At 41.0% G+C, this 143638-nt stretch overlaps 10 protein-coding genes across 11 annotated transcripts in view; 6 read left to right on the forward strand and 4 right to left on the reverse strand.

The window, feature by feature from the left end:
• Nucleotides 1-6543: 6543 nt before the first annotated feature.
• LOC308082708 (cyclin-dependent kinase inhibitor 1-like) lies at nt 6544-9680 on the forward strand. The gene is made up of 3 exons (XM_080424672.1): nt 6544-6739; nt 7638-7971; nt 8084-9680. Exons 2-3 carry the CDS (start codon nt 7647-7649, stop codon nt 8290-8292), a joined length of 534 nt encoding a protein of 177 aa, XP_080280798.1. The 5' UTR covers nt 6544-6739; nt 7638-7646; the 3' UTR covers nt 8293-9680.
• Nucleotides 9681-15123: 5443 nt separating this feature from the next.
• Nucleotides 15124-18252, forward strand: LOC308082167 (cyclin-dependent kinase inhibitor 1-like). The gene is made up of 3 exons (XM_080423831.1): nt 15124-15229; nt 15939-16383; nt 16811-18252. The coding sequence occupies exons 1-3, from the start codon at nt 15227-15229 to the stop codon at nt 16870-16872; spliced, it is 510 nt and encodes a 169-aa protein (XP_080279957.1). The 5' UTR covers nt 15124-15226; the 3' UTR covers nt 16873-18252.
• Nucleotides 18253-20332: 2080 nt separating this feature from the next.
• Nucleotides 20333-24905, forward strand: tmcc2 (transmembrane and coiled-coil domain family 2; the record flags this gene model as incomplete). Its single annotated transcript, XM_080423421.1, has 5 exons — nt 20333-20350; nt 21797-22276; nt 23112-23728; nt 24203-24338; nt 24606-24905. The coding sequence occupies 5 exons, from the start codon at nt 20333-20335 to the stop codon at nt 24903-24905; spliced, it is 1551 nt and encodes a 516-aa protein (XP_080279547.1).
• A 2932-nt stretch (nt 24906-27837) lies between these two features.
• Nucleotides 27838-39075, reverse strand: usp49 (ubiquitin specific peptidase 49). Its single transcript, XM_080424617.1, has 7 exons — nt 38942-39075; nt 36680-36781; nt 35079-36556; nt 32009-32216; nt 31356-31464; nt 30825-31030; nt 27838-29743 (listed from the first exon to the last, which is right to left on the reverse strand). Exons 3-7 carry the CDS (start codon nt 36489-36491, stop codon nt 29640-29642), a joined length of 2040 nt encoding a protein of 679 aa, XP_080280743.1. The 5' UTR covers nt 36492-36556; nt 36680-36781; nt 38942-39075; the 3' UTR covers nt 27838-29639.
• A 668-nt stretch (nt 39076-39743) lies between these two features.
• Nucleotides 39744-42159, reverse strand: med20 (mediator complex subunit 20). Its single transcript, XM_080425273.1, has 4 exons — nt 42011-42159; nt 40946-41091; nt 40540-40793; nt 39744-40420 (listed from the first exon to the last, which is right to left on the reverse strand). Exons 1-4 carry the CDS (start codon nt 42022-42024, stop codon nt 40199-40201), a joined length of 636 nt encoding a protein of 211 aa, XP_080281399.1. The 5' UTR covers nt 42025-42159; the 3' UTR covers nt 39744-40198.
• Nucleotides 42160-42561: 402 nt separating this feature from the next.
• bysl (bystin-like) lies at nt 42562-48412 on the forward strand. The gene is made up of 7 exons (XM_080424151.1): nt 42562-43187; nt 43941-44097; nt 44267-44405; nt 44621-44754; nt 44874-45034; nt 47130-47232; nt 47628-48412. Exons 1-7 carry the CDS (start codon nt 42899-42901, stop codon nt 47980-47982), a joined length of 1338 nt encoding a protein of 445 aa, XP_080280277.1. The 5' UTR covers nt 42562-42898; the 3' UTR covers nt 47983-48412.
• ccnd3 (cyclin D3) lies at nt 48147-58595 on the forward strand (the record flags this gene model as incomplete). Its single annotated transcript, XM_080423422.1, has 4 exons — nt 48147-48166; nt 48743-48851; nt 57442-57604; nt 58360-58595. 4 exons carry the CDS (start codon nt 48147-48149, stop codon nt 58593-58595), a joined length of 528 nt encoding a protein of 175 aa, XP_080279548.1.
• A 967-nt stretch (nt 58596-59562) lies between these two features.
• Nucleotides 59563-72216, reverse strand: nuak2 (NUAK family, SNF1-like kinase, 2). Its single transcript, XM_080424969.1, has 6 exons — nt 71663-72216; nt 66143-66263; nt 65036-65187; nt 63666-63731; nt 62875-63127; nt 59563-62594 (listed from the first exon to the last, which is right to left on the reverse strand). The coding sequence occupies exons 1-6, from the start codon at nt 71879-71881 to the stop codon at nt 61519-61521; spliced, it is 1887 nt and encodes a 628-aa protein (XP_080281095.1). The 5' UTR covers nt 71882-72216; the 3' UTR covers nt 59563-61518.
• A 4457-nt stretch (nt 72217-76673) lies between these two features.
• Nucleotides 76674-94890, forward strand: dstyk (dual serine/threonine and tyrosine protein kinase). Its single transcript, XM_080423292.1, has 14 exons — nt 76674-77819; nt 79998-80413; nt 84188-84712; nt 85563-85758; nt 87275-87513; nt 87765-87848; nt 88221-88397; nt 90596-90725; nt 91104-91260; nt 92508-92640; nt 92772-92885; nt 93258-93372; nt 93626-93760; nt 94226-94890. Exons 1-14 carry the CDS (start codon nt 77627-77629, stop codon nt 94411-94413), a joined length of 2802 nt encoding a protein of 933 aa, XP_080279418.1. The 5' UTR covers nt 76674-77626; the 3' UTR covers nt 94414-94890.
• A 2205-nt stretch (nt 94891-97095) lies between these two features.
• Nucleotides 97096-143638, reverse strand: part of celsr2 (cadherin, EGF LAG seven-pass G-type receptor 2) — a 76635-nt gene continuing 30092 nt past the window's right edge. The window contains exons 3-34 of one of the 2 annotated variants that reach the window (XM_080424778.1): nt 136035-136257; nt 131098-131213; nt 130815-130903; nt 125843-126000; nt 124920-125083; nt 124037-124162; nt 120613-120779; nt 117652-117831; nt 117013-117126; nt 116431-116587; nt 116005-116146; nt 115750-115870; nt 115043-115226; nt 114536-114637; nt 114314-114408; nt 113424-113633; nt 112239-112422; nt 111296-111623; nt 110639-110806; nt 109802-109925; nt 108302-108502; nt 107526-107700; nt 106862-106974; nt 106646-106725; nt 106195-106321; nt 104459-104569; nt 103635-103765; nt 103387-103472; nt 102956-103123; nt 102386-102607; nt 101706-101931; nt 97096-99799 (exon numbers count right to left, since the gene is read on the reverse strand). In XM_080424778.1, coding sequence (XP_080280904.1) covers nt 99778-99799; nt 101706-101931; nt 102386-102607; nt 102956-103123; nt 103387-103472; nt 103635-103765; nt 104459-104569; nt 106195-106321; nt 106646-106725; nt 106862-106974; nt 107526-107700; nt 108302-108502; nt 109802-109925; nt 110639-110806; nt 111296-111623; nt 112239-112422; nt 113424-113633; nt 114314-114408; nt 114536-114637; nt 115043-115226; nt 115750-115870; nt 116005-116146; nt 116431-116587; nt 117013-117126; nt 117652-117831; nt 120613-120779; nt 124037-124162; nt 124920-125083; nt 125843-126000; nt 130815-130903; nt 131098-131213; nt 136035-136257 — 4814 coding nt within the window. In that variant the 3' untranslated portion in view covers nt 97096-99777. Of the gene's footprint in view, nt 99803-101705; nt 101932-102385; nt 102608-102955; nt 103124-103386; nt 103473-103634; nt 103766-104458; nt 104570-106194; nt 106322-106645; nt 106726-106861; nt 106975-107525; nt 107701-108301; nt 108503-109801; nt 109926-110638; nt 110807-111295; nt 111624-112238; nt 112423-113423; nt 113634-114313; nt 114409-114535; nt 114638-115042; nt 115227-115749; nt 115871-116004; nt 116147-116430; nt 116588-117012; nt 117127-117651; nt 117832-120612; nt 120780-124036; nt 124163-124919; nt 125084-125842; nt 126001-130814; nt 130904-131097; nt 131214-136034; nt 136258-143638 lie in introns of both variants that reach the window. The other variant, XM_080424777.1, reaches the window with a different exon arrangement.

The following is a 143638-nucleotide window of genomic DNA, read 5'->3' on the forward strand; positions in this document are numbered from 1 at the left end:
TGGCGCATGTCATTATTAATGTGTAGTAGACCATATAGGACTGCAACTAGACTGACTCAATGAGTCAGTAATATGTCAGAAGTCCCACGACCCCCTTTTCTGTCGTACATAAGTCAGTCAAGTTGTGTCAAAACACTTGGCACATTACGGCCATTGTCAAGTTGGCTACTAGTGTAGTCACTGTCAAATTCAGAGTAACAATGAACACCCTAGTTGGCGTCAGCAATTGTGTTGTATTGATCTGAATATCACATAAACGTCGTTAACAATTGTTTCATTTACACAATGTATTTCCTGTATCATTAATTTTGTAGCTTTTTGGGGTATTTGCAGCTTGTGAGTTTTCACGCACACAGTCCACGTGAACTGGCAAGAAAGTCCAAATGACTGGTCTCGAATCTCCGCGCGCTTTGAGAGGACCCTCCTCGAGTTTACTCAAATTCCTATGACAACACAATCAAGTGACTCATGGTATCCTGGCAACAGGGGTCCCAAGAGTTGAGCTCGATGTAGTCTCTGAAACTATGTATGTACACCCAAAGTTATGTAAGGACTTTGTCCTGACCTATATAGCATTCCCGCCCACGAAATCCAGTCCCTGTACCTCCCTATAAGTAGTTGCAGTGTTATGAGCATTTGTCTGTGTAGGCTAACTGTTAAACAAATGCCTTTTAAGTTTGTGTTGCAGGCAGCAGTACTGTTGCTGCAGTAGCCTTGGTGGTCTTTGTTATTTATTTAATTTAATTTCCGTACGATTCTCTATGAACCCAATTTTTGTTCTAGAGTTATGATGAATGTAGCCTAACATTCTCGTTTCCAGTGGTGCCCTTTTGTTGTTACTTTTCTACCACATTTGAACTGGGGTCTCTTGCGCTAGTGCTGAAAAATGTACCACTGAGCTAATAGAGCATGCCTGCTTGCTCTGGGGAGATATTGAATTTTGACCTCCAAGTCAAAAATCTTGTCAAACCAGAAACAGGATTGTGTCAAAGGTCATGTCCAACATAGCCACTGGATCTAAATGTCTCATAGACGAGCAGAGAGACCAAATACAACCACCCCAAAGTTATATTGTATTAACATATTCTACCATACAGATTGGACAAAATAACATTTTATTTACTAAAAGGAAGAGAGACATTGCCAATTTATGAGTTTATAATACCAGGAAGAAGAATGGTGTTTGGCCACCACGACATGACTTCAAATAAATATCGTGATTATTTCAAACTTTTGCCTCGATTACGATTAATGAGCGATTATAAAACCATTTGATAATAGCATCTACAAAGTAGATTATCTATTTACGCTGTTTTTGTACGCCACCATTGTACAACAAAGTTTAATACAGAATTAAGTAGTTAATAATTTTGTCGGTTATAAAAAAAAAACTATTATTTTGTTTAATGTCAATTCGTTGATATATAAGAAATAAAAATGTAAAAATCTGTTAATTGCCCAGCCCTAGCACTAGCCCACTTGTGGAGGATATGGTGAAGGATGAACAAATCACTTTTTCCACATCTCTATTGACCAGTGCCTAGGTTTCTGTAGTTCAGGACAGGAAGCCACATCACCCTTGACTGATGAAGGGGCAGTTGTCTGGTTTGATACGGTAATGTACCTTAAAACATAAATACTAAATATTGCTTGGTAGTTCCCAATCCCTTATTTATAGTTTATTTTTTGCAGTTTACTGGTAGCCACTGTGGCCACTCTACCTACTGAGCTATACCTACTGAGCCACTGTAGCCTAAGGCAGTGGTTCCCAAGCTGGGGGTCCCCAAATTATTTTGGGGGGTCCCCAGTTGATAAGCTTAATGTACAACAAACCAACATACAGTATAAGTGTATACAGGGTACCTGCACATTTCTAGTTACAATTTAATGACTTTTAAGACCTTTTTAGTACCAAATTTGGCCAAATTGTCAAATATTAGTATGAAAGAGGTAAACGTGAAAATAACCGATCTACAAGCTCACAACGCCTCTGATGCAGTGCAAGTAGTTTGGCTATTTTCACAATATTTATCTACACAATGTATTTCCTGTATCATTCATTTTGTAGCTTTTTTTGTACTTGCAGCTTATGAGTTTTCACACACACAGTCCATGTGAACCGGCAAGAAAGTCCAAATGACTGGTCCCAAATCTTTGCCCGCTTTGAGAAGACCCTCCTCGAGGTTACTCAAATTCCTATGACAACACAATCACGTAACTCATGGTATCCTGGCAAAAGGGGTTCGCTGGAATCTCGGAAACTGTATTTACACCCAACGTTATGTAAGGACTTTGTCCTGACCAATATAGCATTCCCGCCCACGAAATCCAGTCCCTGTACCTCCCTATAAGTAGTTCCAGTGTAATGAGCATTTATTTGTGCAGGCTAACTGTTAAACAAATGCCTTTTAAGTTTGTGTTGCAGGCAGCAACACTGTTGCTGCAGTAGCCTTGGTGGTTTTTGTTTTTTAATTTATTCATTTCAGTCTGATTCTCTATGAATCCTATTGTTGTTCTAGAGTTATGATGAAACATTCTCGTTTCCAGTGGTGGCCTTTTCATTATCTTACGGTCACCAGTGGTGTGTAGAAAGTCAAGGTTATCTTAAAAATAAAGCCCATCTGTGCCTACAAATAGAGTCCAGAGGGAAGCACGCACACCCCAACAAAAAAACGTTTCAAGTGCTGAACAACAATGGCGGGAAGGAAGGGAAGTTCGCACACTGTAGCTCCCAGTAAAGAAATTATTAGGTAACCTACACATTACATAATTTTCACAGAGCATAAACTTGAACAAGAACATTTGACGATCCTTCATTGAGAAATGGAACATCACCGGTCATATACACATTTTGCATTATAAATGTAACATTATTCAAATGTTCATAGTTCCTAACAAGGGGTTGTATATAAGACACATTATGAATAAGACTGTAGTGTGCCATGTGCATGTGCCTTAAAGCTGCACTATGTAACTTTCCTTTTCTACCACATAATTGAACCGGGGTCTCTTACGCTAGTGCTGAAAAAATGTACCACTGAGCTAATAGAGCATGCCTGCTTGCTCTGGGGAGAAATAGAATTTTGACCTTCAGGTCACAAATCGTGTCAAACCAGAAACAGGATTGTGTCAAAGGTCATGTCCAACCTAGACACAATGTCTCATAGAAGAGCAGGGAGACCAAATACAACCACCCCAAAGTTATATTATATTAACATATTCTACCATACAGATTGGACAAAATAACATTTTATTTACTAAAAGGAAGAGAGACATTGCCAATTTATGAGTTTATAATACCAGGAAGAAGAATGGTGTTTGGCCACCACTATATGACTTCAAATGAACATGATTATTTCAAACTTTTTCCTCGATTACGATTAATGAACGATTATAAAACCATTTGATAATAGCAGATCTACAAAGTAGATTGTCTATTTTCACAGTTTTTGTACGCCACCATTGTACAACAAAGTTTAATACAGAATTATGTAGTTAATAATTTTGTCTGTTTTTTTTGTGTGTGAATTTGTAGATAAAAAAATTAGAAATAAAAAATGTATTTTCTGTTAATTTCCCAGTCATAGCACTAGCCCACTTGTGGAGAATATGGTGAAGGATGACTCATCTGAACATTTCCACATCTCTATTGACCAGTGCCTAGGTTTCAGTTGACTGGTTTGATACAGTAATGTACCTTAAAACATTGCATGCGTGTGTATGACAGACGAAGTATTGCTTGGTAGTTTCCAATCCCTTATTTATTGTTTATTTTTTGCGGTTTATTGGTAGCTTATATATCTCTGCTGTCGGGCAGAAACCAGCGAACTCCACTCCAAAGTGGATTTAGGAGGTTTTGTTCATCATTGATATTGATAAGAACAGTTGAATGGACCTCCAAGCTCACAATGAGGTTGGAGGTCAAAAGGGTGTGGAGCCTGGAGTCAGCAAAACCAGCTAACTCCACCCCCCTTTGGTGGAGTTAGCTGGTTTAGCAGAAAGTTTGAGGATCCAATGAAGTTAGCTGGTTTTGTCACAAACGCTTTTTAATACTTTTCATTGGTTCAATATTTGTTTAACCCATTAAGACCTGGAACTGTGCCATTTTTAGATTTGAGCTAAAAAGCATTGTTTTACACTTTGGGCTATTCAAAAATAGCAGATATACAAGCTCATAGCGCGGCACCGAGTGCCGCGCTACGAGCTTGTAGATCTGCTATTTTTGAAAAATCGTGAAAATGTGTGCAAATCTTTCAATATATATATTTTTAAAGCAAACATTTTTAACTCAAATCTTTGCTTCTGGGGGTCCCTGGAACAAGATATTTTTATGGGGGTCCGCGGCCAAATTCATATAATTTTGGGGGTCCTTGACATGAAAAAGATTGAGCACCACTGATATAAAAACATAGGTTTTTCAGAAAACTGTTGAGATTTAGGAGACATGTAGAATCGGCTTCAGGTCTCAATGGGTTAACCAACACACAGATGTAAAGAGTGTTCAATAGCACTGATTTATGAACAAAAATTAAAAAGCTCAATAATGGAGTTAGCTGGTGTCTGCCCGACAGCAACGACACACCTGCAAGCGAATGACAGCCTGTAGGCCTGTGGTGGTGTTCCACAACATCCTGGGTATGTCTGCTGCATACGCATATGAAAATGGTAACGGTGCATTTCTATATTCTCCAAAGCACTTTACAGTGTGCAATACATTCTCTCATTCACATACATTCACTCTCACAGTGGGGGAAACCGTGCAAGCCACTAACCTGCTCATGGGGAGAAATTAGGGGTTATGTGTGTTGCTCAAGGACACTTTCGGAAGGAGGAGAACCTTCCGATTTCAAGGCGGCCACTCTACCTACTGAGCCACTGCCACCACTGTGTGTGTGTGTGTGTGTGTGTGTGTAGCTAGCCTGCTGCAACCCTCCTGATTTCGTGTATAAAGGGGCGTGTGTATAGAGCCGGCGAGAGACGGCGCCTGATCCCATTGGTTCACCGATCTGTCCGTCAACCCCCGCCCCGTTAACACAACATTACGAGCGACGCCCACTGCACTCTGGTTGGTTGGGAAATGAAACACTTCCTCATACCCAGTACAGGCTATAGTTGGGCCAGGCTTTTATTTTTTAGCAAAACTAAGCAATAAAAGCCTGGAGATCGAGGCTAGTGTGTAGCTAGCTATATGGCAGACTAGTGACACAGGCTGACAAACCGTTTACCATTAGGCTGGATGCCTCACAAGTTCCAAACTGTGTTATACAACACATGGAGTGTTGTATAATGTTTCATTGGAGTGTTGGAGTGTTATACAACACATGGAGCATTGTATAATGAGAGAGACTCAGTGAACTGTGGCGTCTCCCGCCCTATGCTCCCGCCATATGCTTGAATTTCGCCTGCTTTGCCTGCCCCCTTCTATGACGTAGACTCTGACGGGACTTAATTCAAACCAGAGCCATGATTCAAATGTGAAAAAAAAGCAGAGAGCTATGATAAAAGTTACTCAAAGTAATTTTTTCTTTCAAATATAGACATTTACAATAGACATTTTACACTCATCAAATCAAATGTTACACCAAGTCTGTGACCTATATTTTCTCTTGCTATTTCATATAGGAAGTCTAACTGTCTAAAATAGAGAATATTCACTGTTTCTTAATTAAACTAAAAATTAAAAAAAATATATATATATATTATAATTGTTTTATTACACATTTATAGACAAAACAAAAATCATTTTTTTTAAATATATAGCCTAAATATGTACACACACGCACACACACACACACACACACACACACACACACACACACACACACACACTCACACATTCGACTCAACTGTCTCTAACGCAGTGGTTCTCAAACCTTTTCATGTCAAGGACCCCCAAATTGACACTTATTAGCCTGCAGACCCCCATTTGAAAAGATATGCCAGGGACCCCCATAAGAGAAGATTTTTACAGCTCTATAGCAGTGATTCTCAACCATTTTAATTTCAAGGACCCCCAGCTTGACATGCATTAGGCTACGGACCTCCATTTAATGACATTTCTATCTCTAGGACCCCAATTTATATTGTAAAATCAATGTTAATTTAACTCTGAGAGTGTACAAATGGAACCAAATGGACCCATTAGGTTCCATTTGGTTTCATTTGTACACTCTCAGAGTTACATGCCCACAAGGGTCCATTTAGTTCCTAACTATCCCTCATTTAGCTGGGGACCCCCTGGAACTCCCTCAAGGACCCCTGGGGGTCCCTGGACCCCACTTTTAGAACCAATGCTCTAACAAGCGCTGATAGTCAGACTTCACATACCATGCAGGGTTGGACCATAGAGGGCCCAGGACTGGAATTTCCTCTCCATAGGGGTACTGTTACGTGAGCAGGGTTCATGTATTTACTGGGCCAACCGGCTAAAAGTAGGTCATTACATCAGCTTTGCATAGGACGGGAGGAGAGACGATCTTCCACGCCCACCCACCAAAGTTCATAAAAGTCCCACTCTAGCAGCCAGCCAGACTTGGAGAAATAATCAAGCAAAGCAGCCAAGAAAACTTGAGTTTGATTGATTTGGATTTAGTTACATATTTTCACTTTTTACTTTGTTTGGCTTTTTATTTAGCTAGCCTACTACACAACGTTTTTTGAGAAGTGATCTACAGACTGTCACTCCCTGCTGTGTTTTTAATTCATTCACAGAAGGACTTGACTTCCATTGGACTGTTGTGTAAGTAAAAAAAACTATAATATGAACTAACGATTTTAAAGGCATTTCTCCACTGTTTTGAATTGCCTTATTGCAGCCTATGTCTGTAAAATAACATTTACACTCATCAAATGTTACACCAAATCTGTAACCTATATAGTCTCTTGCTATTTCACATAAAATAGGGAATATTCACTGTTTCACAATTAAACATTTGCCCAAAACTAAAATATTATAGGCCTAATTATTATATTAAACATTTATAAAGATTTTTCACTCGAACATTTCCGCAAACTGTACGAAGATCAGCATTTTCCAACTCCGACAGACATTAAATCATTATAGTAGCCTCTAGTTTGATATCACTGATGTTTTGAAGAGTTATGTTTAGCTAGCCTACAGTGTGGTTATGACCAGGTCCAGTTTATGGGGCTGCCTTGTTTTTGTGGTTTTTCATTCGTTTATAAACTAAAACTTTAAAAGGCATGACCCATTTTTCGTTAGGCTGGATGTTAAGTGCAGTAATAAATGGGAGGGGCACACACTCAGTCTAACCTTGGTGTCTCCCGCCATATGCTTGAATTTGAGGCCTAATCCCTCCCTGTTCTATGACCTAGATTCTGCATAGACCTCAAGTCAGTGTGAGATATGTAGCCTGAAAAGTTAGATATTTGGACAAATTTGACTTTGTTTTGTATTTTGAAAACTTAACTTAACTTTTTTAATTTCAAAATTATATGACTATACCTTTACTTTACAAATTCTGGTGTCTGGTGATATTTATTTTTGATTACGTACAACAATTTATGTAAAATAATTCAATGTTATGTCCATCTTTAATATACTCTGTTAGTGTAGGAACATCTGTCTGACTTTGCCAACTAACCCGTGTTCTTGAATCTCCTTTTGTCTCATGTAGTGTAAAACGATGGCTTCTCACAAGCGAATCCTAAGGTCATTGGGGAACAACGGCCCTATCAAAAGGACCCTGTTTGGTCCCTTTGGCCCCGTGGATCGAGAGCAACTCCAACTGGATTACCAGGCTGCCCTGCGCAAAGACCTAGAGGATGCCTCAAGACGCTGGGGCTTTGACTTTTTCTCAAAGAAGCCCCTTGATGGGGGTGACTTCCAGTGGGAGAGCATCCTACGTGCGCCTCAAAGATGTGTTTTCAACCATCAGAACATGGAGAAAACGCCAGAGAGAGAACAAGACGAGAATGGCAAGCTCAAGAGGAAGCAGACCAATATTACAGGTTAGTGTTTAAAATAGTGACGGAATTTGCAGGTAGATTTGCTTTTAGTTGAAGATTGTATGTTTGCATTCTAGTGCTAACTACAGCCCTTCAATGTTCTTTATCTCAACAGATTTCTATCAGGCCAAGAGAAGAGTGGATGAGAATCAGGCCAAGAGAAGAGTGGATGAGAATCAGGCCAAGAGAAGAGTGGATGAGAATCGGATGCCGCGCAGTAAAATGCCTAGAGTCCAAGTGAACCACAACAAACGACTTCACTCGGGGGAAACAACCAGATTATGCAAAGACTGCCTAGTGCCTACTGTATATATTCGCTCATAAGGAGATCTTGAACATAAAGAATGGGAAAACAGACTCTACACTTCATTGTTTATGTAAGGATAATCATTGTACTGTATTCATTCTATGAAATAATGAAAATATTTAAGTGGTATCAGTGAGTTTTCCCTGTATGTATTCAGGACCAACAGGGAACCGAACTGAGTATGGGGGTGGGTGGGCCCACCGGGCCCACCCCTGAACATGGGGGTGGGGCCACCCCACACCCCACATTCCACAATACTGTGTAAACAATCACATATCTGCCTCGTTGTCTTCATAGAAACTTGAATACTAGAATGAAGCAGCCACTTCTTATTGAGCTCCATTGGACTTGCACATCTACTGTACCAAACCATTGAATTGTTAGTACATACAGTACGTACAGTAAGTACATAACGGCTGAAAATGGTAAAGAGGGTGCAAGACCATTCGACTCATGTTGTGAGATTTAATAATGTTTTTGTTTGTTATGTTTTTGCATTATGTTTATCATGAGGGTAAGGAATAATTGTATTGCTTCCTTAGTTTTTTTACAAGCCGTTTATGTCCAAAGTGTGTCTGAATTGTGTGCCATATATGAACACATACTCTGAAACTGTGTAGAGTACTGAAATACATGCAGTTGCTTTGTGTGAAGATAAATGACAGAAGTGCCTCCACTTTCCCTATAGCAGACTGCCACAATGCTCTGTCAAGACTTTGACAAGGATAGCATGAGAGAGATTTGAGTACAACACATGATCTTGTGAATTCTTCAAAGCAATATTCAACTTGTTTTATATATATATATACAAAGATTTATCTATAGAGTCTAATGCAGCACTGTTAAGTAGCAAAGCAGTATTGCTGTCATAAAGCTGTCAAGTGGTGCGTTTTGGCCATCCAATATAACCAAGGGGCTTGAACATTCCTTAAAGAACAACCGTATGAAACATATTGCTATGTTTTGTTTGAGCTGTAAGCTGAATACTTTATTATTTTTCTATTGGAGGAGTGGTGCAATTGAGCACACAAAAGTGTCCTCGTATCTGCCTCAAAACTAAATAGGATATTTGTCCCTGATAGTAATGTCTATGATGGCAAATCCTGCTGCTATGGGTAATGTCAATGGGTGTCTATGAAGATCGCTATAATGCTAAATCTTTCTGATAGCTTTGAAATGCTCACAGCCCCAAATACAATAAGAAAAACTACTTCTGCACTACCCCATAATGAATTCACTTCTGTGTATAGATGCTTGTGCTGTGCACATGTGTGCACATGGGTCCTAGATAGTGTTTTATGGCAAAATATACAAATAAAAAAATATGTTCTCATTTATTGTGAAATATGCCTTGTGGTTATTTAGTTGTTTAATTGCCAATATAATTCAAAATTCCAATAAAATGTTCTTGTGTACATTATTACCTGATCACATTGTTCACAAATGTCTGTTGTCAAATTGCTGTTGTCATTCAGTCTCTGATCCGCTTTATCTGATTTGCTTAATTTATATATGCAAAGGTGTTATTTAGTCAATTTCAATAATTGCTCATCTAGGGGCATGCCATGATAACTATTTAAGCAATAACATCCATTATTTAATTCCAGTAGAGACCTGTGGACATGTCCTTCTCTATCCTGTCCTACTATCCTATTATATCTAAATAAAGCAAAAAACAAATCAAAAGTCCAACACTAGTATTCTTGTGAGAAGACTTGAAGAAATGGAAGCAAAGTAGCAAACTTGTGTTTGATTGATTTGGATTTAGTTGCATATTTTGACTTTTGACTTTTGTTTGGCTTTCACAGTGAGTGACTTAGACAGTCACTCACTGAAGTGTTTTTAATTCAAGGACTTGACTTGATTTTAAGTCAAAAACAATAATATGAACTAACGATTTTACAGGCATTTTTCCACTGTTTTGAATTCACTTATTGTAGCCTATAACTCTGTATGGGCTACATTTATACCCTTGCCTACTGTTAAACAACACATAGGATAGCCAGTTGTTTGAGTTATAAGGCTGTGGGTAAGTGGCATTAAATTATCGTAACACAAATAACTAGAACATTGTCTCCAGTTTGATATGACTGACGTTTTCCCAAGCATTCAGTGTGGTTTTGACTCATAGGCTACTGTGTTTATCAGGCTTAAAAGTAGACGTTGTTTTTCTTGATGAACTTTGGTCAGGTTTTTATGTTTTACCAGTCAAGGAGGTGAGGTGTATAATAACAAGTGTAGCTATATATCAGACCAGTGACAGGCTGACAGCCCATTTACCATTAGGCTGGATGCCTCACACGAGTTCCAAACTCACATGGAGTGTTGTAGTAAAAGGGAGGGTCTTGACCCAGTGAACCGTGGTGTCTTGAATTTTGCCTGCCCCCTTCTATGACAGGACTTCATTCAAACGTGATAAAAGTTACTCAGCGTTAATATTTTTTCTCGCGATGCCTGAAAACAAAAATAACATTTAGCCTACTGTACACAATGTTACAACAAATCTGTAACCTATATAGACCCTTGCTATTTCATATAGGAAGTCTAAAATAGGGAAGATTCACTGTTTGACAATTTAAAACTTCCGCATATACTGTGTGAAGATCAGCATTGTTGTCTGACTCTGAATCTGACAGACATTAAATTATTAAATAACTAGTAGCCTTCTAGTTTGATATGAGAGTTGTGTTTGCTATGTAGTAGCCTACACACAGTGAGGTTACGACCCATAGGTCCAGTTTATGGGGCTTGCTTGTGTTTTTGCGGTTTCTCATTCGTTTATAACCGTAAACTTATGAGAATGCTTGATGAACTTTTGTCTAGTTTTTGTGTGTTTTTGTGCCAGTCAAGGAGGTGAGGTGTACAATAATATGTGTGGGGCGTCACAGAGGGGAGGGGGGTGTAGTGGGACTGAGTTACTAGCAGTGTTGCAATGCTGAATTGGAACGTGGTTGCACTCTATTTTAATGACTTGACGTGCACGTCGCTTAACACCTACACTACAGGTCACACAATGGACAATTGATATGCATCTAGGCTCATTCCTATGTTAATCCACCTGGTATGAGTCGGGAGACTTTGTAAACTTTGTTGAGGTGTGAATTTAAAGTTGTTTTAAATCTATGCGTGTGCCTGCGCGTGCTCCTGGTCAAATAGGTTCCTGCACGGCGTGTAAGGCCGTCCCATGAGCAATGCAACCCTGGTTACTAGGGCCCCAGGTAAGGGGGACCAACAAAAAAACAACCAACATATTCTTTTGTCTTTTTTAAAGAAAAAAAATCATAGGGGGGCCCACAGTGAATCTTTGTCCCCAGGGCCCAGAATTTGGTGCTACGCCCTTGTGTGTAGCTATGGAAGACCAGTGACAGGCTGACAGCCAGGCAGCCCGTTTATCCTACTTTTAGGCTGGAGGCCTCACACGAGTTCCAAACTCACGTGAAGTGTTGTAGTAAATGGGAGGGTCTTGACCCAGTGAACCGTGTTGTTGTCTCCCACCAGATGTTTGAATTTCGCTTGCTATGCCTGCCCCCTTCTATGACGTAGACTCTGACAGGACTTAATTCAAACACGATAAAAGCCTATAGGATAAAAGCATAGAGGTATGATAAAAGTTACGCAAAAAGTTATAAAGCAAACTGTGCAAAGATCAGCATTGTCTGACTCTGACAGACATTAAATGATTAAATAACTGATAGCCTCTACTAGTTTGAATGTTAGCTATGTAGCAGCTTATGGGGCTTGCTTGTGTTTTTGTGGTTTCTCATTCGTTTATCACCGGAAACTTATGAGAATGCTTGATGAACTTTTGTCTTTGTTTTTGTGCCAGTCAAGGAGGTGAGGTGTAGCCTATAATAGTAGGCCAGTGACAGGCTGACAAACCGTTTACCGTTAGGCTGGATGCCTCACACGAGTTCCAAACTCACATGGAGTGTTGTAGTAAATGGGAGGTGTCTTGACACAGTGAACCATGGTGTCTCCTGCCATTATGCTAGAATTTTGCTTTGCCTAATGCCTGCCCCCTTCTATGACCTAAACTCTGATATGACCCATATCCAGTTTATCTAGTTTTTGTGTGTCAAGGAGGCGTGACCATTTAGGTAAAGGTTATGATAGACCTAGCCTCGGAAACCCATGCCTTTTTTTATGATAGACCAAGTGGCAGCCCATTTTACCTTGGGCTGGATGCATGGACACGAGTTCCAGACTCACATGGAGTGCAGTAATAAATGGGAGGGCACTCACTCAGTTGAACCGTGGTGTCTCACGCCATATGTTTGAATTTCTCCTCCTTTTCCTCCCCCGTTCTATGATGTAGACTCTGACAAGACCTCATGTCATGCCATTGACATCGTGATAAGTTCTTTCAAATTGCCTTTTTTTTCTCACAATGCCTCAGAACAAAAATATATATTTATGCAAATAAAATTTTTGCTACACCAAGTCACCAAATCATGAACTACTTTAGATATAGTTCCTTACTTTTTTAAATTCTAGAACTGGGAATATTCACTATGTTAAACAATGCAATACTTATAAAATTATTCTAAACTAAAATATTATAAATATTATTTTACAAATGTAAAAACTTGCTTATCACTTTGTCTTGAACATTTATTTCATTTAACACAAACTTTGCATCGTCAAATAAGCACTGAATAAATGAATTTATAGTAAAACACCTTAGTCATTCATGGGTGTAGCCATGACAAGATTTCTGTATTATGACTATTCATTCCTCAAGGGAGTTTGTCCTTCAGTCCAACCCTATCCTGCAGTGTATACACAGCCATGTCAGGTGATTTCAGCAGATAGAGGTGGAAATAGCTTTGAGAGGAACTCATCCAGATCATATCTTTGTTTTTCTTCTACTTTAAGACATTTTATGAGACAAATAGGTAAAGTAATGATGAATTAAAAAAATCTACTTTTGATTGTTATTCCATTATTTGCCTGACACATTAGACAGAAGTTATAACAGCTGTTGATTATCAGAATAAAACAAACCACAACAAAATGTGACACTTTTTAAAAGTCCTTTCAGTTGGTGTGTAATCCGCTTTAGAATTAAACTCATTTAGGATGACATTTATTTTTCCAGGACAGCCAGTGAGTGTATTAGAAACATGGAAACGACAAATAGTTTGACACTGTCTCCTAGTGGTCATATGTGCAACTAGAAAAAGTGCTCCTCGGAGCACAGGTCTCCGCCAGGTCAGGTACGTTATTGTGGCCTCCTGGTGGCGCTATAATAGGCCAATGTGAAAAGGGTGCCATTTGTTCAAGGGCTTTTCACTGCAATCGGACACTGCATGATTTGAGGCATTTTGTTCCAAAAATATGTTTGCAGAATTAGACCTGCTGGTGGCGCTATAACAGGCCAATGTGAAAAGGGTGGCATTTCTTCGTCGGCCTAATAGAAATGTGCGTGTGAAATTTCACGGAAATCGCAAGCTGCGTTCATGATTTGAGGCATTTTGTTCAAAACGGAACAATCCTGCAAACTTTGGAAGCCAATCTTAGGCAATCAGGATGGAATATGGGAAATTGGAGAAATCCGTGTTGATCACATGACTATAGAGATACTGTGTACCGATTTGTGTGATGTTTGGACAAAATCTGTAGGAGTAGTATCAATAAATGTGTTTTGCACATATCGGCCTCCTGGTGGCGCTATAAACGGCCAATCTGAAAAATTTGGGCCAGAGGTTCTGAGTTGGCATCCAGGGAGTGTGCGTGCACAGTTTCGCAGCGGCCGGGCCAACGGTGCCAGAGATTAGCTGCTAACGGACGGACAGGACGGACACACGGACGGACGGACGGACGGACGTACGGACGGACAGGGGGTAAAACATACTCTCTCGCCATGCCTTTCGGCCTGGCGGAGACAATGAGTAAAACATCCTGTTCAGGATTTGTCTTTACATGTAGTAGAGATTATGTCCGGACATGTACCAGTGAATGGGCACGTGAAATTTGAAAACATTTACGTGGTATCATCAGTGACTCTAACAGGGACCTGAACATGCATGGGTGGGTCCACCCCCACATTCCACAATACTGTATAAACAATCACATGTCTGCCTCTTTGTCCTCATAGAAACTTGAATACCAGAATGAGCTTTGTTGGACTTTCTTTTTCCATGACAGCCAGCAGTGGTGGAAGAAGTACTCACATTTTTTTTTGCTTAAGTAAAAGTTGCTATACTGCAATGTAGAAATACTCTGTTACAAGTAGAAGTCCGGAATTAAAAATGTACTTGAGTAAAAGTACAAAAGTATTGGCATCAAAATGTACTTAAAGTACCAAAAGTAGAAAGTACTCATTATGCAGAATGTCCCATTTCACAAGTTTTCACATATATAAAATGTATAAGAATCTTTTGAAAGCAGATCTACAAGCTCACAAAGCGTCACATCGCCACGCATTGTGAGCTTGTAGATTGTCTATTTTCAAAAAGCCAAAGGGTTAATGTATGTTTTGTAATAATCTACAAAGTAACTAGTAACTACAAAGTTTTCAAATAACTATAGTGGAGTAAAAAGTACAATATGTGCCTCTGAGATGTAGTGGAGTAGAAGTAAAAGTACAGAAATTTGGAAATACTCCATTAAAGTAAAAAATACCTCAAAATAAAGTACTTGAGTAAATGTACTTAGTCACTTTCCACCACTGACAGCCAGTCAGTCTGTTAAAACATGGAAACGACAAATAGTTTGACACTGTCTCCTAGTGGTCATATTTCTATGTGCAATGAGTAAACCGTCCTGTTCAGGACTTGTCTCTACATGTAGAAGTAGAGATTATGTCCGGGCATGTACCAGTGAATGGGCGTGTGGCCCAGGCTTTAAAAAGAGCTGCCTGCAGCCTGAGCCTGACCATATCACTATCTAATGTTGTCAGACCAGTGTGGGATGCAGTAGTATTAAGGATAAGTTAGATAGACTTGGACAATGGTAAGTTTGACTTGTTTTGTATTTTGACAACTTAACTGGGAATGTTTAATCTAAAAAATATATGACTATCCCTTTACCTTACAACTTCGGGTGTCTGGTGATATGTATTTTAGTTGTGATTATGTACAACAAATTATGTGAAATAATTAAATGTTATGTCCATCTTTAATATACTCTGTTTGTCTAGGACAGGGGTCTTCAAGGTTTTTCAGGTCAAGGACCCCCCACTATATTGTATAAAATTGAGTTACAGATTAAACCTTTTCATAGATTTCATAAAATAGCTTCATAGACTTGTTTGACAGCACTGTCATCCTGTGTTAGATTCATGTTAATGTGTATTTTCAGACATTTAACTGCTTAAACCCTCAATACTGAGTAGATTTGACCTTTGAATCTGTACTTAGTCTGCTTTTTTCCCTCTACACCAAACCTCTTTGCCGAAAATAGCCGATCTACAAGCTCACAACGCCTCGCACAGAGAGCCGTTGTAGATCTGCTATTTTTGGCTAAAGTTCTCCTCAGAATAGGGATGCTAGGGTTTAATATCCTATCACACAAAGATTTGGTGGCCGGGGCCCCCTGTAGTAACTCTGAGGACCCCCTAGGGGTCCCGGACCCCTTGTTGAAGACCCCTGTGTATAGGAACACAGGGGTCTGACTTTGCCAACTAACCTGTGTTCTTGGATCTCCTTTTTGTCTCATGTAGTGTAAAACGATGGCTTCTCACAAGCAAATCTTAAGGTCACTGGGGAACAACGGCCCTGTCAAAAGGAACCTGTTTGGTCCCGTGGATCGAGAGCAACTCCAACTGGAGTACCAGGCTGCCCTGCGCAAAGACCTAGAGGATGCCTCAAGACGCTGGGGCTTTGACTTTGTCTCAGAGAAGCCCCTTGATGGGGGTGACTTCCAGTGGGAGAGCATTTCAGCCAAAGTGCCACTCCTCGACCTATCTTGTACACTCGGCCAGGGACATCTGAAAGGACAGAGAGTTGTAGAAGTAGCAGTGAATTCTCGCTCAGAAAGTCAGAAGGAGAACATCCTACGTACGCCTCAAAGATGTGTTTTCAACAATCAGAACCTGGAGGAAACGTCAGAGAAAGAACAAGAAGAAGAGAGTGGCAAGCTCAAGAGGAAGCAGACCAAGATTACAGGTTAGTGTTTACATAGTGATTGATTTTAGAGGCCCTCAGTTGTGGAGCTCTCTAAACGCATCACTTAAGTCATCACTATCCTTGCCAATATTTTAGAAACATCTAAAAAAATATATCCAATTTCTTCCTCACTGTAGTCTAGTCCATATGATTTAGTGCTGATGTGTTGTCTTTTTTTCTTTTGTGCAGTTTTCTTTTGTATTGTTCTTATTGAACTTTTAATGTATGCTATCTAATGACCTCTTCATGCACAATAACTTGTTTTCTTTTGATATGTATTTTTTCTATTTTATATTACAATGTGCTAATGAATAAACTAAACTAAACTTGTGACCGAAATTGCAGGTAGATTTACTTTGAGTTGAAGATTGTATGATTGCATTCTGGTGCTAATATTCATTTTCTTTTATTTTCTTTATCTCAACAGATTTCTATCCGGCCAAGAGAAGAGCGGTTGAGAATCCGATGCCACGCAAGTCAGGGCTGTAGTTTTGCTGCAATTTGATACTACAGTAAATTGCTTAGAGTCCAAGTGAACCACAACAAGTTTACACTACTTCACTCGGGGGAAACAAACCAGATAATGCAAAGACTGCCTATTCGCTCATAAAGGAGATCTTGAACATAATCAATGACTGGTCTAAAATCAATGGGAAAACAGGAGTAACCTCATCTACACTGTACACGTCATTGTTTATGTAAGGATAATCATTGTACAGTATTCACTCTATGATGGTTGGTGTTTTGCCAGTGGTAAGACGGGCACATGAAATTTGAAAACATTTAAGTGGTATCAGTGGGTTTTCTCTGTATGTATCAAGGACAAACAGGGAACCAAACATGGTTGGGTCCACCCCACATTCCACAATACTGTATAAACAATCACATTTCTTCCTCTTTGTCTTCATAGAAACTTGAATACTAGAATGAAGCAGCAGGCAACTTCTTATTGGGCTCTATTGAACTTGCACATCTACTATACAAATCATTGAATTGTTAGTAGTACATAAGTACATAACGGCTGGAAATGGTAAAGCGGGTGCAGGACCATTCGACTCATATTGTGAGATTTAATAATGGTTTTGTTTCTTTCCTTTTTTCATTTTTTTCTATCTTTATTAGGAATGATTTCATTGCTTCCTTTGTTTTAAAAAAAAAAAGCCGTTCAAGTGTGTCCTTTTATATCTTAAACTGAATTGGTCAAGGTCTTGTGAACTCTTCAAAGCAATATTCAACTTTCTTTTTAGATACAAAGATTTGTCAGTATAGAGTATAATGCAGCACTGTTAAGTAGCAAAGCAATATTGCACATAGTTAAGTAGTAAAGCAGTATTGCACATAGTTAAGTAGCAAAGCAGTATTGCACATAAAGCTGTCAAGTGGTGCGTTCTGGGCACCCAAAATAACCAAGGGGCTTGAACATTCGTTAAAGAACAACCGTATGAAACATATTGCTATATTTTGTTTGAGCTATAAGCTGAATACTTTATTTGTTTTCTGTTGGAGGAGTGGTGCAATTGAGCACACAAAATGTCCTCGTGCCTCTAGGATATATAGGATATTTGTCTTTGATAGTAATGTCTACGATGGCAAATCCTGCTGCTATGGGTAATATCAATGGGTGTCTATGAAGATCACTGTAATGCTAAATCCTTCTTATAGCTTTGAAATGCTCACAGCCCAAATACAATTTAAAAAACACAATTAGCAACATTACCCCTATAACGAATGCACTTTTGTTTATATATGCTTGTCCACATGCAGGTCCTAGGTCGTGTTTTATGGTAAAATATACAAATGCAAAAATATGTACTTATTTATTGTGAAATATGCCTTGTGGTTATTTAGTTGTGTTTATTTGATAATAAAAAATCCAATTAAAGGTTAAAAATGTATGTTCTTGTGTACATTTTATTACCTGATCACAGTTATATTTGTTTACGTCTGTTGTCATTGGGTCTCTGATCCGCTTTCTCTGATTCACTTAATTTGTACGCAATGTATTGTGCTATTTATTACATTTCAATAATTGATCATCTAGGGGTATGGTATGCCATGATGGTAACTAGATTCAAGCAATAACATCCATGATTTGATAGAGAAACTTGTTTTACTGTTAATATGAGAATCGTGTGGAGGGCAATAAGGACCCCCTCTAAAACGAGAGTATCCATCTCAAAGGGTTTATCCTTCCAACTAAGGTACATTATTATACATTAGTTTGAACAAAAATAACAAATATTATTTTTTCATGTGAAAGTGTAAGAGGATGAGGGGTAAGACCTAACTCTATGGGTAAGACTCACCCCCATAGCAATATTAACTTGCTGAATAGCACTAACTAGCTAGCTTGAATTATTCACTGGTGTAGCCTAAGCAACTGTAACCTTTTAGCTTGTTCTCATCAAAATTATATTTTAATAAATAGTTTAATAAAGTTATTGGTTAAGATATTATAAATATTGGTTTAATTGATTTGAATATACAGAAAATAATCAAAACTTTCACACCATTTTAATAATTTGTTCACACTTGCATGCTTTTTTAATCATAAATAAAAAAGTGTAGCAGGTACTGTATGTAACAGCATGTTTATAAACTCTCCGATTGTATTAGTCCTAGGCCCATAAATTCTAAATTAATTTCCATGAATAAAACTGTTCTAAAAACAATAAAAATAATTTCTGTATGTGTTATGTTGCATTTAAACTAAGAGCAACATAAAGTTAATTGTCTGATTATTTTTTATTATTGAGAGGCAAAATGCTCCTGGTGGTTGGCTTAACCTGGCAGGGGCAGTCTTCCCCGGGTTGTAGGAGAAGATGCCCTTTATACGTTTTTTACATTTAGTTTTACAATAACAAAGTTGTAGTCTGTTACGATTTACACTCTAAAAGTGTTGACACTTATTCCACAATCTCATTTGAAAATTGTGAGAGGCGACACGGGACTACTAATAATGTGGCTAAAGTATACAGTGTTAATTTTAAGGTATGGTAAGTGATATAATTTTTTTATTAAAAAGGTTAAAGAACTATATTCTGATAGTAATCATTGATACAGAGCGTTTGTTCGGTCACAGGGGTCTCTCCAGCTCTTTACAGAATATAGTACATTTTCAGGTAGGTCACAAAATTAAACCAATCAGGAGGGAGCACTGAATATGCATTTTCTGTTTAATAAAAAGCTGGAGAGACATGGGAGACTCCTTTTACTGAACAAACACTATAGCAATGAGTACTATCAGAATATAGAGCTATTTAACACTTATTTTAACCAAAGTAAATCACTTACCCTACCTTTAACTCTGTTAACACACAGGATTGTCCTGTGTACTTCAAACAGGCTCCATGCATTATTTTTTCTTCCTCTTTGCAGCTGAGGCATGTCACTTTCCATACTTGCTGCGGTAGCTCCGTATGTACGCATGGGCCTGTGTGTATTCAAGGTTTAGAGGGTAGAGGGGGGCATAATAGGCAGTGACACAAGCCCTTCTGTCCCCCCCCTCTTCCACCTCACCCTCCTCCCCCCTCTTCTCCTCCTCCTCCTCCCTCCTCTTCCTCCTCCCCCTCCCCCTCCCCTCCCCCTCCCCCTCCCCCTCCCCCTCCCCTCATCCCTCCTCCCTCCCCCTCCCCTCTTCCCTGGCCTCAGCACAGAGGCACCTGCACGCGTGCGCTAGACTCCACTGCTCCCCCTCCCCTTCCCCTCCATCATCTGTCCCTCATCCATTATAGGGCAGGACGGATAGCATTTGGGTAGAAAGAGAGGGACAGAGAGGAGATACAGAGAGAGAGAAAGAAAGAGAGAGAAGGAGAGAGAGACACAGAGAGAGGGTGTGTGAGCAAGTGATCTCACCGAGGCAGACGGAGAGGAGACGCAGAGAGGAAAATGAGAAATAGATCGGAGGGAAAGAGGCACGGCGAGGCTGCAGACATCTTTGCCGTCAACAATGGAGCATGAGGACCCAGTGAAGCGTTAGGGAGGGGAAATAGGGAGGGGTGGGGGGTGGTCTCCACTGTGAGCCCAGGGGAGAGGAGGGGAGGGGTACATAGCAGGCAGAGGATGAAAAAAAGGATGGGCCTCAAACACAGACTTGCAATGGCACTGCCAATCTTGGATTAAACAGTATGGTAACGTTTCTAATTTAATCTATCTGGTTTTGTGTCTATCCATCTTGTGTCTCACCTCCACGCTTGTTGACACCCATCACCCATTTCTTATGTCGCAGTGTGTTCCTCCCTCCATGTGAAGTCTCTTTTTTATGTCATGGACATCTGCTATCTTCATCTTCACCATCATCACAGAGCTGCCTCCAGACCAGGCCTCCCATTCCCCAAATCACCGTGGACAAATTCTCCCCAAATCACCATATGTTTTTCACATCAACCACTCAATTTGAGCATCGGCCATTGGTCTCTGTCTCCTCCTCTGTGTTGTTTTTGTTTGTGTCTTTTAACCCTATGGATGCTGAGCATTCCCTTCCTTTAACAGAAACAGTTTGTTTACTGCGTGAAGGATCTCACTTTCACTGATGAGAGATCAGTAGACGTTTAACCACTAGGGACCGCAGTCATCAGCTGGTTCTACATCACTTCCATTCATTTGTGATTGTAACCTACTAAACCCACTCAAAACAAAACAAATGTTGCCTCTGTGATGTATTTATAAAATGGTACAGGGGGCAACATTTGGGGCTTATTTGACACTGTCTCTCGCAAAAAAATAAATTGCTTGTAAAACCCTGCGGTGTCCTGTCTAGAGAAATTAGAGCACACTGAGAGATGTGTGGTGTCATGTGTCCACTCCGTCTCCTGTTTTCTGGGTCTGATTACAGTATTTTGATGTCTGTCTAGGCAACAGACATTATATACACATAAAGCCAACCGAACAGGGAAATCCTATATGTTTAAAGACTATAAATTATATGTCAGCAAAGAGCTCATTGTTTAAAGGGATTACTACATCATGTTACATCATGCTACATCAGTACCCTACTTTGCAAATCCTGCTGTCTACCACACAACACACTATTATGAGTGAACAGGATAAATGGACATTTTACAGATATTGTCAACCTAACTATCCTCATGGGAACATATAATCAGGGGATAGCATGTAATTATGTTCTCTGAATAGTTATCTCCCAGCTCTATCTTAGCCAATGCATCATAATAGAAAAGATGCTGCATTGTAAAACTCTTGTATTTAGGCTGAATTACCAGGCCTGGGATGCGCTGTGAAATTGTGTCACCTGATCGGCCAATAATATGTCAACAGATCTATGTGTGACATCTTGACTAGGTCTGAAATGAGACTTGTCGACTGTGAAATCCTGAGAAATGTAAAAAATGACCGGTATCACTCTCATATCAATCATGTCCATCACCATTCTCCCCTCTCTCTCACCCCTCAGCTGGATAAGAGTGAGGTGACCACTCTAGGCCTGCCCCCCACCGCCAGCCACGGAGGCTCTGACACTAACATCAGTGTTGACGGAGGAGGAGGGGCAGCGGCCGGGGTTGGGGCAGGGGCAGGGGCAGGGGCAGGGGCAGGGGCAGGGGCAGGGGCAGGGGCAGGGGCAGGGGCAGGGGCAGGGGCAGCAGCAGGGGGAGGAGAGGGGTCAGGGGTCGTTGAGCCCCAGCGGAGGCAACGAGTTGCAGTGGATCACCTTCAGCAGAAGATCCTAAAGATCACGGAGCAGATTCGAGTGGAGCAGGAGGCCCGCGATGACAACGTTGCAGAGTACCTCAAGTTAGCCCACAACGCAGACAAGCAACAGGCCTCAAGGATCAAACAAGTGTTTGAGAAGAAGAACCAAAAATCAGCGCAGAGCATTGCCCATTTGCACAAGAAGCTAGAGCACTATCATAAAAAGTTGAGAGAGATAGAACAGGTATGTATGTGAGTGTGTGTGTGTGTGTGTGTGTGTGTGTGTGTGTGTGTGTGTGTGTGTGTGTGTGTGTGTGTGTGTGTGTGTGTGTGTGCGTGCGTGCGTGCGTGCGTGCGTGCGTGCGTGCGTGCGTGCGTGCGTGCGTGCGTGCGTGCGTGCGTGCGCGTGTGTGTGAAAGTAAAACTTGATATTTTCCTTTGTCTTCCCTAATATGATATATATCCTACAGTATATCACTCAATTCCGATGACCATTTATAGGGGTTCAAGCCAGAGCTGAAATCCTATTGTTTTTGTGCTGGTTCATTGTTTTTCTCCTGTCGCGTTTTTTAATTATTATTGTTATTTATTTATTTTTTACCTTTATTTACCCATGGGTAGGTATGTTGAGCAGGAATGCTCTTTTTCAGCAACGCCCTGCCTGCACACAATCACTCAGACACACACACGTGTATATGACTTTTTACTAATTTGATTCTGTAACCCCTATTACACGTCTTAAGTTCCAGGTCTTATGACTAAACTGGAGGCGTGGCCAATGCTGCTTGGCTATTTTGAGTGGCCAAACAGCATTGGCCACGCCTATTTTGTGCGTCTAAGACGCACAAAATAGGGCCAGGCCCTAATGCTGGTTGTGGGTTCAATTCTCGAGCCCGATAACCTTTGCTGTGTGTCATTCCCCGTCTCTCTCCCTGTTTCCTGTCACTCTCCACTGTACTATCCAAATAAAGGCAGAAAAGGCCCAGACATATCTCTTGGCTTGAACCCCCTAATAATCACTGCTTTGTGATCGTCTTTGTAATTTGCTACACCTCTGTACATTCCTTCCTACTCTTCAGAACGGACCAGCCAGACAGCCAAAGCATGTCTTCCGGGACATGCAGCAGGGAATAAAGGATGCTGCACGGCGTGCTGGAATAGGTAGCTTTGGTGGCGGAGTGGTGGATGGGGTCAAAGGTGGCGTGTCTGCCCTCTCTCACACGGCCGTGGTGTCTAAGCCGAGGGAATTTGCCAGTCTTATCCGCAACAAATTCGGTAGCGCGGATAACATCGCACACCTGAAGGACACGTTCGACGACGGGGTCGGCGGACACTCTGTGGACGCGCCCACTCCCCGGGCACTGAGCGGCAGCGCCACACTGGTCTCGAGCCCAAAGTACGGCAGCGACGACGAGTGTTCCAGCGCCACGTCCGGCTCGGCGGCGGGCAGTAATTCTGTTGGGGCAGGGGGAGGAGGGGGCATGTCGGGGCTAGGGCCGGCGATGGGGAGTCCCAGGCTGGATGGGCATCATCACAGCCACCACCATCACAGCTCCTCCTGGGATGTTCTCCTGGAGAGCTTGCAGGACATCAAAGCCAGTCAGGTGCACATGGAGGATGCCATCGAGGATATGAAGGGTCAGCTACAGAGTGACTACTCCTACATGACCCAGTGCCTGCAGGAGGAGAGATATAGGTAGAGATGCCCAAACCCTGGAAACTTGCATACAACTGCCCAGTCCACATTTCAGAAGTTTGGGCCATTACTTTTAAAGGAGTAGTTCACCCAAAAAACGACTTATTTTCGATCAATTACACACCCCATGAAGCCTTGAATTCCTGGAGATTTTCTTGTTTTTGTTGCATTCCTGAGCCAATAATTTGATGACAAGCGAAGATTCAATTTAGTCTCCTACTGACCAGCCGACCCGTCATCAAATAATTGGCTTAGGAATGCGACAAAAACAAAAAAATCTCCATGAATTCAAGGCATCATGTGGTATGTAATTGATAGAAAATAAGTATTTTTGGGGGGTGAACTACTCCTTTAATGTTGTCAAATAATGTAGTGCTGTAATCACCAAGATGTTTTACATGTATTTCTTTTCTTCTCTATATATTTTTTTTATCATTCTTAAAAGCGTTCATGTTTTTGTTTTTGCATATTCAGGTATGAGCGACTTGAAGAGCAGCTGAATGACTTAACAGAACTGCACCAGAATGAGATGACTAACTTGAAACAGGAGCTGGCCAGCATGGAGGAGAAAGTGGCCTATCAGTCTTATGAAAGGGCCAGAGATATTCAGGTAAAACAAGACAGCTTGTCTGTCTGGTCACAAGGAGGACAATTATTAACTCACCACAAATAAACTCCAGTATTTTTTTTCCCATGCTAATTAGGGTGCAACAGTTAATCAAACTAATCGATTATAAAAATGAAAATAAAATAGCCCAAGATGTAGATCTGCTAATTCCAATCATTCGATGAATTAAAAAAAGGAAATAATGGATAGTTGCAGTCCTAATAATGCTAATATTGTCACTCTGTGTGGTATCTGGATGTGTCCATGCAGGAGGCTGTGGAATCATGTCTTACTCGTATCACCAAGCTAGAACTGCAGCAGCAACAGCAGCAAGTGGTGCAACTGGAGGGTGTGGAGAACGCCAATGCCAGGGCTCTGCTGGGCAAACTCATAAATATAATCTTGGCACTCATGGCCGTGCTGCTGGTGTTCGTCTCCACACTTGCCAATTTCATAACCCCCCTCATGAAGACCCGGGCGCGTGTAGGTGCCACCGTTCTCCTGACCCTGCTGCTGTTTGTCCTATGGAAGAACTGGGACTTCTTGGAGTTGTGGCTGCTGCCCAGTTGAGCATCTCTTAAACAAGGGAACCCCAGGCCTGAGGGACCAAAGCATGCAGAGCAGAACATTACAGGCCAACATGCTACGGCTCCCTCTACTCAATCACTAAAGGCTTGCTGACAGAAATAGAATGAGAGCCAGAGCAATCATCATTTCCCCTTGATGGTTAAGATGGTGTGACAGTGCTAATAAGAGCTGCAAGAAAGTACCTGTTCTGGGAAGGACTGAGAAGCCTATGACAAGCAATGTAACAAATTTCTGCCTGTTCACCTGAGCAACAATCACCTTTTCTCATCTTGTCCAATCTGTCATTGTTGATACCCCAACATTGCATTTATTGCCATTGCCAAATTTGAGGGTTGTGCAGGAAATCTGTGTTTTTCTAATAATACACAAATTACGAGGACTGTAACAGATACTTTATGACTAATATTCATGTTTGCTGTAACCTTCATGTTGAAGATATATAGTATACAGTCCTTGGAGCGCATAAGGGAACAAAGGCTTATTTTTTTTCTAAATATGAATGTTGAGTAGCCCATGTGCTCGTGCATGTTGTCAAATGTGCATTGAGATGCATTCAGCTTGCATGAGTTAACATTCCATTGCAAACAATTAGTACTGCCATTCTGTTGTCAGACATGCAAAACATGTATCTCAATTCACTTTCATCCCTATCTATGCGTGCTATCCAGCACATCCTGTTCTGGTGTTGAAGTAATTATTTTACATGTATTTCATTTTTGTCTTTTTATCTGTGGTGAAAAGAAAACAAATTTCAAATGTGAAATAGATATCTGGTAAGAATTTGTCGAAGTTAGCTACAACTTGCTCAATGCTATTTCAGCCACTATAGTTTAGCACTGCAAATATTAGTACCCAGTATCCAGTTCACTGGCATGTCAAATCATTGTCTCCATGTTTATACACAGTTTTCAAAGTTCATTACAACTGTTTTATTAATAATAAATGATTTCTTATATTAGACAGGGCTTAAATTGCATATTATTATGTTCAGTTAACTTTTTTTCTTTTTTAATTGACTGATTTGATCAAATGTTGGAAATTGTGAGTCATTCTAATGGCAATAATCTCTTGGTGGGAATTGTTTAGAATTTGGTTGAATTATTTACAAATGTACTATTACTGTCAAACAGGGAATGCAAAAAGTTAAGCATAACTAAGAAATACATAAACTAATATCAAGCTTTGATTGCTGGGTTGAGCTCACTGCCATCATAGCCTCTGCCATCCATCTCATCTATTTTTAAAGGTTTTATAGTATTTGTCAATCTAATGTGTTAAAGCAGGTTTCATTGTCACATATAAGAGTTTTAAGAGCCAGTATGTGTTTTATCACAATAAAAATCAGTACTTTTGGGGTTCATCCCACCTACAGTATATGGGCAAGTGGTCAGGCTTGACTGGAAATTATAAGTATGGGAATTATGCTGCATTTAGACGCCAAGATCTTGATTGAACCGTTTACAACCATACGTTTCCCCCGAAATAACAGTTTCTAAGTTATGATGATAGGTCAGTATGGTGCATCTGTCATTATTTGATACTCTGCTTTAGCTATACGATTTGCATCTGAACAGTTGGTATACACAGAAATATCTTCCTGGCCCTCATTCCAAACCAAGTCAATCATTCAGCCACCAGAACAGAGAAAGAAGACATAAGTAAGTGCAAGATCAAGTTTGAAATGTACATTGAGTCCCATATAAAGTCTACTTTATCATGGTGATTCAGTGGATATACATTTTTCTAAAAGCAAATTTACTGTGGTGAGTGGAAAGCTTTAAATGGACTATGTGGAAATGCCTTCACTGTTTTAAAAGCCAATCAACCTTATTTTAGTGGTAGTAGTTCCACTTTGGAACAGTGTTGCCCATAGACCTCTCAGCGTGAAAATGTAAAACCACAAAATCTACCTTTAATGAAACTGGAACCCAATTTAAGAGCTTAAAATAGATTTTGTTTTTGTTACAAACAGTACTTGCTGTGCTGTTTTTTCTACTCTTTTTTTTCTGACAAGGTCTAAAAACTAGGTCACATTTCTAAACATTGCTCTCTTTACATATGATGTACAGAACTTACTTCAACCTGACTTAGGCACAATAGAAAGGACATGAAAGTTTTACATTTTGTTCTTTATATTGCCTCTTCCATTGTTCACAGTTCATTATCCAGTTTCAACCTGGCAACCGTATTTTGGGCATGTTACTATACTGTAGGTGAAATCTTTCAAAAACTGCAAATATTGTTGATCTACAAGCTCACGTGTTGCGATGCACATGCGAGCTTATAGATGCTATTCGTCGTACCACTTAGGTGGTTAAATCATTTGAATATTATGGCCCAGCAGATTACTTACATGTACTGAATACAGCTTTCTGATTGACCTAATCTTTGTTTGGGGCTGATAACATTTTATATCTTTTTTATGAAGAGTATGAATTGGAATCTTAGCTTAACTGTGTCCGTCCCCTAGTCCTAATGGCATTTACTTACGTCATTGCTGAATGTTTAATTTTAAACATCAATTTAGGTTACTTGCTTGTGTTATTTAACAGATGTTGGAGCCTAGAAGCAGCTTATGCATACTACACAATAAAGTCCTGAGTTGTAACTTAATTTGGTGTTAAATTAACACAGGATTTTGCTGTACATATACCATGTACGCACAGCTCTGGGTTTGTCTAGTACCCAATATCCTCCATTGTTACCCTCCACTGCATATTCTAATAAAACCTAATGAAAAAGAAATGTCATTAGATGGTGTTGAGTTCATTCAGCCAACCCATTACTAGCTTGATTACAGATTAAGAAAATAATTGCCATCAAGAGCCCAGAACAGCTACTGTAGTGCCCTAAAAAAAAGTGTATACAGGAACGCGAAACATTGAATCGTTTTGTCTTTTTAATCATTATTGTCAGGCAAAACCCATAGGACCGTTACATTTATGACGGATATTCTTACAGTACAAGACAAAACTCATGGAGATCAGAGCCAGTGGCAAGGCCAAACCTGACCACTAAAAAGTAAGACATTCAGCGTCATTAGATTGTTCCAACTTTACATACAGGTCACAAATGAATCTTGCATTTGACTCATCAAACACGGCAAGATTTTGAGTCTTGATTACCTAGCACATTCTAAAGACCTTGATAGAAACAGCAGAGTAGAAAATAAAACATTGTATAACAAGCTGAAGAATTCCTGATTTTATCGTAATTTCCTGTCAAGATGTAAGACGTACAATATATTGCTTTCAGGTGCTTTCAACTCAAATCAAATGGGTACCCAAAGTCTCCCAAAACACATTCTTCAATATTTCAGTCTGTCCTTTGACACACGTTTGATCCCCTGGCATTAACAGAGATGTGGCTACTACAACCAGAGCCTTGACTTGTGTAACATTAAAAAGAAAAAAGAAAAAGTGTGTCTGTGTGTGGGGGGGGGGGGGGGGGCAGCTGCCATTGAACGAGGATGAAGGAGCTAATAAATGACAATCACTAATAGGACCAGCCAGCAATGTTAGCCCTCCTCAAAAGTGCAGCTTTCCGTCGGGTAACCGTTTGACACTGAAAACGTTTCGCATTTTTTCATGACAAAAAAAAAGGAAACACACATACGGTATAATGTCTACATCAAATCTATTCCTGTTCATCATGGTAACCCAGACCAAGGCCTCAAGACTAAGACACAGTATCCAGTCACAGCAGTACAATTGAGGAGAGGGAAAAGTTGAAATACAAATGACACAGGGATGAATACTAAAATGCCATTGGCTGACATTTCACAATGATTAAACATATCCAACGGAAGGCAACATTGGTTCTGGAGTGTGGTCTGTAATAAAGACCAAGAATCATGACGATCCTACACAATTAATAGCTATATTAATAGCTACAGCTAAATCTAACAAGTCAGACAAATAGTAATTGGTTGGTTTAATCCACAAGGAAGCTATTCAACAATACTGAATTATGTTATGTGCACACAGGCTAGTTTAAAATGTAGAACTTTGGGATCAAAATATACAACTGAGCATAATATACACTCATTCATGTAGACATAACATCATTGGAATGGCTTTGGAGGCTGAAGTATACCAAACTCCAGAATCAATATTGCCTTTCAGTGCTCTTAAAGAAGAGTATCTGGACATTTCCAGACTCCACAGATATGAGCCTGATTGTTTAAAACCTGTATACACATCATGGTGACACAGGCTAAGAGAAAAGTTGGATCTGCCTTCACAGTCTTCTGGCCAAAGACCATTTAATAAATCAATGTCCCACAGGCCTTGGCTGAGAAACCTGCGACCTCATTTAAGGAAGGTTCTTTAACACGTGTTTTGTGCTTCCAAGCAAATCTAAGCCAAAGTTGTACTTCATGAAAATTACAATTTCATTTTAAAATGGCATTTTTACCTTGATAATTGAAAATTTCAGTAATATAAAAAGTACAAACGTTTTTCTCACTACCAATGGGTATGTATACTTCTGATCTAAGTCTCATTACCCCCCCCCCCAAATGTGATGAACTAGACTACTAATATTTCTGGTAGGACCTTAATTACATATTTGTTTTAGATATCATCATTATTATTGTATTTTAGCATTTGTCAAAATTTACTGTATATAAAAGAATCTCGGACAGAGTCAAAGAATACTTTCGTTAAATGCAGCCCAAGGTTCTGGTGTTATGGTTGACATCACAGACAGAGAGGCCTAGGCAGACCTCTGGGTATAGAAGAGAATATAGGCCTGAGTGTTGCAGACTTCCTCCACACTGCAAACGTTCATCTCAGAGTCATTACAGTGGACCCAGAAACCTGAGGACATAGAGACACTGGTGAGACACTGGTAAGACACTGTAACCTGAGTCGTTGCTTTTCCTGTAAAAGGAAAGGTGACTCCACCAAACAGACTACTTCAGACTACAACAGATTACAACAGCCCGGCAGTCTGTTGGCATTTAGTTCACCACAAACTGTCGGCCGACATTAATGAGGACTCATTTTTACAGGCTGTGTTGCCATGTTTTGTGAGAGAAATAAGCAACGAGGTCTAGGAAAACAAGCCCAAAAGAAGCAACTTAGGCCACATGAGCACTTTGAACCTATATACGGCTATTTGAAAATAACAGATCCACAAGCTTGTCTATTTTCAAAAAACTCTTGCAATAAAATGTGGAATATTTGGAATATTTTTGAAACATTCTAACACAAATGCACAAAACATTATGAAAATATTTGAGAACCACTGGTTCAAATAATAATTAAAACAAGCCTAAATAAGCAACTACACTTTAACAAACCCAAAAAACCACAACTACCAACTTTACAGAAAAAGAAGCCCAAAGTTGCTTATAATAAGCCGACAGGAGGCAACAACCGTTTCTCTACTCGTGCTTTGATCCACTTCACTACACCACGGCTAACGACGGCTCTCCTGGTCGGGACACGGCCAAATCTGCTCGGTTGTTCATCGACGGTAATCTAGAAGTCCCGACCCGACGACACGGCACTATCTACAACAGGTTGTCGGCAGGAGACACTTTCCATGAATTCAAGGCTTCACAGGTCAAGTAATTGTTAGAAAAAGTTATTTTGAGGGTGAAGTATTCCTTTAACCACTTCAACCCTATCATCCCTATTCTAGGGGGATTTTTAACTCAAATCTTTGCTTCTCGGGGTCCCTGGAAATATTTTGAGATGGGGGTCCGCGGCCAAATACATATAATTTTGGGGGTCCTTCACGTGAAAAGGTTTTGAACACACCACTGTACCAACATAAGTTCTTTCAGAAAACTGTTTTTAGAAGATTTTTTAAAATCAGCCTCAGGTCTTAATGTGTTAATTGATTAATAGAATCAAATCAACAAAAGAGACAGTAAAGTAGCTTCTTTCTCACCTCCTTCTGTATTGTAGCAGTATGCAGTGTAGTGCCCTGAGCCAAAGCCTTTACCGTGATGCATAACCACAGCAGACAAGTCATAGGTGTAGCCCCCTCTGTGGACAGAGTGACCCGAGCCAGTACAGCAGTAGGGTTTGATGTTCAGAACCTGGTCAAAGGCCACGTGGACACCAATCTTCTCCCTGTGGTTCCGCCCCGACCATCTGCCATGGGACAGGGACTGGTTAATGTTACTTATTGGTTCTCAAACTGAAACAATTTCAATTCCAAGGACAGGGTACCCCCGTAACTATCAGAGTGTACAAATGGAACCAAATGGATCCATAAGGGTCCATTTGGTTACACTCTCAAGAGTTACAGACCTGTGAGGGTCCATTTGGACTGGGGCTGGAACCCATTTTGAGAACCACTTATGTGACTTTTTCCTGTATTAGAGTATTCTGAAAACTAACACAGCTGCATTTCTATTTCTAGGACATTATTTTTTTTCATAACTTGATAAACTAGAGAGTTTCTTGAGGTACTTGCCTGAAGCGTTTGAGGTGCAACCGTAGAACCTGAGGTAAACGGTAGATCAGAAGCTGCTTACACGCCTCTGACAGAACTAAGGGTTTGTGGGAAGATTTCCGTCTTCTTCCTGTGATGTTAGAAAACAATGAAAGTTATTCTGTAGATGAGTAATTCGGAGAAGCAGTTTTTGTAAATGTATAAATACTGTACAGAGGAAATCCTACCAGAAATAGGAAAGGCATTGGGAAAAAATCGGATAATTAACCATTTTGACATAGTGGCCATTTTGCAATTACATCATACTTGAGCCGAGCGTGGGAAACAACCTGGTATGGTGATGTAAGAGCAAAATGGCTGCTGTGTGAATAAGGCAAACACTGGTTTGTCCCAGACTGGTTTGTTTAGTGCTTGTACCCCCTTGTTTTGAATGATTCGTTATGCAAGGCAAGCTTTGAGAACAGTCACTCAAATGTCGTATTTAACCAAATACAAGCCTTAAATCAGAAAACTAATTGTAATGCATTTAATACCTTTTATGGACTACAGGACACTCAAATTAGTTACAAGAAATCAGCAAAAAATTCCGAACAGCAACCAAGACAATGCTGAAGGATGAAATCCGTAAATTCTGATATACATGAAAAATGCTTTAAATTTAGCTTCCTACTAACTGTTGCAGTGATTGCAGGCATAGATGCTGCCTTCAAGGGCCTCCGTCTCAGTAAACTTGGCCAGCATCTCAGTGAGGGTGCAGCTGCGCTGGTAAGCCGTGGAGCCTGAGCCTTTTTCCATGCTGTGGTAACGCTCTGGAAACTCCAATGAGAGATCCCAGAATGGCTCAACTGTATTAGACTTGTGCTTACAGGACAGACATGTCACCTACAAAATGGAAGGACAGAGAGAAAACAGAAGAAAAAATAATTCAGTCAGTGACCACATCCATCCAAAATAATTCAGTACTGATGGCTAGTTATTTTTGTCCTGATGGTTCCACCTTTCAACATTTCAGCTTAGCAATCTTTATATATACTAGTCGTTCATAAATCTGGTACAGCTGAATGCTGATCAGAGCACTATGTCACGCAAAGCTTGGCAAATCAAATCCGGATGTCACGTTTGTGACATTTGTTGCCCAATCAAATCCGGGTGTTATGTTTTGAGATTTTTTTTGTGATGCCCACCCACCCACATGCTAAGTTTAATTTAAAGTTAAAGGTAGGGTAAGTGATATTTTTGGGTTAAAACAAAAAGTATTTTGTTAAAAGGTTAAAGCACTATATTCTGATAGTAATCATTACTATAGAGTGTTTGTTCAGTAACAGGAGTCTCCCCGTCTCTCCAGCTCTTTAATAAACAGAAAATACATTTTCTGGTAGGTGTCAAGATCTCAGCCAATCAGGAGAAAGTACCAATTTTTAAGCTTCATTTTTATAGTGTTCCAGTTCCAATTTTGTCTGCTCATTTCTTAGTGTCATCACTTCCAAATGTAATTGTTTAATCTATATCCTGATTGAGTTCTCTATCCTGATTGGATAAAATTGGAAATGAAACTGAAACTGAAACGAAAATGCATTTTCTGTTTTATAAAGAGCTGGAGAGACATGGAGACTCTTTATATGGACAGGACACTCTATAGTAACGAGCACTATCAGAACATAGACCCATTTTGCAATTATTTGAATAATTGCAAATCACTTACCCTACCTTTAAGGTATAACACGAAATGTGCTATTCTAAGTCATAACTAACAATATACTAACAATAACTAGAAAGTACTGTTCCTGAAGAAACAGTGTGGGATCGCTAAGAATGTTGATGGTATTGGGTATTGATATTGTTAGTAGTGTTAAAGGTTTGAAAGGTTTAAAGTTCTAAAAGTTTGAAAGGTTTGAAAGGTTCTAAAGGTTCTAAAGGTTTGAAAGGTTCTAAAGGTTTGAAAGGTTTGAAAGGTTTGAAAGGTTTGAAAGGTTTGAAAGGTTCTAAAGGTTTGAAAGGTTTGAAAGGTTTGAAAGGTTTGAAAGGTTCGAAAGGTTTTAAAGGTCTACGGTTCTAAAGGTTTGTCGGTGTTGAATAGTGTAAAATGTAGTTTTCTAGGGTAAAATTGTGGTTGCTAGGTTCTGATAGCCGGTTGCTAGGTTCTAATAGGTGGTTGCTAGGGTCTAATTGGTGGTTGCTAGGGTAAAACAGGTGGTTGCTAGGTTAGAAAGGTGGTTGCTAGGGTCTAATCGGTGGTTGCTAGGGTATGATAGGTGGTTGCTATGGTCTAATATGGTGTTGCTAGGGTCTAATAAGCAGTTGCTAGGCTCCACTGTAGCTAAATAGGATTGCCCCATTGAAATGAATGGGATTTTTTTAGCAGTAAAAAGTGAAATATCTCTAAAAGTACAAATTATTTCAAAAATTCAAATGGTAGCCAATATGTCCTAAGTAGGCTGAACGTTATAGAGTTGGAACGGAGTTTCTAGCTAAAAGTATGAATTTCCCCATTGAAATGAATGGGATTATTTTAGCAGTAAAAAGTGAAATATCTCTAAAAGTACAAATTATTTCAAAAATTCAAATGGTAGCCGACATGTCCTGAGTAGGCCGAACGTTGAAGAGTTGGAACGGAGTTTGTAGCTAAAAGTATGAAGGACTAGTTAGGGGCCAAAAAACTGTCCCAAAAACGGTGAAGATAACAGTAGTGTGATCGCTTTAGCGATCCCACAACTAACAATTCACAACATTGCCCGCCTTCGTCCCAGCCTATCACACACTGCTACTGAGACACTCATTCATACCTTCATCACATCCAGACTCGACTACTGCAATAGCTATACGGAGTCACCACCAAGGTTCTCAAGAAACTAAAGTACGTACAAAATTCTGCCGCCCACCTGCTCACCAGAACCCGATCCAGGGACCACATCACACCAGTCCACTGTGACCTCCACTGGCTCCCAGTCAAGCACAGAATTCTAAATACTAATCACTAACTACAAAGCCCTCAACAACCAGGCCTCCCGCTTATTATAATAACGCTCCAAGATTCAGGGCCGTATTGACAGTTCCTAAGTCTCGCCTTGTCACAAAGGGCGACCAGGCTTTTGCCGTTCAGGCTGTGGAACTCACTGCCTGGGGACCTCAGGCAGGCAAACTCAGTGTCCCCTTTCTCTTTTCTAAAAACTCACCTATCACACAGCTTTTTCTTATTTCATGAACCGTTGCACTATCAATGCAATTAATTTCTGATCTTTATTGTATATATTAACTGTTGTTATTGTAAAGCACTTTGTTTTTGAAAAGGCGCTATATCAATAAAGTTATTATTACTACCTACCTACTTGGAACAGGTGTTTCTCAACTACTGAGATTGTTTGTAAACCGCTTGAGAAATACTATGAATCAGCCTACGAATCATTACAACATTAATTATTGATAACAACATATTAATGCTTGCTGACAATACTGTCTCTGATACCAACCATGTTCTGAAAAGTGAATATGAATCGTTACTATTACACAGGAGATACAAGGTTCCATGATTTAACAAAGTTAGACTGAGACACTCTTTTGTGCAACAGTCAATCCTGAAATTAAATATGGAACATTATCACAGGCCAAATGTACATTGAGGGGCCTCGTGAGAGAGGTAATGTTATGTTTTGCCTTCAGTGTTGCAAACAGTGCTACTGATGATGAACAACACATTTCAGTGCAATCCGACAACAAAGTATCATCAATCAACACATTAATGCTCACCTGACTGAGTAGCTGTCCATGAAAGATGGTGTTGAGAACCTTTAGCACCTGCTTGGAAAGCTTCCGCTGTGTGATGGGGATGACGATCCTGCGCTTGGAGCCCTCGGACTCCAGCTCCTGCTGCACCTTGTCCAACAACTCGCACAGGAACTCCTGCGCGTCCTGCTGGTCGTAACCACGGAAGGCCGGTATCAGGTTCCACACCGAGTGCAGCATGGCAAAGGGAGACACCAAAGACCACCGGCCCGACCACATGACCCTGAAAAGTGTGTGCAACTCGTGGCACAGAGACATCTGCTGGCGAGCAGAGGTTCTTGGGCCAGGCTCTTGGGGCTGGACCAGCTCTGCCGCGTGTAGCGAGGGCGGTGCACTTTCTCTGCTGCCCTCGGGCATGTCCGCGCAGCCCGTCTTCCCCACTCGTCCAAGCGGGCAACCGGACAGAGCTGCACTGCCGCCGCCACTGACCAGACCCCCTGGCACGCCCTTCACTCCCTGGGAGCAATTGGTCTTGGCCAGCAGCTCTTCAGTCTCGCACCCGTCCAATGTGAGGAAGCACTCCCTGAATTTCTGTAGGTGGCTCAGCACCTGTAATATAGAGTTCATGTAGCACGTGTTCCCCAAGTTGCGCAGACCGGTGACACCTCTTCGGCGCGTGGCCGCGTGGCTAAACCTCTTCAGTCTACCCGCCCTGCCGTTCTGCGAGGCCTTGCGCGACAGCGTGAGAAGGGGCGGCTTCTTGGGGGGAGGAGGTAGCCGTTCCGGAGGGTCGCGAAATTTGCAGGGAATGAGCATCGTGGTCAACCGAGGCCCCTGGATGAGGAGCCTGGCACTCTTCCTGGGAGGGACATTGTTAAGCTCTTCCATGAGTCTCTTTTTCACCTCTTTCTTTTGACGCCGGACTTCTTCCTTCTCCTCCTCCGTCTTCTGTGTGCGCTGGTTCTGCAAGTCCTGGTGTTTGCTCACCCATCGCTGGAGCATCTTCCCCAGAAGCGCCCTCCTCCTGTGCCGCAAGGCCATCTGCATGGCAGGCTGGGGCCCGCCCTCCCCGACCCAGGGAGTGCAGTCGCCCCCGACGGAGGAGCGCAGCGAGCGGCTCCCTGGACTGCGGACGGTAGAGAGCGCCCCTCTGAGGAGTTTGAGGTCACCCTCTGCATTGTCATTCAGCACATAGTCTCCACAGGCAAAACAGAAGACGTCCAGCTCACGCACCTCCATAGCCAGTGGGTGGTGCGACTCCTGGAAGTGTTTCAGGGAGTGCTCCTCCATGAAACGGCCGCAGGCCACGTGGGAGCACTTGAGGCAGGCCCATACAGAATCGGTGGTGCTGCAGTCTACGCAGCGCCATTTTTGTGGATTGAGGATGGAGTGGTCGTGGCCCAGGCGCAAGCGCCCCACGTGCTTACAGCGATCCATCTCTCCAGTTAAACATGTGGCCTCAGTGATAGGACACACGTCCCAAAGCCAAACAGCAACTCATTCTAATGGACGTTGTATTGGAAAAGAAAGGAGGAAAAAAAACATATTTTTTAGATTTAACACTGAGAAGACCACAAAGCCTAATCATAGCGCTTAGTAAAGATGTTATTAACAGATGTACTTACTCTGGGAATTCTTTGCTTGATCAAATTTAAGACAATATATTTTTTTATCCCTGTATTTGATCATCCATGTCCACAGTCACCACAGGCATTCACAGAATCAGTCTAAGAGAAAGGGATGACAAGAAGTCAACATTAAGTAATTTGCTCATCTATCAATCACTTTAGTTTCATACATCATAAGTGATTGGGATGCTGCTGGTTTTATGTGCAAGTTTCAAGGTGCAGCAGCTCAATTTGAGAACAAAAAAAAATCTGCCCATTCAAACATTCTCCATTGCACATTCAACATATCCAATTGCCGGTTGTTAATCAATGATTTGGGTTGTGAAGACATGCAATGGTGACTATATGCATTATCTTTACTCAGTCAGAGGACCATATGGCACACCAGCAGGAATTCTGCATTGGCGTCCTGCCAGACTCTTATTAGGACTGTATTAGAATTCGATCAAGATTCAGTTTGCTTTTGTGAATCTTATTTACAAGCTTATTCAGAAATGGTCAATAGTCATTCCCATAGACACAATTTGAAGATTTTGTTTAAAAAAAAACACAAACAGGTACATGTACACTTTAAATTGGATATGATTGAACAGAGGACATTTTATCAATTTGAGTTTGAAGTAAAGTACTGCTTGTGAAACCAGAAAACAAAATGCTTGATTGTACCTTTGCCTGTGCAGTGCTAAGCTGGCTAAATAATGATCGAGTATATTACAGCATGAAGGGAACAAATAAACGTGATTCTAGTAGTAAATTGCAAGGAACAAAACTTGATATATTATACACAATCAATCAATACTTATGAAGAACCATGGTAGGTTGAACAGGCTGCTGGATTTCAGTGGTACTCACTACTCATATAACTTGTTTACAATTACATTGTTTTGCCTAAGAAGTCAATAAAATGAAAAGTCTGGTTATTTGTTTATTGACTAAAGTTGCTACGGGGCCTTTTCGGTGAGAGGAACGTTTTGATCCCACGGAATGAGACAAAAAGCCGATTGGCACGTAACCATGACTATAAATGTTTATTGAAGTTTGTCAACATTCATTGATGGTTATAGGACCACAATGGAAACGAGTCCCCTGGACTTTTTTGTGTTATCCTTAAATCCTTTTAGCCTTCTATGTCTGACTGTACCTCGTGCTGTTTACATGTCTGACTAATACAAGTATACAATCAATCATAACACCACAGGAACTAAAATGAAGCGTCAGGCACTGGACCAATAACAGTATGCATGGATGTAATATAGGCCTAATAATTTCCACGAAAACATAATTCAAAGTTCTTTAACTGTTATGTTCAAAATGACCACACACACACACACACACACACAGTGGGGGACTGGCCTTGCACGCACGGACAGTGTGGGTCTACTTGCAGGGTCCTGGGCCAGTGCTTTCTTTGATTTAGTGTTTGCACAACATATTCTACAACATCCACAACTTTAAAGTCTACATTAAAACGCCACAGGCACAGTTTAACGTGCACCCATGTTATTATCATTGTTCATCTGAAGCTACCTACCTTGCACACACCACTGTGTGCTGCTACTCATGATGCAGCAGCCAGGGTTAAGCGTGTGTCTTATTAGACGCTATTGTTTTAATGCCAGTGTTATACCGTTATAATATTTTCTCAACCTTTCCATGTCAAACGTCTCACTGTTGAGAGGGGGTCCGGGGTGGTCGTGCTACGCTATGCTACCCACCACCATCACCATTTTTCAGTCGGAACAAAGAACAGCCACTCGAGGAACACTTAACAACTTTGCTGCTTCGAGGCAGACCAGACCCTGCATTAAGCGTTAAGTTAGCTAACATGGCTAACAGAAATAGCTGCAACAACATACATTAACATTGCGTTACGGGGAAGCTAACATTGTCATTAACAGGCGAGTTAATGACAATGTTAATTTTGTCCAAAATACAGACAGAGCCATTATGTCAGCAAAGAGATTGGTGTTCAATGTTATCAGCCTGAAGAACAGCAGCATGCTAGCTATGTGGCTAAAGCGCTAGCTCTGCTGAGGACAATCGAAGTTAACATCACTGTTGTTAGTGTAGCTTCACTGTTGTCGCTGCTTAGCTAGCTGGCTAATTACGTCGTTTTTTAGGCTAAAGACAGAAAATAAATTAAAATACCCCTCCGTGACATTCAATGCAAGCAAACTGGGAGATGGAATTACACATAGATCAGAGCATCATAAGCGGTCATACAGTGTGTAAACATGTGAGATACATAAACATAGCTACCGTCACCAGCTTCAACATCTCTCTCGTCTCTCCACTGAGCAGCAGGACAGGAGGAGCTGCTTGCTGCTTGTTTGCTGTCCTCACTCACTCACTCTCTCAGATTGAACAACCGAACTCTCTCACTCGGACCCACAACAGTTCTCATTGGACTGAGGGAACCAGCAGCAGCCACACGGTCATTGGAGGAATGGCGGATCACGCCTGCTCTGCTGGAGTTTCAGTAAACCAACAGCTTAGCCTTGGATCAAGACCATCAATGATAGTCTTGATGCTAAAAGTTTGAGAACCACTGCTATAAAATACATCTATGATAGTCTAGCATAGATGTATTTTATAGCAGTGGACTTTTTCATGTCAAGGACCCCCAAAATGATGTTCAGGAATTTTTTGCTGGGGATCCCGTCTCAAAAAATATTTTTGTGCCAGGATTTTTTTCAAAAATAACAGATCTACAAGCTCATAGCAACAAGCAGCATGAAGTGACACGCTATGAGCTTGTATACCTGCTATTTTTGAATAGCCAAAGTATAAAATATGGTTCAAGTGGTTAAAATGATTGTGATGCCATAGACTAGTTTTGTTGGGGACTCCCTGCACCCTGGTAACCCCCCCCCCCCCACCCCAAGGACCCCACTTTGAGAACCAATGTTTTATAGATTTCGACAAAGTAAAAGTCAAGACTCGATAAAATACATATATGATAATCTTGAACCAAGGCTACAACAACAACCCCCACAGAATATAACATTTTTATTACTTTTTCTCAGCTTTTAATGAAATGACGACACAGGATTACACCAAGTGATAAAAAAAAGAAATCGGGTGTTTTTTAATTCAATGAATATTCTTCATCGTCTTAAAACAAAACCTTTTTTCTAAATGACAAAACCCTAATTTCATGTTACTGACCTCCCCCTACTATCCCCCAAAATAACAAAACACCCCAATGTGTTTATTTTGTTTATTTGATTGCTGAAAGTCCAACAAAGATAACATTAAGCATGGATATACTCTTTAATGAGTTTCATCATCGTGTCAGGAACTTCCAGTCTGCTATTAGAACTTCTCGTTCCAGTCTCTTGTTTACACCACATATGCTGTAATCCATTTGTGGGCAGAGGGATCATCCAGGCACTGCAGTGTTCACTCTTCAAAAAGTCTTACGAGCTGTGATTAATACTTGGAAAACTGGCCATTGATCCATAGAACCATAATAAATAAGCAATATGAGCAAAGTCATCCGTTGCCATTGTGACTTCAACGCACATTGCTTCCTGGCATCTGTTGCTTACGAAGCTTATTAAACAACTCCAAGTACTGAGTCATGGTGTCAACACAGTCTGATGGCGCGTAGAGGCCCTCGGGTTTGGTGGCAAACACAGATGGAAGTTCAGGGACACTTGGACCAAGGAAGGTTTGCATGAACTCTTTCATTAGGTTCCAGCAGTCACCCGGAACCACGCAAGGACAGTATTCCACCTGAGGAAACGGAAACACATACACATACACACACACACACACACACACACACACAGTTACACCACAGAATTTTACACCCACCCACTATGTGCATGTTTATCAGTTCACCGTGTACACACCTCTACTGATATTCCCCTTCCGCTGGAGCTCATTGTTACAGTGCCAATCTTTATTAGGAAGTCACAGTAGCGATATCTGGAGCCCCGGCACTCCACCTTGTGCGCCTTGGCGTTCTGAAAGTGACTTTTAAGTTTCACCATGAGGACGTCAAAGTTTCCGTCTGCTGTGAGGCACGGGCCACCTTCAAATAGGGCAAGGCAGCTCAGAGGGGTCTCAGAGTTGTGCATCACATATAAGAGTTTGGTGGGTTGACCTGTTAAAGACAGCGTAATTAAGTTCAGTTAAAGTTGCCACAATGTCTAGCACAAATGTGCATGCCTGGCAACAAGCATCACAGATGCAGTGTGCAGTCTTCATACAAGTGATTTTGTAGAGGAAACAGGAGAGAAACTATGCATTATTTACCGCTGACATTTCCAGTGGGATGGTATGTCTCACAATCTACAGTAAAGCTTCCCTGCTTTATAGCACCCAGTAGTTCCAGTTTCTTGTGCAGTATGTCCACCGTGGCCTGGACACTCTTTCCCTCTGCAACAGGCACTTGGCAGACACTTGAAAGCACACGAAAACAGCACAATGTTACTACCGTATGTGCATAGCATGGAACAAAAACAAACACTAAATAATTCGGATACAGGATAGGTGGGCACTAGGTACATCTGGGCACCTCGATGTAAAATTGGCTATTTTGTCCTAAATGTTATATATATATATATATATATATATATATATATATATATATATATATATATATATATATATATATGAAAAATGGTGTCCTGTCCAGTAATGTAAATTATACATGATGTGAAAATGCACGGTACATCATTACCAGACTTTTATCCTTCAACTTGTTTATGCCCCAAAATGACAGCATTTATATGTTTTGTAGCAATTGGAGAAATATTATACCTTAATCGTTGTATGTATACTTTACTTAAAAAATAATATTTGGAAAATGTTAACATTTTGGAAAAAAATGCCAACTTAACATCGAGGTGCCCACTTCCTTGGTGCCCACCTATCCTGTTACCAATATTCCATGCAGATCAAAAGGTTTGTTTTGATTGATTGATGTACTTTATTTAGTAAGACATGAGAACAACAGTACATGGAAGTACAAATTCACAATACACGGTCTACTAAACTGGAAGACTCATTAAAGCACTGAGCTTGTTTACGATGAGATCCCCATGCACACAAATCAGGATGACATATAAGAGACAGACAGATACAGATACAGATACAGAGATGGTTCATGCAAGTATCCATGATGTGCAATAAAATAAGGCTGCACAATGCCCCCCCCACAGTTTGTGTATGCAGATTCGACGTTTCGATCAAGATCCTAGTGATCGAAACGTGGAATGTGCAGATTAAAATGATGACACAAAAGTGCCTTAAATAAATTGTTAAATGTTTTAGGTGAGCACCGCTATTCTAAAGCAATAAACTAAGTATTCAACTCACCATGTAACCCCCATTTCGCTCTACCGCCAGATGCACACTTTGTTAATTCCGACTAGCGCGCATGCGCGAGCGTGTAGCTGCCCAAAAAGAACAGATCTACAAGCTAACAGCCTGCTGACGTAGCTTGTTAGCTATGGTTGTTTGTTAGCTTGTAGATCTGTTATTTTTCAACTGGCGATACCCTGGAAGACTTCCGGTTAATATCGTTCTTTCTTTTCCGGTCCTGGAACACGGTGTCAGGTCTGCTTATTATAAGCGAATGTGGGCTTGTTTTTCTGTAAAGTTGCTTGTAAATATTGGTAATGTTGTTTAAACCAGTGCTTCTAAAATATTTTCATGTCAAGGACCCCCAAATTAATATGTAATTATCCAAGGACCCTCATGCAAGATTGGTGTTTCAAAATGTTCACTTTTTCCCCCCATGAGGCCAAGATTCTTCTGAATATAGCCGACGGTTAAAGGGCTCATGTGTTCATTTGGGCTTCTTTTCATAGACCAGATTGCTTATTTCTCTCGCAAAACCTGGCAACCGTGATGCATAGCCAGCAGACAAGTTCCACTCACGAGACTAAACAACTCGGTGGACACACATTTAATGGTTAATACGAATATTCCCATAGTTTAATAACGCGCTTTAAATGAACTCTCGAGTGTATCAAACGAAACCAATAACAATACAAATAATGATATAAAAACAAAAACATTACGGCACTTGTGACGTAATTTACGCCACTTCCTGTACACCGGAAAAACATACCGCCGGAGCAACTCGCACCACGTGTTGACGAGCAGACATCAGTCTGTTTACTGGAGAGTAAATACACATCGACTCACTGGTGATAACAGGAACGATTTACGTTTGATCCACTTTTCACAATTGCGAATAATATGCCGAAAGTGAAGAAATCAAAGGGCGGAGACCGTGGTGAGAAGAGTGGAGGAGGAGGAGGAGGAGGAGGAATGGTGGCGCTGTCCGATCAGATCCTACAAGGGGACATGGTTCGAGCCCCCGGCCGGGTGAAGAACAGGGACGGACGGGGACAAAACGAGGACGAATACGTGGACGAACGTCTGTCACGAAAGATCTTGGAACAGGCGCGGATCCAACAGGAGGAGCTGCAGACAGAGTATGGACTGGTGGGACCTGACAACAAGAAACCAAAGACTACAGTTCTCGGTAAAAAAAAATAATGTAAAGTTATTCAGCTGCTCCCACATACGTGTACTCTAGCCTTGGATCTAGCCCTGGATCAAGACGGTCATGGGTCATGACAGTCTTGACTCTTGTATCAAGGCTAGCTTTGGACCAAGACTATCAAATCATCTATGTATTTTATCGAGTCTGACTTTTACTTTAATATCTATGAGATGCAAATGTCAAAATCGATAAAATACATCGATGGTAGTCTTGATCCAAGGCTACATGTACACAATGCACATAAGTATTTTCAGATACACAACACAACTGACAGCTTAATAGTAGTGGTCCTTGTTTTGTCCTTTCAACTACTTTCAAGAGGTAGCCCCTACGGGGTTCCGTCGGAGCTATTCAACTTTTCAAGAGGCTGATATATCCAAAATGGCATTAATATTTGCAAAAATATATATAAGAACTATCCCTACAAACGTACAGAGGTGACGTATAGATTACAATCATAAACAGTGTTGCAAAATATAACACTAAGGTGTCAAAAGTGTCTATTAAAGTAATTGTATTGCTGTTCAAACCAATGTTTGATTGGTTTTATAGTATGGCATCACTTTGATATCCCTCATTATGTTTTGACACTGGTATTATGAAAAGCCCTCGACAGGTAAATGTGATGAATCTATCAAATCACACACCATAGATAGAGGATTAACAAGGTTAGTTTTGTACTGGCAAATATGCTCCACTGTAACTGTCCGATGTTCTGTAATGTCATTTTAGGGCCTGATACTAAGGATGCAGACTCTGATGAGGAGTGGCCAGCCCTGGGGGATGCTGGTGCAGGTGATGTCGACGATGGCTGTGAAACTGAAGTGGCCGTTGACCCAGAGGATGAGAAGGCCATTGAAATGTTCATGAATAAGAACCCACCAATGAGGCAAGATGTAGCACAAATTTTACTTTAACTCCAAATCGGCTCTAGGCTGAATCAGCATTGGTTTGTTGGTTACATACTGCATAGGGTACATTGTTAATACGCTTAGTTTCTGCATCAAATGGTAGTTTCTAACTTTCTTTTGTGAAACTCATTGCTCTTTTTCTTGTAGACGAACGTTGGCAGACATTATTATGGAGAAGATTACAGAGAAGCAGACTGAAGTGGGCACAGTGATGTCGGAGGTGTCAGGGGTACCCATGCCTCAGTTAGACCCCAGGGTCACTGAAGTCTACAAAGGCGTTGGCAAGGTGAGATGCATGAAGGGTAGCACTTTGCCTGTATGGTTCCTTAGTGTCTAGAAATTAAGGACTGGTATTGGAGGAATTAATGAAAATTGGCACAAAAGGCACATTTTCAGTACAGGGAATGTCTGAAACATTTTATGTTTAGGTAAAGACCATAAAGATATCCACAAGAGCAAATGATGTGATACTTAAAGTAATTTTTTTCTCTGTTGTGTCAGGTTCTGTCTAAATATCGCAGTGGTAAGCTACCAAAAGCTTTCAAAATTATCCCAGCACTATCAAACTGGGAGCAGATTCTTTATTTGACAGAGCCAGAGACCTGGACTGCAGCTGCCATGTACCAGGCAACAAGGTCAGTTAACTATTATTTTGGGTGCAGTTGTACAGATGAATAATTAATATATTGATAATAGATATTTTAAATTGTCATTATGAAACGTGAGATAATACTACATTTCTCTTCTTGTGTAGAATCTTCTCATCCAATCTGAAAGAGAGAATGGCCCAGCGTTTTTACAACCTGGTGTTACTGCCCAGAATAAGGGATGATATTCAAGAGTACAAAAAACTCAACTTTCACCTGTACAGTGCCCTCAAGAAGGCCCTGTTCAAACCAGGGGCATGGTTTAAAGGTGAGGAGGATTTTTTTCACTTGAAGGAATATTTGTGGAATTTTGATGGCACTGGTGTTATATTGAGATGCCTACTGTATCATATCTGAAAACAATAACAGAATTGAGAAGTTTGTAAATATGACTTTCCCCCACCCCCCATATCAATTACCAAACCGTATTGTCGTTGCTATGCTGAGCATTCCCATTGCCTTAAGAGCGAACCCAATCGATTCCTCCATCCTTGCCTCACCTCCTCGCTCGGAGGCAAGGCTAATGTACAAGGAATCAATCCTCGCGAGTGGAGGACGCGAGGATAGAAGTTTGAGTATTGGGATCTGGTTCAAGCCCGGTTCGACAGTGTCAGTGATGTCACCAAATGCTTCATAGACATGGTGCTGTTGAACCGTGAAATACTTGGGATTGTTTGTGATTGTGCACTGTCCTATCCTTCATCAAATCATCATTCTTGGCAAGAAGAGCACTGCACCGCCTGGGTTTCACCACCCTATTTTATACTTCATCTTACCTAACAAATTAGAATATTATCTGTTTTTTATAACCTACTATTAACCCATTTAGACTTGTGGCCGATTCTGAAAACGCCCTTTTAAATCCTAACAGTTTTCTGAAATATGTATGTTGCTATATAGCAACATCTAAAATGGCACAGATGCTGTCCCGGTTTGAAGGGGTTAAAGGTTATATGACATTCATTTTCACTTTTTTTTATTTTTTATTTTTTTTGGGGGGTTTTATGACCTCAATTACACCCAAAAAATCTGAACTTTGAACATTCAGTGGATTTTCTGTGGTCTGGGGTTTTCTGAATAATTAGGCTGAAAAGTAATCTGAGCTTGGCCCTTCGACAGTGAGGTCACAGCCGATTAATCCCGCCCACTCTCCTCCTCGCCCCTCCCCTCCCCTATCCTTTCCTTTTGGGGGGGGGGGGGGGGGGGCGGAGCAGAGGCGATGATTGACAGGCAAAATCCCTCACCAGCGACACCCGCAGGCAAAGATTTCTTTTTTTATTGCAGTTGAAAAGGCTTTAGAAATGTGAGAGAAAAACACCTGCCATGGATCAATGGAGTGGATTTTTTTGTTAAAACTTTCTATACACGTTTGAAGGACCATGACAAAGACTTTTAATGTGTGGTAAAACTGAACGTCATGAAACCTTTAATAAAGTAAACAGAGGCCCGGACCAAGCACCTAGGCTCCAATGTAGCCTGACAGTTACTGACATGTTCGAGTCCCGATCCTTACGGCCTTTCCTGCGTGTCACTCACCATCTCTCTCTCCCCGTTTCCTGTCTACCTACTGTACTATCAATAAAGGCATAAAAAATGCCAAAAATAAAGTTACAAAATCATAAAAATTGTAACAATGCGTCTGAATATTTACAAAATCGCAGTACATATCGAATCGGCACCCTAAAGTCCCTGCTAATTACAGAGAAGATTGGGATGAATAGATCCCATCCCAAGAACCTTTTTTAATCTTGATTAATTTAAATTATATCTTACACAAGGTTTGAGACCATTTATTATGTTAAATTATTGTTATGTTAAATTCGTTTATCATGACCTATCTAACTTGTTCACTCAATTATCACTGTTCCTCCTTACTTTGATGGGTCTTTTTTGTCCTTTGACTGACCAGTCTGGTCTCTGGAGTGGCTTCCATTAGTTTGAAAACTGAGTAATGCAAAACCACTAGGTGGCAGTGTTTCTCTACGATAGACAGATGTGAATGGGGTTAATGGGGAATGGAGTTGCCTTTTTCACAGTCTCTGGTTGCCACTGGGAGTTACTGTTATTCAGTTTATTATTTTCTTCTCAAAATAATGTATGTCATTCATAGACTTCACCCAGTATTTACAATTGTGTTACCCATTATCCATTTGATTATTAGGCTGTTATTAACAAATATTTCTCTGTCAATCTGCCGTCAATCTCAGGCTAAACATCAAATGGATAATTTGACTGACCAATTGTGGTATTAAAAGCTGTTTCGCGTGTTATTTTTTATTTGTTTTAAATATAAAAATGTACTGTGTAGGTGGCAAATTACTTAAGACTTGGCTTTAAACTTCCGCTCCTGTTCTTCTATCTAGGTATACTGATCCCACTCTGTGAATCTGGAACATGCACCCTCAGAGAGGCCATCATCATTGGCAGCATACTCACAAAGTGCTCAATTCCCGTGCTCCACTCCAGGTCTGTGATGTGAAGGATTTACCTTTCGTTAACAGGTTTTCTGTTTTCCAAATGTCAGCACTTTTCCAGCATGTCTGAAGGATCATCATTCATTAATAAAAATATAAACCCAAGAGGTATATATTTCTTACAGAATGGCATGTTTGTTAACCCATTAAAACCGGGAAAGTATCTGTGTAATTTTAGATTTTTGCGTTGGCTATTAAAAAATAGCAGATGTACAAGCTCACAGCGCGTCACTTTGTGCCGCGATGCGAGCTTGTACATCTGCTATTTTTGAACATTTCTTTAAAAAAATCTTGAAACTAAGAACTTCTGATTTAGAAGGCATTTGTAATGTATAATGGAAGTTTTAGGCTCTACATCAAATGATATGTTTTTTCCATTCCTTCCAGTGCTGCAATGCTTAAATTAGCCGAGATGGAGTACAACGGCGCCAACAGTATCTTCCTGCGCCTCTTGCTAGACAAGAAATATGCTGTGCCTTTCCGTGTCTTGGATGCCTTGGTAGGCCATTTCCTGTCCTTCCGCAGTGAGAAGCGTGTCCTTCCTGTCCTATGGCATCAGAGTCTTCTCACCCTGTCGCAACGCTACAAGGCCGACCTGGCTTCCGAACAGAAGACGGCACTGCTAGACCTGATCAAGGTGCAGGCGCACCCACAGATCTCTGCAGAGGTCCGCCGGGAGCTACAAAATTCTGAGTCGCGTGATATTGAAAACGCCATACCCGTTACGATGGCTATGGACTGAGCGTTTGGCGCACCGTCCTTCTCATGCCAGAGTCTCTAGCAGATCTAAGGCTTTGTTTGTTTCTATTAACTCCAGCCTTATTTATTTATATGCTTTGTGCCCTGTTTAAGGTAAAAGGACAAGATAACCATTACCAACACCCATCATGTGTTGTGGACGATGAAATGGTAGACTTCAAACTGCTGTAATCCCATTGTTGGAATGCATTGTTTTCAAGTTGAGAATACTCTACCACAATCTATTTGACATAGGCTACATTTTGTTAAAGAGATTATTTTTTGAGACAACAGACTAAGAAGTGATTGGTCATTCAAATGTATTTGGGTAGGGTATCATAGCTGCTGAATTGTATATGTCCATGTTTTGTTCTGTTCTTTATGATTTAATGTAACCCACAAAAAAAGATGTCATTAAAAAAAAAACATATTTGTATGCGTGTGTTATTAAGGAACACATCTTCCAGGGGCTGAAGTGTCATGCTGCCATGACGACAGCCACCTGTCCCACATCACTTTGACCTGACAGCTGGAACACGACGCCGGTCACTGGTTATGATTGTTTAAAAAAAATTATGATCTAGTCTAGGACGATGGAAAAGCAGTTTAGGCTAATAAAAAAATAACGACATTCCAGGCTCCGAAGCCCCAAAAAAGGTAACATTATCAGCGCTTGAACTTTGGCTAAATACGGTATCAGTCTTTGTAGGCTTGCTAGCAACTCATCAGATGGATTTGATGTTAAAATCCATCTAACTGTGCAGCCTGTGGTGGTCCGGGCCTGCTGTGCGGGACCTGACGAGGGACTACCGTACTCTGCAGAATCTACTGGCCCAGGAGAAGACCACCAGGGTCTCGGACTACTTTGGCACAGTTCATAAAGACAGTTCATCCAGCCATGCATGAAAAAATGCAAGCAGAATGCTGTATGTCCCAACTGGGTAGCTCTCAGTGGTGGAAAGTAACTAATTACATTTACTGAAGTACTGTCCTTAAGTACAATTTTGAGTTTTTTTTGGTAAAGGCAACACTTAATTTATTGTGGTAGATGTGATAACATAATGGTCACCAACTAAGAACCAAGGAAGGCTACAGTGCTGTGAAAAACTAAATGTACCCCATAATAGCTGTACAAATGGCAGTAGAAAATCACATTTTGCAATGACCCTATCCAGCTAAAATAAAGGCTAGAAATATAATTTAAAGTACACCCCTATAGACCCTACTTCTCCATCCCATCTTCCGACTAGTTGAAGCAGGTGAATTAATCAGGTGCAAGTGAATAGACTAATCATTAGAGCATCTTTAAAAGGAGGTAATATGGATGGTACTACAGCCATTTTGACTGTTAAACGCTGCTGAAGGTTATGGGTGTGATTCATTTGGGGTTTTCTGTTTTTCCAGTATGGTATATCCAGGACTAAAGTATCGTTTCAAGCATATTTCTATGATTTTCCATTTAATTGGTAAAACAAGGTTTGTATTTAGGACTGAGTTTGACCTTTGGTCAAATAATGTAAGCCAGAGAGAGATTTCACCCAACTTAGTGTGGGCTCAGCTGTAATGCAATCAGTTCAGAGTTCCTGGCCATTGTAGGAGGTGAGAGGCACAACAGTCGTTTTGATAAACCTTTTGTTTCATGGTTCAGAGGCATTGACACCCTCTGTCTTGTTTTGATTATCAGAAGAAGTCTTTTGTATTAATTTAAACTAATCAGAGTAATCATTGTTCCTTCCTGGGCTAATCAGCTACAGACAGGATATGTGTAGTGAATGGTTGGAAGCCAGGTCAAGATGACAGTAAAATATATACACTTTTATTATTCTTCAGTCTTAGGTCTGCAGTGTGTAGTTAAAATGATTAAAGTCTTGACAACTATGACTTGTGTTGTTAACAAAGAGAAATGTAATTTAAGGAAAATATTCAGTCTTGAAGTAACTGTTGTCTTTGTTAATTCATTGTATTTCTAACTGCTGTTTGCAATTATGAATGTATAATGTGTGTGGACTTAATTTGAAGCTAATAAGATGTTAAACAAAGATTTCATAATATGAGCTTGTGTAAAAGTATAGTTTTATAGATAAGGGTTAAAGTAAATTGTCACATGTTTAAAACTAGGCGGATGCTAATTCCTTGTGATGACTGAGAGAGGCGGGCCAAGAAGCCTTTTGTTTCTAAAAGCTTGTTTGTGAGTGGTCAAGACGGAGGACAGAGAGGAGGTCCTATTTCAAATGTCTGTCTGTATAAAGTATGATGTTTGGTGATTTGAGTTACACTCTGTGATTGGCAATGCAGATGTCAACGTCTATGGAAATAAATACATTTCTGTGGACAAACCCTCTTTCAAACTGGATCCTTGTTCTTCTTGCACTTAGGGAAAAGTTAGGGAATAGTGATTTTCCTGTCTGATCAATGGATCATATACGACATAATTGGCAACCACGCTGGGCCCTGTATCTTCCGGAGAGCGGACTCATTTTTAAGCTGATGTCTATTTCTCCCGTCGATCGGTGGACAAAGAATCTGTATTTTGGTCCTTTTTGGATCCGACGGGACACTTCACTATTTTCCTGTGCAATGACGTTCCGGTTTTGAAAGGTGGGGTCGCTTAGATATGTGTGATGCATTAAACATATATCTACGCGACAACATTGGTTACGTGGCTTCACTTCCTAGCCTTAATGTAGTAAATTTACTGTTTATTTAGTTTCTTCAATCCTGTAGGCCTTTATGGAAAGGATGTAATAAATTTGCTGATTATGTAATCTCTTAAATCCTGTAGGCCCTTAGGGTAAGGATGGAAGGCGGGGCTCATATGGCCTTTACATTTCCTGCCTATAGTCTCGACTTTTAAAGTGTTACTATTTTTATGGAATTAAAGCAAGGACTCCGGTTATGGGTACTCGGCTCTGATCAGGCGTTTATACACCGGCTCGTTGGTTAAACACGATGCTTTTTCTGGGGCGTTTAAAATGTCCTTTTAATGATGATGATGATGATACGGTTGGATGTTGCTGATAAGGTTGGATGTTGTGGATGGATGTTGAATGGACTTGTATGGATGATGATGGATGTGGTTGGATGGTGACTGCTGATGTTTTGAGTTGTTTTACTCTCTTTTTTCTGGTGATGGGTGGAGTGGATTTTGCTCTTTGCTGTCATGGCTTTTCGGCTGTGTACTGCTTATCTTGAATTGTCACTTTTGTGGTAATGCTATTTCATTTCAAAATGGCTGTGTTGATGCTAGCTTGATGTTGATTCTGTGTTTGGTGTTCTTCACGTTGTGAAGCTGGTCTTGTCTTTGTTTGTTTACTGGCGGTGGTGACGCGGTAATGTTGTTTTGTGTCTTTGTTGTGTGGTTGGTAATGTCAGTTTTGGGTGTATGTGAGAGTGTTTGTGAGGAGGAGGTGATGTTTGTCTCATTGTATGTTGGTCTTGTCCTGAGTGTGTCTTTGTGTTGTTGAGATGTCTAGTGTTGTTATTTATAGAACACAAAATCAGCTTTAACTGATCTAATTATGTTTTCGGTTGTAAAAGCAGGACTTGTGCTTGTAACAATTGCCTGCCATCCAAAGGTGTATTTGCAGAAAGTTATGTGGTTATTTTGATGTTTTAGGAGATGTGAGTGTGTGTGTGTGTGTTGTTTGTTGACACGCGCGATTTTTTTCCCTGGGGGGGGGGCGCGGTCTGTGGTTGTTGTGATCTGTGTCTTGGGAAGGTTAGGTGGTTTTATTTTATTTTGTTTTGTTTATTTTCTTTTTTTACGCCTGGATGTTGAGAGTTTTTCGGTGCCACTGTGTGCTTGGGATAGCTTGTACCCAGTGCTGTTTTTTGGGGTTGGAGGGTTTCATTTTTTTACAACACATTTTTTGTAGAATATGTGTTGTAAGAGGGGAGAGATGTGAAATAATTGTGTAGATATTCAATTGTTGAACAGAAACATAACTATTCAAAATAATAGTCTAAATAATAGTGAAAGTGAAAGAATCTTTTTGAACTGTTAAAGTAATCTACAAAGAAGACAGTAAAAAGTGAATTTAGGAATATAATTGGAATGTTATAAGCAAGGGTTAAATTTGATCGACTACAGACCTTGTTGATATTCGTGTGAAAAATATTTAATTGAATACTACTAAAGTTTTATTAGATAGAATCGATTTCGGTCTGTTTTGTGCTTTATTTATGGCGGTTTAATGATTTTGCTGGTCTAATGTATTGTTGTGAACGTGCTGTCCCTGTTGTGTAAGATTGAGGCTTTTTTCCTGAGAGATATGACCTGGGAGTGCACGCCCATGGGAGATTTTCGTTACTTTGGCCAAGAAACGGAATCGTTCGTATTTTCTCTGGGGAGACGCTGAGATTGATCACGGCGGGGATAGCATGGCACGGCCATATTTTGGATCTGTTAAAAGGTGCCTAGAAATTGAGGAATGGATGTATTAGCTACACATACGTTCTTTGATTAATAGACAAATGATTTAGTTGAACTGAGCCATGAGTGATGCGCAGATGGAGCTGATTTTAAAATTAAGGTTTTGGATATAATTAGAGGTTAAAAAGGAGGATTAAGCCATGTGCATTGGGGAGTTAAGAGAAGGTATCAAACTTTTTCTTTGCAGGTTTTCTTGAAAAGATACAGACTTTTCTTTGTTGTGCTTGGATGTTAGATAAAACTTTGCCTTAAATTGAGTGACAACTTGTTAACAGTTCCGGTCTGAGTCATTATCCTTTTATATATCACAAATTGAGTAATGTTCAGAGTTTCAATGGTGAGCTAAAAACCTAATTCAATGGCTCACCACTGGGGCTAAAAATAAGCTGAAACTTTTTGTCCAAGGAATAGATAATATTTATAATACTTAAGCATGCAATATAGGAGATGTTCTGTGCCATTTTTGAAATTACCAAATTTTTGTTCGTTTGTTTTTGCTAGGAGCCAGGGAAAGAAAGAGAATTTGACCACAGGGTACAGATTTAAGGTAAGTGTTGGTTGATGTGAGTTATAGGGGTGGAAAGAGTAATTTTCTGATGCAGACCTAAGTAATTAGTATAGTTTTGGCAGACCTTGAGGGCCACAATCTGTGTCTGGAGGGGAATTTATCCTCATGCTCAAGAAGCCAACGATAGGCTTAAGGTAGTAAGTTAGTTAATAATTGACAGACAGAAAGGGGGGTCTGCTTCATTTTTGTGTAAAGCTGCTCTACGCCCTTGTGACGAGTCATCACCGGCACTGATCTTCGCAAATCTGTACTTAAGTAAAATAGATTTTAGTATGCTTTAAGGAGTGTACACATTTTGAAAATATTGAGAGTGAAAGTTCTGTTATTATAAAATTTAGGATCCAGAGGGGAACGCCTATACAGAGATTACTATAGTAGGCCTACACATTTTGAAGTATTGTTAGGAAAATAGAGTTAAAAAAGTTGCTAAAACTGTGAAAAATGGTATTCACTATTAGGAAAATGCTAAAACGTTCTGATGTATGAGTAACAAATGGGAATCATTGTTTTGTAAGATATAACAAGGAGGAAAATTCTGAAAAGTAACATAGTAGTCTATAATGTGAGATTGAGTTAATGTTATGTAGGAATAAAATTACTAGATCATGGTTACAATGTACTGATTATAACACCTTGTTAGGCAAGAGGCTGAATTTTACACCGTCATATGTTTAGATTCTGTAGGAAAGTTTTTTCCAAGTGTTTTTATGAACTAAGAACAGATTGAGATGGAGGGAGTTGGAGACACTTATGGATGCTGTGGGACCGAATGGAGCTCGCCAAAGATATCAAGCTGCTCTACCAAAAAGGTTCACAGACGAGGCCCATCAACACTCCACTGTTTCTGCTGTCAACGAAGGACATTGGGATGCCATGGAGCTCTACAAATGTCCACAACGAGGTCTGGTTTGACAGCTCAGCAGGAGGCCTACGACAGGAGAGGCATGGTGGGACAGCCTGGTGATCCAGGAGCAGTGCAAGCCTCCAATCTACAAATCGTCCACGGCAGGAAACCGGGTCTGGATCTTTGCCTTGCGTTGGGTGGACGGATCACGTTACCACAGTGCAGGTGCATTATGGACATCGGCACGACATGACGACAACTTTTCGAAAATCTACAGGGAGAGGATCTCGTGACCAGATCTAGGATGGCTGTACGACTCATCTGGCTGCACAAACTTATCTTCTGCGATCGCTAGAAGGGCGCGCTGCGGTGCTGACGGCAGAGCGGGGAACCTGTGGATGGACGGGGTTCTTCGTGGCGGGTATGTTGTGAGGAGAGGACAGCGGGTGCCGGCAGAGTGGAGGACTTGCAATGGTGGGGTTCTTCGTGGGGAGTGTGTTATCACGTCTCCTGCGGTCGCTAGTAGAGCGCTCTGTTGTAAAAATGCAGCTATCTGTTGGACGAATCTGGAACTGCACTGGGCAGCACGGCTGAAAGGCTGTGGCAGTGATTTCAAGATTCAAGGAAGTGGCCTGGTGAAAGTCTTTTTCGTGGTTTCAGTTTTTGGACAATGAGGAACAGCTTTTGTTTTAATGACTGATCATTCTTCAGGTGCAAACATGGACATTCAAAGAAGGAGACCTACCAGAAACATTGCGTTGTTAGTATAAGCGAAAAAAGAAAGAACAGAGATCATATCTGTGCGCGTGAACACTAAGAACATTTCATGTTAAAGGATGTTATATGATGTGTTTTGACCAGTAACCATATGAAGATTGCTTTTCATCTCCAGTAATATACAGAATAATTAAGCGTTGATCTATTACTAGTTCCTTAAACCCACCAGAGGGGTCGCTATTATGCTAACAAATACACAGGAGAATCTGTTGTCTCAAATAGATTTTGGAGATCACCTTCAAGTAAAGATTGAGATAAGTCTCTGGATATCCCTTTTTATGGAGGATTATTGATATTCCTCCAAGAGGGGAAATTATATGGTATATCCAGGACTAAAGTATCGTTTCAAGCATATTTCTATGATTTTCCATTTAATTGGTAAAACAAGGTTTGTATTTAGGACTGAGTTTGACCTTTGGTCAAATAATGTAAGCCAGAGAGAGATTTCACCCAACTTAGTGTGGGCTCAGCTGTAATGCAATCAGTTCAGAGTTCCTGGCCATTGTAGGAGGTGAGAGGCACAACAGTCGTTTTGATAAACCTTTTGTTTCATGGTTCAGAGGCATTGACACCCTCTGTCTTGTTTTGATTATCAGAAGAAGTCTTTTGTATTCATTTAAACTAATCAGAGTAATCATTGTTCCTTCCTGGGCTAATCAGCTACAGACAGGATATGTGTAGTGAATGGTTGGAAGCCAGGTCAAGATGACAGTAAAATATATACACTTTTATTATTCTTCAGTCTTAGGTCTGCAGTGTGTAGTTAAAATGATTAAAGTCTTGACAACTATGACTTGTGTTGTTAACAAAGAGAAATGTAATTTAAGGAAAATATTCAGTCTTGAAGTAACTGTTGTCTTTGTTAATTCATTGTATTTCTAACTGCTGTTTGCAATTATGAATGTATAATGTGTGTGGACTTAATTTGAAGCTAATAAGATGTTAAACAAAGATTTCATAATATGAGCTTGTGTAAAAGTATAGTTTTATAGATAAGGGTTAAAGTAAATTGTCACATGTTTAAAACTAGGCGGATGCTAATTCCTTGTGATGACTGAGAGAGGCGGGCCAAGAAGCCTTTTGTTTCTAAAAGCTTGTTTGTGAGTGGTCAAGACGGAGGACAGAGAGGAGGTCCTATTTCAAATGTCTGTCTGTATAAAGTATGATGTTTGGTGATTTGAGTTACACTCTGTGATTGGCAATGCAGATGTCAACGTCTATGGAAATAAATACATTTCTGTGGACAAACCCTCTTTCAAACTGGATCCTTGTTCTTCTTGCACTTAGGGAAAAGTTAGGGAATAGTGATTTTCCTGTCTGATCAATGGATCATATACGACACCAGCATGAAGTAACACCTAAATCCCACACAACCACAATTACGGTTATTTATTACCTCCAGCTGTGTTTACCCATCAAAATGTCTGCTTTGAAAAGGATCTACTGGAAGCCAGGTTCAGTTGCTGTTGACTTGTAATGTCATGCCAAGTCTGAGCTCTCCAAGGCCCTGTGAAGAAAGTTTGTTGATGCTCATGTGTCTGGGAGGAGTTTCAAAGCCATCTCCTCTATGAAACATGAAATAAACAATTCCACTGTTCAAAGTTAATCTATAAATGAATAAAATATCTCTTGGCCGGGCCTTCCAGATGAGTTCAGCTCAAGAGTTGATTGAAAGATGCTTAGGGAAGTACAGGTAAAGTCCAGTCAGAATTCCAGGTTAGGATCTGCATGCAACTATGGCTTTTCAGAGACGGGCCAAATTTTTTCTGAAGGGGTGCAGGAAGGAAGAATCCACTCTCAAAAAATAATATGAGTGTCCAGCTAGCTGTTTGCCAGAAAAACCTTGGGTTGGCTGTGAAGCAGTCTTACATCAGCTTTGCAGGCAGCTGTTCAATAAAGTTGCCTGGCAGAAAGACAAACCATTACTGATTAATCAACTATGAATAATTATCAACTGCATTGGACAGACATCATCTTCATTTGAAGCAGAAACACTTCTCCATCAGCATCTGACATCTACAGTATGTCAGGAAGCTAAATCACTACTGATCGATGAACTAGAAATGACTGGCTAGCAGTCAGTGAAATAGTTGCCTGGAACACCTGCCCACATCAAATCAACTCCCTGGGCAGCAAATGCAATGTAGCCTACTTGCAGAATGTCAAAGTCCAGATCGTTGTGGGGGAACTTGAAGTGGGCAGTAGTTAGTTACATGCAAGAAAGCCCTCAAATATTACACAGTTGAAGGAGTTCTGTACTGAAGAGTGGGCAAATATTCCTCTCAGTCGATGTCTACAATGAGTTCTGTCTACCAAATCACCATCTATTGAACCTTTTGGTGTACCTTTTGTCTGCATGAGAAAACAGGTTTTGTCATTATTTATGTGGAATAAATATATATATTATAAATATTTTCCACTATCATTTGTTAAATTATCTAGTTAATAATGTTGAAATAAGGTCTAGGTTTCCATAAGTTTATGTTGAAATGGACACAGATTTTCATGGGGTGTACTCGCTTTTCATGGCACCATGGTTCCCCAAATGTATTCAGGAAATCGTACTCCTAAAACACAAGAAACAACCCTAAGCAGATCCCTTTAATATCTACTGTATGACATAGGCCCATTTCAGTTCACTGAAATATGTCTACGGTTAGGCTATGTTTGCCAATGCAATCGTGCATTTTGGAATTAGACTATTATTGGACTGTTTCCACACGTTTACAAATAACTGGTGTTTTATGAGTAATATTAATGAGGGGTTTTCATGACTTTATGAAATACTGTGTTGATTGATTGTCCAAATGCTGGATTTGCTAAAAATGTGTATCCGTTCCAGGAATGTGGGATGGTAGTGGTCTCAAGGTTAGACTGGTGCCTGGCTTCTGTGGTACCCTATGACTTCCTGCTGTCAGTTCTTCATGCCATACCATGTGTTCATCCCCGTCACCTCCACATTGCATACCGGCATGCACACTCATACATTGCCCTGGCAGCCACAGGTAAGTAGGCTGTAAACATGGTCTTTAGTCATGTGTCTGAGAAACAATTGAGAGGACATATTGTATATTTCATCTCTTTCAGAATGTTATGTTAATTATGTGTACAAGATTAGCTTTGCCATTAGGCTATATCAGTGACAAATTATAAATGTTATAATTTCACTTGTTGAAATCAAGCGACATTGTCTTTAGAGAACAACGGGCACAAAGCAGCCATAACTTTGATTACGATGTGTCAGCGGTTCATTTGGGAGACTGGGAGCTGAGTTTGTGTAATCCTGTATTGTGTGGTGTGAAAGACCCATGTCTGTCTATTCAGCTGGCTGATTTCCCACGAAACTCCATGATGTTGCCTGAGGCAACATGACTCTGAGATACAGTCAGTTACGGCCTTTTAGACAGACTGGGATGTTGTAAACCCCCTAAAATCTTCCCTGGCTGTTGATTATGTAGAAATCTGAGAAAGGACTTGTTGAGCTTAGTTCTTTGTTTTATCGTCTTTCCTGACAGCAATAAAGCTACTTTATAGGATTATCAGGTTTTGTGAATTGTCTGCTTATATGTGCTTTAGTCTTTCAGGGTGTGTTGTTCATCTCATTTTGTAGTCTTTCTTCAGGGTGGTCTGGGTTGTACTGGTGCTCTCTATTTCATAAGTGTCCTTAAGAGCTCACTTGAAAATGGTCATTATTTAAATCCTGAAACTATGCAAACTCATTTGTTTTTATTCTTTCCCTTCTCTTCTCTTCTGTTCCCAGAGTACAAGTTTTTAGTTTACATGCCCTCCACTATTGCATGTGCAAGTGTGGGGGTTGCTATGGGAAAACTGAAGCCCCTGGTTGATAAGGTCTCCAGTGATACACTGATGCAGCATTTGGACAACCTTTTGGTCATTGATCCGGTAAAGGTAATTTATAACGCTCTTCACTTGGACATATCCAGCATTGATTTTTATTTGATTGTTTTGAACATTAGCAGAAATACACACATTTAATAGTTTCTCAAACCCCCAGGTATTAAAGATTTCACTAGCAAAGGGAAAAATAACATTCAAGATATATATCCATAATCCAGGATGCCTTGTTTGGTCTGTTACATGTTTGTTTAACTTCGCCCCGAAAGTCAAACAAGTCATCCGATGCACCAGTGGAAGGACAAGGGTTAGACATGTTATGACATGAGTAAAAGAAACATCCGTCTGTGTGCAAAGCTAGTTTTCTGCCAATAAGCATGTACATGTTTGGCTCCAAACAGGATTCTCTCCGCCTCTGCCATGAGCAATTGCAGAGAGCCTTAGAGCTCAGCTTTCCTCCTCTTTACCAGCTTTCCTCCTCATTACCATTACAAGTATTTGCAGTTCAGGACATCTGACAGAGAAATCCACTATGCACCCAGTGACTGACATTCCGGAAGACAGCTTGGCACCGTTGGTTTCAGATGTTACCTCAGGCTACCAAGCCCTCAACCTCCTCCCGGCCAGCAATGACTCGGGTTTATCATGAATTACCCTGTGAGACGGGAACCATAAATACCAGGGAGAACTATTTATGACACATTATCTATCCACTGAACACACTGATAAAATTACTCTGAATGCCAGATCAAATGGCCTTCTCCACATGAATTCTGACTATCCCTTAATGACATGTCTAAATGTCAGACTGACTTTAACAGTACTTTCCGAGTTCTTTACTTTTGCCATGGGATTTCTACTGAATGTTTTGTTATTGTTGTTTAAGACACCTTATGAAATTTTACAAGTATCCTTATGCCAGTGTTTGCACTTCGTAAACTTAAATATTCAAGCTAATGGATTATTAATGTATTCAATAAAAAAAAAAGTCTTAAGTTTGTAGACATAGCTTGACGTTTCTGGGAATATGTATAAAACGGATCTGTTTTCTGGTTTCAGTATTGTACTATATTCTCCTAAAAAGATAAATGAAAAGCCAAAACTACAATTGCAATCATAAATCATTTATAACTGGGTCAAAGACAGGTTAAAGCCACACTCAGACAATTCTTTTATTCATTTCCTCAACCAGGTCAGATCAGTGGGACAGATCAAGATAACCCAAATGATAAGTCAGTTACTTTGGCAAACATGCTTCTTGTTTCTGTAAAAATAACAAAAAGAAGCTATATACCCAATCAGTCTAGGCAAAGTATTACATGTACAACTGTGTGACGTCAACTACAATGGTCTAAAACTGACATGATGAAACATTTAAAAAGATCTTGAAAATAAAATGCATGATACATTGTGTTCAATTGCAGATTAAAAACAAAATAAATTAAAGAAGTATGTCACCTTAGATTTGTGTTCTCTTAAGATGGGCATGTTTTTTTCTCTACCACATCAAAGCAAACATGAATGAGATTACATCTGCCAACAATTACAAGGGTGATATCTCAGCCCTCACAAGTATTCCTTAGTTTTCCCAAAGTACAAGAACTTCCAGTTGAAATTAGGCCATTTCCTGTCATTTGAACACACACTCACAGGTCCATTATTTTAGCAACACGATGCTGCAGTATCTGAATAGTCTTCAACTAATTTTAATGACACCAATAACCTAATGAAATCTGATAGATGATATGGTCTGATCTGATAGAACCAAGTGCTTTTCCAGGCACTGGCTTGGGCATATTCTAATTTACTGCTAAGGCACCAATCTAATCAAGTTGCACCAAGGTGATAAGCATGGAATGTCTAGAATTTACAACGTAGTATAACCTGATAGAACGTACATTTATCTGTCTAGTTTACACAATTAAAATACCACAACAGTAAAATTCACATAAGGACCCATTCAACACTTCACAAATTGGGTTCCATGTGTTTTTCCAGTTTGTTTGAAAAGTTACCTATTAAGTAGGACATCCCATGATACTTAGGTTTAGCTGGCAGCAGGTCATAGTTCACCTTTAGACAATAGTTGTTTTGTTTTTAATGTTCCATCTTGCAACCTCTTAAAACTAGATATTGTTGTCATCAGCCTCAAAATAGCCATCTACAAAGAAATTGGGCTGGGCCCTCATTTGGGCTAGGCTGGAGAGTAAGGCAGGTTCTACAGGTTACTGGATGAAAGTCAGTGCATAGTAAACACCATTCAAGTCATATCCTCATTCAACTTGTTATTGCAAATCATTTCACATGGAAAAGAAACAAACCCTAAATAAACAGTTCTTGGACAAAAGTCCCGGTTGCACACAAATATCAACTTGGCACCGTTTGGTGGTTCCTTAAATAAAATAGTGACATTCAACCGTTTAAAAATTGCAATCTTTGGTATTGATCAAAAAGTATTATTCTGATAACATAAAAGTCTATTAAAAAGAATACCCTCTAAAATTATTCAAGTTCAAGCAAATACTTTTTTACATTTTCAACCCCATCCAAAAGCTGAAATCCATATAACCAAGACTTTTAGCTGCTGCCGCCAACAAATGAATGAGAGGAGGTGACATAGTGGAGTCAGGAATGATTTAGCTTTTGAAATGGTAGTTCAATTTCATAGTAGTGCTTACAGCTCTATGCCAGATAGGGAAATACAGCAACTTATATTTTCTTTACCATGGATATTGTTACCATGTGACAAAAATCTCTTTTACGTATGGTCAACCGAACCACTGCCTAGCTGCTAGCTTTGTTTTGGCCTTAGGGTGGATTTCTTTGAGAGGAAGGTTTACAATTTCAAAACAATAAAAAGCAATAATTTTTCAACTGCCTCCCAAGAATCTCTGAAATGGATATGTGGATACGTATATTCAATGGCAGTCAATGATTCAACACCTAAAAAATAATCCCTTTTTGGTACTGTACAATGTTTATCCGACACCACATATTTCACTTTGGCTATGTATAGGTCAATTGAGGTCTTTTCTATTGAGAATCAATTTCTATTTGCTGGTCCTCAGCTTGCTCCAGCACCTCTTATTTCCATGGCCTGTTTGTAAGACGTCGTTACATTCTCACAGTCTGTGAGAGAAAAGGCACTATCAGACACTCCAGACTGGTAGCAGTTCCAGGGCCTTTGCGATAACAGGCCATCCCCAAGACTCCGGTCTTCATGGATGTCCAGGAGGTTGTCAGCTGACACGCATCCCCTCATGGTGCCCTTGACAGACAGTTCCATCTGAACTGGAAGCTCCACGCGGTCAGGAAGATCCAGCTGATCAAAGGATTCTGAAGAGAGAATGCTGTCTTCACTTATAGCCCCGCTTGGCCGTGCCCTGATGATGATCCCATGTGGCAAAGACGTTGCCAACTGGTCAAGAGACCCAAAAGCCTGCAGGCCACCTGAGGAGAACTTCCCATTGTGCTTCAGAATGCCTTTTCTACGGGTTGGTACCGAGGGACACTCACGAGCATGCGATATCTGGGCAGAGTTACTGCCGCTTTGAGAGGAGTAGCCCGACTCCTGTTCTTGAGAGGAGTAGCCCGACTCCACCTCCGTTGGCTTCTTTAGGATACCCTTGCGAGGCAGCGACACAGCTGAAGGGGGATCTATTGGTGTAGACACGGCACATATGATCTGTGGCTCCGCCACGGCCATAGGCGCTTCGCTGATCACTTTCTGTTTCAGACTGCCACGTCTCTTCAGGATACCCTTAGAGGGCCTAGCGTCGCTGCCTCCTTCCTGCACAGTCTGGGAGACGTTGTTCTCCTTTCGCGACCTCCGCAGAGAACGCTGCCGCACGACATCCCCTCCGCCTCCCTGTGAGCGCAGTAAGCAGCGCATTTTGGAGCCGTTCTCCAGCAGAGGCCTGGATGTTCGGCGCAGCCATCCGGCAATGCTGGCAAGTCCACCAGGCTGTTGCGGCGTTGGAGAGGCTGTACTGTCTGTCTGATCTACAGGTACGGTCTTACCCTCAGCCAGTAACGGCTGCTCATAGCCCCAGTTGAGCCACCAATGTCCTGCGATCTCCTCCACTGTAGCTCTGCGTTCCGGATTCACCATCAGCATCCAGCGAATGAGCCCACATGCATCTAAGAAAGAACAATACAAGAAATGGTAAATGTTCTGCATTTCAACAGCATCTTTTTACAAAGTGCTTTACAATATGCGTTATTGTACATTAACCCTTTCATACACAAACCGATGGCAGAGGCAACCATGCAAGCCACCAACCTGCTCATCGGAAGCAGTTAGGGGTTCAGTGTCTTGCTCAAGTATATTTCGACACAAAGCCAGGAGAGCCAGAGCTTGACCGTCTAGTTCCCAGGTGGCCATTCTACCACCTGAACCACTGCTGTCCCCAAAACTCACCTGAGGGGTGGGTAGGTTTGCGGTAATTTCCAGTGCTTATCTGCTGGACCAAGGTTTTGTGGTTATTCCCATCAAATGGCATGGCACCATGAACCAGGCTATACAGTAGTACACCAAGGGACCATGTGTCCACCTCTGGCCCTCTGTAAGGCCGTCCATTGACGATCTCTGGAGAGGCATACAGCGGACTGCCACAGAAGGTTTGAAGGTACTCGTCGCCATGGTAAAGATTTGACAAGCCAAAATCTGCAATCTGTTGAGAACAAAAGTATATTTACTGCCAAAAAAAGTGTATTTAATATACAACGTTTCAATCGAAATCAAATGGATTTATACATGTAAAATAAACTATTTCTGGGTGCATTAAAGGAGAGTTGTGAGACCCTCTTCATAAATTCAACTTCTGTACTTGGCAGTTTGGCTCAGCACCAAAGAAAAGGGGATGTTCGTAAAATCTATCAAACTTAAGTTACAAGTAAGCCATGTGGTGTCTTCTCTATATCACTGTCAAATTAATTCAGAGAATGTCTATCTGTGCCACATTCATGGGAACCAATCTCTAATTGCATATTAAATCACTAACACATAGCCTAAACATGTTTGTGCCATGAGATGTAGTCTGGATTTCAACATTATGTCTGGTGTTCTATACTCTCTATACTAGTAACAAATAAAATCTGCTATGACGAACCAAAAGACAAATGTGTTTAAAAGTTAATAGCAGTCAAAGAATTTAGTAAATGGTGTATTGTAGGTGTATAAATTCCAATATAAGTGTCCATTATCCATACCTTTATATTTCCATTAGCATCCAATAAGATATTCTCCAGCTTCAGGTCCCGATGCACTATCCCATTCTAAGAGAAAGAAATATGGAGGTTATTTGCCTTTTATTTTGTATTTACATTTTATTTTAACATCACTAAGCCCATATCACTTTGCATGTTAATGTACTGTAGGAGTAGAGCAACACACAGAGGAAGGTTATCCATTCATGGTTGGATTAAATTCTGCTCCAACAGAATAATTTGCTGGTATGTCAGATATGCTCCATTGTCCTCTACTCCACAGGGGGGCATGCCTTTGACGGGAACAGGAATTTGAAATAACGTTCAACTTCCAAAAATGCAGGTCAACCACTTTCGGCCGTTGCCAACAGTTCGGGTAGCAACTGGCACTTCTTTGTATATCATGTTAACTCTGTTTTCATTCTTTAAATTACTTATTCTTAACTCATTATGCAATCAGTGTTTGAATACACACATACAGTATCTAAGGAAATTTTTAATTTACCGAAGTTGCAGTTGTAGTGAGAAAATGAAATAAGACATACTGTACTTAGCACTATCTTTGACAGGGCAATTCAGTCTGTGAACACAGCCCTTTATACCGTTTATGGACGCCATCCCTGTAGCGTGGCCAACTCAACAGCTACCTTTATAATATTACACAGTGTACTGTAGACCTGATTCATGTGTGCAGTATGTGTGCAGTGTGTGTGTGTGTGTGTGTGTTGGCCAGCCTGTCTGTTCCCTTGTACCCTCATTAGAGTTGTAGTGTGTGTGTTTGTGAGAGATGAGACCATTGGCCTTTAGCCCCGACGCTGGCTCTCCATAGATAAACGGTTCATTTCACTCTGCATAGTTCTTACAGCCACCCTGTTTCACAATAGCAGGATGATAATGAATAATACCCATTATGTAACTCTGAGGGTGCCAGTGTCCCCTGTACAAATCAGATGAGCAGACCAGTGCGCCATGCTCTGCATCACATTTGACTTTCACATCATGACCATAAGTGGGAAATGTTATGATATATATATATTTTTTGTTTGTTGTACATTTTATTGTTGTTGAGTGTTGAGTGTTGAGTTTCCGGTTTGTAAGAATGCTTTACGTCACTGGTTCTCAATGACCCCCCCCCCCCCCCCCAGGGATCTTTGAGGGGGATCCAACTAAATGATTGATAGTTGGGAACCAAAGGGACCCTTGCAGGTCTGAGTTAAATTAACACAGAGCATTTTACAGTGTAAATTGGGGTCCCAAAGGTTTTTTTAAAAAAAGGGGGGGGGGGGGAAGAAAAATAGGGGTCCGTGGCCTAATGCATATTATCAAACTGGGGGACCTTGGAATTAAAAAAAGATTAAGAATCACTGCTTTACCTGATGGCAGTAATTCACAGCTGAAACGATCTGTCTGAAGAAGTGTCTGGCCTCACGTTCAGAGATCTTCTGCTTGTCACAGATGTAGTCGTACAGGTCTCCCCGGCAGGCATATTCCATCACGATCACGATCTTATCTTTGCTCTCAAACACTGTAACACAACACATATAAAGTGTTTAAAAGTGGAAACATTATACAGTATGAATTGGATGGTTAATTTTTCTTTTTTTGTTTGTTTTTGCTTTATTTCCTTGTACTCTCGTTCTTTGTTCTCTCATTTCTTTGTTTCCGTTTTGTTTTTAGTTTTTTCTCCTTTTTATTTTGATGAATCATGGTGATGTACTGGTTGGTAGCCATTGGACAGAGCATCTATTATTTGATGACTTCTAATTGTATATAGGGGCAGGTATAAATAAGATTTATCTTCTTCCTGCTCCTTTTCATTTATGGAATATGTCAAAAGTAAAAAAGAAAAGTAAATTCATGTAATCATGTAAATCATTAATGAACTAAATAAAGATGAAATGAAATGTTGTACCAGTTAACTTCCAAATCAAATCAGTCTACATATGGTCATAGTGAACAATAACTGGACACGAAGAAACAAAAACAAAAAACATCTTCTTACTGTAATTTCTGTGCTGGTCTATACATGGCCGACACTGTTACAACCCGTTTTATATGGTGAACTTTTAAATAGACTCCAGTGATCTAACAGTCCCTTCTATTCCCCTTGGGCAGAGGATCAACACAATTCTTGTTTACACACAGAGAGGTCACACAGAGGTACAGACTGCAAGAAGATGACCTTATAGGCTGCCATGTCATGCATGTGAGGCACCGAAAGGCACCGGACGTGTACATTACCCTGCAGTAGTGAGGGGGTACGGCAGGGTACCGCCGCTTATGTAACCTAGAATGGGGTCCTCAAAACAAAGACTTGCGTGACCAAGCTCTGAACGACCCACCAAGCAGTGATCATCAATTCAGTCACGTTCCCCTTTATTTCACTTGTGCTTTCAAAGGCAATTTCATTCATTCTTCCTGAAACCGAAGCGGTGTGCGCTGAAGCTCCACTGCATGTAAGATTTCTGAATGCTGTATACCTTCATATATGGTGATGATGTACGGGTGGCTGAGCGACGACATGATCTCAATTTCTCTGCGGATATGAACGAGGTCCTGTTCATCCTTGATCTTGTCTTTTCTGATGGACTTAATGGCAACCTAAGAGAGAAAAACGACAACTTTGAACTTTTGAATAAACATAATGAAAATAAAAAAGGAAAACTTTACTAATTTTAGTAAAGTCAATAAATATTCAGTAAATATTTGAGACATGGGTTACAGACAGGCCTAATCAATTGTTTCCTAGCTAAATATTGACTGTGATAAGTTCACCAGCTGGTTGTCGGCCAACAGAAAGGGAAATGGTTGCATAGTAAATTAACTTTATCCAAACACAATAGTTTGTCCTGTAGCAAGAGGGACGATTGGCAGGGAACTGCAGTTACTGTACTCATAATTAGACAGCGAGCGCACGTGTGTGTGTGTGTGGTGGGGGCTCAATGACGTCATTGAGGCCCACAGTCTCCACAGCCAGTGTCAATTTCAATACCATACATAATTATACACAAGTTTGCATACATTTTTTATGTGTAGAGTAGGTTCTATAATGTGATATCTATGGATTCGTTTTCAATTTGAATCTTGTACAGTGTTTTTTTCTAAAATCTGGACATCTTAAGTTCTTGTCTGTCCCCTGTGTGCGTCATCAACTTTCCGCAAGGTTGAGAGGTGTCATGAAGCCTCACTACAGATGGCGAAAGTGGGGTGTTTCTCACAATCAGGACCCTCAGTACTAACAGACGTGGTAAGAGATAACAAGTTACGTACAGCATTGTCAGACTAGATTTGACCTCCAATGAGTCATAGTCTAAGCCTGCAGGGTGCATATCTGTCCTGTCTGCACAATGAATATACCATGAATGCACTGCTTCCTGATTCTGGGAAATGAGGACTTTTCCTCAAAATGTTTTCATACCGGTAGTTGTCTGACTACTGGCTTACTCATGCTCACGAATCCGATGAGTTAACACCACTGTGGGTGTGTATGTCTTCTCGTTGTACTGTCGGTCTGTTTTTCACAGAGTGGAATATGTATTCCACTCTGTGAAAAATATCAAGTCAATATTTCATGTTGACTAAGTTGTACTGTATGTTCAACTGTTTTTTTTTTTTTTTTAAAGCATGACCGAAATAAACAAACTAACTGAGTGGAATATTTATAAGATCCCCTTGAAATCTAGTCACTCCAATAAAAACAAATGTTTTCTTACATTGAACATCTCTAATACTTGTGCGTAGTACTAGTCAAATAATTAGATTGATCAGCTTTGCTGCTTGTTCTAATGTTCTCTACTAGTCAAACAATTGGATTACTCTAACCAGATTGGCTTGGCTTCTTATCTCTTCTTGAGACGTGTTAAGTAACATTACACAACTAATCAGGATGTCTGGACTGATCAATGAACAAAGACACAAACACTGTATCTGATGTCATGAGTTCAAGGCCAGCTTGACAGACTTAAAAGTGTGTCAAACTACCTACCACCCAGACTACCAAGACATTATGTAATCAAACTCATGGGGAGACAATAGGTTCAACCGAACTTTGTAGTGTTATAGCTCCTGTAAGACGAAGCCCTCCTTTGTGCTATGGGTCACTCAGTTTCAAATGGCACACATTCACCACCTTATGTTGAGAGGAATGAGGCAGATAGATTACAGAGAACAAAAGCATTTTAATACTGTATGTCTCCATTATATACTATCCAGGGTTTCCACTCCTTTTGACTGATGAAATTACAAAACTTTTCCATAACGTTTTGCCAGATTTTCCACAACCGTATTTCTGCAACTATAAATTGCAGATGTGTTTTTTTTTAATTGATTGATTGAATACTTTACTAACAGTTGCAAATTGTACAGGAGGTACGGTTTACGATGATGGTTAAAAGGATAAACATTAAAAGCCCTCTAGGCCCTATAGGCGCTTGTTTCCATTGTGGGCCTGTTATGGTGTGGTAGGAGAATGGGAGAAATGGTCATAATTTGCCTCATTTTCCCCGACATAATTCCTTCTATACCTTTCCTTAAATTAATGGCTGGCGTTCATAAACGCTGTTGCAATGTTGATATAGAGTACAGAAGTCCTGACGTCACTCGTTCATCCCCTGGTTCATAAGGTAATTTCTCTATGGAGAATAACATTGGGTCATCTTAGAATCATCTCATATAAGAATTGTGGTCCAAAAATAAGCAAACTGTCTCGGCGATATTGTCAGGGAGGAGGTTCTGTATCGTTTATGATAGTCAGTCACTTATATTTGATACAATCCGTTTCTGGTGAAAATTTAACTAATTCGGCAGAAGTAACATTAGCGTTTTCTCACCGTCAGCTGAAGCTTCATATCCATAAGAGTCAAACCGCCGGGATCATTAGTTTATTTTTGGAACACAGTTCTTAGTTGACGCGATATTAAACACGTCTGTGGGAATTCAGAACGGGGGTGGAAAACCGAACCAGGTAGGATGTGTAAATTACGTCAGACTTCGGTGCTCTATTGCCTTCCTAATTTGCTTAACCCATTAAGGCCTGAGGTTCCGATTCTACAAATGTCTTCTAAATCCTAACCTACCTATGCTGCTATACATCAGTGGTTCTCAAACCTTTTGGCAAGGACCTCCAAAATTATATGCAACCCATCTAAAAATATTTTGCTCCCGGGACCCCCCCAGAAGCAAAGTATAAAATAATGGTTTAAGTGGTTACACAGATGCGCTCCCTGTTTGATGGGTTAAAAAAAGCTAGCCGTCTAACAAGTGGTTTAACCGTTAAACCACTTGTTACACTGCGCTTTTGAAAAAGTTATGAACATTGAGTGTAGGTCCAGGTGGCACAGGGTTGAAGTTCCTGCCCACTGCCATGGAGACAGGGGTTCAATTTCTCCACAGTGCCTCCGGCTTGGCTGGGACAAACAATCGGCTGTGTCCATGGGTGCCAGTCGGCATTTGCAACAGCATTATTAATGCCAGTTCTTTCATGGACATAAAATGATTTTACCGACTGCTCCAACAAGAAACTGTAGTTTCGGCTGTTAAAATAATTTACTATATGACTGTTCCCCTTCAAGCCAAGTCAGCTCTTTTCCTATCTTCCATTTCTTTTCCAAATAGATAACGTACGATTGTCCAAAACTTTTCCAGGCTTGGAATTCCAAATTCCACTACTTAGTTGTCCAGTATTTTCATGAACATGAAACCCTAATATTAGCCATGTTCTCTTTAACAAACATTAAATCTGCTGTATTGACGTACGGTAATCAAATTCATATAAACATATCAAATGAGACATTTAGAGAAATGTTAGACCCAGGCTTGAACCAAAGAGTATACAGATTTGCGATTGTGAAATTGTACACTTCAGAACAACTTATGAAAGCATGCCATGTCACAGATGATCTCATTCCGGTGAGAGGCATGCAGACAAGGCAGAACATGTATCACAGGGCTTGTTGTCAATAGACATTTCATAAGGGGAACTCAAAACTGCCACTTCCTTGAGCGTGTTAATCCATTACCAGCATCACCTAATACCAAGGAAGGATGAAACGGATGATTTGGAAGCTACCAAACCCACACAAACGTTATTTATGGATACGCTTTACGTCATGTCCATATATATTTACGGAGGCCAATAGCATAACTGTTTATCAATTTCCATTTGATGATGTATACTTTTCAATGTGCGACATAACATAATGAACAAACTTATTACCTTTTGTGTACTGTAAAGCGTCCTTGGGTTTCAGAAAGGCACTATATAAATTCAAATTATTATTATTATTATTATTGTTTTATGGAATTTCTGAGCAGAGGGACAAGCTAAAAAGAAAGGAAAAAAGCAGTTATTGATATATATATATTTTTGTCCTTTATTTTTTGTCTAGGTTAAATAATTAGCCAATTAAATTACAGTATAATCTTACTTGATATCAAATGAAATCAGTGGGTTGTTTTTTTTACTTTAGGAGTGTATAAATGGTTATTTGGATCCATTGAGGGTGTCCATTGAGATGTTATCTTGTACAGGGTTGAATCTAACAGGTGCTGCTGGTTCCTTAACCCATTGTTTAAACTTTAAAGACTACACATAACATCATGATGAACAGTGCTTTGAGTTAAGAAGCAGGTTAGCAGGTTATCCATCAATTGCTGATTAACAAACAGTCCCATTTGTTTACCACCTCCTGGCTTCAAGGCATTCTCAATGACCTCCTTGCCATTGTCCACTCTATTTTGAGTACCTCCCTTAACCCTTAGGGCACAAGGGCCTGGAATGCACCTAAAAGAGTAATTGCCATTGGAGGAAATGCATTTCCTGCACTTTCTCAGTGGCAAACATTCCATCATCTGGGTCACATATAAGACCTCATTGTCATCATGTCTACTATGACTGAAATGAACCTGTTTATAGAAAGTGTACTTTCACTTTGCTTACCTAGTCTTTAGAGATGATTAAAATAGGGTGGAAAATCTATCAATTTATTTTCAAATGTCTATATTATGACAGACCACATTTAAATTATTACATACACATCGTATCTCCATCTAAAGCATAATTACAATTTACAAAGTCAGAATATGACTGTAGTTGTCCCTATTTAAATAACTTGTTTATCCAGTTGTTCTAAATATATCTCTGTGCTTATGCATGGGCCCAGAAAATGTGCACATCTCAGAGACCCAGTTTTACTTTAACCTTAAAACACATTTTGAGAAACAAACACAACTCCCAAACAGTCAAATATGAGTTGCCATAACAGGCAATGTTGCCTTGTTACTGTTGTAACCTAAATGGTCCAGTCTTCCAATGTCTGACATACACTGTGTTCCTTGATTGTGAGATGATATAGCCTACATCATTTTCATAGAAGTAGGCTATTTAAGCCTGCAATAAATAGCCTACTTCTATGAGAAGTTGTTAATTTTTTTAATTGCACTGTATTGTTTTTATTGTACGATTTGACCCAAGGAAGAATAGTCACTACTGAGGCAGTCGGGGGGATCTAAAATAAACAATGAACTCCTATTAAAATACTGTATTTTCATATAGGCCGACTGTCTGGTACTTTGTCCCCAAAAAACAAATGTAGGTCATCATTACCAAACGAAAAGGCCTAAAGTTAAACTATAAATAAGCACAAACAACAGATGACACCTGACCTGATGAACAGGCCTTGCTTTACATAGGCTAATTATTGAGAGCGGTTGATGTAGCCTTACCATTGGTGGAAAAAGTACTCACATTTGTTACTTAAGTAAATTAAAAGTATCAATACTGAAATGTAGAAGTACTCCGTTACTTACTTTACTGGTGGAAATACACCAGTAAAGTAAGTAGTACCTCAAAATTGTACTGAAGTACAGTACTTGAGTACATGGACTTAGTTGCTTTACACCACTGAGCCTCTGTACTTAATTTGTTACTTTACACCATTGAGCCTCACACATTACAATGGGACAAAATGACAAAATGATTCAAAGTAAAAGTGAAAGCTTACCATTCTACCAGATCTCTCCTTGGCTTTCTTCACTTTTCCATACGTTCCCTTTCCGAGCGTCTCCAGAAACTCGTACCTGTGTTTCAGATTGTGTTTGTGGTGGTGTCTCTTCACGGCTTGCTTTTTGACAGAAGACATCATAATAATGTTGTGTTTTGTCAGATGGACATTTTCCGCAGCAGGTGGTAAAACCTCCTTCTTACAACTTGAAACATCCATTCTAATTCTAGAATCACTTTTTCTTTTGGCTCAAATATCCCCGTGAACGAAAGTCACTCGTGGTCAACACACAGGTCAAACCACATTCCTCGTTGAGACTCTTGTGTTGTTTGTTTGGTCCAGATGTCTACAATAATAACATCACAGCGCCTCTCTCGTTGCTGTTTGTTGTGCCGACAAAACGTGCGATCTTTAAATAAAAAACAACTTCAGTACCACATAAACTATGATGAGTCCAAGACGAGTTAGTTTAGAGTCCTTTGGTTTGAGTTCTATGTTCTGTTGGTTGGTGGACCACACTTCCATACAAGCCACAGCCGTTGACATTCATTATCATTCACTCAGCGAGCGTGCAACACCAATCCTACACGCCAATATAGTAGAGGGTCTTGTTGCCAGGTTTTGTGAGAGAAATAAGCAACCAGGTCTATGAAAACAAGCCCTAAAGAAGCGACTACTACATGAGCCCTTTAAACTGTACTCTTAAGTTTTTTTTTACTTTACTTGAGTATTTCAAATGTGTTATACTTTTACTTCTACTCCACTACATCTCAGAGGAAGATATTGTACTTTTACTCCACTACAATGGTTTTACTGCTTTAGTTAGTTACTTTTCAGATTTTGATTATTATTACAAAACATAGTGGTTAATGATTAACCACTTCAACCCTATGCTTCGGCTATTTGAAAATAGCAATGCGACGCGTTGTGAGCTTGTAGATCTGCTATTTTCAAAAAAGAAAATATGAAAAAATGTGGAATATTTTAAAAACATTTTAACAACACAAATCTTGTTTGGGGGTCCCTGGCATGACATATTGTCAGATGGGGTCCGCAGGCAAATACTTATACATATTAATTTGGGGGTCCTTGTCTTGGAAATATTTGAGAACCACTGTTTTAAACATTTAGGAAACAAGGCCAAATAAGCAACTACACTGTAGAAACTAGCCCAGTAAAACAAACCGCAACCCGCAACCACCAATATTTACAAGCAACTTTACAGAAAAACAAGCCCAAAGTCGCTTATAATAAGCGGACTTGGCAACGCTGGTAGAGGGGCGTCATTTAAGCCTGGGTCAATACTTCGTCGTATGACTGTGTCGTGCGTCGAAAATATCCGAGCTCCGCATGCGACGCGGTGTGAGGCTCGATCGGCTGTTTTCGGTAGTGCTGCCAGGCCTGCTTATAATAAGCGACTTTGGGCTTGTTTTTCTGTAAGGTTTTTGGTAATTTATTTGGGGTTGTTAGTTGCTTATATTTGAGCTTGTTTCTAAAGTGTAGTTGCTTATTTGGGCTTGTTTCCAATGTGTAGTTGCTTATTTGGGCTTGTTTCTAAATTGTAGTTGCTTATTTGGGCTTGTTTCTAATGTGTAGTTGCTTATTTGGGCTTGTTTCTAAATTGTAGTTGCTTATTTGGGCTTGTTTCTAATGTGTAGTTGCTTATTTGGGCTTGTTTCTAAATTGTAGTTGCTTATTAGGGCTTGTCTCTGAAGTGTAGTTGCTTATTTGGGCTTGTTTCTAATATGTAGTTGCTTATTTGGGCTCGTTTCTACTGTGTAGTTGCTTATTTAGTCTTGTTTATAAATTGTAGTTGCTTATTTGGGCTTGTTGTCCTAATGTTGTTTAACCCTGGTTCTCAAACATTTTCATGTCAAGGACCCCCAAAAGAAATAGCATATTTGTCAGCGGATGATGATCTCCATCTGAAAATATTTTGTGCCAGGGACCCCCAAACAAGATTTTTGTTGATTTTTTTTTTTAATATTCCACATTTTTCACTTTTTTCCCAAGATTTGGTTTAAGACAGGTATAATAGGACATCTGGTTATCTCCACCCCTAAGTGCCCACTCGTCCAGGTGCCCACATGTCCCTAGTGCCCAGATGATTCTGGTGCCCAGTTGTCCTGGTGCCCACCTCTCCAGGTGCCCACTCGTGATTTTGGTTCCCAGTTGTCCCTAGGCCTAGTGCCCAGATGGTTTTGGTGCCCACCTGTCCTGTTACCATAACAACAATGTAATTAATGTGAGCACTGAGCAAAATCCTGCATTCTAGGTTTTTTGCATGCCCATTTAATAAGAGTCAAGAAGATCAATTTGAATACAAGCAGGCAGGCATGATGGATTGTCCAGTCCACGATCCACCCTATCTACATGAAGCCTTATAGGCTACATTGTTTGAAGGCTTTGGTTCACACAAAAACTAGGTAAACTAAATACGTTGGTTCAGTTTTTACTAGTAAAGGAGACATGGATAATTAATTTCATTCATTGAATGTCATGACAAATGATCGCCACTAGAGTCCAGTATGTAGTCAACAATTGCTTAAAGCTGTGTTTTGATCCATTCTCTGCCAGTGGGATGCTCTTCTGGGCTGGCCCCCAAATGTTGATAGATTGCAGTGCAGTATTATTATCAATATTAAATATTGGTTAACACTGATTTAATAATAACAATAATGATGATGATGTAAAAATTATTTAAATTTTTTTGTTCATTCAATTCAATTGGCTGTTCTGTTACAAACAAACTAAATTTTAAGTTGTACAACCATAATTCATGAACGAAATTTCAAGAAAAAAAATCAGCAAAAACAGCTATCATAGATCCAAACAGAAAAAGTCAGTAGCAGTGTACTGTTGTGGTATAGTGGTGACTAACGTACTTTGATAAAAAACAAAACAGGAAAACTTTGGGTATTAACAGGCCCCTGATCTCTACAACAAATATTAAAGGTACAGTTAAGGTTACATTCACAAAATCATGGCATATGTCTAATGTCTTCATACTCTATGGGTATAAGTAACAGCGTCTCCACCATATGTGACGGCTGCCAATTATAGCAGAGACAGCACAATACTTTGCCAGCCTTTTTGCCTCCTTTTTGGGCAACCAGTCTGTGGTACTGGGTGTCCTATAGACTTCAAATATAAAAACAAATAGTCTGCACCTATTAGCCCAGCTCTGAGATAGTATGTAGAAGGTTAGTATTTAATGACCGTGGTCATAAAAGCTTCCTCTAAGCTAGGGTCAAAGGTGTAGGCTATCTCTACTACAGACACTTCTGTGAACTCGTCATCAACCACAACATCTGGTGTATTAGCTGTCAAAGATGTAAAGACACACACACACACACACACACACACACACACACACACACACACACACACACACACACACACACACACACACACACACACACACACACACACACACACACACACACACACACACACACACACACAGAAAAGTGAGAAAGAGACCTGAAGTGTGCCAGTATCCAATCAAAAGCAGCAATTAATAGGATCATATTCAACACCCAATGAGGCAAACATAATTTAACAGTCGATAAATTCCTGACTCTAAGTCGACAAAGAATTTATTTAATCAAGGACAGTCCAATATAGACAAAGGGAGACATGGAACAACATTTCATCTGGAGTCCAGCCCAGGACATTACCATTATCAGTGCATTGTAAAAAGCTATGCCACTAGACTGCTTCAATATTTGCATGTTGATTTAAGGGAACCGAGAGTGAATTACCGTATGTGCATGTGCCATCCACATGCAGTGAGTTTATTTAGTGAGTGTGTCTGTAAATAGCAAAATGACTTGGCTTGTGTGATTGCAGAGAGAGAGAGAGAGAGCGAAAGAGAGAGAGAGAGAGAGAGAGCGAGAGAGAGAGAGAGAGAGAGAGAGAGAGAGAGAGAGAGAGAGAGAGAGAGAGAGACAGACACTGTTTACACCAAATGACCTCTGTACATAGAAATACTGTTCATATAAACATTGCAGCTAACTTTATACATAATTCAATTACATTTGAAATTATATTGCTGCTACTTGTCGCAAAGGTCTCATACAAAGTGAATGCAAATCATTGAAATACTGTGCTATCAACTTTCAAAAGTTTATACCAAGCTAACCTTTCCTATATGGATGTATAACTATTTCTGACAGAAAACGCACAATTTTTATAGTTTAAGATAGTCTGAACATACATTGTTTTGATTGTTTTGTTCCGCTTTAGCAATGTATTGTAAACATATGTTTTATCATGCCAATAAAGCCCCACACATTGAATTGACAGACAGACAGACAGACAGAGACCCACGCACGCAGCACACACGCACGCGCACACACACAGAAGTTGAAGAAAGTATTTAATTTGCCTCGGTTTTCATCCGGTTACATGTTTTTAAGACATTGCGCAAGAGTTGCGCCCGTAGAGATAACAGTACTGATTACCCTACTGGTCAAATGTTGAATTGCATCTTCTAATGCAAAATATTATGGAACCGGATGAAAACCGAGGCAAATTAAATACTTTCTTCAACTCGTTGGAAGCTGTTATGTTCCGCTAGAACTTAAAACATCTGAGAGAGTGGCGCAAATGCTTTGCTTTTGGGATACGATGTGCAGAAAGGGGTAAGAAACATGTAAAGTGGAAAATGTGCGACAATGTCGACCGCAAACGGCAGGAACCGACGAGGGACCTCATCTCGGAGCTACTTAGCGGAGGGAGAGGTTCCGTAGGGGCTAGTAGCCTACTTGATACTTCTTCATTACACCAACAGCTTCAGCCTTTCATAAATCCACCGGTTTCAAATGAAAGGCTCGTCGATTCATTGTCACTGTGTCGAGTCACTGTGTGATGATAAGACAAAACCATGTGTACCAAATAAATAAACGTACAAAACACGCTGTACCTCTCGATCGGCCTACATGTCCCAGAATGCATTGGGCCACACTAGACCCAGCCCTCTCTCCCCTCCCAACTATTCTCTTGTCGACTTAACTTTTTTGCACTGATTTGATAGCTTGACTGTTTAGGGCTTGAAAGTTGAAACTGCTACACACTTCGTCTTGTGTCATCGCGGTAATCGTCATCCTGTTAACCACCATCATAGTCTTAAACAAAACAAACACAACATCCGATGATGATTCATTGACGTTGGAGGATGTCTCCTAGCTTCCTTGGACCAGCAGAGACAGTTTGGGAAGAAGATCTCTTTACCGCGGAGGAGACTAGCGTTTCAGACCAGTTGTGACTAGGCCGCTGCTTTCTATTGGAACTATGGCCCCTGCAGGGCTGCAGACAGGGAGTGGATGGAGGGCATGTCGGTGAGCCTGAGGCCGAGGAACACCCCGCTGAGCCTGCTGGATATAGGAACAATAATTAGCTTATTAGCAATAAACACAACGCTGCCACCTGACTTTGCTGACAACATGACGTCTTTTCCAAACCGCTCCTCGGTTTAATGTATGTAAACAACAACAGAGACACGACCCCGGTCTTACATTAAGTTGTAGCAAAGTTGACGTTAAATCTTAATTGTTTAATGTTTAACACTATATAGTCTGTATTTATTGGCCCCTAAGGCTAGCAGTGAAGCTAGCCGTGTGCTAGCTTCACATTGACATTGTATTAATAATCACACGCCAAATGTCTTGCATACGTTATTCACTCATATTTTAGGGAGATTCGGGGGGATTTGGTCGTCAAACTCTTTTAACACTAATGACATCGCTGCTTGGACTACTACGTGGTTTTGTGTCTTCCACTTGATTATATGTGATCAATGGCCATTTGACTCACTGAGCATGATAGACTGAAGAAGCATTGACTTGTGTGTTCTTCTAGACGCTTCATTTGGGGGCTATATCATAATAACACGTCTTGGCACCTGTTGCCTTGGAGGAACGTTACCTTGTGCAAAATCGAACAAACCAAACTGTAGTTGCCATGGAGGGAAATCCACAGAAAACCACTGCCTTGGCCCGAGAATTATCACGGACCTTCAGCAGCTACAACAAGCACTCCATCCAGCTGAAGAAGAACCTGAAAGAGACTAATGCATTCTTTCGGGAGATCCGACAGAATTACAGCAACGCCTGTGCATCAGCCATCAGCTCGGAGGGAGCTTCTTTTGAGGCAGGTGAGTTGAGTTCCCCTGCACCTGCTACAGAGCAGCCAGCATCTGAGTCACACACACACACACACACACACCTTATTCACATATAAAGTGTAAGCATTTTTGTTTTTTAAAACTGCTGTCAAGTTATTTCTCTGTCAATGCGTCCAATTGAAACATACATGAATTATCCAGGGTTAGGGAAAGTGAAAGGGATTAAGGCTCCTTCTCAAAAGCATGTTCAGGACTTCAGGCTAAGTGCAACAAATATGTTGATTTAGGCACATGAGCATTGAGTTCACCTTATTTAGCTAGATAGAAACCCGGGGCACTCTTGCATTTATGTGTGAGTGTACTGTGTAGTGCGCTGGTTTGTTAAGGTAAATCACATTTCATGGGAGCAATTTACCTTCCTCTCACACCATGCTGTTCAGGAGCTTATCTGTGTCCAAACAGATCCAACACATTGGACTCTGGCTCTGCTCACTGTTTTTTTTAATGCTGATTCACATCTACAGTGTTAGGTGTTGCTGTTGAGGTTTGTGGCATGTTAGTAGCCAGGAATTATTGGTTTTTGATTTCTCTTTTCATGTTGAGGGAAGTGAGACGGACCACAATTAAGTCTTCAGTTTCATTACAGATCTAACTAGAAAAGTGTGCTCGTCTGAGCGCAGGTATCCACCAGACCAGGGTGCCTACCCAGGGCCCTCACATTTTGGAATTCAATCATTCCAGCCAGTCGTAATGGAATATGAAAAATCTGACTGATACGTGACCTTGATCGCATGACTACAGAGATAATGTGTACCAATTTGTGAGTTTTGTGTGACAAAATTGGTTGTAGTAGTAGCAAAAAGTTTGCTTTGAAGAAAAAGAGAAATGGCGAAAAATCTAGTGTGGCACAAATGGCTGGGGGCTCGGGGCTTTGCGTCATCATTAGAGGAATCCAGGGAAATTTTGTTTTGATTGTATGACCTACGGTTCAAGAGTTATAGGCCTGAACCATGAGACCACCATGAGGCCAATTTGAAAAATGTGGGGTCTGGGTAGAGGTTCTTCTTTGGCCTACTATGGGGAGTGTGCGTGCAAAGGCTCATTGCAATCGGATACTGCATTAATGATTTGTGGCATTTAGTGCAAAACGGGCCCCTCCCGCAAACTTTGAAAGAGTTTGTAGAAGTAGTAGCAAAAAGTGTTTGGAAGAAAAGGCAAAATGGGTCAGAAATGGGCGTTGCCCATGTGCAGAGTTGTGTCATGATCCAAGGAATCCAGGGAAAACCTATGGAGTTATTTGCCAAAAGGTGAAGCGGCCTGTTATAGCGCCACCGATTAGAAATTGGTCCAAGGTTGCTGGAGAATAGCTGTTCATAGACGGACGGGTGGACAAGATGGACAGGAACGAAAACATAGTCTACTCTCCGGCCTGGCAGAGACAAAAACAGTGTTGAAAAAACCCTGTCTAACTTGGAGGTATCTATAGGTGGTATCTATAGCTCACACTGTTAAAACGCTACAGGTTGGGCTGAAAATGTAGGCTTTAAATCATCATGTTAGGTAAAGGCAAGTGGTGAATACCAGCAGGATAATTCCAGATCAGCCTCTGCTAAAGTTACTGGACAGAATGTGGGGTGGTGTTGAGGGGGGTTAGGTTTTACATATAGAGCAGGATATTGCCAAGCTCTGTTCTTTGTTGTACAGCTGCTTTTGACTGTGACTCAGCATCATTGTGAATTATGTCCAAGTAAGACCATTACCCTCAAATAACCAGGTTGAATTGAATCTTCTGTGTTCACCAAGCCTTGGATAAGGAAATAATGGCCCATGGAAAAAAGGGACCAGCTTTGAAGACTGCATTACAATCTCCCGCCATCCCCCCAGCATTACACTGTAACTGAATCTATATTATATCCTGAATGCAACACTCAACTAGGAGGGATAGTAACGCAAGTCTTTAAACTATTTCTGGTTACACTTCTGATTAATAATCTTTCAGAAGTTGATCAGTAAAGCGAAATGTATACTCTGTGGTAGGATGGTGTTGCTTGCGGAAAATAGCCGATTAAATCAGTTTGGTTATTACCACAAACTATAAACTGAGCTTCATACCTTCCCTGTTTGAGTTAAGTAGAAACTTTTGTTGTAACCCAAGGTTAAGCATTTGTATTCCCCTCCAATAACTGGTATTTTTTCCTGTGTCTTTAGGGCAGCTGAGCTGCATCTCTTTCCCCAGTCATGAGGAAGAGTTCCTGCGCAACACAGTGGGAGCTGCCCCTTACATCCTGGTGCTGGGCCAGGACTGCGCCGCCCGCTACCAGCTGCTCAATTGCCTCCTGGGCGAGAGACTGTTGCCACTGGGCCCCGAGGCCGGGGAGGCTTGCGAGGGGGTTCAAGGCTCCGTCTGCAAGAGACGGAAGTTGTGCTTCACCCACGGGAGACAGACGCGGCTCAGCCTGGCACTGCCAGGCCAGTATGAGCTGGTGCACAGCGTGCAGCTGGCGGCCAACCGTGGCCGCTGGGACACGGTTCCCCGGGAGGACCTAGAGATCCACGAGGAGTGTGAAGATCCTGCACATAGACTGGCTGAGCTGGAGATCACTCTGCACCACCCACTGCTGCAGGTGAGGCCGGTCACAATTATTACATCATCGCCCTAATAATCGAAATTATTTTTGCAGAATTGTCGTAATCGTTTCCATGTTGAGAAAGATTCAAACATCTATCAAAGTGTGAGCTTGTAGATCGACTATTTCCACACAAATCTTTTAGTATAAAATATTAAATATGCCGTATTTTGGCCATAATACATTATTTATTTTGATCGTTGGTAGCGTTCATTGTCAGCCATTTCTTTGTGTATTTAAGTTTTTTTTGTCATATCTGCTAGGTGCAACTTTTGTTTACAAGGCCACTAAAATCCACGCAATTATTTGTATGACAATTAATTGTCAAGTAAAATTTCATAATCGTGACAGCCCTAGCTGCAGGTATGCTTCAGCTTTTGGCCCAGGCAAAAGAACATCCATGTTAGAAAAATATAGTATTAATGGATGATAGCCAATTCTAATCATATTCTTACATTCAGACTATTTGGTTTATCAAAACCGCTTTTATGCACAGTAGCACAGGTTTAGTTCCTAACAGTATATCTGGGTTTATTTATAGCCACAGCGTTTTCAAAATAACTGTTATACATACTACTATACCTACTCTGTCACTGGTTATTTATTTCCTTATAGTGTCATGATTCTCTTTAAAAAAAATCTAAATACAAATCGGTGTGGCCGGTTGGCTTAGCTGGCACTCAGATTACTGCTGCCTTTCCTTTTACTTGATCTAGGCTACTGTTTAGGAATTCGGAGGTGTAGAGCAGTGGTTGTCAAAGTGGGGTTCTTGGGGGGGTTCCAGGGGGTCCCCAGCAAAAGTCATTAATATAGCATCACAATCATTTTAACCACTTTAACCTTTTATACTTTGGCTATTCAAAAATAGCAGATATACAAGCTCATATATGAGCTTGTAGCTCTGCTATTTTGGAAAAATCGTGAACATTTGTGCAAACCTTTGAATATATATTTTTTAAAGCAAACATTTGTAACTCAAATCTTTGCTTCTGTGGGTCCCTAGAACAAAATATTTGAGATGGGGGTCCGCAGCTAAATGCATATCATTTTGGGGGTCCTTGACATGAAAAAGTGTGAGAACCACTGGTGTAGAGTGTGCTTGAATTCTTCCGTTAACTTTTTTGAGCATCCTTTGAAGAACACAATCCACAGGTTAGTGCTCACCACATGCTCGCGTGTGGAGTAAGGAAGTAGTGCTTAACCTTAGTGGTATACAGCCATGCGGCTCTCCAGCCTGTGTGGGACCTGATGATCAGAGTAGCCTGTGGGGGTTAACTGATTCGTCGTGGTCAGTGGATCGTAGTCATTCCTTATCACGTGTGGTGTGTGGAAAACGTTGTTTAATCCTTTAGACAAAGGCCTCTCGGCAGGTCACCGTGGAAGCCTCGCCTCAGACAGCCCCAGAAACTAGGCCCAGCATTGCTTTCTAGGCTGCCACCCGCCCCCCCCCCCCCGCCCCCCCTTACGTAATGGCCCTGGTCTGGTGCGATTCACATGACCAGGCCACATAAGGGGAAAAAAATCCCCAACTCCATTGCTGTGATGGGGTTACCATGGTTATTATGGCTGAATCCCAGGTCACCGTTAATCATCATGGATCATTTTTCATTTTATGTTTTTCTTTCTGTTGTTTACTTTCCTCGGGTCACCATCCCAAATTGAGCACAGTATCAGCTGTTGTAAGTAAGAGCTGTGTGTTGAATGATCTAATAGAGAAACAACTTATTGATGCACTCCTTAACACATTATTAGATCTACAGCAATTTGCTCCATAATTTCTTCATGTAATGCTAATGTAAACAAATAATATAATATAATTTCACTTTCTGTCAGCCCCCCTGTATCTCTCCAGTCTGTTCTGGCTTTCTGTGGCAGAAAGTCAGTCCTTTATGTTTACATTTGGACATAAACAGATGAGTTATTGTTTGGAACAGCTGAGTCATTGTCTGGAAGACGTGCACTTCATGTGAGAGAGATGCAGTGCGGAATGAATCTCTTATTTATGCTGGACTTGATATCGTTTCACTGTGAGTTACATGGTGTTACATCCACTTGCATTTTGTTTTTTAGGAAATAACCGATTCCAAAATGGCTTTCAGTTGAATGTTTTGCAGTCTACATTACAGTGTTTTTTTTTGGTTTGGGTTAATGGTGTAATAATTGGGGGTTTAGTTTACTTGTTTACCTAGAGGTACTGTATGTGAAGGCACAGAAGAACTTCTCTGCTCCCTGTGATATTCACACAGCCCTGACAGAATCACAACACCCTGTTTCAGAGAGGCCAAGAGATGAGAGAGTCAACTTGCTAATTATCCCCCTCTTCCATCGCAGTGTTTCCTTGTGCATCTAACCGCCACCTAGACACACAGTAACACACGGGACATGAATGTTGCCAGCCTATTGTCACATTTCTCAAAATGCCTTTGAGCTGTATGGCCCAACGTGATTGATCACTGACAGCCTGCCACAAGTTCATACGGCCTACAGCTTAGAGAACACCCCACTTATTAGCAAAGGGCTGAGACATTTGCATACTCTCTCGAAGTGTGCTATTAAAAGAAATTGGTGAATGTATCTGTTTGACTGCTTGTTATTTTAATGTTCATAAACTGGGTCAGACAGTGAACATGTGGCTGGTCTACTCTGTAAGGCTAGCCCTTTAAGATGAATGTAAGGACTGACAGAGTGGAGAAAAACAGATTCAGGAAACCCAATGACGATTCGATTTTATCGTCACTGCTGCTGTTGGCAATACACTGCATGAAGGCAATTGAAAGATTCTGCTTATTTTGATTAGTTGTGGGCAAATGTTTGCAGGCTATCTTTGTTCCAGAGAGACTGCTCAGTTGGTCTCAGCTCTTGTTTCTTGGAGACAGGACTGACTGTCTCCTTTGTGTGGCTGTGTTAGTCATTTCTGCCTCTCTTTTTCTCTTTCACCCTATTTCTCCCTTCACCCCCACCCCCCCCACCCCACCCCATTCACTCCACCCCATTCACTGACTCCATCTCACGCTCTCTCCGATTCTATTTTTGTTTATGTTGTAATTTATCAAAAGCTGTGCACATCTTTGCACTTGCAACTTATTTTTTTTGCCCTGTCATAGCCTTTCCCATGACCGCCATAGATAGGTTTATGTTCAGAAATGGAAGTAGCATGTGACATGTATAGCTGATGTCCCCCCCCCCAGTAGTGGAATCCATTTTAACGTTTAGCAAACAAGGTTGGATTGAATGAACAGAGCAATTATCTGTAGCACAATAACATCAAATAGAAATGATGAGTTTCCTCGTAAAGTCCTAGTTGTACAATCAGGAGGTCAGAAGAATTGGAGACATGCAGATGCACGTGTTGAGCAGTAGGCCTGTCACAATTATTACATAATCGTCTAATCGCAATTATTTGAGATAATCACAATTATTTTGCATAATCTACATAATCGTATACAGGTTGAAAAATGTTCATACTTTTCAATTATTTTCCCAAAATAGTGGAAATAGCGGATCTACAAGTTCACAACGCGTCGTGTTGTGAGATTGTAGCTCGGCTATTTATATATTTAAGTTATTTGTCATATCTGCTTTTTTTTTAATCTTTGCTTACGAAGCATAAAAGGATAACATACATTTTACTTTTATTTATATGGTTCAATGTGAGAAACACAATTTCATTGTTAATCGCCATTATTTGTATGACAATTAACCGTCGAGTAAAATTTCAAGCCCTATTGGAACAGTTGATCTGATGGGAGAAACAACACTGTTCATTTTCAGGAAGCAAAGATCATGGTGGCGCCGTGTTCGAGCATCCAGCCCATAGAGGATGCCCTGGACGATTGCACTCGCAGCGTGACCCCCATCCTACTCTACGCCCTCAACCAGGACTCCCTCAGCGCGGAGCAGGTCGCTGACCTTCGAAAGGTCAAAGAGATGCTCCCCTTCCCGATCTGCTTCATTCGCATCCCTGCGGCTGCGACGCTGCCAGAGGCGTCCCCCGAACCCGGCCGCCGCGCCGAGAAGGAAAGAGAAAGAGACAGGGAGAGAGAGAAGAGCCCTCTCTATAAGCACCTGCTCTCCTTAGGCTTCCTCAGCAACCACGCGGGGAACTGCTCCTGCGGCGCCCCCACGCAGACGCCCAACCCGGGCACCAAGCCGCAGAGCGTGCTGGGGGAGGCTTTTGAAAGACTGCATCGGCTCCTGGTGCCCTTCGCCCGCCAGGTGCTTCACAACCAGCAGGTGGAGGCCGCTAACATTCTCAATGGGGTGCATTCTCGTTGTCTGGATCTGTTCATCAACCAGGTTAGTGTCTGTATGGGAGAGAGTACCATCTCCATCTGTGTGTGTGTGTATATACACACATGTTCATGAATTAGGCCTACACCTGTACTGCGTCATTACAAAGAAGTGTTTTTATCCATTGGGTCTAGGGATGCTAATTTTGATAATGAATAAATAAATACAAATAAAATGTCATTAACTGTTACCTGATAGATTCATGTACTATTTAGAACAGAAGAATGTCTGTGACTCACCTAGGATCCCAAATTAACAACCACCAGGACCGCATTTGTGGTAGTGAAACTGCTATAGGAACCAATTATAACTATATGTGGGCAAATGTTGTGTTCAGTGGTCAGTAAATTATGGAGACCATCCTCCACTCTGGAAAGAAATAATTATTTCTTACACGTGCTGGAGAGGTTTGTTGTCACAAGCTACTAGATCTGTCGTGCTGCATGTGTCACCATGACAGATCTAGCCTCAGTCCTCAAACCATGTGATTTTTGATTGATGCAAAGCTAAAATATTGATGATTCAAATCACAATTTTATTGCAAAACAGTTTTATTCTGTAAAAGTCCTGAAGTGTGCAAGGTTCCTTGTTACAGGTGCAGTATAAGGCAGCAATCATAAAGCATTTTGCAGCTTCATAACATGGTGTGGTGTCTGCCTCCAAGCATCACTTTTAAGGGAAAAAATACCTTTCCAACTAAAACACAAACAGTTTAAATGCTGGTATTAATCGGTCAAAAAAAAAATTGCCGGTTAAACGGTTAATTATTGACTGGACCTAGAGTTCAGCCTGCAGCCGCGGTTGCAATGTTTCTGATGCAGTGTTTCTGACTAGCTACTATATGCTCTTTCTGCAGGCGTTCGACATGCAGAGGGACCTGCAGATAACGCCGCGCAGGCTAGAATACACGCGTGAGAAGGAAGGCGAACTGTTCACCTCCCTCATGGCCATCGCCAACCGCAAGCAGGAGGAGATGAAGGAGATGATTGTGGAGACGCTCTGCGGCATGAAAGAACAGCTGCTTGAGGACGCTGCTAATCTGGAGTTCACAGGTCAGCGCAGTCACCTCTGTTAAACAATGTCCTACAGCCATGCAGAAGGCTCCCACATCCTTCAAGGAGGTGTTTTTGTAGCAGACTTATCTGAAGAGCAGCTCAGGCACCATTCATTTAGTTTCTTTCGAATCATTTTCAAGATGGTATATATCTATGGCCGTCAGTGACCATCTGCTTCAAATAACGTATTGCCTTTGTCAACCATTCAATGTCCATATAGTAGTAATAGTAATAAATGAAATGTCTCACTTGAATAGTAGGGAGACAACCTTCAACCACTGCTTCACCCTGTGCTACTAAGTCTTGCTACGGAGTGTGAGGGTGTTTTTGTTTGCGTCGCTTTGTCTCTCAGATAGATAAGTTGGAGGATCAGGATTCATCTTCCAACATGTAAATTGATGGCAGAGGCTAAGTAAAAAAGAAAAAAATATATACTTTTTAAAAGTTTGTAGTTTTTTGTTGTTACTTTATTTATACAGGGCAGTACAGAGAGCCAGGAAAGGGGATTGTCATGTTCTTCGCCGCCAATTGACATAATGCTCTTTCAGTTATTTTTAGTAGTTCGACGCCCCTTCAGCAGTATTGTTAGGGTGTTTCTTTTTTCCCCATTACGTACCATTTCCCTGGTGAAGTTCTATTGAGGTACAAAATCTCTTTTACGAGCGAGCCCTGTTTAGGGTAGCAGCAATACAAAAAAAACAACATTATACTGCTGGCAAAAGTTTCAGCATAAAACTATACTGTTTCCTACAGCATATATTACAGAAAAGTATGCATGACAAACAGTTTACCTTCTGAGGTTATCAGTGGCAAAACAAGCCACTGACTGCTTGTTTCATTAACATCTTCAGCATTACTATTCTTTGACAACAGGTGCCATTAAGATGCTGTTCCAAATGTACACAAGATGTGTATTTTTATACTTAAGTCAATTTCATTATATTTTTAGCAACAGTGGGGCCAGTCCTATAACAGTAGCCTGGCATAGGCCAGACTGATAACGTGGATTCACTCTCACGTTCCTCCCCGGTATCAGTCTGGACTTCGGCCTTCAGAAAATGATCGGGCCAATCAGTGACTGCGTTTCAACTGCTGTCCGTACAGTGAAAAGCATCAAAATCATTTTCTGATTTCTCATACTCGCTCCCTATGGGCCGAAGTCCAGACTGATACCGGGGAGGAACGTGAGAGTGAAACCACGTTATCAGTCTGGCCAAAGGCTACTATAACAGCCCTATAAATGCAAAGGTCTGTGACAGACTGAGTGAGTCACTGACTGATGAAGTTACACCATTGGTCGTCCGGCCGAATGTTGGAGTATCCTCATTGGCCGTTGCATTTTCAAAATGATTCCGCGGGAACAGTGGTTCCACAGTCTTTACGCCCGCAGGGATTAGTCCCTGCAGGGTTAGTATGCTGGGATTTTACAGTACTAATTCATTACATACAGTATATACATCACATGCTGTAGACTGCACAGGATTTCACAATTTCCCCAACACTCTCTCCACAGACATCATTGTGACGACTAATGGAGACCCTGTCACATCGAAGGAGATCAAATCCTGCATCCACCAGATCCAGGAACTGATAGTGGTTGGGTTGAACCAGGCAGTGGCCAATAAACTGATCAGTTCCGTGGACTACTTGAGGGAGAGCTTTGTAGGAACCCTGGAACGTTGTCTCAGCAGCCTAGAGAAATCCCACATTGACACCTCTGTCCATAATGTCACTTCCAATCACCTCAAACAGGTCAGCTGGGATCCATCCAGATTTAGCTTTAAATTTGTTTAAAGCAAACAAGTTAACTGGCGCAAGATACTGAAATTCACAATATAATTTGGAATATCAAATCAATGTCAAAATAGACATAGTGTTGGGGTTAATTTTCCAGCCCCTAAACGGCAAAAGCCTGTGTGTTAAATGTAACACTGTGTGACGTGTGTTGGAATCATGGGGTACATTTTTCCCTCACCTACCCTGCCTTCTCTCCTCTGCCTTAGATATTAAATGCTGCCTATCACGTGGAAGTGACCTTTCACTCAGGATCCTCTGTTACACGTCTGGTGTGGGAGCAGATCAAACAGGTAGGTACTGTACCACACAAATCTATCAAAAGAATTGGGTGATTATATGGTGGGAATGTGTGATTACAATTTAGGCATTTAGCAGACGCTCTTAATCCCGAGCGATTTTCACTCGTAAAACACGAGGTAATACATCAAATGCATAGAAATTGTAATCTAGGATCATAGGTAAACCAAGAACCTATCATCAGTCTAAGAAACTGTATAATATTGATTAAAAAAACATACTACAAATGAACCTGGCATCTGTCTACATAACATGTTTTCTAAACTTCATTTTAGCCTTTGCATAAGCCTGCAAGTTCGTCAAGGCTAGGGCAAGTGATTAGTAATTTAGTAACTCGTTGTTTTGTTTTACTTTCTCTTCTGTAGATAATCCAACGGATAACATTTGTGAACCCACCTGCCATCAGCCCAGAGTGGAAGCGGAAGGTGGCCCAGGATGCCATAGAAAGCCTCAGTGCTGCCAAGCTGGCCAGGAGTATTTGCTCTCAGTTCAGAACGCGCCTCAACAGTTCCCACGATGCCTTTGCTGCTTCTCTGCGCCAAGTGAGCTTCCTCTTTCCTCTGTTGTTGACTGTTGCTCATTTGCTCTCATTCTTCAAACTCTCATGCAGATTGGCACAGCGTTATACACATTATAATGTTCTGTTGTAGCAATACAATTGATGATACATTTTGAAGACATCCCTGCTACATTAGATTTGATTTATGGTGATGGAAAAATTAGGCCCCACTGTCATCTTCAGAACACATCATCACCACCCAGAGTGGTGATTATGATTAGGGCTCGGCGATATGACAATATCACAATAATTTCAAACTTTTGCCTCGATTATGATTAATGAACGATTATTTAGAAAAAATAAGTACTGAATATAGCAGATCTGCTATTTCTGATATTCGCATGCCACGAGTGTACAATGATGTACTGTATAATACAGGGCTTAAGTGGTTAATCAGACTAATCGATTATACAAAATCTATTAGAACTTTTGAGCAACCAACATAAGCAAGATTAAGTAGTTTTTTGGTTCTAAATGTCGGTTTTGATATATTTTTGGTTAATTGCCCAGCCCTAATGATGATGATGTACTGTGCACCTTCATATTCTAAGAAGAATAATCTGTCTTTTTGGAACCATAATGAGTCGAAGTCAGAAGTCACTGGGAAGTGTCTTTTTCTCTTTCACTTTCGCTCTTTCTTAATATGCGTCTTTCTTCCTCCTTTCCTTACTTCCTGGCCTTACCTAAATGTGGTTGTGCAGGCTTTCTTAATGTATTGCTTTGTATTTCTCCCTTTAATTTTCTTTCTTTCCTCCTAATGTTGTGCCTATGTGGTATGCACTCTAACCACTTTACTAGCGGGGTGCCCCAGTTAAATCCATTTCAGAGGACAATAATGAGTCCTTAATAATTGCCATCATTTTATTGATATCTGTATATATCTGTAAGGATATCTCTACTGCTCTCTGTCCATATTCACAGTTTATGATAATTATGGATCTCTTTCCTCCGTCTTTACACTGAGTTATTTGGCAAATGTCAATTGAGGAAATTCTGTAAAATCTGCCATTCTACTTGCAGCACCTGCTCAACATAAGAATTAGGCCCGTAACGATACAGTAACTGCATCGATGCATCGTTTTGAATTTTCAACGATCTACTATATCGATATGCAAACAGCTAAATATCGTATCGTTTGACTTTGTATCGTATCGAATCGTTTTGCAATGCAAATAATCGTATCGAATCGTTCTGCAATGCAAATAATCAATTATATCAAACTAAGTACTTTTAAGAAGAAAAAAAGAGAAAGAGGGGTTTATATCCAGTATCCAGGTATTTATTTTTCACACAGAATTTTTGGGTAAATAAATAGTTACTATATCGATTTTAAGTCATTGAATCGAATCGTATCGTTCTAAATTAACCTGTCCTGTATCGTTCATGTATCGTATCGACTAAATCACTGAATCGAAACATATCGTATCGTTCTAAATTAACCTGCATCGTTCATGTATCGTATCGACAACCAAGTATCGTGATACGTATCGAATCGTTGTTAAAATGTATCGTTACACCCCTAATAAGAATGCATTCACCATAGGGATGATGATGTGTTCTGAAGAGAACAGTGGGGCTTATGAGTACATTTTGATTTCCATCACCATAAAGTGGACCTGTCAATCAAATCTAATGTGGCAGGAATGTCTTAAAAATGTATCATCAACTGTATGGCTACCACAGAACATTATAATGTGTATAACGCTGTACCAATCAGCATGAGAGTTTGAAGACTCACATTACTATAGGGGGGTTGGTTATCTTAGTCAATAACTGGAATATGCAAAGATGCATTATGAACTGATCATGCACAAGTTAACAATTTAATGAAATTGCTCTAATAATCAGAGTAAAGCAGCCTATAATGACAGGCATTCTAATGGCTTTTTCAGTCACTTCAAAGCCTCTCTTTGATTAGCTTCCAAATGACAGTAGGCCTTGAATAGGCTGGGCAGTCATGTGATTCTGGTGGAAGGTAGTGCTCTGATCAGCAGGCTCATAACGCCATGCACTGGAACACATTGATCAGCAGTTTGATGCTGATTGATTATTTCTGTCGCGGTGCTTGTTCACAGCCCTTCCATGTAGTTGCATCATTTCAGAAAGAACTAGAGGGTGGTAAAAAAAATTAAGAAGTAAGTAACTTATGTGTTTTGTGCGTGTGCGTGTGTGTGTTTGCAGTTGGAGGAAGGCCATACAGGGCGCCTGGAGCGTACTGAAGACCTGTGGTTGCGTGTTAGGAAAGACCACGCCCCTCGTTTGGCACGTTTATCTCTGGAGAGCCGGTCCCTCAGAGATGTTCTGCTGCATGGTGAGTCACTGTGACAAACACGCAGTCAAACCCTCAGTGTTCATTTAACCCTGAGAGGGCACAAATGAACGGACCATTTGGTTGCATTTATACACACTCAGAGTTATACAATTATAACACTGAGGATCAACTAGTCTTTTTCATGCATGTCAATTAATCGAACAATACTGTAGTACTGTTGATCTTTGAATTGTTATTTTCATTATTTGAATCCGTGCTACAGAGAAAATAAATTCCCACAGTTACAAAATTATAGCTGTCGAAACTAACCTAGTAGATGTACAATTAAAATGTATAGCACGGTGCAATAAACGCAGTCCTCCTGGTTTGTTAAGTAAATGCTTTCAGACTCGACAGCGTTGCTTTGTGTTCCAACAGGCAAGCCGAAGCTTGGGCGCGAGTTGGGCCGGGGCCAGTACGGAGTGGTGTACCTGTGTGACAGCTGGGGAGGTCGCTACCCATGTGCTTTGAAATCTGTGGTACCGCCTGACGATAAACACTGGAATGATCTGGCTCTTGAATTTCATTACACAAGGTGAGTCAGTAGAGGGTGAAATTGCAGAATTGGAGGCAGCACACGTAGAGATAAACTTGATAAATGGCGCTTTCCCATTGCATGGAACCGATTCAACTTGACTCGACTTGCTTTGTTTTCCACTGCAGATGGTACCCCCTCAATGTAGCTGGTTGTCACAGCGACGCCCCACCCCTCTGGGTTCTGTAGAAGAGCGCTAAACAATGCTAACGTTAAAGCTAACTGTAAAGTTCATTCTATGCCATAGAAAATACCAAAAAGCAGATGATTTGATATGACGTTAGCCACAGCCTAAAGAATACAAGCTCCAGTGCGTCACACCAAACCAACAGGTTTGGTGTGTCCAACCACCACACCCTGCTTATTTAATACGTGCTGATATGTTGACATACATACATATAGTACAGTACATAATACATTGTTTTGACCTCTTCGAGGCCATTTTATGGGTCTGTCAGCATTGTGTTGGGGAAGTGGCATAGTCATGTTATGTCACAGTCTCAAAATTCCTTTTTAGTTTTATTTTCTATAAGCTCAGTTAATGCACTGTGAGCTTATAAATTGGCTAAGTATATATGGCTTAAAGGACTAGTTTACCCCCAAAAATATTTTCTATCAGTTACACACCCCAGTTTTTGTCGCATTCCTAAGCCAATAATTTGATGACCGGCGGCATCCCCGATAGGAGTCTCAACTGACCAGCCACCCCGTCATCAAATTATTGGCTCAGGAATGTGACAAGAACACAAAAATCTCCATGAATTCAAGGCTTCATTGGGGTGTGTAATTGATAGAAAATAAGTAACTTTTTGGGTGAACTACTCCTTTTAAGTGGTTAATGCTGGTCCGTGTTATTGGTCAAACTCACACAGTGGCCATTTTGCATTTACATCATACTCGGGTGGGTTCCCAGTTCCCACCTCGCTGAGTACAACGTGAGAGCAAAAAGTACTTGGAGAGAGAATCATGGATCAGATTTGAAGAAGGTCTGTGATAGGTTTGCCCCCCTGTGGACATCTCAAGAAGGGTTTCACAGATGTTTGTCAAATGGGCAGCTTTGAGTTCACCATCAATGAATTAATGTATGTATATATATATATATATATATATATATATATATATATGTATATGTGTATATGTGTATATGTATGTATTTATTTCTACACAGAATTTTTGTTCTTAACAAATTGTAACATAGCAAGAAGGATTGAATGTTGCATTCTCTGAATGTGTTTTTATTTCTTCAGATCCCTGCCAAAGCACGAGCGCCTGGTGGACTGCCATGGCTCTGTCATTGATCACACCTATGGCGGTGGTTCCAGCATTGCTGTGCTTCTTATTATGGAGCGACTACACAGGGACCTCTATACAGGCTTAAAGGTGACTTGATACTGCAGTGTATGGAAAAGAACAGAGGGGCTGCACTGTTATGATATATAGTTAGTGCAATGTTAACAACTGTTCCTGCTCTCCACCTTATTTGCCAAGGGTCATGTGCTTGTGTGTTCTAGGCTGGTTTATCACTAAGGGAGAGACTTCTGATTGCTCTGGATGTGGTTGAAGGGATTCGCTTTTTGCACAGCCAGGGTCTCTTGCATAGAGACATAAAGCTGAAGAATGTTTTGGTGAGTATGGAGTCTTTGACAGTGGGGTTGAAAGGGGGATTGTGGAAATGCAGTGGCATATATCAGTAACATGGGGATCGATGAGCATAAATTGATGTGACATTTTGAGATCAGAGTGTTAATGTATTGTTGTTGGTATTAATGTACAGCAAATATACTGTAATACCTCTGCACCTTCATTTCACACATTCCACTGTGTCCTCTGACAACTTTTAAAGAGACAATATTTTGACTTTCCCCCAAGTTGGATTGAAGACTTGTTTTGATGTGTGTGCTGTTAACTGTAACAAATTGCACATAAAAGTAGCTCTATTTCTGTGGCCAAATTCTTCATTCTGTCTTGGTGTCTGCTGTCCCTTGTCTGTCCCACAGCTGGACAAACAGAATCGGGCGAAGATCACAGATTTAGGCTTCTGCAAACCGGAAGCCATGATGTCCGGCAGTGTCGTTGGAACTCCCATCCACATGGCCCCTGAGCTGTTCACAGGTCAGATTACCAAGCAGGCATACTCTTGTTTGCTATGACATCAACCAAATAATCCATAAATGTGCATCACTTTTTCACATTCACATCCTTCCCAGCGTATACTAGTCTGTAAATAATGGATACATCAACACCCATACATTGTCGTCATTTTAAATTGAATGATAAATTACAGCTGATGTGTCACAGTTTTACTGTCAAATCTATTGCTATATTGTTTTTTTATAATCCTTGAATATTACTTCTCTCCCTACAGGAAAGTATGATAACTCTGTAGATGTCTATGCCTTTGGGATCCTTTTCTGGTACCTCTGTACTGGTTCAGTAAAACTCCCAGAATCCTTCGAGAAATGCTCTACGAAGGACCAGCTCTGGAACAATGTTAAAAAAGGTGAAATACAGTAGAACTGCTTTCTCAAAGAAATACGCCCCAATTCACAACAACCCAACAACATGATCCCTGTATGACATTTGAGTCCTTGAAGCTTTGACTTTAACCTTTTGCTCTTACTCATGGCTTCCTTGAGTATGGCAATCAAACTAGAAAGAAGGCGAGCACAACACAGTCACAAGTAATAAACTATTTACCGGGAGCTCTACTCTAAAAATAGTTACATATAGGAAAAGAATGGCAGCACTCACAGAAGTGTCCTTCAGGTACTTTTACAAGGGCAAACCACAATTTACTTGTGCCTATCTGAATAAAAGCACCTGAAAGACACAGAGTGCTGGCATTCTTTTGCTGTCTTGAGTATGACCCCATGCGCCAAGTTGGACATGTAAGAACAAAATGGCTATCGTTTGAATTATGTTCATATCTGGTCTGTGTCTTAACTCGGTTGTCTTTTCTCTCCAGGTGCCAGGCCAGAGCGCTTGGCCAGTTTTGATGCGGAATGCTGGCAGCTGATGGAGGCTTGCTGGAACGGAGACCCTTCCCAGAGGCCTCTGCTTGGCATTGTAGAGCCCAGTCTGCAAAGCATCATGGCACGGCTCTGTAACTGCATCTCAGATCAGAAAAGCAATAGCCTCGAGGACTCAAACTGAAACACTCCAGATAAAATAAGATATAAACACTCCAAACAAAAAATACATTCACTAAAAGATTACGATCAGAGAAGAGTATTTTTGTTGTATTTATGACAAAGACTCTCGGCACAGTATTTCTGAAGGACCTGAAACCGACAACCGAATAAAGTTATGTCCGAGATGTCTTCCTTCCTTCCCAAGATTTACATTATTTATGAGTTGATACAAGACAGACGTGTTCCCCAAAAATTGTTTTATTTGTTTGTGTTCTGTGTATTTGTATACAAATGTAAAGCCTACACTATGCTTTTCTATTAGCTGCCATGCTAATTGCTGCTTGATCATACGATTGTTACTAGATGAGAAATGTTTTAAAAGTAGTCCATTCCCAGTATTATAAAGTTATATAAAAATATTAATTTTAGATTGTATTTAAACTGAACGTATCATTGCATCTATACAACTTTTTTAAATAAAATGATCTGTTGAAACAAATTATTGTCATTCCTTAATGTATTTTCCTGATTTTAGCTGGAAGATGTCAATTTAAAAGCATAGATTCTACAAGCAAATGAGTATGTTATTACTCTAGTTTGGGAGAGTAGCATTTGAGTACATCTTGGTTCTATGTTAAATTGTGATTTCAATGACTTTGTTGAGCTATGAGGAGAAGCACATTGAAGACAATTAACATTTGTGGGGTTGACATGCATCCAGGGCTGTCGGAAGGATAGAAAGAAAATCTTGTAATATATCTTCAAAACTTATAATGAGCTGAAGTGGCTAATGTATGTTTTGTAATCTACGAAGTAACAAGTAACTAAACGTTTTCAAATAATTGAAGTGCAAGTAAAAGTACCGAAATTGGAAATACTCCAGTAAAGTAAAAATACCTCAAAATTGTACTTGGGTACATGTACTTAGTTACTTTACACCACTGCTAATTATCAGTGCTTGTCAGAGGGATTACCAGCAGCACACATGAAAATGTCCTTCAGGCACTGTGCCAATTAAATAAAAGTATGATTTCTGTGAGTGCTGGTAATCCCTCTTGACTGTGCACCCTGTAAGAAATGACTAGAATTTTCAGTAGTGCTTTCATCTTCTTAAGTTATAATTATCAGCTTATACCGAACAGCTCCAGAGTGCATAATGTTCACACAAATCACGTAGTAGAAGGAAGGCTGCCAAGTAGAAGTGACCAATTAAAGCAGTGGTGGAAAAAGTACTCAAATTCTTTAAGTAAAAGTATCAATTCCTTAATGTAGAAATACTCTGTTACAAGTAAAAGTCCAGTATTCAGAATTTACTTGAGTAAAAGTACGAAAGTATTGGTATCAAAATAAACTTAAAAGTACCCAAAGTGAGTACTCATTATGCAGATTGTTCCATATATATAAAATGTATTAAAATCTTTTGAAAATAGCAGATCTACAAGCTCACAACACGTCGCATGGCGACACATTATATGAGCGTGTAGATCGGCTATTTTAAAATAGCCAAAGTTGAGATAGGGCTGAAGAGGTTGATGTATGTTTTGTAATAATAATTCAAATCTACAAAGTAACCGAAGTTTTCAAATAATTGCAGTGGAGTAAAAGTAGGCTACAATATTTGTCTCTGAGATGAGTAGAAGTAAAAGTATTGAAAATTGGAAGTACCTCAACATTGTACTTAAGTACAGTACTTGAGTAAATGTAAATCGTTACTTTCCACCAGTACCTGTAGTCTACAGGTAAACACATGATCTACAGGCTGTAGATCATATGTCACACTAAACAAAAATGGTGCTAAGTAGTGCTAAAAGTGGTTCTTTGAATCGTGATTATGTTCTACTAACTAGACTCAGGTTCTGGCCGCTACGCTACCCTCACACCTACGTGGCACCGCCGATCCAACCAATATGTCTGAGTCTGTGCTCAGGAATGTGTCAAAAACAAAAAAATCTCCATGAATTCAAGGCTTCATGGAGTGTGTAATTGATAGAAAATAAGTATTTTTTGGGTGAACTAGCAATCATAATCATTTTAGCCTGTACATTTACTCAAGTACTGTACTTAAATAGCCTACAATTCTGAGGTACATTTACTTTACTTTAATAGTTAAATTCTTTATACTTTAAACTTCCATTCCACTACATCTCAGAGGCAAATATTGTACTTTTTATTCCACTACAATTATCTGAAAACTTTAGTTACTAGTTACTTTGTAGATTTAGATTATTATTACAATACATAGGTATTTGAAAATAGCTGATCTACAAGCTCACAATGCGTTGCATTGTGATGCGTTGTGATCGTGTAGATCAGCTATTTTCGAAACAGTTTGACAGATTTTGGAAAATCTTTTTACTTTTACTATTTTACTATATTTTAATGTCAATGCTTTTGTACTTTTACTTCAACTCAAATGTTGAATACAGGCCTTTCACTTGTTTGTAACAGAGTATTTTTATATTGTGGTATTGCTACTTTTACTTAAGTACAAATCTGAATACTTCTTCCACCACTGGATTCTCCAATATGACCACAGGCACAGTAATACCATCATTAAAACCAAAACATTTTACTCATATGTACTCTTACATAAGATGTAACAATAAAAAAAATGAATCTTGATTTTTTTTATGTCTGTCTGTTTTACTCATTGAATGTGGGTGAAATCCTTTACAAAGCAATTCCTTATAGAAAAATACCAGCCATTTTCTACTGTCTACCCTGTTAACACTAAAGCTTTGACATCAGTCACCTATAACAGGTCTTGGTTCTGAAGCACTTGATTGTTTGGCGCTATAATGATGAATGTTTTTTTTTTACAGGCCAGCTAAGAACAGTAAACCAATGGAGAAATGTTGAATCATGCTTAATTTATACTCTGTCATTTGACGTAGTATAAATTAGGCTTAAAACAGCAAAGGAAGGTAAGCGCCATGTGTCCAGTACTCCTCATCTGTGTAACAACAGATCAATGTCAATTCAATCAGGCTATAAATGAATAGGGTTCTATAGGTATATCTAAATTAGCATTTGTAGCCTAGACTCTCGAATGGCAAAGAGTTGATCTCTCAACTTGTATGTACAGTAGCAGTATGCACCTTGATATCAGCAAACAGCAGATTAACAAATGCAAAATACATTGTACAGATAAAAAAACAAAAACAATGTTGTTACATGACTTGGCACAAATATTGAGGTAACATGGGTAATGCTATGTAACAGTTTCTCAACTAAAATATGGGCACAAGAGTAAAGAAACAATCATGTCGTAGTTACAAGTGTCAGTTTCCACTTTTCAAGATCGGAAAGAGGTGTTGTTGCTTGTGGCATTGGAGGAATAGATTTGTACTGTACACAAAAATAAAATATCCACAAAGATCACAAAAATATACAGAAATTAGCAACAAGTATTTATGATACAGCTTATTTTCTTTCCATATTCAGAATGATTTTTTCCAAGTGAGACAGACGCATTGGCCCTGTATGTGGGACTGGTCTGTGTGAAGTAAATAGACATTTATGCAATGATTAATTTCAAGATATGTTCCATGAAAACCTTTCAGGCAACTCTGTACAGTAAAATTGGAATACAGCTCAAATATTATAGCACAAGTTTGCAAGTATTACATTAAGTATTTTACAAAATTACAATTGCTTCATAACTAATCTATAAAACACAGTTGTTTAGTCACTTATGTCATCTGAATGCATTTCAACATTGGACAAAAATGTTGAAAAGCGGGAGCACGTGATGTCCGTACAAAAATTGGCTCCCGATAATTTACAAAAGTTTATGTATCAAAAGTCCTGGTGAGTCCTTTATGAGATCCGGACATACAAGTCCACCACCCTTCTCCCTGTTCTGACACAATGAAGGCTGGGTGCTGTTGAAGGCAGTCACTCTCTCAAGCTTAAAATCTATACACGGTAGCTCACCAGCGCTTGATTAGCATGTTGCCACAGGAAACATCCTTCATTAATGAGAAATAGCTTATGGAGCGTCCGTCCGTCCGTTCTGGGCAGATACAGTATAATACAGTGATTCTCTGTCTTTCCCGTTTGTCCAAGTCCAGTTCACAGACCACAGATTGGAGAGTTTCAATATATCACAGTATGATGGTACACTGTAAACTCCTGAGTGTTAAAGCAATAGGGCACTTGGTAGATGTTTGGGTTGTGTAGTTATCTTGTCATGATGTAACTAGTCCAATTGGCGAGATATAGGAAGTTAAATGTTTTCTTTAAAACGAATGCCGCGTAGAATTTTGTGATGTTATATATTGCCAGAATCAGCTTGGTTTGCATTCGTTTATGTGCAAAAAGAGTGACTTTGAGAGCTGTTTCGCCGCACAATGGAAGTCAATGAGTCCTGCGTTTTTTTGATTATTAATTTCTAATCAACTGCGCAATAAATCTCGCCAATTGGTGTAGTCACATAATGACACGGTAACTACACAATACAAACCTCTACCAAAGGGTCGTATATTGCTTTCATTCAACTGTGAGTGTACACCTCAGAGTTGAATAAAAAATCAGGGTTTTACAGTTTAAGTCACAGCTGGATGGAAATGTTCTGAAAGTCTCTCAGAGAGCTGAGACAACGTGTTGCCTCTCCTCTGTCTGTGGACATGATCCACTCTTTTCTTTTGCGCCCGTAGGGCAATCCATGCGCAAGGAGCAACTTTAAGTCAAAACACAGATAATGAACCTGAGACTCAACTCCACCCTGGAGCAAACCTCAGACTGGCGCCTTCCCTTAAACACAAATACTAATGTTTCTAAAAAAGCAACAAAGTTAACAACATAAACTATACAGACAAACCTTTATGACATTACAAAACTTGTTATGCATGAAGAGGAAATTCCCTGAATGTTTGAAATCCTACAACTTGATGAACCCCGCCAGAACGATGGACTTCTGCATTGTTCCAAAAATGACATATCCCAGAATAAAAAAAAAGGTTAACTGCCAGATTTTGCCTGGCAGTGTGAATAAAAAAAAAGTGCATTGCTTCAAGTATGTAAACAAAACAATGATTTCTTTAAAGGGAGAATGAGACTCATTCCTATTAGTGTGCTCGAGCCTGCGCCAGTGTAGTGACTCCTGAGGTTTGGCACACACATCCTTAAACAAAACACGCACACACGCATGCACACACACACACACAAACACACTCACATACACACACACACACACACACACACACACACACACAATCCTGCATACTCCTTTAGAGTATGGTGATGAGAAAGGGGAGTTCCACTGTCCTTCAGGTTATGGGGAGTTTCTCGGCACATGTCCTGTTAAATAGTTTTCCATCACACGGCTCGGCGTCGAGGAGCGAGGCTCTATGACCTGCAAAGACACACCCCTCCGTCAGCTGGGTCACATGGATGTGTTGCGATGGCTGCTGGGAAAACGTTGGACGGAGGAGGAGACATGGGACAGGGATGCGTTGGATGGAGACGGATGAGACGAACACAGGGGGGAAGGAAAGAACAGAAAGGAACGAGAGAGAAAAAATGAGTGACAATGATTCACGCACACACACACGCACGCACACACACACACATACACACGTACGTACGTCCATACATACACATTTTTGAGTGAGAGATGCTAAATGATGGGTCAATCTGAAGACAATGATCCTGTTATTTTTGAATGAGGATCAGTGTTTCAGTAACGGAAATTAAAGTATAAAAATCTATGATTTTTGGAAAGAGAGAGGGGGCAAAGAGGGGTAGTTAGATTCACTGCAAAATATATATCTTACTATACTCTACTTACTCTTATCTCACTATATTCTTAGACGTGTATGCACATTCCAACCCAGTTCCATGCCGAACGCCCTCTCCAGATCTTAACTCTAACCATACACAGTACCAGTAGTGATTTAGTTTTTGGTTAAAATAAGTGTTAAATTATTATTCTGATAATAATCATTGATATAGAATGTTTGTTCAGTATCTCCCTGTCTCTCCAGCTCTTTAGTAAACAGAAAATGCATTTTCAACTTGGGATACGAATTTGTCAAAAATTCCAAAATCCAAATCCAAATTGGAAGTGATAACACAAAGAAATGAGTAGACAAAATTGGACACCATAAAAAACACTATAATATTAAAATTGGATGAAAATAGCAACCCACTTGAAAATGTATTTTCTGTTTACTAAAGAGTTGGAGAGACAGGGAGACCCATGTTGAAAAACACTCTGTAACAATGATTACTATAAGAAAATAGAGCTTTAAACTCTACACTTTAACACTTCTGTCTTAACCAAAAAATATCACTTACCCTAAAAATTGCCATGAGGAACAGAATCTAGAACCACTTGGATTCAATCCTTGATTCTACTCCTACCCCACCAGGCCAAATTAACTTATATGCTTCTAATCTCTTATCTAAACTGAACCAGCTGTAAGCAAGAACCATTTGATCCAATCAAATGGTGCAGGGCTGGAACTGCGCTGGAAACTGAGTACACGGCACGCGATTCTTAGAGTTAACACTTATTTATATTGTTATACTGTAATTACTGTAATTCATTTGCCATTGGACAGTGTAAAATAATTGATCACTTCCATTTGTTTTGCAGATCCCTAGTCATTATTGATCTGTTGATATTTTCATATACACGTAAGTGTTACTCGTGTCAACATACAGAGTAACAAGTTGCACACATGCCTCACATATACAGGTAGGTACTGTATGTATATAAGGCATGTCCCCACTCCCCAGAGTGCTGGGTCAGCTGTTTGCAGTTGCGCTGGGAATAGGGTGGGCTTCTATTTGGGTAATAATGACGGACATGTGAGAGACTACACAACAATGAGGACGAGGGGACATCACACTGAGGACAGCAGCACCAAAACGTATGCAAAAAACATCACTTCTTTTCACAACATCACAGTTCAATATCTAACCATTTAAACACCCAGAATCATACCAGGGCATTTTAATATGACTAAAAGACCTTACACACGGGGGCGTTATTTGCGTGCGATTAATTCACTCAAAGATATATATTTTGTAACTATTTGTGTCCAGATCAACCTGTATTAATGAGGCGTCAACTATATGTTGATGCAGAATATTTGCTGGTGAGTTTGTTGCATTTTTGTATTGATTAATCGTCACACCCCTTGTGTGTGTAAAGGCCTTTTGCATGAAAAGCTATAACCTAAATGTAATCTCTGACACTGCAAGGTAAAGACCAGATCCCGAATTATAAATGTAACCTCATTTGAACCCTCTGAGTAAAATGTACGCTCCAAATGTTACTGTGTGTGGGCTTAAGCTGGTACTCACTCTGATCCTGACGAGTCCCCATCCACGGTCCCCGCCTTGATGCTCATGGCAACGCCATTGAGCTGGTCAGGGATGCCGGGTTTGTACGTGCCCACTACTCTAGTGTCACTGGACGTGGAGCTGTGGGGCGAGGTGGGGCCCGGGACGCTCTCACAGAGTTCATTGTGGATACGGTTGATGCCATTCCTCTCTGCGATTGGAGAAAGCTGCTTCTTCTTCAGGATACCTGCATTTAAATATATCCGTTTAATGTCACTGTCAGGCGTAAAACCGTGCATCTCCAAAGCGGTTACTTTTTAGAAAATGCAAAAAAACAGCCTGTGTGCATCCAATGTAGTTATTAATTTAGTCACAAGCTCCTGTTAATACTTTTCATTGGTTAAATATTTTTTAAAACCCACAGGCACACTTAACCACTTTCACTATCAAAATGTGGTCAAAAGTACAAGCTCACAACCTGTTGCATCGCGCCGCGTTGTGAGCTTGTAGATGGGCTATTCTTGCTAGTTTGGTGTGACATTGTCCAGCGACAAAGTAGGGCATTCATTTACAAAAAAAACATAAAACGTTGAATTATGGAGATATGAGGTTTCTGCCCGACAGGGACGATATATATATATTAAAAAAGGATGAATCCGATCATTATGAAATCGCCATGACTTTCCAAACAGACTGCTCACCTTTCTGAGGGTGCGAATGCAGGCTTGGCAGACTGGAAAGGAGCAGCATTGTGTTTTCCTTGTCGTCCGGCTGGGTTCTGTTATCCCGGCCTGGACCCAGGTCAGCGTTGGCCAGCGTCTCCACCTTCAGTCTGTCTCCCACGGCTAGGCCGTCACCATCCTCCTCCACCACTGTGGCGTACTCTCCCGGCCAGTACAGCTTATTATTACCCAGGTTGTTATCTGCACCACAACCACACAAGACATTTAGGAAACCACCGGAAGCTTTTGGGCAACTTCTATACAATCGTCATTCATCATTTTTATAAAAACACAAACGGCCGTTTGTTCAAAGAAGTGGGAGTCATAGAGTAGGTGAGGTAACTGTGGTTTAGATTTAAATCTTAGTGTTTTGTCAATTATTTGAGCGCCTACGGCATACAGCAATGTCCTCACGCCACGGCCTACAGGTTGGGAATCCCTTTTTTAATCAATCATCATTCATAATTTTTATAAAACACAAACAGCCGTGGGAGTCGGTGTAGACTTTATATAGGTGAGGTACACTGTGGTTTAGATGAGATCATATACCGTGTGGGTGTGGTGGTCTCCCGGCCACATTGGAGGCCAGACTTTCCCAGCATTCCTCTGCGGGGTAAGGCCCCTCCTCTTCCTCACTGTCGGAGGAGTGTGTGGAGGCATAGGAGCCACTTTGGTCATCTTCCATAGACAGGTCGCTGTCAGAGTCACTGTCACGATCTACACACACACACACACACACACACACACACACACACACACACACACACACACACACACACACACACACACACACACACACACACACACACACACACACACACACACACACACACACACACACACACACACACACACATGCAACACGCACATGGAGTATTGTGACTAAATCGCTCTGTTTTTCCTAAACTCATTATCCATCTCTATAAAACAAAACAATGCCATTACTTTTAAGTCAGAGATAAAGAAAGAAAGAAACGTACCTTCCAAATGCTCTTTAGTTTCATGGAAAAGTGATCCATGGTCATTCAGTGCAATATTAGGTTGACTGATATTAAGTCCATCATCCCTGGGAAACGCAGAATGATTATTATTTACACTCCATACAATCATTAGAAACATTTAACATGTTAGCCTTTAATGACATGCCAAAAACAGGGACATCAGGGACAGATGTGACCATTGTGCCTGACCCTAACCCTAACCCTAACCCGTTGTGGACTCTCCTTACCTGAGGACAAATGGAACATAGCTCTGCTGGCTCTTTCCACTCTGCATGGTGCCGTTCAGAGAGACACTGGAGTCTCCAAATGGAAGGTGGTACAGCCGGCCATCCATGTAGTTGGCGTTACATTTGTAGGCCTGGCAAAAGGAAAAATCATACACAGTTGGTCTGTGTGCCTTTGTGTGTATGTGTGTGTGTGTGTGTGTGTGTGTGTGTGTGTGTGTGTGTGTGTGTGTGTGTGTGTGTGTGTGTGTGTGTGTGTGTGTGTGTGTGTGTGTGTGTGTGTGTGTGTGTGTGTGTGTGTGTGTGTGTCCGGAGCTAATCTAAAAACCAATGGACTGATCAGTGCCAAATGTTTTGTGCACACTGCCGGTAGGCCACATAAGTACCTCAGACATTATACATTTACAACTTTTTGAGATATTTAACTTTAATATCATAATAGATCAAATTTGGAGTCATAGATAAGTCATAGACAACTGACGTCCACATAGTTCCCATGTGGATCCTGAGATCCACATGATTAAATGCTTTCCTGCTATTTCACTTTATAGCCAACTGACTGTGGATCTCTGTTCATGAACAAACCTTTTGATTAAAGCGTTCGCAAAGGAATCGTTCTCAAAAACGCATCGAGTGACAATGAATACATTGAATAAAACATATAAATATTGCATTTTTAAGAGCTTGTGACAGATATAACTGGTCGGTTCCCAAAGGCAGCATTCGTTCTTTACATTGAAATGTTTCAAACCCTCAGCTCTACATTCCAGAGGTGTTAAGAAATGCAAGCTTTTACACACAAAGGTATTTGTAGTTAAGAGACTCACAGAGGCCTTGGACTTGATCATATGATCGGGCCGTTTGCGGCTGCAGCAGTACTTCATGGCATTCCTGGCCTCCTTGTTGAAGACTATGCGGAAGAAGAAGATGAATGGACCCTATGGTAGAGACAGGCAGGAAAACAACACAGTCAGGCACGAGACACAAGTCTGCAGCTGGATGCTCTGGTGCTAAGGCACTGTTTCTCAATGTCTGGTCTGGGGGTCCACCAAGGGTCCAAATTGACCTTTATGGGTCTGTAACTCTAAGAGTGTACAAATGGGGGAAAAAAACTTTATTTTTTTCTCTCTTTGGGACCCCCAATCTACACTGTAAAGTGTTAATTTACCTCTGAGAGTGTAGAAATGTACACTCACACTATACACATTTGTACACTCTCAGAGTTACAGACCTGTAAGTGTCCATTTTGAACCTCCCCAGTGGTCCCTGGCCCCCGACGTTGAGAACCAGTGTGCACACAGCAACATCTTGTATGTTAAATTACGAATGTACGAATTTGTACACTCTCAAGAGTTACAAATGGATAAATGAACACTGAGCATTTTACTGTTCAAGCTCTGCACCCAGGCGCTGGAACACCTCTCCCCCAGTTCAGTCGCATTCCATTACAACGTTCAAATCACTTCTCTAAGCCCGTCTGTTTAAGCCGGCCTGCTCACTGTTCTGTGAGGTCCACATGCTCTGTGAGTGCACTCCTTCCATGTTCCTACTCAGTCAAATACTCATACTTCGTTTAACTTGAAATGAACATTGAGGATTTTAATGTGAAGGTGCTTCTAGGAACACCAGTTGCTATTTTTGCATCTTGTGTCTAATATGCAGTGGTGTAGGCCTAAAGTAACAGTATGCAGTATTAATACTTTTACTTAAGTAAAACATTGGAGTACTTTTTCCACCACTGCAAGTGACTGAGCTTCGCGAGCGGATGTATATGTTGACAGTGTTTGCATCATGCAGTCATGAAATACTGTGTGGAGGGCTGGCCAGACAGGAATCAGTTACAGCAGGGGTTTTCAACAGTTGGTCTGTGGACCACTGGTGGTCTGTGAAGGTATTGCATGTGGTCCCTGACCACGGGTTTAGTAATGTGGGATAGTGAAAGTGAATATTTTCTTCCACGGAGCAGTGCACTAAATGACCTGGTGACTTATGATGATGTGTCAATGTTGTCAGTTACTGGGAAGTCGGAGGTCAAGAAATTCCACAGAAAATCTCAAGAAGGGGAAGTGTCAACATTATTAGGAAATGTGCAGTGGTGTAAAGTGACTAAGTGCATTTACTCAAGTACTGTACTCATTTTTAGGTATTCTTTACTTTACTGCAGTATTTCCAATTTTCAGTACTTTTACTTCTACTCAAATATTATAGTTTTACTCCACTACAATTATTTTAAAACTTTAGTAACTAGTTACTTTGTGGATTTTGATTATTATTTGAAAACATACATTACCCACTTCAGCCCTATTTACATTTTATACATTTGAAAACTTGTGAAATGGGACCTTCTGCCTAATGAGTACTTTCTACTTTTGGTACTTTAAGTACATTTTGATACCAATACTTTTGTACTTTTCCTAAAGTAAAACATTTGAGTACTTTTTCCACCACTGCCAAAAGGTGTCCATAAATAAAATCTATTATCATCATCATCATCATTATTATTACTGTTATTATTTAAAAAAACTTTCAAAGTGAGCAGCAGATGATATGAGAGAGGGCTCACCTGTACACAGTTGAACCCAGCAAATAGATAGTGGAAGATGATCATGTCGCTGTTAACAGAGAGGAGGGCCAGCAGGCATGTGACTGTAACCAGGAGAAGAACGCCCCCTGCTGTCCTCAGTCCAGAGCTGCAGACATGGAGTTTACATGCAGCGAGACAAAGGCAGGGAGTTTGTTATTGCTTTGTTATGATGAATAAAACAACTTCAGGATTTAAAAAAAAAGTTATTCTTTTGTACAGCTTATATTGTTCCAAGTAATATCATGATTGTGGATATAAATATCTCTGAAACGAGTAGTCTACTTTTATTTACTTCAATTACATCTTTTTAATGTTATCTGTTTGGAGCTTCAAGGATAATTTCTCTCTCGTATTGTGTCTTCTATAATAAAGTAGGGTCAGTGAGTGTAGTTTAGTGTGTTTGTACTCAGGTTACAGCATTGCCACTCACACAGGGGGCTGCTTCTTCTCAAAGCTGTGGTGTTTTGAACAGGAGGCTCTGGAAGCCAGGATGTACAGGAAAATGTTCATCTGTGGAAATCAATAAAACACCAATCAATCTACATACCACACAGCATTCTCACTAATTAAGAAAGAAAGAAAGAAACCCCATTAAAGACGAACAAACTCCAAGACAAGTTAGAGGAGAGGAGATGAATGGACTCACCGACACAACCATTGCTATAGGACCGGCAAAGCTCCAGATGAGAGTGTCATACATAGACAGCCAGCAGAAGTCTGGGTTCCCATAACCCTCTGGGTCCAGTCCCACCGCCAGGCCTGGCAACAAACCAACACAAATCACAGCATCAAACCTTCCATCCGACACAACATCTTACAGACGCAACATCTTACCAACTTCTCATGACTTCTGATTAGTTTGAATAACGCCAGGAGAGGCAGCATAGTACACTGTGGATGAATGCTTTTTTTCTCCCCCAAACAAACATTCATTCTTATTACATGAATATAAAAACAGTTCAAGGATAAAGCCAAAAGGTCAATACTTTCCTGAGTTTTCTAATTCTGCATTTGCTTGGATTTGTACTGTAAGTATGGCTTCCACTTATGCCACATTTAAAAAATAGCCAATCTATAAGCTCATGTGCTACAAATGAACATTTTTGAGAATTTGTTTTCAATGTTTGTAAAATATTTTGCCTATAATGGCATACCCAAAATAGTGATTAAAGTGGGTTAAAGTGGAAAACAAAAACAAGTTTGGACTTTGAAGTCCTTCTGGTACTTTTAATGCTGTGATACACATGTGATACACGCCTCTCAGCGTGTATCACAGAGTGCTGCTGGCTGGTTAAAGCAAAGATTCAGACCTGTGATGAAGGCAGGCACTCCCCAGCCTATCAGGTAGTAGAATCGCATGGGTCCATAGTTGATGTCTCGCACTTCGCTGAGCATGCGGTAGACGTGCAGCCCCTCCAGGAAGAGCCAGGCGAATGTGCACAGGTAGAAGAAATGCAGGAGGATCGCCATGACCGTGCACACAAACTACAAAAGACACACAAAGATGGAGAAACATTGTCATGCCTGATTTATACATGGCTGAGCATCGTGGCCACATCGTAAATAGCCAATGTACAGGCTCACAACACAAGCTTGTACATTGCCTATTTTCGACACCGTCGCAACAAAGTATACTGTACATCAGGCTTAAGAGACAAGATAGTTCAATCTATTGCAAACAACAGGCAACTCTATGAAACTCTCCTCATTACAAATACAGATGTTAGACAGATTATGAGTTAAAAAAAGATCAGAGGTGCAAGGTTATTTACAGCTAACCAAAACTAACAAAATACAGAAAAAAAAACTAAAAAACATTTTAGTTAACTGAAATAAATGAGGCTTTGCTAAAACACTATAATTGAAACTATACTGTGTATCATAAAGAAAATTTCCTTAGTTTTTGTAAATATTTCATACATAAGCCTACAATTTTGGGTGGATTTTTCCAATATCTTTCTTCTAAAAATAGTGAAAATAGCTGATCTACAAGCTCACAACGCGAGCTTGTAGATCTGGTATTTTCGCTTCAAAACTCGAATTCTAACTTTGGTGTAGACAGAAAGAAAGAGAGAAGATCTCTTACCGGGTTGTCGGCCTGGTTGATGCCCAGGATGAAGATGAGCTCGGAGAAGAAGAGGGCGGTGGCCCCGTTGTTGATGATGCTGGTCTTGTTGCACTGCATGCCTCTCAGGCACAGCAGGAACAACGTGGTGAGGGAGAGGAAGCCCAGCGTGACGCCCACGCTGCACCACGAGATCAGTTTGATTGGCAGGATCTCACCGTTCTATAATGCAACCGTTCAGGACAAGGGGAGAGGACAGAGTTGAAGGAGGACGGATATAGGATGTACTGTACATTATAGGGATGCAACAGTTAATTGAAGTAATCGATTTAATTGATTATAAAAAAAGGGAAAAAACAATAATCGATTTGAATAAAAATAATCCACTGGGGGGAAAATGTATAGCCTGGTAAACCCTCCCTCCGGAAATCTCATTTCTATTTGATTCCAGGAGTGAGTCTGGCCTGATAGCCCATTCTGCAATATTGGCTGTGGGCTGGAGTTGGGCGGGAGTAATACCGTTGACTGACAACCCCTTCAGCCAATGATAATTTTTCCCCTTCAGCCAATCAGCAGTTCACCAGTCTAATGTGACGCAACGGGACTTTTGAGACGGCCAAGCCCAAAATGGGTTGCCTTATTCGGATACATGGGTGTCACTGCCCCCCCCTACCGGTTCTCTAAATTTTTATTTTTAAATAGGCTTTGTCATTGATTAATTGACCACATATATGAAGTTAAACAACTAAATTCTATCCAAACGATATCTTATAAGTAAATTCCGTGCCTCAAAATAGAAGTTAGAGAGCTTTTTGAAGTCAAAAAATAGCGGAGAATATAGCGGACAAGAAAAAGATGGCTGCCGTTCGTGTTTTGGGCTCACTCGAACTCGCCACCTGATTGGCCAACTGTCGCTGTCAATCACAGAACGATGTGCGACGACGCTGATAGGCTCGGTTAGTTGGTAATTCCACTAGAAACCCCCACAATGGGCAGGCCAGACTCACTCCTGGAATCAAATAGAAATGAGATTTCCGGAGGGAGGGTTTACCAGGCTAGAAAATGTATAACTCATAATGCATTGCGATGCGGCACGTTGTGAGCTTGTAGATCGGTTATTTGGCTTAAGTGGTTAATCAGACTAATCGATTAAGCACTGTGCAAATTATTGTTAAGTATTTATACTCCCATTCAGAACGGATGTGTATGTATTGATACTTTCCAAACGCACTGGGTTCCATGTGTACACACTCTCAGAGTTCAATAATGTCATCCACTAGAGGGCAGGGTTATTTAACCAGCGCAGAGGCGCCGCAGACTGAGGCTCTGTGCCAGCCAACTTGTGAAATGAGCTAATAGAGTTTGTAGTAAAATAAATACTTTAAAATACTTTTAATTTATGAAAAAAAAAAAAAACACAAAAAGTTAGAATATGGAGGTTCCTGCCCGACAGTAACGCTATAGTAATGTGCACCAAAATAGGGACACCTGGTCAACAGTGGTTTCTAGCTCTTACTGTACCTCTCTCCTGGAGATGTCCATCAGCACAGCAAAGCTGGTCATGTGGTAGCACTGGCAGCTGATGTGAGTGTTGTTCCTAAACACCACCTCACAGCCCTTGGCTGACCAGCCTCCAGCACCAGCACTGAAAATCAGCGGTGAAAACAAGCAAATGATTAATTCATTGATCGATGTTTCAAATAAACAATGTGCAATCAAATAAGTGATAAGCTTTAGTGATCATGTCAATATTTCTAACATGTGCTATTTACAGCTTTGCCAAAATGTGAATCTGTGAGTCTTTGTTCAGCCTTATAAAAAGGTCAAGATGCGTGGGTAAAAGATACAAAGACATTCAAAGACGTCCGTTTGGGTTCAGATAACTTGTGATGAGCATTTGCCATGATTTTCTACCATTCTACCTTATTTACCCGCACTTTATGCTCTCAATTAACCATAGATTAAACCAATAATGAAAAGAAATCTTTAGTTGCAGCCCTATTGAAAATAAAACCCAGACAGGAACAATGTGAAAACACTGTCTCATCCAGTAATGCTTAAGTGATACAAGCCGGTATACAAGCTCATAACGCGCCGCGATGCGACACGTTGTGAGCTTGTATATTGGCTATTTTTGGCACGCACAGCAAAGGATAAATCGGGCTTCACCATAGGGCTAGACAGATGTTAACTCAGCTCAAGGGTGAACATTTCAGTGTGTTGTGCGTGCGTGCGTGCGTGCGTGTGTGCGTGCGTGCGTGCGTGCGTGCGTGCGTGCGTGCGTGCGTGCGTGCGTGCGTGTGTGTGTGTGTGTGCGTGCAGGCGCATGTGTGTGTGTGTGTGTGTACGTGCACTCACAGTATGGTGTGATTCCAGAACACACAGATGGGCTTGGAGCGCTCCTCTGTTGAGACCAGACGGAACTGCACGGTGATGGGTTTGTCCAGCGTGTGCTGCAGCAGCTCGTCATTGTCGTGCACCGTGATGCTGACCACTGGTGTGTTGATGACCGGCCGCTTAGGCACCCTGTGGGCCACAGATACATGACAGTAAGACACAATGGGTGAGCAACACTGACAAGTCATTATTCGTTTAAATGGCTTTGTGTCATGAGTACATTAGATTAAACAAACACTGATGAAGTCTGGATATCCGAAACATCTGTCATCTTGAGGCATATGGAACAATAAAATAACAATAAAATAACAACAAAATAACAACAAAATAACAACAAAATAAGTTACTTTTATTTCTGAGTGCGACCCTACGCTTTATGATTTGAGTACGATTCCACACAGAACGCGAACATAATGAGGCGATGAAGGGAGGTAATAATCTTTTCATAACAAGGTCGATTTTTTTCAGCACAAATAAAATCACCAACATGTATGAATGAGGCATCACCAAATGAATAGTAAAAAAAAACGTTTTCGCATCTTCTATTCGTCACGGCCCCGGTGAATAAGAACCGTGACTATTTTCTCTGCTTTCCACAAAGCTTAATTTTCCTCTTACCGGAGACTTCTCTTATCGGGGTCATAGTTCTCCGGCAGCAGCGAGGCCAGGCTGTGGAAGATGATCACACTGGCGACGGCATCCTGTTGTCTGTCCTCCGGGTGCCGCCTCTTCCTCCTGGTGCTGGCCACCGAATGGTTCCCCGGGGAGGATTCTGGGAAGACGTCCAGGTGCCTGTGGCCTTTGGTCTCCACGGGCGGTTCAAAGACGGAGTCGGGGAGGGTGACGGCCGTCTCCTGGTCCGCAGGACGGGGGCCCCTGAGGGACTGGTAGCGCGGAAGCTTGGCTCCAGCGAAATTCATCTTTTTCAGACGGTCCACGGAGATTACTGTATAGACAATACACACAAGCAAGGTTAGACAAATAGTCAAATCTGCATATATGAACATATGTTTATATTATAAAGTATTACATCTTTATTGGTCATCAGTATGATTCTAAAACCATTAGGTCAGTGGTTCCCCACCTTTTTCCTTGGAGCCCACCCTTCTTACATCTAACAACAGACATATGAACAGCAAAGATAGCTGATCTACAAGCTCACAACGAATTGTGAGCTTGCAGATCTGCATTTTTTGAAAAGGTTTGAAAAAGTTTTAATTTTATTTTTTATAATGCCATGCCCAAGATAGGGATGCTAGGTTGAAAAGTGTTAACAATGTTATTATTGTACTTCACAATGATGCAACATGTGGGAGTTAGCTATAATGTTAAAGTGACAGGATAATATATTCTGTATGACAAGTTGGACTGATATCACATTGAAAACATACAGGCAGACAGTGGATGGAAGCAATGAAAGCAATGATTTTGTGCAACATGTATGTTGCACAAAATGTGGACAAAATTTGGACTACCTCCAAACAGGAGGTAGTAAAATTAAAAGGTTTTGAGAAGCACTGCATTTGGTGACATTTTTGTCTTCCTTGGGGTAACCGCTCACCTATATGCGGGGTGACAATGGTGAAGGGGCTGAGATAGGTCTTCCTCATGTTCTGTGCCAGCGCGTTGGCGTACTCCTCATAGTGGCGCAGCAGGGCAGCCGTGCCTCCCTCCGTGTGCTGGATTAGCTCCCAGTGTGGCCGTGTCTCTGGGGACAGGATGGCACTGCCCACGCGCACCAGGTTCTGTCAGACAGGGAGCAGCATGGATTCAGTATGACAGGAAGAGGGAGCTAGAAGGCGAGCTAGAAGAACCTCAGCATTCCTATTAACCCTTTCAATCCAGGAACGCATCTCTGTCATTTTAGATTTATTTGGCTATTAAAAAATAGCAGATATACAAGCTTAGAGCTTGTAGATCTGCTATTTTTGTGCAAATTTGTGCAAATTTGTGCAAATCTTTCTTTCTTTGAATATATATTTTTTAAAACATTTGTAAAATATTTTGTTCCAGAGACCCCCAGAAGCAAAGATTTGAGTTACAAATGTATATATATATATATATATATATATATATATATATATATATATATATATATATATAATGTATATGTATGTATATATGTATATACACTTGTATATCTGCTATTTTTGAATAGCCAAAGAAATCATAAAATGACACAGATGCTTTCCCGGTCTTAATGGGTTAATAATGCAGCCGACACAGCATGAAGCACTGACATGTTGCACGTGGAAACACTGGATTGATTATCTATCTATAATGCAAGATATTTGAATTTAATTACACAAATATATAATCACATTGTTCAATGACATGCAAAGAGATCAATCACTTTAAGCACTTAAACCCTCTATATACATAGTAAAACAGTAATGAGTTGGCTCTGTACTACTTCTGCTCATTTCCTTTATACACTCGGAATCTCTGCACCAAAAATAACAGATCTACAAGCTTACAATGCATCGCAACTCGAACCGTTATGTTTCCCCAGAGTAGGGGGCGCTAGAGCTCTGGTGGTTAAGCAGTTTCATGTTGTGATTAAATGCATTTTACGTCTATATTTCCATTTGTAATAGATATGTCAGTTTTTCTAGCTGTTAAGCATGAAATATACTTAGCGTGCCGGTGTCGTGCACTGGAAATAGCAGATCTATAAGCTCACAACGCGTTGCACCATGAGCTTATAGATCAGCTATTTTTGGCTCAATCAGGCTTTATGGTTCACCTCAGTGAAGTGCACGTCCTGCGTGGCGGTGAGGTTAAAGCCCTGCTGGTTGCTCTCGTGCTGTAGCAGGCTCTCAGTGAGCCGGTACGCCACCTTCACGTCACTGCCGTAGTACCGCGGCGTGTGCACCGTGGCGTTGGCCAACATGGCTGCCGTCTTCTGGGCGTGACCGGCGTCCAGGAGTGTCGCATTTCGGGACAGCTTTTCTGACTGGGGGGGGCGGAGGAAGGAAGGGTAGTATTTAAGCAAAACACCAGGTAATTTGTCCTCGTCAAATGAATCACAGTGAACTCTTTTTTTTTGTTTTTTTTGTTTTTTTTTACACAAATTAGCCACTGGGTTGAGATGAAAATAGAGAGATGTGCACAGTTGAGCAGCTTCAGCACCCTCTGGTGGACAAATTTACAGACATGATTGTGTAACATACATGAATATATATATATATATATATATACACAGACAGCCTCATAACAACAGTTTTGCATTGTATGAAAAACATGACATACAACAACATACAGTTTAGAAGTGAAAGTGACATAAATGAGGAAATAACTGGGGAATGGTTTTATATGACATGCTGCAAGCAGTCCATGATAGAACATGCTGTGCTGTCAGAGCTGTGGTTCTCAAAGTGAGCCCACAGACCCCCAGGGGTCCTTGAGTGGGTTCAGGGGGTCCGCAGTTAAATGACTGATAGTTCAAATGGACCCTTACCGGTCTGTAACTCCAAGAGTGTATAAATGGAACCAAATGTGGTTCCATTTGTGAACTCATAACTGGGTTATGGGGGGGGGTCTGTGGCCTAATTACATAACAAACTTGGTGTCCTTTTTTTTTTTAAACAACTGTGTTAGAGACAGAGAGAGTAGCAGTGTATCTACAGTACGCACCAGGGCCTTGAGCTTGGTGAAGGTGATGGAGGTGCAGTTGAAGAGATTGGGAGGAAGCCATCCCTTGTGCTCGTCACAGTGGCGAACGGCTGTGCCTGGGAAGGGGAAGATATAGAGAGAGACACAGGAAAGGGGTTTGAGAGAAGGGCTCGAGGCAACTTTCACATCCTTTCCCATTATCCTATGGTAATTGGGGTAAAGCTGCCTGAGAGGCATCCTTACCTATGGAACCCCTGGGACAGGGAACTGCTGCAGGAAGACCAAACTTTTTCCTGGGCCACCAGATCCCAGCTTCAATGGCCTGAGGACAGCTGTCATAGATAACTGGAAGAGACCCACAGTGGAATAGGAAGGAATAAGAGAAGGTGACAGGAAGGGAGAAGCAGCCAAAAAAAACACACACCACTATATATCGTCACTGTCGAGTGGAAACCTTGTATCTCCATGTTTTTAATTTTATGTTTTTTCGTGAATTAATGTTGTACAAGAGTGTCGTAAAAGTCGTGCAAATAGCAGATCTACAAGCTACATGCTTGTGAGCTTGTAGATCGTCTATTTTAGCAATTTTCTTTGTCCATTTCCTGAAAAATAACCCTTTAGGACATACAAGGTTTCCACCAGACAGCGCTGATATGCTCACCTGGAGAAAAATTGGTTATTTTTATAACCCAGCAGTGAGAAGGTGTCAAAAAAATGTAAATGCATGGGAACATGTTGCATAATCCTCACCCTCGCAGCCATTAGGGGAGACCTCGGCGAAGGGATTGTCACAGCGGTCACACTGGCGTCCGATGACGCCGGGCTTGCACTGGCACTGGCCGCTCTCTCTGTCACAGGCCCGGGAGAATGAGCCGATCGGGTAGCAGTCGCACAGCAGGCAGACGTCGCTGCCCTGGGGCCGGTAGTGGTTGTCCTGGAAATAAGGGGAAAATGGCACATAATATTAGAGCCAGACCCATATATCGGTTTGGCCGATATATCGGCCATTATGTGACTTTTGTTGACGACACTGGTATCGTCAAAAACAAAATTCAGCGTAAGATATACGGTACGTTTTTTTGTTTTTACCACTTTACCACGTTATTTTGGGTGTATAGGAGAAAATGTTCAAAAGTTTTCAAACAATAAAAAAAATTGTAGGTCTACAGTACAAGCTCACAACGTAGATCAGATATTTAAAAAAATAAATAATAGGGTTTAAGTGGTTAAACCCTAAACACAGTGGTTAAACCGTGTGTTTATTTGTATAAATTGTTTGTCTATAAGTTAAATGTTCTCAAATAGAATCTTTAAACAAATCAAAGTCAAAGTTCATTAGTTCACTCTTCCAAATCGGGATCGGAGCCAAAAATCTGGCATTGGTCTGGCATTGGTCATTATTACAGTCATCTGCTATAAGGAGGTGTAATGAGAGGTAAGTGGGACAACATGCTCACCTTGCAGCGACACTCCCCACTGGTCTTGTTACAGTCAGAGTCAAAGCCCTTGGCTGTCAGACAGTCACACGGGCCGCAAGTCTTATGACCCCACCAGCCTCTGGGACAGGGCAAGTCAGTCCTTATGGGGGCATAAATAGACTAAATTTAATATATTACCAACAGTACAGTACAGTCAGCAAACATCATTATAACACTCACACGGAAGGAACAGCCGAATTACATAAATAGCACAAATTGAAACAAATCACTCACTTTTTCTCACAGTACTGGCCGAAGTAGTGGCTGGGACAGTCGCACATGTATCCCCGAGGAGAGCTGGGCTTCCTGACGCAGGACGACTCGTGCTCACACGGGTTTAATGCACATGCGTCAGTACAGTTGGTTCCATAGTAACCTGCCAGTGTCAGGGAGAAACACACGGCACACAGTCAGGTATGTTCTCGAAACATCGTGAAAATGTGCGCAAATCTTTGAATGTATATATATTTTCAAAGCGAACATTTGTAACTCAAATCTCTGCTTCTGGGAGGGGTCCCTGAACAAAATATTTTGAGATGGGGGGTTCTTGACATGAGTTTGAGCACCACTGATATAGCAACATAGGTTTTCAGAAAACTGTTAGGATTTAGAAGACATTTGTAGATGGGTTAATGGAGACATGTAATGAATTGGACTGACCAGTGAGGCAGGTACAGGAGTGGCTGTCCCAGTCGTCACTGCAGTAGCTGTGTACGGGACACGGGCTGGAGCCACAGGGGTCCGGCACGCTGCAGCCCTGCTGAATGTTCACCTTCCTGGCCAGAGACAGACTGAGGCCGTCGCCCACACGAAGACCCTGGAGAGATCCACACACACACAACAACACACAGTCACACCAGGCCTTCCCCCAAACCTTTTCAGCAGCCAAAAAGATAAATCTGTTGTCTCGCCGGGAACCGAACTTACAAAGATACATTGTGAATTGATAACTTATGCCCTATTTAAAAAATAACAGCCAATCTACAAGCTCACAATGCGTCGCAACCGCAACATGTGGTGAGCTTGAAGATCTGTTGTTTTCACTATATCTTAGAAGTTTTGTAAATTTATGGAATTTCTAAGATTCTTTTGAAAAATTCTTAAATTCTTTTGAATGTTTCTTTTTTTGCTTCTGAAAAAAAAAAGTATTTGCAAAAATCTTTTGAAATGGTTTGTTGTTTTGAAATATAGGAAACGTAAAAAAAATGTGTGTGTGTGTGTGTGTGTTTGTGCGTGTCTGACCTGTATGCAGCCACGGAAGCCGTGCTGTATCTTCCCATCAGCCCTGCTCACACCTCCAACACTGACACTCTTTAGTTTGGATTCCTTTAGCTTCCCATCCACCTCCATACTGGCCTGAAAGTAAAGCAAAGTAAAACTTCATATGTACAGCATTTTAAACGCATGGTTACAAAGTGCTTCATACAACAGAAACGTTTTTAAAAAGTAACGATGCAACGCGTTGAGGGCTTGATCTGCTATAACAAAATGTGTTTGCATATATTGGAAACATTTTAACAACACATATCTTGTATGGGGGGTCCCTGGCACAAAATATTTTCCGATGGGGGTCCGCCGCCAAATACATATCTATCTGGGGTCTTTGACATGAAAGTTTGAAGACCACTGCCTTAACCCATCAAATCTTTGAATATATGTATTTAAGCTTAAAGTTTTTACAAAAATCTTTGCTTCTGGGGGTAAAAATATTTTTGAGATGGGGTTCGGCGGCCAAATACATATCATTTTGGGGGTCTTTGACATGAAAAGGTTTGAGAACCACTGATATAGCAACATACGTTTTTTTAAGAACACTGTTGGGAGGCATTTGTAGAATCAGCCTCATGTGTTAATGCGCTAATAGGAGTAATGCCAACTCACCAGGTAGAGGCCATGATCCAGAGACAGCACGGCCTTGTGGCGTGCAGCTGGCCCTGTAGACCCGGTGATATCCAGCTGAAGGTGGTGCCAGTCCCCGTCGTTCACCAGCACCTCCTCCACCCGCGACAGGGTGGAGTCCTCCCCTCTCTGGAGGCCCATCACTACACTGCCCCCACGCAGCTAAAAACATGACAGGGATGGGACGGAACAGAGGAGACAGGACATGGTTAGCAGGGAGATAGGGATCGAAAAAGGCAGGGGAAAGCGAAGTGTGGTGGAAGGATTAAAGAGACAGGAGACAGGAGACAAAAGAGAAGAAACGAGTGAGCAGTGGTGGAAAGTAACTAAGTACATTTACTCAAGTATTGTACTTAAGTACAGTTTTGAGGTATTTTTTACTGTAGTGGAGATTTCCAATTTTCAGTACTTTAACTTCTACTCCACTACATTTTAGAGGCACATATTGTACTTTTACTCAACTACATTTATTTGAAAACTTTAGTTGCTAGTTACTTTGTAGATTATTACAAAACATACATTAACCACTTCAGCCCTATACATTTCGGTCCTTTGAAAATTGCCGATCTATAAGCTCACAATGCGTCGCATTGTCAGCTTATAGATCTGCTAAACATTTTGAGTACTTTTTCCACCACTGCACGGCGGCGAACAGAAGAAATGTTTCTGTTCGCACCGTTCTAAAGGGGATGTTGAAAGCTCACATCCCTGCATATCATTACAGTAGGTACACTATGGCTGAAAATAGACATCGGACGGTTATGTAACATCAAAGAGGCGTCAAGTCCAGAGTCCAGACAAATACAACAGCAGCTGCTCGGGCGTGAAAATCAAAAAAACGCTTAGATGTTGGGACGGACGGATGGTTTAAGTTATTGTGATCTGTCTCAAGTCGTTTCAACATCATCAAATATTTAGTGACATGCTGCTACTCAGACAGCCAACAGGTGGAGCCTCAATCCTAAAAAGAAAGACCTGTCTTGTGCCCGGTAGGACAGGATAACATTATGCTAGGGTGCATTGGTCTAATGCTTCCACTAATGGTCTAATGGTCTAATGCTTCCACTCACTGCTACAACAAGGGTTCCAAAACTTTTCAGGCTGCGACCCCCCCAAAACAATCATATTTGAACTGGGGACCCCCCACCCTGACAAGCACTTGGAATCGTAGGCATTACATTTAGTTTGACTCGGTTCCACAGATAAATATTGTGAAAATAGCTGATCTACAAGCTCACAACGCCTCGCAGTGCTTATAGATCGGCTATTTTCACAATGTTTGCCTCTTTCTTACTTAATATTTAACAATTTAGCCAATTTGTTTTAAAAAGGTCTTAAAAGTCATTAAATTGTCACTTTAGAAATGTTTAGATACCCTGTATGTTGGTTTGTTTACTGTTGAATGAAAAAACAATGTTGCACATTAAGCTAATCATCTGGGGACCCCCAAAATCATCTAGGGACCCCCCTGGGGGTCCCGACCCCCAGTTTGGGAACCAGTGTGCTACAATATAGATTCTGATCAAATCAGTACTGACACTGGACCACTGGTCAGTTCAAATGTCCGAGCAAACTTCCCCATCGTTCACTCACAATAACAAAGCTATTTAAGCTGTGAAGATCACTAATCACATCACACTTTCTTGGTAAGACTCAGGAGGGTTTCGGAGGATCGAACCGGAAGGTTCCCGGGTTCAATCCCCAGCTCACCCCCCTGTTACTATCCAAGTGTCCTTGAGCAAGACACTTAACCCCTAACTGCTCACAATGAGCAGGTTGGTGCCTTGCATGGTGTCCTCCTCCGTTGGTGTGTGTGAATGGGTGAATGTAATGCACATTGTAAAGCGCTTTGGATAAAGGCACTATGTACCGTAAATGCACCGTTTGAACTCCTAGAATGAATAGATCTGCCAGTTCACTCTCCAAGTGATGTTGTCAGAGTGCATGTCTAATTAAATATACAGTAGTGAGTAAGTAATATATATCATTTCTTTACCACTGTGCATGCCCTTACACATGAATTGACATTGCTGTGCATTGTAGCGGGGATGCTCTTGTCTGCCGAGCGAAATAATGTATGATGCAACATTGGCCTCAAGCAGGGTGAGGCCATATGCACAGCAAATGTTGCAGTGTCAATTTAGCTCAAGAGAGTGTAAAGATGGACACTTAGGTGTCCGTTTTTACACTTCAGAGTTAACCACTTAAAGGGACAAAAATGACTTTCTTTCCTATCGATTAGTCACCCCATGGAGACTAAGCCAATAATTTGATGACCCGCGGCAGTTACGGTAGGAGACACAGAGTCTCCTCTAATTATTTGGGTGAACCATCCCTTTAAGTCCTATTTTGGCGATGCAACACTTTGTGAGCTTGTAGATCTGCTACTTTTGAAACATTTAGGAAAATGTTGAAATGTGTTGAAATATTGAATTATTTTAATGATTTAATGATTTAATCATTTAAAATAAAGATTATAGTGAAAAGTTTTTTAAAATGTTCAAAACTCTTGCCTATAATGACATGCCCCAAATAGAGACCATAGACCAATAGCAACCAGGTTGCAACTGGATAACACTGCAGATATCACTGACTGGAATAAATGTGTGCGTGCGTGCGTGCGTGCGTGCGTGCGTGCGTGCGTGCGTGCGTGCGTGCGTGCGTGCGTGCGTGCGTGCGTGCGTGCGTGCGTGCGTGCGTGCGTGCGTGCGTGCGTGCGTGCGTGCGTGCGTGCGTGCGTGCGTGCGTGCGTGCGTGCGTGCGTGCGTGCGTGCGTGCGTGCGTGCGTGCGTGCGTGCGTGCGTGCGTGCGTGCGTGCGTGCGTGCGTGCGTGCGTGCGTGCGTGCGTGCGTGCGTGCGTGCGTGCGTGCGTGCGTGCGTGCGTGCGTGCGTGAGCACCAGCAGGCAGAAGGAGTTACAGCATCATGTGTCCTGGGCTCTCACCTGCAGGGTGAGGTTGTGCTGCTGCCCAGCAGCGATGTGCAGCAGCATGGCGCTGCGCTGCCGTGTGCGGAACACTAGCTCCACGTGCCAGGGCACAGAGAACACCGCCGCCACGTTGTTCCACTGCAACAGACTGTCACCCAGGAAACGCTGTGGGCTGGCCATCACTGCAAACACAAGCGATCAATGATGAAAATCATAGAACAACTAACGAGAAATTGGCAGGGGGAGAGAGAAAGATAGAGAGTGAACAGAATGGGAGAGAGAGCGAGGGAAAACTGTTGGCGTGCCACAGCAGGTGGTCTGCGACAGTGAGTCATCATGGATCAGCTTGTTTGTTGGCAGTAATCTTTTATCTCTCAACTGCAATATGCTCTGTGATCTGCTGAAGTTGTCACAACTGAATCACTCTCATGTTGGGATATATACACCCGTCTATGATGATTAACAGAGCATAAAAGACACAAGGACAAAAGGTATTACAATGAAGTGAAAAATAACATGTGTTATACTTGAGGCCTATAGCGTCCCTTTTCAATCAACTAAGTATATAGGGTTTAAGCGGTTAAAACAGTAATAACTGTAATTTAAATTCTAATTCTATCCTGCTACATCCTGACAGAAGGTGCTAAATATGATGTGATCAAGTGTGAGGAATCTCAGTCATACAGTATATCGTTCCTGTCGGGCAGAAACCTTGTATCTCCATAATTGTGTAAATTCTCCAATTTTGTCATACTACAGTGTATCACAAAAGTAGCAAAAATAGCCGATCTACAAGCTCTTTTAGCCATTTCTGATTTCAAAGTGAAAGTCTGTCTGTGGGTTTCACAAATATTGAACCAATGAAAAGCATTCTTTGAAATCTTTCAATTTTCTGAAAAGTCACGGTTTTGGACATACAAGGACATACAAGGTTTTTACCTGAAAGCGATAATATGCATATGTATGTAAAGTGCATGTGTGTGGGCTTGGGTGCATTAGGCACCTGTGTGTGCACTGTGTGCACTTTAAACACGCATTCACTTGGTATGCAGCCAGTGCAAGCTTTTTGTCTCTTTTTTTTCACCTCAAGGAGACACACACACATGAAAGGACGCTCGCTGGATGCTCTGCCATCTCTCTCTTGATTAGGCTGTTCCCTCTTCACGCTGATGGAAACCACCCCGAACCACCTTGGCGGTGATGATTGATTATTAATAACAAATCACGCTGATGCACCGTGACATGCATCACTGTCAGCAGCCAGAGAAGGAGGCAGCCCAAAGGCAAAAGCTCCGGTGGTGGTGGTGCAGTTTAGCAATAATAATGTTTGATCTTATCAACGTCCCTGGCGGAGGCCCTAAAAAGAAAAGCTCAGCTAAAAAAATCACTCCTTGCAGCAGAAGATAAATTAATTTTACTGTGTAAATAGGTTGAAACGTGTTAAGAGTTTCACCTCGCCCAGTGACATGGGAGTAAATAAGGTGGCTGCTCTGCCTAGAAGGCCCAGACAGAAGAACAATGTCTAAGTATGAACATAATGTTCTACTGTACATGCCCAGCCCTTTCCTATCAATGTTTACTTATACAGATTAAATACTGTTAACAGCTGGATTGTAGAAGAAGTATTTAGCGGCCGTGATTCATTGATCATGACTGTGATTGTTCATAATATATTCACGTTCATCATAATATATTCACGTTCATCAAAACTCCTAAAACCCCAATTAGCGATCGTTAACGTGTCAGCATGCTACACCATGCTTCCCTGCTCCACTTCCACCCAGAGCCCTCTTCCATCCCCTGCTCTCTTGCATCATGAACTGAAATGAATTGAATCATGAATTGAAAACTGAATTATAATATATGAAGCGCTTATTTATTTAGTTTTCCCTTTTTTTTTTTTAAAGATAACAGATCTGTTTACAGCTTTTCTTTTCTTTTGTGCCGTGTTTATTATTGTATGTTCTTTCTTGTCTCTTGTCGTCTGTACTTTTATCTAATGCTGACCCAGGGAGCTGTGCTCTAAGAATTCCTATGCATTTGTGCAAATGGCAAGTCTCTTATCCATCTTATTATATCTGCTTACTACACTCAATGTTATTCCTCTTTCCAAGCCGTGGTAGTGCCTCTCCCTCCCCACATCATGCCCTCGTCCTCGCCTTTTCCTTTACACTTCTTGTTGTGGAGAAGAAGAATACTTTGTGAAAGAAATGCCATTTTCACTAATGTCATTACAGTCTCTCTCCCAGAGAGACTCATTTCTCTTCTGCTCTCCTTTCTCAAGCTGCTGTACCTTGTAAATCAGCAAGCCTAACAGCTGCTGTACAACAACAGCAGAAAGGGAAACTGGGATACACCAAGATAGACGCATCTCACACGCACGCACGCACGCACGCACACAGTCTCCTCTAACTAAAAGTAACCCAAAATATTTTCCTTTTTCGCTTCTGATAAGCAGATAGTAAAAACATTTCTGGCAATAGAAAGTACCCTTGTGGGTTACGTCAACAGGCGCTTTGTAATCAAGTCAGTCATTCTTCAGATAATACATTATCTTTTCACTTTATTATGAGTTAACACCACTAACTGAAGTACTGACAGCTCCACTCATTCCCTCCTTCATGCGCTAGGTTACCCGCTGTGGCAGCAGATAGTGGACATGAAATGATAATGAACACTCTCCGCACATTAGCATATCTCCATTACTGAGAAAGGGGTTCCCAAATGAGACAGGTGATGACTCACTCAGAACCAGTGGACACGGTGAAATTGACTTTATCTTAACCACTAAAGCCCTATTTCGGGATCCACATGGGAAAGGCGTGGCTCCAATGTGGATCTCGGACATACTGTGGCCAGCCTGTGACATAGGTCTATGACATATGAATCCAAATGTGGACAAAGTTTCAGCCCAATCAGAGCCCCACTGACTTCCATTATTAAAAAAATAAAAAGATATGTGCATACAAAGTTTGGTGCTGATCGGTTCAGCGATTTGCACCACGCACACGCACACACACACACGCACACGCACGCACACGCACACGCACACGCACACACACACACACACACACACACACACACACACACACACACACACACACAAAGCTACAAGCAGTGTTTGTAGAATGGCTATTTTCTTTTTCTCCTGAAATGTTGGGATTTTTCTTTTCTTTTCTTTTGTTTCACCTAAAATGACATTTCCAAAATAGGGACTCCAGGGTTAACCACTTGAACCCCAGCATCCACGTTCTATAGGGGAACATTAGCCAAAAACAGCAGACCTACAAGCTCACATTTTGAAAGTGATTTGGTGCAGACTCGGTGTAGAGGTCCGTCTTACTAAGAACAGAGGGTTTATAAGTGGTTAATATGGTTAATACACACTGGAGATGTTCCAGCCTGGTGCCCTGTGTCTTATTTAATTGAACTGACTCACCCCTCTCGCAGTGTTGCCCTCCATATCCTAGAGGGCAATCGCAACTGAAGGAGCCCCATAGGTTGACGCACGTTCCGCCGTTCAGGCACGGACTGTTGTTGCAGAAGTGTCTCTTGGCGGCACATCCTGCGGAGATGAGGAAATGAAATGCCTGTTAAGTGTGTTTGCTCTGAGCCGCCTCATTATTCTGTCGCAGTGGCAGCGAGATGGAGGCTAATCAATGTTCCTATCAGGTAGCAGGAGCATTTCACAGCATCTTCTGTTCCCCGCTGCGCTCGCTACTTTCACTGCAGTGTTAAACTAGGCAGTGGTGGAAAGTAACTAAGTACATTTACTCAAGTACTGTACTTATAAGTACAACTTTGGGATACCATTTTTTTATTCCTTTCTTTTAATATACTTCTACTACACTACATCCGATCCTAGAGGCAAAATGTTGCTTATTTGACAGCTTTAGTTATAAGTTACTTTGCAGATTTATATCATTATTACAAAACATACATTAACCACTTAAGCCCCATGTTATACTTAGGCTATTCAAAATAGCTTATCTACAGTACAAGCTCACAACGCATCGCATCGCACTGTGAGCTTGTAGGACAACTATTTTTGAAAACATTTGAAACATTTAGAAAAATCTTACTTTTACTTTGGTAATTTAATGCCAATACTTTTGTAGTTTTACTCAAGTAAAACTTTGAATGCAGAACAGAAATAGAGTATTTCTATATGGTGATATTGCGTAACGTAAGTAAGAAACTAGGCTACTCCGGCGATGCACTGCACAATGTTCACAGCTGTGGTAGATGAAAGTAACGGGGTAATCGTGAACTTTGAAAGCACGCAGATGGCAAACAGCAGGCTGCGATGTCACATACTGTACCTGGCAAAGTGCCATTGTTGGCGATGAAGCTGGCCATGTCTATCTGGCGATTGTCAATGAGCAAGTTCTTCATGCAGCCCACAAACTGGCGGTTCTGAACGGGGAAGTCTTCGGGGAGCTTGGGCACGCCTCCGAGGAGCAGAGGGCCTGTTAGGTCCAGGGATCTGATGAACAAAGAACCCGGGTCTGTTTTAAACAGCTCATGCTTTTGCAAAGAAAAAACTGACCACCCAAATAATTACTTATTTTCTATCAATTACACACCCCATGAAACCTTGAATTCATGGAGATTTGTTTGTTTTTGTCGCAGTCCTGAGCCAATAATTTGATGACCAGGTGGCTGGTCCGTAAGAGTCTCAATTGAGACTCCTACGGGAGACTCCGCTGGTCATTAAATGATTGGCCAAGGACTGCGACAAAAACAAAAATATCTCCATGAATTCAAAGCTTCATAGGGTGTGTAATTGATAGAAAATAAGTAATTGCTTAGGTGAACTACTCCTTTAAGCCCTATTTCAAAATAGCTAAAATAGCCAATCTACAAGCCCATAATGCACTGCAAAACATTGTGAGCTTGTAGATGTGGACGTTAAAAAGGTAACACCAACACAGTTTTGCTGAGTTATTATCATTTGTCCTGCAGGAATTGAAAAGGCTACAGAATAAACATCCTGAGGAAGAATACTTGACTTGAAAGAATGATCGTTTATCTCCTAATTAGATGAGCAGTCACTTTAGAAAATAAATGAATCAGTGGAATCATTAAAATCACTGCAGAACTATTAACTTTGAATAAGAGCATACACTAAATACAAAGCAGAAAATAATAAATAATTATGATTTAAATTCTCCAGTTCAATTACAACTCACTATTATTATTATTATTATTATTATTATAGCCAATGTCTTTTCTGCGTACTTACTTTTTAGATCCTGATTGGCTGCCCTGGGCAGCGCAGGTGTAGTTTCCAATCATGTGACCAAACCTCAGGGCCACCGAGGTGTCACAGTTATCCACGTTCACGACAACAACCTTTTGGTCCGAGGGTCCCTGAGGCAGTCCGGCCTGGTTTAGGATTGGCTGCGGGGTGACAGACAAAGTCATGAATATCATTCCACTTCTGGGGCGCCGATGGCATAGTGGTTAAGGCGCACACCACACAGAGGCTCAAATGCAGCCTGACAGCGAGCCGCAAGTTCGATTCCCGAGCCTGGCGACCTTTGCTGCGTGTCTCTCTCCCTGTTTTCTGTCACTCTCCTCTCCCGAATCCAAAGAAAAGGCCCCAAAAACATTGTCAAAAAATTATAAAAACACTTCTGCTTGGCCTGCAATATACGTACTAATAATTCTGTGAATACTTAAAATTCTATAATAATATAATATGATGGGATTTGAAAAGGATTCTGCATGAGTATAATGAACAAAACGCACAACAATTCAACATGTCACTAACTGCTCCAGTTTGAAATGAACTGTTATTTATTCACAAAATCACTGTGTTACTACAGCATGTATATTGATGAATTATTTGTGGTTGTCTGTATGTATGAAAAGAACCTAAAAGACTTGCTACAACAATTTATCATTGTTGTTGTTTCATAGCTACTTGGAAAACATAGCTTGGCTGTCTTACATGAAAATGTCATTTGTATCACAACCTTCTCTGTTGCTAGTTTCCACTTTCTTTATAATTCACAAAGAAAAAAAAAAAAAAAAAGCAGTGGCTGCTAAACACACGTGCAGAAACACACACACACACACACACACACACACACACACACACACACACACACACACACACACGAAAGGGGCCTAGCGCCCTTCTCAGGCCAGAGGTCCCGACAAAAGGATCTTTTTCATTGTCAGTGAAATCAATGGTGGGAGCAACAAGAGGAGGAGGGGTTTGAGGCGGAGAGAATAATGATCCTGTCAATAAAGGTCACAACCTCTTTTCAAACGGGACCGTTCCTCTGAGGTCATGTAGAGCTCATATTAACTATAAGTATAGGTTCAAGCTGGTGTCGCGCGCTGCTGCCACCGTGATGAGAGGAGCGGCCTCCCTCCCACAGAGAGAGAGAGGACGGTCCCAGTGAAGCTGTCCACTGGTCAGACAGGATTTAACAGGAATTAAGACCGTCTGGGGTCCAGGAATGATAGGAGGCCTTGGGTGGGGTGAGCGCAATGCTGCTATAGGTATCTATCTAGGGAAAGATAGTGGAGCGCTTGTTTTTATGTATGTACTGTATATGTTACTGTGACACTGTCATGTCTTTTTTTACTTAATTAACTGTTGATTGTGAGAGGACCGCAATGGAAATAAGTCTTAGGACTTTATTGTGTTATCCTTGAAATGCTGTAACCCTGTGGTTTTATTGCATTTCAAATAAATCAAATCAAAGTTAAGAATATGCACAGGGTTTTATTATTGGTTATCTTTAAGTGCAATTTACGTGTTGTGGAACAATCAGATATTCTCTGCAAAAGACATGGTTGTGCAACATTTAAATTAGCCCCTCAATCCTACCAAACCAAAAGTGACCTCATTTTATGCAAAAGCCTTACAAATTATAATAGAATATATGATAAACATCTACTGCTATGACTGCCCCTTTGTGACTGTCTGATCCCTTACTATAATGTTGCTAAGATAAGATCCCGAGTGGATTGGACAGAAATATGTTGCCACCCAAGCAGACATCGCAGGCGTCACTTCAGGTCAACTTTTGCACTGGAATGTTGTAGTGAAGCCACATCACCCCAATGCAATATAGAAGGGACTACTGCTTGGCTAAATTTCTCTCACATGGCCCTTCAGCTGCACCCACTGAGGAGATTAGATGATATCTCTGTGAGCCATGAATACCGCCGTCTAATTGAGAAGCTGCCAGTAATTCCATGCCTGTCTCGGTGGGTGTTTTTGCGATCAATGATGGAATGAATGATAGAAATGCAGAGAACACTACTCCTTAACTTGGAAAGAACAAGAGCCAGCCTCTCACAGCACCTTATGACCACCTATGAATGACCTAAGATGAAACAGCAATGTCAACTCTCCTCTCCATAAGGAGTATTGGAGTATTTAGTAATCTATACAACAAATGCATGTATTGCATTAGTGATTTGATGTGTGCATGGAGGCACCTTTACTATTCAAAAGCATAGTGGAAAGTGAAAGGACAGCTAAAATGCTATAATGACAATCCACAATCACACTGCAAACCCTGAGCATTGCAAAAATCACAGTTTCTTTTCAGTACCACCCCTGTTGAGTCGGAGATCATTCAGCACGTTTGTGGCAAATTTGTCAACGATGGAGTGAGTAAGAAAGCAAGCGTTGTGGAATAGCCTGTTGGGATTGTCATAGTTTCAAATCATCCGACACGCTCTTTTCCACGGTTTCATCCTGCTATAATGCCAGGTCCAAAACGGACTCTGGGCCAGATCCGCTGGTCCTTTCACTGACCTCCCTACTGTGTGCCATGGCACCCAGGGGCCCCTGTCTTGCTACACTACAGCCACCATCAGTCACGGCTGTTGACTCTCCTATAATGACTGTCTGCTAATGCCTTTTCTGGCAGAACAAAGCCCAAGTCCTGTCAGCGCTGATTGGAAGGTACATATTTACTCACAGGACTACATTAAACAGTGTTCTCACATGCCGCGACAGGGGGGATTGTGGAGGATATGAGTACCCCGTCAGTCCATCACCCTTCTATGACAGGGACGCACAAGGAGGTTCATGGGCGACAAACTACGCAAATATGGCATGTGAGATTGACTGGAAAGCCATAGCAACCAGAGGGGTGGCCCTGAAGCGCCGCCGTGTCGCCCGTTCAAAACCCAGAGTCAATACTCCTCTCTGCTTTTCTTCTTCTCCATCCATTTGGTCCTCTCCTGCCTCGCTTTTCTGTCCTTGCCGGAGAACAGAGAGCGAGAGAGGCACCTTCCCCGGGGCTGCATCATTCACTGCCCGTGGTCCCAATGGAAGCAGAGCGGAGCACAAAGGCAGCGGTCATTGCCATTCTCCACAGTCCCCACTCCTCCTGAAAGGCACATTTCAATCTAAAATGCCCCCCCCCCTCCCCCACCCTCCCGCCTCATCCCCGCCCCACCCCCTGCGGACAGGGACAGGCCAGTCTAGGCCACCGTGGGATACCTCAAGAGGGAGGAGCTGTCTTTCTACCTCGGTGACTCGCAGGACCTGGACTACATGAGCTCACCGCTGTAGAGGCTGAGGGCTTTGATTGGAGGGATTAGCTCAACTAGTGCAGGGTCCTGGGGTTCAGATTCTCTCCTCTTTTACGGGGCCTTTTTTTTGTTACAGTGACCCATATTAAGTTGATGCATTACATTCAAGGGGACAAAGGGGCTGGTGTTATAAATGACATATAAACCCGGGGATGTCGAATGTAGCGGAAACAAAACAAACAAAACAAAATGTCCTCTATGGAGTCCAAGAGCTGCTGGATTACCAACACTGACAGCAAACAAGTCTATAAATCAATGGTAAATATGTAAAACATTTACATGTAAAATACTAGGTCAACCTAAAGAGCAAATGATTCAGAGATTCATTGGACTTTGGGGTTTGTACTAAAGTGATTAATGAGAGTGTAATGTCTTCCCTGGAAGGCAACCAAAGCGTTTTTTTCGTCCAATGGGCCACAAGATGTTGTTGTGCCCCCCCCCTGCATTACTTCTGCTGGCTGGAATCTGACACGGCCATGTTATCATAGACATTGAATAGAATATCCACGCTGGGGGAGTTGCCTGGCAACATCTTTATGATGCAAAGTGACTTCCTGAATAGGCGAAAATGTAACATCCTGTGTGCTGGTCTGGGGTGTGTGTGTGTGTGTGTGTGGGGGGGGGGGGGAGTTCCATACATTCTCCACTGATTTATTTCAAAAGTTGCCCCTGTTGAACCATATTTGTCAAAACATAGATAAGCGTCTGTCAACTCAAACAGTCGTTTTCAAAGTTGGGTCCAGGGACCCTCAGGGTACCTTGAGGGACCCTTAAAGGTCTGTAACTCTTGAGAGTGTACAGATAGAACCAAAAGGACCCTGTAAGGGTCCATTTGTACACTCTCAACAGTTATGGGAGTCTTTGATATTAACCACTGGGCTAAAACATTCTCCACCGTTTTATTTCTTACTCCCAGTTCAGCTCACTAACTTCTGTCTGTCTCTCTTTGTCTCTCTCTCTCTCCTCCCTCATTCCACTGTGTCTAGCTGGCACACTGGCACTGTTCCAGGTCATCCACTGTGTCTAGCTGGCACACTGGCACCCGTCCAGATCATCGGCCTGTCACCGATAACTCTTTGGAGTGACACAGCAGCAGCTCTAAGCAAGTGACAATAAACCCCATCACATCTCAGGGTTTTCTGGCCACAGTGTGCAAAATCCAGGGTGTTAATTTCAATCAGAGGGTGAAATGGACCACAGTTGTGCTGCACACTCAGTACTGCTTTTCATTTATGGAAATCCAGGTGGCCAATGTGATAGTGATAATACGGCGAAGAGCGACGGTTATCAACAGGGCAATTATTGTGCATACAAACTAAACCTGTTCTGTCTGTTAAACTGCAATTAAGTATGTCTGTGTGCAGATTTCAGTCCAAATGAAACAATGAGTGGTATTCCTGCTGTCATATGCTGCTGGTTTAGACTAAATAATCCTGCTCTCTCATTATCCTGCCATCCTCTGGCTTCTGTGAACGGACAGGTAACATCCACTCCAGTATAAATGGGTTGTGTGTGGCATCTTAACCTAGTTTGAAACTAACCAATCACAAACCGCCCTCTATAAATGCATCTCTCTGGCGCTGCGGATCGTCCCCCCTATATGATAGGGGACCAAATTGTCCTACATTCTATTGCTTCTGGCGTACCTTGTTGTAATAGTGGACTTGGACCACGTGCCACTGTCCGTCACTGACCCCTCCGAGGATGTACGGTGACACTGTAGTCTTAGTTTCACCTGAAATCAAATGACAAGAGATTGCATGCGTGTCCTGGAAAAAGGAACGTTTTCACACGCACAAAATAGCAGATCTACAAGCTCACGAGGTGTTGCGACGCGCTGTGAGCTTGTAGATCTGCTATTTTTGCTGCACGACACCGTTGTACGAAGAATAATAAAATATGGTTTAACCATTATTTCTCCTACTATACCTGCAGAGAAGGTGAGCTGGATCTGCTCGTTGATGATTTCCATGGCAATGAAGTCGTGCTTTTCGTTAAAGCGACCGTTGTAGAGTAATAAACCATTGGGCTCTTTGGTAGCAAATCTGGAAAACAGAAGAAATGCAGAGATTCTTGACAACCAACAAATTTCATTTACAGCAGTGGTTCTCAACCAGTGGTCTGGGGACCACTAGTGGCCCTTGAGGGGGTTCCAGGTGGTCCCCTAAAAAATTACGAGTCCATTTGGTTTCATTTTACGCTCTAAAGAGTTAAATTATTGTTAAACATCTGCATTACTTAATTAAAGAATTGTTATTTTGATCAACGTTTGCCTGTTATCTCTCCTACATGGTACCAACATCAATAAAGCATGGAATTGTGGACAATATCGATAACAAAATATTCGAAGTCTTGGGTCTGAGAGTCTAAAACTTATCAAATGGTGGTCCGTGGCTCAAATGCAGAATAAATAATGACCCTTGATATGAAAAGGGTTGAAAACGACTGATTTACAGTATAAAAAACAAATAGTTGTTCTGAGCAGGTCAACCGTGTAATGGTGCACAAGGACATGCAAGAATAGGCATTGAACAAATCTCCTAGAACTGTAGCTTGTACCAATTTGTAGGTCCTTACCCTCAATCCCATTCTTTAACACTGAGTGCCACACAAAGAGCAGTATTCATCTTTAGGTTACAATTACAATTAAGGCATTTAGCAGATGCTCTCATCCAGAGCAACTTAACCCATTAAGACCTGAGGCCAATTCTAATGGGTTAAAGTGCAAGATCAGAATAAATGACATAAATGACATAAGTTGACCAGAATAGGAAGTCACATTTTCACGGTCTTTAGGGAGACACAGCATACATATAATTATTACAATAGTCATTTGGGCAGGACACCTTGCTCAGAGGCACTTCACATGGCATTTTATGTGCAGGCGATTCAATAGGACCAGGAGAGTGAACCATCAACCATTCAGTCTCTGTTTAGTCTCTCTCATCTCAAGACCCCATTGTTGCCACTTCAACCATTTTACATAACCGATATCCTGCACCATGTTGTATCATTGTTTGTCTCATTTTTAACACCCGGAGATCTTTAAATGTATTCAATTATGTCCCATATTAAGAGAACATTCACATTCAGGCATGTCCTATTACAGAAAAAATGTCTGCATTATATGTAAATGTCTGATGTATTTAAGCTTGTTTTCCTTTCATAGCTGTACTTCTACTATGGCAATGTAGTGTGCCATGTGATATGCCAAGGAAGAAAAGAGGGCAAGATTTTAACAATGCAAAACTTTTACACAGATCACTGAACAACTAACCCGGGTTAACCACGAGACACTGAGACAGACTGAGACCAAGGGAAGCACCACACGCACGCGTACGCGCAACACGCACGCGCGCACGAGCACACGAGTGCAGTGTAATCATGGCTAAAAGCACACTACGGAAACACAGAAACTGCATGCCATGATTGAATAGGTACTACAGTGTGAGATAAAAAAAGAAAAAGAGACAGAAAACTGGGGCAATGTCAATGCTAGGGGGGTGCAGCAGGAAAGCCAAGACTGGAAGTAACTGGAAGCAAGCAGATGCATTAAACATAAACCAGGAAACAACTATAGCTTCATAAATGCATTTAGTTTTCTTCTAACAGAGGAAAACAAAAACAGCTGCTGAAACCACCACCTGAATTTCACCTTTCTGTTTACGTTGAAGCTGAAGAGTGGCCATGCATGTTGCCTGTTTTCATACTAATGCTCCTATTATAACATTTGATTTGAATACAGCATTGCATCTCTGCACCTTCCTAACAAGGGATCACTCTGTCGGCTCTGGCGTCCTCCTGGGCTTCAAGTTCACAGTTTGACCACATGGTTTATTAACAACAGTTTACTCGCCAGGCGTGCTCTGTGGGTTTAAATGTAATTTAAAAATAAGCTTACAAGGATATCTGAAACTGAGTTATATCAGATATATGTATACATGAGCACCAGGATTTACCCTGATCCATCTTCCTGGGGACCACACAGTGAAGAAACCAAGAGAGTCTTCTCTGAGAACTGACAAACCTGACATTCCTGTGGCTTACTGGCATTCTTACTTGCTGCCAGGTCCAACCCAGCCTGTTCAGACAGTCAATTGCTTCACTGACATGTGATCCAATAATCCAGTAATAGGTCTAATTTACTCTTATTCCAAACAGGCTGACCTCCAGAGAAAACCTCAACTCGATACGAGCAATCAAACACGATCAGATCCAATCAAAACTAGTGTGGTTTCACTCAGTTATTAATCAAATACACATTTGAAACTACTTTTCAGGCAGATTGGGTTGATAATTGAGTTGCAGCCATCATGTAAACATCATCATTGTCAGACAGCTGCAGTAGAATAATGTGTTGTCAGTAAGGGGTTGTAATTCCCACACCAACACATCTTGGGACGCTCTCACAGAATATCGAGTGTTTGTTTCCTCCTGTCCTTCGGGGGCGGGGGTATCTTGTGTGTACTGCTGTATGTGCAGTATTCCAAATCTAGGAGTATGGCCATGGGACATGACACTGCTGACTAGCTTACTGACAAAAATTATAATCATGAGTTCAGAGGAGAGCAAAAGGGGACACACTGATGCATAATATCACAGACAAAACACAGACAAAATGCTAAGAAAGCTACAAGACATTCAATCAAAGGAAAAAATAACTCATCTTCACATTCTCAGTCTTAAGCCTGAGGCATCATGATGCATTTTTAGCTTAATTATCAGATATTTTCCTATGGTATAAATGAGGCTTTAGCCTTCAAGCATCTGATGTATCGATTTAAAAGGCTTATCCGCCTTGCCCCCCGAGCCCTCTGAACTATAAGAGTAATCAGCCGGAACTAAATACGGACTCCATTGGCATCATTACACGTCACATTAGGCACCCGTCAGTAGAAATAACAACCAGTCCACCATTATGTAGAAACCGTGTCATGGCACGCGACATGGTGAAACACACATAAGATGTATACAGTGGTGAAAAGAACTCCTATGACTGAAAGCAATGTGGCTGTAGGCTGATTCTAAAATGCTTTGATAGCTAACGAGAGAGAAAAAAGAATCAGTGCACAGCATCATCGAGGTAGTTTCAAGCTTGCATCCTGCACTGCACCACAATACTGGAATGGAAAGTCTTGTCTAACAGAATTTTTCTGTTCTTAGATTTATTTTAAGATCATCTGCAATCATTATTTATTTATTACTAAGGGGATTTCTTGTTTTTGTGAAAATTAAAAACAAGCAAACACAAACAAATAAATAAATAAATAGAGCTACCAGATATATTGAGATGGGGTTGAAATTAACATTAATATCATCAATGTTCTATATTATGTCATTCTTCTATCAAGGTTTCTTTTTGTGCACTTTCCTTCAAACCTCGACTAGTGTGCCGGAGTTTCCCTGGGCCACAGTGTTGTTGTTACAACAAATCCCAGAACAAGCACTGTCTGTGCAGGTTTACAGTAAACAGGATCTAGGTCTTAGCTGCTCTTTATGGCCGAAACCTGATCAATGCCATCTCGGGTGACGGGGGCTACACGTTGAGCTCACCTGCCTCAAAGCCCCCTAGACATCAGCAGCTTTTACGCACCGACTGCTTCACACATCTCTCTGAACAGTCGGTGAAATGTAGACAGGCTTTTGAAAAACAAAACAACCAAAAAAACAAACTGGTCTGAGCGGTTCTTCATCAATTACACTGCCACCTGAGCCTCACACAGAGAAAGCCCAAATCCATAAAACTCAACAAAAGGCATATCGCTTTCACCAACACCCATTATTAGCGTCAACCCCTGAGCAGCATGTCTAAAGTGACATGTATCTCAATAAGTAAAGCAGTATGCCGGGACACATTTCCTCTGATACCTTCCCAGAGGTGACGGCTTTGTTATGATGGATATCACACGGAATTAAGTGCTTCCCATTGTTGCTTATATTTCATCGCATGGCGTGTTTCCTTCAGCTCAAGACAGATTCTCATTAACACGGAGGTCCTGCTGTGTTTGCATGCGTTCAGTATTCACAGGTCATCTGTTTATTCCAGAGCACTACCAACCCCCTCCCCCCGCACAGCCACCGCCAACAACTGGCAAAGCACCTCACTAAAGGCTCTTTTACTGTGTGTGTGCGTGCGTGTGTATACAGTATATATATAAAGAAATAAGAATCATACACAAGTGCACAGTAAAAGAGCATCCTTGTAAGGAGGAATAATGACCGCATCCACACACACAGACAAACAGCCCAAAGGCAGCGTATATCAGCTTCACCTTGATGAGTGGGACAATGTGGAACTAGGCCAAGCGCTGACTCTATCGTAGCTCAGAGTGACCACTGGGCTGGCATCGACTGTAATAAGATCACAGTCTTGCGTCTGGGATTAATGGTCTTGGTTACACAAGGCCCATCTCCAAAAAAACACAGTCTTCCACGGACATCGGGGATGACCATTCATCTTCCTTAAAGCTTTCACAGCACATGCACTTTGCAGCACACTGGGTTTCTGAATACATTTCGCACAGGTACTCTGTATTCCTAAATACAGATAACACACTCCTCCCGTGCCAGAGGTCCGCTATAAAAGCGGCCCGTTAAGTGATTCCATTATTGTTATAAAACACCATTATGGTTACATAAAGTGTGGGGGGCAGAGGGTTTAGGGGGGGTGTTTAGGCAAAGCCCATGCTTTACGCCGATGAGCAATGCAGGCAAAAATGGGATGTCGGGGGCGGGCGATTTGACAAGAGTGCCTCACAGAATGTGGAGGGGAACGCTGGAACATGAGTGGGAGTGAAAGACGGGGGTACATGTTTGGAACCACGCGGCCCGATTGCATGGAGAGAGGGGTGTCAGAGTATACTCACGTGAGGGAGAGGGTGAAGTGGAAGCGCTGACGGAGGCCCTTGAAGGTTAAGAAGGACTGTGGAGGAAAGTTGCGGGTGGTCATCTCACAGTAAGGCTTCTCGTAGCCGCCCGACGGGCACTCGCACCTGAACCCGCCCACCAGCAGGTTGACGCACGTGCCTCCGTTCTTGCAGACTCCCGGGGCACAGCGGCCCGAACGGGATGACAGCTCACACCGCTCACCTGGAGTAATGGTAAGAGAGAGAGGGAGAGAGAGAGAGAGGGGTAGACAACGATGGATGGGGGATTAATATTGTGTGTGTCTGTGACAAATAGGTTTTGCTACAGCTGTCAATGCGGCTGCATCCTCAGGGATGCCAAGGCACACAGCCATCGTTCTCCCTTACAGTTTGTCACATCTTTATTCCCTACACTGCAGCCATCCAGCACAGCGAGTACCGAGCCGCGTCACGCCTTCTGACATTTTATTTCTAATACATCAATGAATCAACACAAAAAACATTCAAATCGATGTTTTTATAATCGACATTCAATTGATTAGTCAAATTAACCACCCAGTTAAGCCCTGTATTATACTTCATTGTACAATTCATTGTGGCATCGCGTGATTCTACCAGCCATACTTCAGGTCCAATCAGGCTGACAGTGACAGAATCTGATGGTTGTGTTTGAGGGGAGGAGAGAGAATACAGCAGTACTGGGATAGAATACAGAATTAGTGGTAATAGTATACAAGAAGTAGTTTAATAGACTACAGTAGAGGTGTAGAATACAGTACTTGTGGTATAGTAATGGTTTTTAGAATACAATAGTATAGTAATGATATACTATACAGTAGTAGTAGTGGTATAATGAGGCAGTGTGAGAGAAGAGGGAAAGTGTGTCACAGTGAGTGGAGCGGACTGCCATACTCCGCGTTCCTGTAGCCCACATCCCCACATGTGCCATTTGTCTCCCTTCTCCGGATGGGAGGCTGCTGGCACAGTTGCTAGGGTCGAGACTGGATGCTTCCATGCATGAACTGAGAATCTGTGTCAAAGCCACTCAGTCAGCAGCAGTGTGGAACACTTCCGCCGTGCGTGTAGTAGTTCTGAGTACTGACTGGCACACATAGGGTGCAGACAAAGATGCGTCTTTATGTTGTAGAGTAGACCATTGACAAACATGGCTCTTGTTTACTCCAATACGATTAATCACTATCCTAACGTCAACGGAAGATACAGTTTATTAATTATCTTTGTAGGGCTATTGCCCATTCATTCAAATGAAATCCCAAGGACGCTGCAGATGAGACTCAATATAAAACTGGAAATGTATTGATTTGCTAACATAAATTTGATTTCAACGGCAGTGATTAAAAGGCTCCATTATGCTACAAACCAACAACATGCAGCTTCTAATCTGCCACTGTACTCCAGCAAACCATGGCAATGTGTTAGCGTTTTCTTCCCAATGTTGAGCGTTTACAAGCAATAACTTCCAGTCGGACAGAAAACAAAGTACCTTACAGCTTTCTGGTAAATAATTCAGCCACTTGCTCTCAGCAACAAGCTTATTCTGTCTCTTTAAACTAAGGTACTACAGGTGAATAGGCAAAAAAAAACTATTCCTGTCCTATCAGAATTATTATTATTTATTTTTTTGTATTGTTAGTTTTAGTGCCCCCCATTAACTTACACAAATGATGTGCACCAATTTGCATATTACTGTATGTAAAACATATTATTGACTTAATAGATGAGGTCAGAACATTATGGTTTCTTTTAATGTGATCAATAACGTATTGGTTGGTAATCTACAGAGGTTTTTTGTCAGGCTTTTAATTAAATTATGTTAAAATACACAAAAAATATAATGCCACAAAAAATGTTAACAGAAAATATATATACAGAAAATCCCTCCGAACGTTTTTAGCTTCCAAGTAGAAAGCAGTATGAGGACAATTTAACATTTTGAGAAAATTGGCATTACAAATTTAAATGTTTGTTTACCTGGCAACGGTTTTATAAAATCATAAAAACAAACTATAATCTGTTACTGGTAACAACTGTGTGCATATTATGAAAGTTTCCAAGTAATGGAAGCAAAATATATGAAAACTAAATTTGACTAACTGAACAAAAAAATCATTATTTTCGACCTTTGAAAGTGGACTTTGAAAGTTTGAATCTGAGTGGTCAAACCTTGTTGTTTTTCTTTTAAGACACTGGGATGGTCAGACTCCGAAGAAGAAAAAGAAGCAAGACTTGATGGCTTTTATGAATGTGTAATGCATAACTAAAATAAAATGCTCCAATTCAAATGTGTTTTTACCCTGGAATATGCATAATATTAAACTGTATTGTATGCAAGCAGGATTCTAGTTTCGAGAGAATGCATAGAAACTTAACAGAAGTTAAGTATCTGGTCTGCTCCCTGTTGACACCCTCACAAAGCGCTGTTGTCTTGACTGTAAACTGGGAGAGCCACAGTGTGTGTTTTTCTCAGTTGGAGATTCCTCTGGGAGAGCCCCTCCTGTCACAGGTGCATGGCTGTGGAACAGCAGCTCTGGGCAGTGTTGCCATGTCCACTTATTATAGCGACTTTGGACTAGTTTTTCTGCCAAGTTGCTTGTAAATATTGGTAGTTGCGGGTTTTTTGGGCTTGTTTCTAAAGTGTAGTTGCTTATTTTGGCTTGTTTCCTAAATGTTGTTTAACCCAGTGGTTCTCAACCATTTTCATGTCAAGGACCCCCCAAATTAATATATTTGTCCACGGACCCCCATCTGAGAATATTTTGTGCCCCGTAACAGATTTGTGTTGTTAAAATGTTAGAAAAATGTTCCACATTTTGTCACTTTTTTCCAATAATTTCTTTACAACGCGTCGCATCGCAACGCATTGTGAGCTTGTAGCTATTTTCAAATAGCCGATGTATAGGTTTAAAGTGCTCATTTGGCATATAGTCGCTTCTTTTGGGCTTGTTTTCATAGACCTGGTTGCTTATTTCTCTTGCAGAATCTGGCAACACTGGCTCTGGGTTGCTAGGTGAGCGGCACTGTGACTGCAAGGTGGGGAGGAGCGCATGTCAGCTTATAGTCACAACTCCACTGAACGCCGATCAATTATTTAAGCAGCGTTTCCTCTGCTCTACTTGCAGCTCTTCCAAGTCTGTCCTCCCAACCTCCACACTGTTTATTGTCAGCATTAATCATTAAGGCTAGCAAAATGAACAGGGGTCTTCAAGAGATCACACTGGTTTGTGGACCAGCATGACCTCTATGGTTTCTTAAGGTCCTAGATATTGATTTACTTAATAGGATTTTTCAAATATTGTGCCATTGAATCAAGCATTTTTCTCCCACAAACTACATTATTGATGAGGGAACTGATTGAGAATTTCATTTCAAAATGAGGCAATTATTTATTTAAATAATAGGGACATTATTGCTGGATAAAAGGAGAAATGTAAGCTCTACTGCATGGGTAACAACATGAGCTTGTAGATCTGCTATTTTCACTACTTTAAAACCTTTTTAATTTTATGGAAATATTAGATTTTTTGCTTTTATTCATGAAGTACTTAGAAAAATATTGGAATTTTTAATTGATAAAAAGTTGTGATTTTGTTGTTTAACCTTTTTCAATCTTTTGTAATAAAATATTTATTTTTTAAATGTAGTAGTAGTAGTTTGTTTGGGAAACAGTGGTCTCTACACTGTGTACAATTCACCCCACAGTGGACATGGAGAAGCACATGTTTCTGAGGCTGCTAAGTAACAGAAAAGCATCATCTCCTCTCCACAGTGTAGTAGTGTGGCAGAACACCCCTGAGGGCAACGTGACAACACTGAGCTCTGGGAACCCGAGACTGGGTCGCTCTGGCTCGCACTATAACTGACAGGGCTTTTCCTATCCTAACCCCAGCACCTTTTCTGTTATAGTGAAATGTGAGGACAGGACACAAAACTGTACAGTTAGACCAGCTGGGTACACGTCACAGCTGACCAGGTCCGATGTGCTCATGCCACCTTTGACTCACAGCGCACCCGCTAACAGTGGTGGAAAGTAACTAAGTACATTTACTTAAGTACTGTACTTTAAGTACAATTTTGAGGTATTTGTACTTTACTTGAGTATTTCCAATTTCCAATACTTTTACTTCTACTCCACTACATCTCGGATCCAAATATTGAACTTTTACTCCACTACATTTATTTGAAAATATTAGTTACTAGTTACTTTGTAGATTTTGATAATTATTACAAAACATACATCAAACACTTCAGGCCTATATACATTTTGGCCATTTGAAAATAACCGATCTAGAAGCTCACAATGCGTCGCATCGCAATGCATTGTGAGCTTGTAGATCTGCTATTTTCAAAAGATTTGAAAACTTGTGAAATGGGACATTCTGCATAATGAGTACTTTTTTAAGTACATTTTGATACCAATACTTTTGTACTTTTACTCAACAGAGACTCGACAGAGATACAGAGAGAGAGAGAGAGAGGGAGAGATAGAGAGACAGACACACACACACACACACACACACACACAGACAGAAGAGGACATTCTGTATCTGTGATTCTTATAAATAAACTTTTTGCTACCACCACGCCAGTGAGTTGACACTGACGAAGGCTGGACAGACGAAACGTTTGTTCATTTTAGAGACATGTACAAAATAATGAAAAAGTCAACTCACTCTTGCCACTCTGAGTGCGACGACCCATTACTTTTATAAATGTATCTGTGATTCCATCATGTTATCATGACGAAGGTCAGTTGGCACACGTGATAGAGGAGGGGGGTAAATTGGAAGCTCAAGCACAAAGAAGATTTTGGGTATGTCATTATAGGCGAACATTTTCAAAAATGTTCCAAAAGACGATTACCGTATACATATAGGGGCTTAGTGGTTAAAGTGTCACTATGCCAGTGTGTAAGCTTACAGTATGTTTAGTTTAGTTATTCAAATGAAACATAATGTTTAGTGGTGGTGTGGTGCACACACTGCCATTCCATAGTGTGATATACATTCCTAGAGTAAGCTAGAAGTGCATTCATGCATTTTATTTAACTTAATAATACATAACCAGAGGCCATTAGACACGGCCATGTAGAAGTTGGCGGTACGCTGATGAAATATTGCTATGGGCATATGCAATATGATAACAGTCAACAGTCAGAATAATTTCATCTACCCGCCTTGGGGATATGTTGAGAAAAACAGCTACAGTATATAAGACCAAAATGTAGGTTAGCGAAGGGTTATTCAGTCTGGGTCGTCTATCTACATGCAGACTGACTCAGACATGTTTGATCATTCACTATATATGTCATTATGAACATTTCTTCTTCTCTTGATAGATTTTCCTCGCTTTTCAACTCAACCGCCATCTGGCAACGCCTACGGGCCAACAGTTCTGCATCACGTACATGCACGCACACACACACACACACACACACACACACACACACACACACACACACACACACACACACACACACACACACACACACACACACACACACACACACACACACACACACACACACACACACACACACACACACACACACACACACAGCACAACATTCTATGCACATATGATCACAGCTATTCAGCACGTACTTACCCACCCTCCCACATGGAGTGAGCAATTTAACATACGCACAGTCACACATGCACGAGCGCATGCACACACACACACACACACACACACACACACACACACACACCCCCACACACACACACACCCCCACACACACACACACACACACACACACACACACCGAGTAATTGAGTCCAACATACTTAGGCACTGAGCACAGTGGGGAGAACGGTGAATTCAACACTCACTGAGGCAGAACAGTGGGAGATGTAGATTACAGAGGAAAATCCATCAAATAAAAGCGGTCGTTTTCAACATGACTGAATGACCTTGTTGGAACAAATAGAAAGAAGCAGACAGGATAATTGAGAGACATCCTATATCATCAACAAGAAAAGAGAAAAAAGCATGTGTGACTGACTGTGACAAAATTAATTCTGGTTCTTTGGTGGTAGCATATTGAAACTAAGAAAATAATGACATCTGTGTCCAATCTAATGGATGTTGATTAAGATAATTCTCCTGTGTTGGTGTGGTGTCAAGACCATTTTGAACTAAAACTACATACATCTGCTACTTCACTGAAGCAGAATTTCTGATTAAAATGTTGCTGAAGTAGGATTTGTGGGTTGCGGTTTATAAACACAACATTCTAAGTTGGCTCCTCTTCTCTGGCTCAAAGACACCAATAGTGCACACCTACTGCCCCAAGGTTGACGGGCACTGGCAGAAACATCCGGAACCAGTCAGATAAGAAAACATAGGCACAGTGAAGGGTCTCTGCAGATTTAGACACGGCCACTGTACCACGCACTTTCATAAGGCCACAAGTGATGATTGAGAGGGATTATCTTTGTGAGTCTATATGTTTTAGAAATAAACTTGCTGCTATACCACTATCAACCTGCTTGTTCTATACAGTATAGTATCATCAGCATTTTCTCCCAATTAACCACTTAAACCCCATATGGGGAGTCCCTCAGGGCTCTATTCTAGTGTCTTTTCTGTTTTCTGTTATTGTGGGGAAAGCTTTCGCTGAAAATAGCCAATCGACAAGCTCACAATGCGACACAACGAGGTTGTGAGCTTGTCAATCTGCTATTTTCAGCGAAAGCTTTCGCCACAGTACGGATGCTGGGGTTTAAGTGGTTAAATCTGTATCTTGAATGTTTGGTTCTTGACAATGTTTGATAAACGGGGAGATATGTGTCACAATCTAGAAGGAAATTTATCTCAGCCTGTATTTCTTATGGAACAGGGCACTGGCAGATTAATTTCTTTGGCAAGCCATATTGGAATGCTCTATGATGGAATGCTCTATGGAAGTGCTTCCCAACCGTTTTTCCTTGGAACCCCCCTTCTTATATCTGGCCAAAAGCAGAGACCCCCCCCCATACGTGCACGCACGCACGTTGTGTTTTTCAGACATATTAACCATTTAAAGGAGTAGTTGACCAAAAAAATTACTTATTTCCTATTGTATTGACAATATTATTTTCTTGTATTATATTATATATATCCGTAGGACTGGTTAATGGGGGGTCGAGCGTCGTCACGCTTGAGTCAAGATAGAAGCAAGATAGAGGTATGTTCCTTGCTTCTTTTCTTCTTTCTGGAGGTTGAGGTTATAAGGCTCAATTAGTCAGGGGATATTAGCAGAAAGATTTCCAATCTTGGAATAAATTCCTTACCAAAAAAAATCTTCACCAATGTGTTTGTAAAACGGCCATAGCCATCCTTGTCCAGGTATACTTTTTGTGTAAAAAGCCCATTGAGATTGGGCTGTTTTTAGCCCAAGGAGTGGTTTTGGTGCAAAACAAATACTTGCAATGGATTCAGAATCATAAAAACACCCTAGTTTGACCCCTCACATGCTACTTAAAACAGAATTAAGATTTGATTGTTTTTGCCCTGCATGGAAATGCAGGGAAATGGTGGGTACCCCAACTTTCAGCAGCTGTCAAAAATTATCCTAGGGAAACTGAATTTCAGTCTTTGTGAGA

This window comes from Gymnoscopelus braueri (genome assembly GCF_963280865.1).
Source record: "Gymnoscopelus braueri genome assembly, chromosome: 3".
NCBI lineage: Eukaryota > Metazoa > Chordata > Actinopteri > Myctophiformes > Myctophidae > Gymnoscopelus > Gymnoscopelus braueri.

What these genes read in the sequence shown, in the direction of transcription:
- usp49 (XM_080424617.1), bottom strand. Translation starts at nt 36,491, where the DNA reads ATGGATCGCTGTAAGCACGTGGGGCGCTTGCGCCTGGGCCACGACCAC. An exon ending in TTGCACCTCAAACGCTTCAG is followed by an intron (nt 31,031 to 31,355) that starts GCAAGTACCTCA and finishes GTCCCATGGCAG; the next exon opens with ATGGTCGGGGCGGAACCACA. An exon ending in CTGCTACAATACAGAAGGAG is followed by an intron (nt 29,744 to 30,824) that starts GTGAGAAAGAAG and finishes CTATGTCCTCAG; the next exon opens with GTTTCTGGGTCCACTGTAAT.
- bysl (XM_080424151.1), top strand. Translation starts at nt 42,899, where the DNA reads ATGCCGAAAGTGAAGAAATCAAAGGGCGGAGACCGTGGTGAGAAGAGT. An exon ending in AATAAGAACCCACCAATGAG is followed by an intron (nt 44,098 to 44,266) that starts GCAAGATGTAGC and finishes TTTTTCTTGTAG; the next exon opens with ACGAACGTTGGCAGACATTA. An exon ending in ACCAGGGGCATGGTTTAAAG is followed by an intron (nt 45,035 to 47,129) that starts GTGAGGAGGATT and finishes TCTTCTATCTAG; the next exon opens with GTATACTGATCCCACTCTGT.
- dstyk (XM_080423292.1), top strand. Translation starts at nt 77,627, where the DNA reads ATGGAGGGAAATCCACAGAAAACCACTGCCTTGGCCCGAGAATTATCA. An exon ending in TGTGGGAGCAGATCAAACAG is followed by an intron (nt 87,849 to 88,220) that starts GTAGGTACTGTA and finishes TCTCTTCTGTAG; the next exon opens with ATAATCCAACGGATAACATT. An exon ending in CTTGAATTTCATTACACAAG is followed by an intron (nt 91,261 to 92,507) that starts GTGAGTCAGTAG and finishes TTATTTCTTCAG; the next exon opens with ATCCCTGCCAAAGCACGAGC.
- LOC308082167 (XM_080423831.1), top strand. An exon ending in GAAGCAGACCAAGATTACAG is followed by an intron (nt 16,384 to 16,810) that starts GTTAGTGTTTAC and finishes TTATCTCAACAG; the next exon opens with ATTTCTATCCGGCCAAGAGA.
- med20 (XM_080425273.1), bottom strand. An exon ending in TCCCACTGGAAATGTCAGCG is followed by an intron (nt 40,794 to 40,945) that starts GTAAATAATGCA and finishes TGTCTTTAACAG; the next exon opens with GTCAACCCACCAAACTCTTA. An exon ending in GAAGGGGAATATCAGTAGAG is followed by an intron (nt 40,421 to 40,539) that starts GTGTGTACACGG and finishes CCGTTTCCTCAG; the next exon opens with GTGGAATACTGTCCTTGCGT.
- nuak2 (XM_080424969.1), bottom strand. Translation starts at nt 71,881, where the DNA reads ATGGATGTTTCAAGTTGTAAGAAGGAGGTTTTACCACCTGCTGCGGAA. An exon ending in AGGAGAGATCTGGTAGAATG is followed by an intron (nt 66,264 to 71,662) that starts GTAAGCTTTCAC and finishes TTTCTCTCTTAG; the next exon opens with GTTGCCATTAAGTCCATCAG. An exon ending in CATCATCACCATATATGAAG is followed by an intron (nt 65,188 to 66,142) that starts GTATACAGCATT and finishes GTTGTGTTACAG; the next exon opens with TGTTTGAGAGCAAAGATAAG.
- LOC308082708 (XM_080424672.1), top strand. Translation starts at nt 7,647, where the DNA reads ATGGCTTCTCACAAGCGAATCCTAAGGTCATTGGGGAACAACGGCCCT. An exon ending in GAAGCAGACCAATATTACAG is followed by an intron (nt 7,972 to 8,083) that starts GTTAGTGTTTAA and finishes TTATCTCAACAG; the next exon opens with ATTTCTATCAGGCCAAGAGA.